Below are 144,179 nucleotides of genomic sequence, written 5' to 3' on the forward strand. Positions count from 1 at the left end.
TACCACTGAAATGAATTCATATTAATAATATTATTTAAATCCAGATTGGGCTATTTTTCTTTTCTTAGAACCAAAGGAACTAAGAGATGTCACTGATGAAGTTGACTCACACTGTCTTTACTGTGTTACATTTGGTAACCGGTCTTGGACTGTGCATTAAAAGCATCGGACAACCCCTGAGAATAATTTCAGAACTATTTTTATACTGATGGTTCCAGAATCAGTTTCAAGTTGAAATACTGGTAAGTGTTGATCTATCTAATACAAGTGCACAGCGTGATCTAAAGCAGAGGTCCTCAACGTGGTGCCCTTCGGCGCCTCAGTGTCCACTAACACCTTTCTTGGTGGCCAGCAAGTGTTTTCAGAAAGTGGGTGGGGCCAAGTGGGGCTTCTGTCCTGCACAAGATTGTGCCCGGCCTCTAGAGATCTGATTGGCTGTACAGATCAAAATAAAATTGCTTCAGCAGCAGCTGCCTCCTTAGTGTTGGTTTTTCCCCTCTCATTTTTCTTTCCTAGTGTTTTTTGCAAATAAGCCCTGTTCTCCCCTGTACTTGTACTTCCTCTGGGTGCATGTGGTGCTTCCTTCTTCAGCGGCCATTTTGTGGTTGCGCCCACCACCTCATGTCAGAATGCCAAAGGTGCCCAGAGGCTCAAAAAGGTCGAGGACCTCTGATCTAAAGTTCTGCTTTGCTTTTGTTTGTTTTTTTTCTGAAAGAAACATGTGGTGACACATATTTTGATGTTTTCTCCATTTTGGCTAGCTCATGTTTCCATTTAGCAAGGAAGAAGTGAATGGGAACAATCATGGACTTGGATGCTCGAAGTTATTTACGTCAGAACTTCAAATCTTTGGAAAGAGACATCAAAACATCTTACATAATGGATCATATGATTGCGGATGAAGCATTGACGTTACAAGATGAGGAGAAAGTAAAAGCTCAGGTAAGTGATTAGCAATTTTGTTTTGTCTTTTTTCTGTTTCCCCGTACTTTGGGGGTTTATGGCCGCAGCCTTAGGAATAGGAATTCAAATAGGAATTCAAGATGGTGGAGCTGGGGAAAGTACAAAGGAAGACAACCGATATGATTAAAGGGTTGGAGCATCTTTCCCATGAAGAAAGGCTGAAGAGGCAGGGAATTTCCAGTCTCAAAAAAGACAGCTGAGGAGAGACATGATAGAGATTTATAAAATTATATATGGGTCGTAGAAAGTCAGTAGAGTTTTTTGTCCCTGTCCCATAATAGAACTCAGGGGCACCCAGTGAAATAGGTTTAGGACAGAGAAAAGGAAATGCTTCTTTATTCAGTGAATAATTAAACTGTGCAGTTCACTGCTAGTGGAGTTAGTGTTGGCTATTAGCATGAGTGGCTTTTGGAAGAAGGAAATTAGACAGATCCAGAGGAGAGATCCATCCATGTCTACTAGCCGTGGTGACTGAAAGGAGCCTCCATTTACAGAGGCAGTAAACCTCTGAACACTAGTGGTGGGAGGCAGCATCAGGGGAGAGACTCGATCTCTATGCCCTGCGTATTTAGCCCCCCCCCCCAGGTCGGTAAAATGAGTGCCCAGCTTGTTGGGGGTAAAGGGAAGATGACTGGGGAAGGCACTGGCAAACCACCCCGTAAACAAAGTCTGCCTAGTAACCGTCGGGATGTGACGTCACCCATGGGTCAGGAATGACCCGGTGCTTGCACAGGGGACCTTTACCTTTTACCCCTCAGGGCAACTGGTTGGTCACTGTGTGAAACAGTATGGTGGACTAGATGGACCACCGGTCTGATCCAGCAGGCTTCACTTAATGTTCTTAAGATCCAGCATAAGTATTCTGGCACCAGTGATATGAACCATCTCCGGAAGTGGGGCTGGCGCATCAGACACACTCTTACGCTAGCAGTTGTCACTTTTTTGGGGGGGGGGGCGCAGATTCAGTTCAGTAACCATGGTGCATATCAGTACTCAGCTGAGTATGCGTGTGTAAAGTGTTATCAAGTCGCAGCTTACTTATAGCGACCTGTGGTGGGGTTTTCAAGGCAATTAAGCAGAGGTGGTTTGCCAGTGCTTTCCTCTAAGGCAGGGGTGTCAAACATAAGGCCCGCAGGCTGAATTTGCCCCCTTGAGAACTCTTATTCAGCCCACAAGGCAGCCAAGGCACACACGCACCCCACTCTCTCGATCTGGGCTGGCGAGGCAGGGCCCAGCCAGACCAAGTGACATGTATGTCATATCTGGCCCTTGTAACAATTGAGTTTGACACCCCTGCTCTAAAGAGTCTTCCTTGGAGGTCTCCCTTCCAAGTACTGATCCAGCTTCGCTTCCAAGATCTCATTAGTTCGGGCTATACTCTACCATTCCACATCCCACTCAGCTGAGTATAGCAGAGGTAAAACGGGGAAGGACTGACTGCAAGTTAATTTCTGGCTATTTAAGCACTTCAGAATCTCACTGATATATGTGGGAAAAGGTTTAACTGCATGTTTATCTCCTTCGCTGCAATCAATAGAAGCTAAAGTGAACATAAGAACATAGAGAAAGGCCCTGCTGGATCAGACCAAGGCTCATCAAGTCCAGCAGTCTGTTCATACAGTGGCCAACCAGGGGCCTCTAGGAAGCCCACAAACAAGACGACTGGAGCAGCACCGTCCTGCCTGTGTCCCACAGCACCTAGTATAATAGTGCTGAACTTTAGGTGGATTGTACCAAGTGTGTGATGGCGTACTTTTTCTTCCATTAGACTACCCAGAGAGAACGAGCAGCTATGCTTCTAGAAATAATTATCTCCAAAGATAATCATGCGTACATATCCTTTTATAATGCTCTGCTTCACGAGGGGTATAAGGATCTTGCTGCCCTTCTCCAAGATGGCATCCCTATTATTTCACCTCATAATGGAAAGAATTCAATGGAGGGAGAAACCTCATACGGTGAGTCATTTATTCATGCATAAGAATTTAATGGGCATAAAGTTTTGTTTTGCGAGATTAGTTAAAATGTTTTCATTGAAGAAGCCATTCAGTGGACAATTACTGTGGAATCTTAATTTCAGTGTGATTCGGGCTTATAACAGTTACGCCAACAGAACAGTGTTTTCATTGACAGGAGGAGGCTGTGATTTTTGCTGATCTCACTTCCCATTGCCTACCCCCAATTGCACCCCACAACATTGGGGGGGGGGAGTTTACTGACCTGCAGGAGCACAGTTCTGTGGGCAAAGAAGATTGCAGTGAACACACATGAACACATGAAGCTGCCTTCTACTGAATCAGGCCCTTGGTCCATCAAAGTCAGTATTGTCTACTCTGACCGGCAGCGGCTTTCCAGGATCTCAGGCAGAGGGCTTCGCATCACCTACTTGCCTAGTCCCTTTAAATGGAGATTCCGGAGATTGAACCTGGGACCTTCTGCATGCCAAGCAGATGGGAATAGTATACCCATGTGCAGTGACATGTTCACATGGAAGCAGTGGGAGTGGAGAGTTGAGGAATTTGGGGATTTCCCTTCTAACTCTATTTGCACTGTTTAGGATCCAAGCCTTTATGTATATTAAGAGATAATATACACTTTCAACGTAATTGTAATAGTTTTTTGTTGGCTGTGTATGAGAGCTGTAATTTTCAATTTTATTTTAAGCTTAAACTTTTCTGATACATGTGATGAATAGGATATTATTTGAGAATTTTTATCTTCTCATGTGTAGAAGTTCTGTCCAGTCAGTACTGTCTCTTGATAAAGGCCGTTACGAATGGAATAAGAGAGATTTTTATTCATAATTATTGCAAGCTAGAAAGATAGTGCTAGGACATGCAAATGTACACTGAAGTGTGAGAGAAATTTAAAATGCCGTTGGTAGTGTTCTTCCTTGTACCATAACTTCTTCCCTTCATAAATGTGGTTATCTTTAAGTAAATAAATCCAATTTGGAGCCTTCAACATACTGACTTGTCATTCTGAGTGATGTTAAGAGAAGAACATTCTCAGTTTCTTACAGTTAATCCTATTAGCGATCTGTTTTTCCTTTCTCTGTAGTCATGGAATCATATTCTGTATCTGGTAGTGTAAGCTGTTGTTATGAGAGCCAGCGTGGTGTAGTGGTTAAGAGCAGTGGTTTGGAGCAGTGGACTCTGATCTGGAGAACTGGGTTTGACTCCCCACTCCTCCACATGAGTGGCAGACACTAATCTGGTGAACCAGGTTGATTTCCCCACTCCTTCACATGAAGCCAGCTGGGTGACCTTGGGCTAGTCACAGCTCTCTTAGAGCTCTCTCAGCCCCACTTACCTCACAGGGTGTCTGTTATGGGGAGGGGAAGGGAAGATGATTGTAAGCTGGTTTGATTCTCCCTTAAGTGGTAGAGAAAGTCAGCTTATAAAAACCAACTTTTCTTCTTTTTGCTTGTGAGCTACTTGGTAAATAACAGTGGACTTTGGAACTGCATTCACATGCAGTGACATGTTCACATGTGTATCCTTAAAACGGTAAAGGTCCCCTGTGCAAGCACTGAGTCATTCCTGACCCATGGGGTGACATCTCATCCCAACGTTTCCTAGGCAGACTTTGTTTACGGGGTGGTTTGCCAGTGCCTTCCCCAGTCATCTTCCCTTTACCCCCAGCAAAGCTGGGTACTCATTTTACCGACCTGGGTATATTAGGTGCTGTGGAACATAGGCAGGACAATGTTGCTGCAGTCATCTTGTTTGTGGGCTTCCTAGAGGCCCTTGGTTGGCCACTGTGTGAACAGACTGCTGGACTTGATGGGCCTTGGTCTGATCCAGCCTGGCTTTTCTTATGTTCTTATGTTTGTTTGTTTATTTGTTAATTTATTTTATTTTCATCCCACCCTTTCCTAAACTGAGTTCTTCCATCCATATTAAACAACTGACAGGCATGATTCTTGCTTTCCTTGAAAAGATTGACCGCTATAGTCATGCACGAATAGATCAGCGCCACTCTCCTTTGCATTTTTGGTGGTAGCCTACATGAAAGACCTGATGTGGAGATGACTGCATTAGTTTGTGTATTGGGGCTGCTGAACAGGTATTTCTAATCAGTACTGTACAGAATTTAAGATGTTTGAATTAACTGTCTCGCCTTTTGTATCTCTCCTTTCTGGATTTTAGTTAAGACTGTCCTTTGTGAAGGTGGAGTTCCACAGCGACCAGTAGTGTTTGTCACTCGTCCAGAACTAAAAAAAACAATTCAACAGAAACTGTACAGGTTAAAAAGTGATTCGGGATGGGTGATTGTTTATGGAATGGCAGGGTGTGGAAAGTCTGTCTTGACAGCAGAAGCACTGCGTGACCACAGTCTTTTGAAAGGTACTTCTAGTTCCTTGTATCAATGATATTAATATATCTCATTCTCAACATTGCCAAACTGTGGATAATACAGAATTAGATATACATAGAGGGGAAAAGATAGTTAAATTCTGGAACTCCCTGCCCCAGGATGTGGTGATGACTGCCAGCTTGGAAGGCTTTAAGAGGGGAGTGGACATGTTCATGGAGGAGAGGGGTATTCATGGCTACTAGTTAAAATGGATACTAGTCATGATGCATACCTATTCTCTCCATGATCAGAGGAGCATGCCTATTATATTAGGTGCTGTGGAAGACAGGCAGGACGGTGCTTCTGCAGCTGTCTTGTTTGCGGGCTTCCTAGAGGCCCCTGGTTGGCCACTGTGTGAACAGATTGTTGGACTTGATGGGCCTTGGTCTGATCTAGCATGGCTTTTCTTATGTTCTTAAAAGATACAACATACAAACTATCTTTTCCTCTTACCCCTCATTGCTGCAAGAAGACCCTTTTACAGTGCTCTTGAAACTATTTGCCTCAAGAACCAATTGTGCTGTATCTGGGACTCTAGCTGCAATGTTACATCCCCTCGTTTAAGAGGGAAACACACACAAGGAATAATTTTCCTTGTGGATGGAAGTCTAAAACAGAGGAAGAAGTTTTTCAGTTATATATTTTAATTGTTATCTTGCAAGAACAACACACACATAGTCATAAAGGTTTTTTTATATATCTATGTATATCTTTGAGTCTGGAATATTGATTGCTTAGACCACGGAAGAAGGTTATATGGCCGAAACCCATATGGTCAGAGTCTAATTGTGTGATTTTATGTCTTATTGTGCTATATGAGCATGTCAGTTTGGTAGGCTTTTTATTTTTTCTTGACCTTTTGGGCACTTAATTCTGTTGTTTAGGGTTAAGCTTCCCCCCCTTCGTTGTTGGTATACCGTATATACCCATGTATAAGCCGACCCACGTATAAGCCGAGGTGCCTAATTTCTCCCCAAAAATGGGGAAAAATTAGGCACCCGTGTATAAGCCGAGGGTCGGCTTATAACCCCTCCCCCCCCCCGCAGGCTTACCTGACAGGGCTCCCGGCGAAGGCGGTGGTGGCGGCGGCGGGCCCCCCGCAGGAGGCTTCCAGGGCGGGGGGAGCCAGGCGCACCCGGCGGCAGCGGCTGCGCGGCCTTGCAGCGGCTTCCAGGGCGGGGGGAGCCAGGCGCGCCCGGCGGCAGCTGCTGCGCGGCCTTGCAGCGGCCGCAGCAGGCTTCCCCCGGCCCTTCCAGGGCGGGGGGAGCCAGGCGCGCCCGGCAGCAGGCTTCCCCCAGCCCTTCCAGGGCGGGGTGAGCCAGGCGCGCCCGGCAGCAGGCTTCCCCCGGCCCTTCCAGGGCGGGGTGAGCCAGGCGCGGCCTTGCAGCGGCTGCAGGAGGCCCTCACAGGGCTGCCTGAAACCAACTTCTGTTGGGATTGGAGATGGGAAGGCCTGGAAAAAAATGGAAAAATTAGGGGAAAAACAGGGTTTTTTCCATTTTCCCCCAAGTTGTTCCCCCCCCCCCCAAATGGCTTTGGGGGGAAAAAGGAAAAAAAACTGTTTTTCTCCCCAATTTTTTTGGATTTTTTCCAGGCCTTCCCAACTCTAGTTGGGATTGAACTCAGGTCATGAGCAAAGCTTGGACTGCAGCTTACCACTCTGTGCCACGGGGCTCCTAGGTCTTTCTACAAACCTGGAAAAAACCTGAGATTTGAAGAAAAATATGAAAACTAAAAACCTACTTCCCCCAAAAAAAGAAATAACAGTTTTGATTTTGTTTAAACATTCTTGTTCACTGTGATACCTTAATGGCCTCTCGGCATCTTTTTGCTAGATTGCTTCCCTGGAGGAGTACACTGGGTCTCTGTTGGCAAACAAGACAAAGCAGGGCTGCTAATGAAACTTCAAAATCTCTGCATGAGACTTGACCAAGACTTCACCTTTTCACAGAGGCCGCCACTAAATATAGAGGAAGCGAAAGACCGCCTTCGCTGGCTGATGTTACGCAAGTACCCAAGGTGCTGTCTGTAGCCTTTCACTTTAAATCCACTCCGCTAGAGTTGTGCTATCTTCCCAACCCCCTTCTCCAAGCCTGTGCATGTAGCACACCTGATAAGTGTGCAAATCAAAAAATTTTAAATTTTTTTAAAATAAATGATGCAGAAGGAGTTTGTTCTTAAGAAGTTGTGTTATAATGTTTTATTGATGTGGTTAATGTTTTTATGGATGATTGAAGTTTTAATGTATTTTAAGGTTGTTACCTGCCCTGAGCCTGGTTTGCCGGGAATGAGGGCGGGCCATAAACAGCTAGTCGTAGCTATTTCTAAAGTCTTCTTTGCATGTTTATGTAGTTGGTGGAGACTAAGTTATAGATCATAGATCCTAATTTCACTTTACCAATGGCTTTCTGATTACATACCTACTATATAATGAATAATCTCTGTGGTGAGTTGGTCCATAGCGGTGGTAAACAGGTAACCAACAATAATCCAGAGCTTCAAGATCTTCCAAGGAGTAGAGATGAGGGGGAAGAAGTCATCTTGTTTGGGGGCTTCCTAGAGGCCCCTGGTTGGCCACTGTGTGAACAGACTGTTGGACTTGGTGGGCCTTGGTCTGATCCAGCGTGGCCTTTCTTATGTTCTTAGAAGTTTATGTATTTTCTGTTCATATAATTTCCATTCATGATTTTTATGTAACAACTTCAATATTGCCCCCCCCCCCAGTTCTTTGGCCTTTACCATTTAATTCTTTTTTAATGTATGAATTTTATTATGCTTTCCTAGTATGTTAACACATAGTGCCTCAATAAATTAAATTAAAAAAAGGGGGGGGGAAATGTGAACAGACTTCAAAATGAAGTGTTTGATGAACATATTAACAGAGGCTCAAAATTCATTTACAGACTGACTCCAAGTTTGCCGTCTTTTTGCCATAGGTCCCTCTTAGTGCTCGATGACATTTGGGATTCCTGGGTATTAAAAGCATTTGATACTCATTCTCAGATTCTTATCACCAGCAGGGACAGGAGTGTGGCGGATTCTGTGAGTGGTAAGGACTTTTTTCTCTCTCCCTTTCATGTGCGTTTTCCTTGTATAAGCATTTTTCTTGATGTTGCTACGAGGCCAGTTTGGGTAATAGCATGGTTCATAAGCCATGGGGAGTGGAGGGGAGAGCAAGAGCCCATGTACCAGTGTGGTGTGGTGGTTAGGAGCGATGGACTCTGATCTGGAGAACCAGGTTTGATTCCCCAGTCCTCCACATAAGCGGCGGACGCTAATCTGGTGAACCAGGTTGGTTTCCCCACTCGTACACGTGAAGCCAGCTGGGTGACCTTGGGCTAGACACAGTTCTCTCCGAACTCTCTCAGCCTCACCTACCTCACAAGGTGTCTGTTGTAGGGAGAGGAAGGGAAGGAGATTGTAAGCTGATTTGATTCTCCTTAAAAGATAGAGAAAATCAGCATATAAAAACCAACTCTTCTTCTTCTCCTCCTTCTTCCTTCCTTCCTTCCTTCCTTCCTTCCTTCCTTCCTTCCTTCCTTCCTTCCTTCCTTCCTTCCTTCCTTCCTTCCTTCCTACCTACCTACCTACCTACCTACCTACCTACCTACCTATCTGGTGTACCGGCACGGTCTTTCCCATCAGCTGTCCAAGTGGTGGCATAACGAGGCTGAATCCAGTGCAGATTCAGGTTGTGTAGTCCCTGGATTTTGTCTTACTCATTGACATGTGTCATTTAAATCTTCACATGCTGGATTTGGACTTATCCAAATGTTATGCCACCACATGAACCGTCATTGTACGCGCATTTAAGAGTGTCTAATTGAACCCTCTGTGGTCTACCTACTGTGAAACTGCACATCATTCTTGCATGCGGGCTGAGGAAGCAATGGTTCGAAACGAGGAATAAAGCATCCGGAGTTCTCGTTCCTGCACTTCTGGGCAAGTTTACAACCCTGAATTCTTCCTGAGCAAGCTACAACAGCATCAACAGCCTTGGATTTGGGCAGGTTTCAGCTGCTCTTTCTTTGTTTCAGCGTGTTGTGATACACACTTACAAACTGCGAAGCTCAGTGTATTCAGAGAGCGGACTGTCTTCTATTTATGTTATTAAATTCTGTAATTTGAGTGTATGAGTTGTAATATGTTGATTGATTCTGAGATAGTAATTGATGCCAGTGTGCTGTTTTGTTTTCCACTATTGAGAGTTTCAGCCCAGGTGTTCTATTTTTGGTATAGCCACATGGAAGTCAGAAGCAGGACAGGTGCATGCCAGCTGGGTAGCAAAACCAGATGCTCCCTTTTCACTGTGTGTAAGACTGAGTATCACCTGGAAAATCCCAATGTACGTAATAGGAGATGGCCGGTACTAGAGATTTTGCTTATCCCAAGGGCTTAGAAAGGTCTTTTAAAAGTCTCCAGTGGCCCTCTCAGTACCCATCCTAAAACAGTTTTTAAAACATATTTTTGTTAATTTTCCATGTAGATCACATAGATAATTAAACATTAGCTGAACTGGAATATGAACTATTAGTCAATAAGCTTTACACCAGGGATCGGAGAGAGACACAAACTATAAATAAATGATTATATCACCTTAATGAGTCAAACCGATCATAAATAACAGGTATCTCAAAAATCAGTGAGTCAGGCAAATAATAAAATATAAGTAATGCTGTGTTAGGTTTATTGAAGATATAGTATCTAAATCTAGCCAAAAAAGAGAGAGAGGTTCAAGGAAAAATTATCTAGATTTTCCCCAAATACATCATTGCCACCTCTTAAAGGAAACATGTATATTCCTAAAAAGAATTTATCAAAAGCATTCAAACTTAAGCATCGATATTGGCTCAAAGTCAACATAAGATCAACCACCCTCTTCTTGTTTATTCTTCCAAAACATAATGAAAAGGTCCATTTTTCAAGAAACTAGACACTAAATTCTCATCATTTAGTGCTTATAATAAGCCATTTTGATTAAATGTGCAATATTCTGGATTTTATACAGCCATTCCAATACTGTGGGTGTATTTATACATTTCCAATTCAATACTATACATATTCACACAGAAATTAGCATATTTAAAATAATTTCACCATCAACATCTCAGACTATATTTTTACGTAAGATATAGTAAAACCACTTTTGGACTTTGAAACCATTTTAAAGCAATGGGGAAAGATATAGCAGTGGACTATGTTGTAAGTCACCCTGAGCCTAAAGGGGCGGGGTATAAATCAATTAAAATAATAATAACAAGCTGTCAAGACTTGTTGTAATTTGGTTATCTTGTTTACTAACTTGTTAAAGCTGTAAATATTATATAGATTATGTATATTGTACGGATCACATTCAATGTATTTCTTACCAATTTCAAATTTTAACCCTAACTCAGGCAAGAAATATGAAGTTCCTCTGGAAAGTGGGTTACCGCACGACAAAGCACTTGAAATTTTATCTCTGTTTGTTAATATGGAAATAATGAATCTGCCAGGAAAAGCTGATAGTATTGTAAGAGAATGCAAAGGTATGCATTTTTTTGTTTTTCTCCCTTATTTATAAAAATATTGACAGTTTCTCAATGCTTATCTGCACAAATGCCATTTTGAAAAATTTGATTACTTTTTAATTTTTTTCCGCTTTAATGATACTGAGTTCTCTCTGTTGTTCTTAAACGCAAAGAAGTTGCATCTCTTTCAAAGCATCACCTTGCCATTTTGTGATCTTTTTGACAAAAAAAATTAGTTCTAATCTTTCCCACTCTCTGCTAATAGAACGTACGCCATCTGGTTAGTGCCAGCGTGGTGTAGTGGTTAAGAGCGGTGGTTTGGAGCGGTGGAGTCTGATCAGGAGAACTGGGTTGGTTTCCCCACTCCTACGCATGAACCAAGTTGGGTGACCTTGGGCTAGTCACAGTTCTATTAAGAGCTCTCTCAGCCCCACTTACCTCACAGGGTGTCTGTTGTGGGGAGGGGAAGGGAAGGTGATTGTAAGCCGGTTTGATTCTCCCTTAAGTAGTAGAGAAAGTCGGCATATAAAAACCAACTCTTCTTCTTTTTCTTCTAATGGAAGACATGAAGGGCAGGCAGCTTTCTTCTCACCCCCCCAGTCCCAAATGGTGACATAACCCCAATAGTCCATTTTTTCCTGGGCCACCACGGATTAGTTGTCAAGGTTCTCAAAAACCCCAAAGCAGTCCGGAATCTGTTTGGATCCATGGAACTCCAAGGGTGGATCTTCCTAATAAGTTGATTGTGTCTACAGGGGGAGGCTATAAACTCAACCATGCCTTCAGCAAATGATAATCCAGTCATGGCCCAGAGTTGGCTCTCCAGCCATCGTGTATTTGAATAAGCTTTTTGTTTCATGAGTTTTCTACTCTTTTATGTTCTCTTCTCTTGATGCTTTTCAAAGAAGTGAAAATCCTTCCTTTCTTCAGTCAGTAAATTAAACAAATACTGAATACATTTATACCCCACCTTTTTCCCCAGGAGGGCCCAAAGCAACGTACATCGTTCTTCTCTCCTTGATTTAAAAAAATGACACACGCCCCTTTCCCCCCCTCTTTCTAGTTCAACCTATTTGTTTCTATGTTTCAGGTTCTCCTCTTGTGATGTCTTTGATAGGAGCGTTATTACGAGATTTTCCCAATCGCTGGGATTACTACCATAAACAACTTCAGAACAAGCAGTTTAAAAGAATAAGGAAATCATCCTCTTATGATTATGAAGCACTCGATGAGGCAATGTCCATAAGTGTTGAAATGCTGCGAAAAGATCTTAAAGACTACTACATGGATCTTTCTGTCCTTCAAAAGGACATTAAAGTGTCTTCAAAAGTAAGAGCAGTTCTAAAGCATTCCTGGTCTGTGTGTGATGATTGTGGGAATTATGGCACCATTTACTGAATATTTATTTAAAATGCTTATAACCTGAGTTTCTCCACATATTCGGGCCAAAGGTGGCTATCGTGAGGATAAGGTGTTTGTGGAAGCAGAGTTTCCACACACACACACCCAGTACTTAAAAAGCCAGTGCTGGGAATTGGGAGACACTTCTGACGAAATGTTGTGCGGTACAGGAAACTTCAGAGGAGGGGGAATCTGGTGAAGTGCCCTCCCTTTTCTGCCTGTGAAGGAAGTCTGCAGGAAAAGCTCTGAGAGTCCTCCTCACTGCGTCCCCCCTGTGCTACATAGCATTTTTAGCCATGAAGTTCCCCTACTTTTCAGGAGGTTTTTACAGCCACTTGGGGGAATACATGAAGCTGCCTTATACGGAATCAGACCTTCGGTCCATCAAAGTCAGTGTTGTCTACTCAGACTGGCAGTGGCTCTCCGGGGTCTCAGGCTGACGTCTTTCACATCACCTGCTACCTGGGACTTTGAACTAGAGATGCTGGGGATTGAACCTGGGAACTTTTGCATGCCAAGCAGATGCTCTGCCACTAAGCCACAGCCCCTCCCCATGGAGGTCCATCTACATGAGCCAAGTGTCAATTCCAGGTTGGTGGGTACTGTGGAACTGCTAAGGCTATCTATTGCTGGTTAGTGTCTTGAAATAGTTTCTGCATAAATTGATATGTACAAAAATACAGTCAACTTTACCTATGTTGTCTCAGTAACAAAGGAAAATGTGACTGACTTTTATGGTGAAGTTTTATTTAATGCACATGTAGCATATTTAACCAAAATTGAACTAGTTTTTGAAAAGGAAGATCCACTAGGATCCTATCTTCATGGTTAACATTTCTGATGTGTTAAATTGTATTTTATCTCTTCTATGTATCACATCAAAGCCATGTTATGTTGCCTTTCTTGTAGTCTGTATAGGCAGCTTATATACCCTTGCTGAACAGTTTTTGAAGAAATTCCTTACAACTCTTCTGCCTTGTCTGTATATGCTAACAAACATCTAAAACAATTAGTTGTTTTATATGTGAGGTAACCTTGGCTCATGGAAATGTAGCTGAGATAGTCTTGTTATGGAGGTTCTATCACCTGTAGCCTGTTTTTGATTTTTTAAAGAAGTGTTGCACTGTCATGTCAGTATATTTAAAGAATATAGAGCTTTTTAGAAGCAAGTAATGGTACTGTACTTGGCTCAGGATTGGTTGAGTTGTAGCAGCTGTGGACTGTCCCATTTGCAGTTTTGATTATGGAGCTACTAAGAGTATCAACATTTTTCTTAATGCCAGAGCTGGTATGCATTCCTGGAAGTTCAACCTGTGATCATTTTGGCTATGTATGAACAAACTCTACTGGTTTTGTTTGTTTGTTTGTTTGTTTTGTGGTTGCACATTAAATGTTTTCATTTGGCACACTTTTGTTTGCAAAGTAGATTATTACCACTACAGTGATTTGCTCCTAGACTGATTCTTTGTTTCGCAATGTATTTTAGGTGTTTTGTATTCTTTGGGACATGGAGACTGAAGAAGCGGAAGACATACTGCAAGAATTTGTTAACAAATCTCTCTTATTTTGTGATCGGAATGGGAAATCATTTAGTTATTATTTGCACGATCTTCAACTCGATTTTCTTACAGAGAAGAATCGCTCTCAGCTTCAGGTATCTAGCTGTTCTTTTCAGATCTCTAATTATTGCTTTTTGTTGAAAAGTAGACACAAATAGTCATGAGTTCAGTAAATATACAAAATCTATTACTGGTAATACAAGTCTGTTAGTATAGGTCGAGGGTCCCCAATCCTGTTTGAGCCACCACAAAATAGCTGCTTTGTGGGTGGGGACAAACCCTGAAATGGCTGCTGTGGAGGGAAATCAGATAATGTCTGGAGGGTCCAAGACAAACATCCTCCTGTGATGGGGACAATAAATGGATATTCCCTGAAGACTCAAAACAGATAACTTCTATAGATCTTCTGAAGTTCTTCCTGTTGCATTGATTTGAAGGAAAGCCATTGGCTCATTTATACTGAGTACAGCCCCCGTATAGCAGCAAGGCACGGAATTTCCTGTATGACTCAGGAATCTGCCTGTTTCCCAATACTATGCAAAACAGCAACAAAAAATGGGGAACAAGTTGAACTTTTGGGGAAATATCTTTGTACGTGCTAAAAACCAAGCAAAAGCACATCAGAGCGGTTTTCCTGTACTTCCCAGAGTGCTGACAGTTCAAAGAAAGTGTGTTGTACTCTTTACATGCATCAGAGCTCCCCAGGAACAACCCAGACCTTTGCCTTTTCCATCATAGCTCCCACTTTGTGGAAGGGGCTTCCTGAGGAAGTGGGGGGAGGGCTATCTTTAGAAACTTCCAGGAGGTGCTTACTTGTCAGGGCTTTAAGTTGGGTATAAGCTGCTGATATCTTTTATGGGCAGGGTGTTATTTGGGGTTTTGTTAGTTTTAAATTGTTATTTTTATGATTTGTAGCCTTGAGCCATAAACAAAAGTGGGATATTATAAATAAGTCCTGGACTCCTGTATATGTCAGGGTAGGGTGGAATTGACTAGCTTGTTCTACTCTGTAATCAATTATAGGAAAACATTCAAAATTCCTCCCAACCATCTCTGTGTTCTCCATTTCCCTCTCCCTTACTTTATTGTGGTCTGGGATTGCCCATTCATATTTATATATGACATTTAGTTAGCTGCATGAAGACAAAACTCACTGGGAAAGACAATAATGCAAGGCAGTAGGAAAAGCGGAAGGTAAAGGTCCCCTGTGCAAGCACCGGGTCATTTCTGACCCATGGGGTGATGTCACATCACGACATTTACTAGGAAGACTTTGTTTATGGGGTGGTTTGCCAGTGACTTCCACAGTCATCTTCCCTTTACCCCCAGCAAGCTGGGTACTCATTTTACCGACCTTGGAAGGATGGAAGGCTGAGTCAACCATGAGCCGGCTACCTGAAACCACCTTCCATTGGGATCGATCTCAGCTCGTGAGCAGAGCTTGGACTGCAGTACTACAGCTTACCACTCTGCGCCACGGGGCTGTTCAAAAGAGGATGACCCAGTATGAAATGGAATGACTCAATAAAGCTACGGCCTCCAGTTTGAAAGACCTGAGCAAGGCCGTAAATGAGAAGACGTTTTGGAAGTAGTTCATTCATAGGGTCGCCATAAGTTGGAAGCGACTTCATGGCACATAATACGCACACAGTTATTTTCATCTATGTTGCAGGTAGTTAATATTGCTGTCTGTATTGCATTATATGATTGGGCTGTAATCTGCTATTTTATTTCAATCAAAATGGCTTGGATCCCACCTAGAATTTCCATGAGCACAAGGGGAGATGGCTTTCACAGACATCCCCCCCCAGTATCACAAAATGACCCCCAAAATACTGCTGCTGGGAGATGGGGACCCCCAGGAATAGCCTGGGGGAGTAAATTGGGGGAGCTGGATTGGAGAAGATCACCCTCCCTTATGCCCATGGAAATTTAGAACGGACCCAAGCCAATGCCTAATCAAAAGGGAAACTAAATACTGTATTATTAATATGTTGTTAATTTCATAGGAACTACATAAAAAGGCAGTCCATCAATACAAGAAACATTATAAGCACTCTGTACCAACTCCATTGCACGAGGACTGCATGTATTGGTATAATTTTCTGGCTTACCATATGGCAAGTGCTAATATGCATGAGGTAAGTTAAAATTAATGTCAGTCTTCCCAGTCTGTTTACTATTGCATGTAGTGAGGTGTAATGGTTAAAGCATGGATGTCGAACTCAATTATTACGAGGGTTGGATATAACATAAATGTCACTTGGTCGGGCCAAGCCATGCCTCGCCAGCCCAGATCGAGAGTGGGGCGGTGGCTGCCTTGGCTTGCTTGAGGGCCCGATAAGAGCTCTCAAGGGGCCAGATTCGGCCTGCGGGCCTTATGTTTGACACCCCTGGGTTAAAGGGTTCAACTAGTAACCCAGGTTTGCATCCCCACTCCACCATGGCAGCTTGTGGGGTGATCTGGGGCCAGTCTCAGCTTAACTTACCTCCAGAGGTCGTCGTGAGGATAAAATGAAGAAGAGGGGAATGATGTCAGCTCCATTGGGGAGAAAGGTGGGGTATAAATGAAAGAAGTAAGCAAAATGGATTTTCAGAGAAAATAATAAAGCTACCTAACAGTTTAAAAGTAATTTTAAACCGTAATTTGCAAACATTGTCTACTTCTCTCCCTTTGTATAGGAACTGTGTGCCCTCTTATTTTCACTAGATTGGATTAAAACAAAAACAGAACTCTTGGGCCCTGCTCATCTGATTCATGAATATGTTGAGTATAGTCAAATATTGGATCAAAAGGTATGGTGTGATGATTATACAACTACTTTTCACAATTCACACTTCTCCCTGAGAGCCAGTGTGCTGTAGTTAAGAGCGATGGACTCTAATCTGGAGAACCAGGTTCAATTCCCCACTCCTCCACATGAAGCCTGCTGGGTGACCTTGGGCTAATCACAGTTCTCTCTGAACTTTCTCAGCTCCACCTACCTCACAGGGTGTCTGTTGTGGGGAGGATAAGGGAAGGTGATTGTAAGCCGCCTCGAGACTCCTTAAAGGTAGAGAAAAGCAGGGAGTAAAAACAAACTTCTTCTTCTTCTTCAATTTATGGTTGCCTGAAATAATTTTACCAAAAAAGAAAAGTTCAGATGGTTTTGGTGGGTCTTTCCAAGTTCTGGTACAATTCATGCTGTGGTAGTTGGTTTGTATTGTGCTGGGGGCTTATTTTGAACAGAGCCTCTTCTGTTCAGAAAGAAGAGCTCCTTGCTATATTAACTGACTCAACGGGACAAATGTGGAGGAAGTGATTCATTTCAGCTAGGAACCTTCCAGTGCATTAACTGTTGCACTGCTCACCTTACTGTGGCCTGGCTCTTCTAGGTTTCCATCAATAATAACTATATTATTTCGTGGAATAAGCATGATGCATTACGTGCATTATTAGCATACATGGTGATTAGCAGAGTTTTATAAGCAAAAATACATGTCTTGCATAAGGATTTTGATGTCTCAAAAAAGACAAATAAGTGGGTTCTAGATCAGATCAAGCCTGAACTGTCCCTGGAAGCTAAAATGACTAAACTGAGGCTATCATACTTTGGTCACATTATGTGACAAGAGTCACTGGAAAAGACAATAACGCTAGGAAAAGTTGAAGGTAGCAGGAAAAGAGGAAGACCCACCATGAGATGGATTGGCTCTATAAAGGAAGCCATGGCCCTCAGTCTGCAAGACCTGAACAAGACTGTTAATAACAGGACGTTTTGGAGGTCATTGATTCATAGCATCAGCCTGAGTCGGAAGCGACTTCAAGGCATTTAACATGCATACACTGTCTCAATTTCAGCAACAGAAGGAGGAAATGGAGAGAGAGAAAAGTAGCAAAATCTGCAGTCTGCATTAGGTATGGGGATATGTTGCCCTCAGAACAGAGGCTACATTGCAAAAGATGTCCCTATAACCTAATGCAGTTCCTACAGAGTAACCATAATAATACCTGCTTCCAGTTTTGCTTTTGTCTGTTATGTGATGTGTCATGTTCCTAGGATACCATTATACGTGAAAACTTCCAGGAATTTCTGTCATTAAACGGACACCTCCTTGGACGTCAACCATTTCCAGACATTGTACAATTAGGACTGTGTCAGCCTGAAAACTCAGAAGTGTATCGGCAAGCAAAACTGCAAGCTCAGCAAGAATATGCCAAGGGATCCTTTTATGTGGAATGGATGTTAGTAGATGCATGTTTTCCTCTTCATCTTCCTCTTCTTCTTCTTTGGTAACATCTGGCTCAAGGAAGAGTTCTACAAAGCTTGCACACTGTTATTTGTTATTGGGTTAGTGCTAATAAAGGTATTAAATAGATTGTGTTCTTGGCTTTTTGGATTCTAATAGTGGGTTCTTCATCTCACACTGGAAGTAGTTAATGAAACTATCCCCCATAGCTAATTTCAGAAGCAGCTTCCAACACAGGCCAAGGAAATTACTTTTGAGGATAAAAAATTGATATGTAGATAAAACATGGTTTCAGTAATGTTCTTGAGTTAGAGACTGTCTGGGCAGCATATAACTGCTGTATCATATATGCAAGAGTCCTGTTTTCATACATGAATTGTCTCCCCTTGTTTTCTTTTCATGTAACATACAGTTGTATAGCAAAATGAATAACCTCTCAGAACCTCTGAAGAAAGAATATAACACATCCTATTAATTAAGCAGTTACTTAAATAACAAAATTATTCTATTTGGTGACAACGCACACATATTAATTTGCAATTTGGTTGGCTAAAGCGTATGTTAAATTTGTCTGCAGAAATGCCTTAAATAAAAATTTGTCTAACAATTACAAATATATGAGTTGCTTGTTAAAGTTTAATCAAAAGGAAGGACTCTTTTATATTCAGTCTAAAGTTAGTAAAGGTGCTGTTCTCTATTTTTCTATAATGCAGAAATAAAAAATCCATGGAGAACATCTACCGTTTGGTTGTGCGTCCACATACAGATGCGGTCTACCATGCTTGTTTTTCCCAGGATAGACAGAGAATAGCGTCATGTGGATCTGATAAAACACTGCAGGTAAGATATATTGGTGCATGATATAAATACATATTGGCAACCGTACATGGACTGGTTTAGAGTGCTGTGTCTACCGGCAATCTCTTGCCTAGCCCTTTCAGACTCCCAACGGGCAAGGTGTAGTTCGTTTAATAATAAGGCCGAGAGCTTTTCTTTGCCAAAGCCTTATCTCTCCGGCCTTCGGTTCATCCCCAGGAAAGTTGAGCTCACAGCACGCACAGCTCCTCTCATTAGTTTTGTAAAACGGCGTTTATTTTAAAGAAAACGCTCTCGATTCATAGCAAGCAAATAAAACTATCCTAATCACTAGTGAAGGCCATCAGAAGAGATGAAAAAAAAACAGCTGTCCCCAGGACGAGCATAATGCCTTAAAAAAACCTCCCCCACCAATCAAGGTTGAACACTTAATCACTCTCAGCCCAGCAACTTTCAGTCTTAAAGCCAGACACATGTTACTTCCATACAAGTGCATTGGGTCATGTACAGTTTTAGTTATGAACATGCAACCACAGAAAAGGGAGAAATACACCGACCCACCAGCAATGGAAAAATGTATGAAAGTTCTGTTTGGAAAACATACACAGTTCTAAAAAAAAAATCTTCAGTGTATGAAAAGTCTGTTTTGAAAACATATACAGGTACATGGAAGAAATATATTCATCAAAAACAAGAAAATCCAGTCTGAAAACATGGATGAGAAAATTACACAAGAGTTGAATGACATCATTGAAAAGTGAGCCACAGATCAAAAAGCTGGAAGCTTAGTGAATAAAATACGGCTCCTAGCAAGACGTTTCGAATTATCTTTTCTTCAAATATGAAGTGTGCTTCTTTCTTGCGTGACGCCACTACTCAAATGAAGAGCTGGAGATGCCTGTTTTCCTCTCTAACAGGCTCACTCAATACAAGGGCACAGCTGTTGCACAGCTGTTTTCCTTTTTTATGCTGTGGCACTTTTTTGTAGGGTGTGTTGAGGGGTTGCCTTTTTCATTATCTTGTTTATGAAAGCTCATTCTGAAATAAATTGTTTCATGTTCTGCACAATATGCTTTCATCAGCTGTATGTAATCACTGTGTTAAACACTTAATATGTAATTCAAATAACTTGATTCCATAACTTGATTCCATAGATCAACTATTACTAGTTTTAATACACACATTGTTCGTATGAGCAGAATGCATTTTAAAAATGCTAAGGTCCTGTTTCCGACATCCTAATCATGGTTAGGGTTTCTCATGCATTTATTTTTCTCCCCACACCTTGTCCTGGCATTGCCCCATTCTGCCTTTCAGTTTTAGAACCATGATGAGTGTTTCATCTTTACCAGCATCATTGTTAGACCAAACTACAGTTGTTTGAAAACAGATTAAAGCTCATATATAACATTTGTTATCTTGTATTTATCTAGTAGTCAAAAAGGGCAAGAGTCCAGTAGCACCTTAAAGACTAACAAAAATATTTTCTGGTAGGGTATGAGCTTTCGTGAGCCACAGCTCACCCTACCAGAAAATATTTTTGTTAGTCTTTAAGGTGCTACTGGACTCTTGCCCTTTTTGACTACTGCAAACAGACTAACACGGCTACCCACTGTGAATTGTATTTATCTAGATTTTTAAAGCTGAAAGTGGGGAAAAGCTTCTGGAAGTAAAAGCTCATGAAGATGAAGTCCTCTGCTGTGCTTTTTCTGCAGATGACAAATTTGTCGCCACTTGTTCCACGGATAAAAAAGTGAAAGTAAGCATGCCGATGGCAAATCCGTTGTCCTTCTTAAGCTTAAATGATTACTTCTGTTTCCAACTCTTGCCATTGAGAACCCAATATTTTACAAAATTATTTTTAGGTCTGGAATTCAAGGATGGGACAGCTCGTGAATTTATTTGAAGAACATACCGAACAGGTCAACTGCTGTCAGTTTAACCACACAAATCCCCACCTGTATCTATTAGCTACCTGTTCAAATGATTCTTTGATCAAAGTAAGTAGAAAATTAATAAAATTTAAATTTGTTTTTTTATGTTACAGGCATTGTAATTGGGGACTGGAGTATTCAAAGGGCCAGTTGTCTGTGAATTTGGTATATTTTTGCCTCGCTGTTCTCACTTAGAGCCAAACTAGTGGCTAAGGACCAAACGTTACAGCAGTCACGGGTCCATCCCATGGCCGCCAATGCTTGACTGTTTTAAAATCGTTGTGAGGGCAGCACCCTGTGATAATGGTTCTCTCCCCCACACAAACCGTATCAAGTGCCAGAGCCATCAGGGGAGGGGGTTGTTTCTGCACTTGAAAAGGCACAGAGGGGCGAACAAGAGTGTTTGGTGGTGTTGCGCTGCAGGCTCAATCAGGGTCAGTCCCTCGCAGCAATTTTATAACTCCTCTAAAATGGGTTAGACCCATGGCTGCTGTAATATCTAGCTTGGCATTTAGCCACTAGAGGCTTTTCTGCAGTGGGAGGGTGCATGACTTCTGCGCTTCTTTACATACTTGTCTCTTCGGTTCTGAGTTTCCTGTCCTTCCGAACACCTGGCTGTCTCCTTGGTGCTGTCCTTGCGTTTCCTTCCACATGTTCAAGGATCATTCACTTGACCCTTGCTGACTGGTTTTTAAGCAGTTTTCCCACTGCTTCCATCTGCTGATCTGTCTCACACTTCAGGTCATTATTTTTTTTTTGAACTAACGCTGTTCTTCCTGATCTGTAAAATGTAGTTAGAGGTAGGGATGCCAGCTGCCAGGTGGGACCTGGGGATCCCCTGGAATTACAGCTCATCTCCAGACTGCAGAGATTAGATCCCTTGGAGAAAATGGATGCTTTGGAGGGTGGCATTGTGCCCCACTGAGGTCCCTGTCCTCCCAGGGCTCCATCCCCAAATCTCTAGGAGTTTCCCAACCTGAATCTGGCAACCCTACCCACCCCCATCCCCTGCCAGTGGCCGGGGGGACCTGGCAACCCCAGTTATAGGTGGGGTGCTGAAGCTAAAGGAAAAGCAGGACAACTGAAGAGAGCTGGCAACTGAGCTGTGAATGCAAAGATGCATCCTTTGATTACCACTCTTCCAAACAAGATACTTTGTGTTCTCAAACTATGTAGATCAGGGGTGTCAAACATAAGGCCCATGGGTTCAATCCGGCCCCTCGAGAGCTCTCATCTGGCCCGCGAGCCAGCCAAGGCAACCACCCCCACCCCCCACAGCTGATGCTGGCTGGTGAGGCATGGCCAGACCAAGGGACATTTATATCATATCCGGCCCTCGTAACAATTGAGTTCGACACCCCTGATGTAGAGCATGTAGGAGAAAGGGTTGTATGGGGGGAGAGGAATTGTTACCAGTTGTCACATTTTTAAACTTTTCTTTTCTTTTTTTGAACACAGCTCTGGGATTTGAACAAGAAATACTGCCGAAACACATTGTTTGGCCACATAAGTTCCGTCACGCACTGTCGATTCTCACCAGATGACAAGTATATAGGTAGTTGCTCAACAGACGGAACTTTGAAGGTATGCTCTGAGGCTTCGAGTATCAGTTCGTCAAGCGCATTTTGATTTCTGCAGTGTTTGTTCTGTTCAGGCGTCATTCTCTTTCAATCTAACCCTGCCTCTGAAATAGTTGTTCTGAGACTAAAATGAGATAATAGCTTTTCAAAAGCAAAAAAATTATACAATTCTGTTCTGTGCCTCTGGCTTCTTGATGTACGTGGGGCACTTCCTGCCGCAGCTCTTAGTACAGAGACCAAGAGGGAGAGAAACAAGGACATCTTACGGTTGTACAGTGGATGTTGATAGTCGAGTCTAAGGAGCAGTTCATACAGTGCTTTTTGCTCACAACACACACTTGTGCTGGGGTAGCTAAACTGTATTGAAGAAACCATCTCATTGCTTCGACATGAGACCAAGAAGAAGAAGAGTTCGTTTTAATATGCCAACTTTCTCTACCACCTAAAGGAGAATCAAATTGGCTTACAATCACCTTTCCTTCCCCTCCCCACAACAGACCCCCTGTGAGGTGGGTGGGGCTGAGAGAGTGTGACTGGCCCAAGGTCACCCAGCTGGCTTCATGTGGAGGAGTGGGGAATCAAACCTGCTTCAAACCACCACTCTTAACCACTACACCACTGCACAAGATCACTTATTTGTTCTGTTTGTATCTATATATGTATATTCATAAATGTTACCTTTGCAAGGTGAAATTTGCTAAAGATTAGTTAATAGCATTTAATTTTATTTTCTGTTGCGTTAATTCTTAGGCTTCATCTAGTATATTCCTTCTTCCAGCTTTGGGATGTGCATTCAGCAAATGAGCTGAAGACTATTGACGTGAGAGACAACTTCAGGAATATGGATGAATATCATGATGATGCAGAAGTGCTGGTGAAATGCTGCTGCTGGTCATCAGATGGTGCTAAAGTGATTGTGGCAGCCAAAAATAAACTTTTTGTGAGTACTTTATTGCCATGGTCCAGGGGTGCTTTTCTTTTATAGGTCACCATCCTTTTTCCAATTTGTGTTTGAAAATAATGGGCAGCTGAACTGATTCCCCCCCCCCTTGTTTATATAGAGGTGGAAAGCTATGATTTCCAATTCTACCCTTTTAATTTTTCAAATAGTTCAGAAATGGTCAGCCATGCTCCACCCATTGGTCAGGAATCCTTTCTAAAGCAGGGGTAAGAACTTAGGTGAACTTCAGCTCCACTTGAAAGTATGAGGCTGCTAAAGGCATGAACATATTGATTTATTGATTTAGTCTTATTACAGGCCATACTATCAAAGTTCTTGAGGCAGCTTGAGAAAAAAATTAAGAATGTATGGGCACCCTTATACATATACTGATATTAAAGGAGAGCCTTCCTTTTTTAAAGACAATAATGCTAGGAAAAGTAGAAGGCAGTAGGAAAAGACGAAGACCCAACATGAGATGGGTGGACTCAATAAAGGAACTCAATAAATGGACTCAGTAAAGGATTCCATAATTGGCTTGTGGGCTTATTTCCCCCTCTCCCTTTCCCCCGTAATAGATCTTCTGACCTCATCAGACTTGGGATTTTGCTCCTTCATCATCCTTGTAGATCCAGCCAGTATATTTTTAGATACAGTGATGTAAATTTTTTTTTAAGTAATTATTTTGATCTTAAGGTTTTGACAACAATCTTCATCATTACTGATATTAATAGCTCATACAATGATGTAACTTTTAATTGTTTAATATGAATAGAACCACGATCTTAGAATGGTTATTATGCTTACAGCTGTTTGATGTCAAGACCAGCGATCTGTTGGCCGAGATCCTTATAAGTTGCCACAGTACTATTCAGTACTGTGATTTTTGTCCCAACAGTCAAATGGTAGCGGTTGCTTTATCACATTATTCTGTTGAGGTAAGTTAACTACTTTTTAAAACTTTGCATATCTCCTCTGATCCCCCTTTCTTTCCCACTGTTTTGGTGGATGGATAGTTGTACAGGTGATTAAATTGGCTCAATGATTTAGAGATAATTCTAAATAACTTCTGAAGAGAATCCTGTGCTATAGATAGAACTGCTGGGTTACTTCCAACAAAACCGAAATAGTTATAGTAATTCTTAGATTCTGATCGAAGATGTATCATCTTTTCTTTTGGTTTATATTCTGCTTTTCTCCCCCAGTTGGGATCCAAAGCAGCTTACAATATCATTCCCCCCCTCTATTTAATCTTAACAACAACAACCTTTTGAGGTGGTTTAGGCTAGGGAGAGTGACTGGCTAGCCTAATTAACCTGTGCCTGAGGTGATTTTCCTACCCTGGTTGTACTGGTGGGGGGATGCATGGAGAAGCAGCGGTACAACTAAATCATGTCCCTGAAGTATAGCTAGTTACAGTTACAGTTTGCAGTCTGAAAACAAATGACTTGGAGGAAATTTTTCTCCTTCAGGGGAAGGCTTAGGGCCGAACTAGACATCCAGGTTCCTTAAAGAGTTTCATATTTGTTTTAGATATGGGATACTGAAACATTTTCCAAAACAGCTGACTGTCGAGGACATATGAGTTGGGTACATTCTGTGACATTTTCACTTGATGGGTCTCTATTTCTGACGTCTTCCGATGATCAGACAATAAGAGTAAGCTAACCTTGTTCTTATTTATTTTGATATTTATACCCCACTGTTCTCTCCTATGAAGAACCAAAGCGGCTGACAACATAGCTCTTTCTGTTTTATCCTCACAACAACCATCGTGTGAAGTAGATTAGGCTGAGAGGGTATGACTGGCCCAAGGTCACCCACCAAGCTGCCAGGGTGACCCCATAAGGTTTTCAAGGCAAGAGGTGAACAGAGGCGGTTTGCCATTGCTTGCCTCTGTGTTGCAACCCTGGATATCCTAGGTGGTCTCCCATCCCAGTACTAACCAGTATGTGTTAAGAACCTTGAGCTGATACATAATTTTTTTAAAAAAATTCTCTTTTCTTTCTTTTTTTCTAATTTTTTCCCCAGAGAGCCACATCAGTCGGAAACTGATTTATTAATGCAAATGTATTGTTCAAGAAATGCTATTGATTAATTCAAATGAGTTTATAAATATATAATAGTGAGCAGAAGAACTACATATTGTTCAAGAAATGTTATTAATTAATTCAAATGAGTTTGGAAATATATAATAGTCAGTGAACAGATAAAATTAACAATTCATGCATGGTGGATATCTCATAAAAACATAAATAATCGTGGTCACATAAACTATGAAGATGATCTAAGTATATAACAATATTAGAAATAGTAAGGGTGAATTGTTAATTTATCTTCTCTGTTCTTTAACTTTATATTTTTTATGATTAAACACTGATAAAGAAAGAAGGTAGAATAGAATATCTACACTTTGAGTGAGGTCTAATATATTTGAGATATGATAGATTAGGCAAGATTTTGTAAGATTAAGACCTGGATATATTAGTCTGCATTGAGTGGTGTTTATGATGTGTAATGTTTAGAAGTTTTTTAAAAAATTACAAAATAAAACCAGGGCCGACCTTGCTTAGCTGCCGAGATATGACAAGATCAGGCTAGCCTGGGCCATCCAGATCTGTTACTATGTACAGTATTAAAATTCTGCAAAATAGTACAATGAAATAGAATAAACATCCTAAAACCTGTACCCAGACAACACTGCCATTGCAAATATCCACAGACATTAAAATCAGTAAGTCATAGCAACTGCACAGCCAGGAAAAAACACACAACACAAAAGCAGTAGGCATTAAAAGCAGAAAACATGCAGCAGCAAATACAATTTGGAGCATTTGCTCACTAGCAAAGGCCTTTCAAAACAAGAACATATTCACCTGCTGGTAGAACACTGCTAGGGTGGGGACTGTGTAGGTTTCTTATGGGCAAATGTAGGTGCCACCATGACAAGTCCCTGCTCCTTATCCTTGCTAACTTCATTTGAACAAATTATGAGACTTGCAAGTAGAGACCTTCTCTCTGTTCTGAGATCAGAAGAAACCTATGAGAAAGTTGCATTCATTAACATGATTGATTGTATGCATGCTCATTTCGGCATTAAATAACAATAAAAGTCGAGTACATTTGTGATTTTTAGATTGTTTATATGTTCTTAAAAGTTTGAGTTTGCAAAATTTCTGCCTCATTTCTTTTAACAGATCTGGGAGACAAATAAGGTGTGCAAGTCCTCTGCTGTTGTGTTAAAGCGTGAAATAGATGTTTCGTTTCCAGGTAATGAAGTGATCATCTTAGCCATTGACAGTCTGAAACGTCTACAGGTAATTTTGCTTCTGATGAAGAATGTCATCAATTTGGCCTGGATTTTAATATCGTTTCAATTGTGGGCTTCGTGGATACAAATAAATAAGGATACTTAATGCGTATATAAACTGCATGGAGAAATTATAATTTTTCACAGGATTGTTCCCAGTATGAATGGCACAAGCAATTTAGATTGACAGTTTTGTGAATAAACCATGTTTGCAAAGCTACATTTTAAGAATTTTGCTCAAGAAGGTCGGACCATAACCAACAGGTTGAAATTAAATCAAAAGAGTTTCCGTCTAGACATTAGGAAGAATTTTCTAACAGTTAGAGCGGTTCCTCAGTGGAACAGGCTTCCTCGGGAGGTGGTAAGCTCTCCTTCCATGGAGGTTTTTAAGGTTAGATGGCCATCTGTCAGCAATGCTGATTCTGTGACCTTAGGCAGATGATGAGAGGGAGGGCATCTTGGCCATCTTCTGGTCACTAGGGGTGTGGAGGGGGGAGGTAGTTGTGAATTTCCTGCATTGTGCAGGGGGTTGGACTTGATGGCGCTGGTGGTCCCTTCCAACTCTATGATTCTATTATTCTGATAGGCCTTAGACGGTCTTTGGCCCATAAACTGACTTTCTGCATAATGCAGTTCTTGAGAACTTCTTCACTTGAAGAGATCCAAACATGAACTGTTCAAGATTCATATTTTGAAACTTGTCAGAAGTGTTAACTAATTTTGAGTTCTGCACAGTGTATATTTGATAATAACCAGCCTAGAATGGCAAGCATTGGACCCAGGAGTAATTTGAGGGGGGCATTTTTGCCTCATTAACTGTGAATAGCTTTGTTTTTCCAATTTTCTGGAAAGGGATAGGGTTGCCAATCTACAAGTCGTGTCTTCTCCCGGAATTACAGGTTGAGTATCCCTTATCTGGACATCTGATATCCAGACTGACCTGAACACTGGACCTTTTGAGCTGGCACACAGGCATTACTCACAGGCCCTCAGCAGCACCACTGATGGTTCAATGTATGCAGAATTATTTAAAATATTGTTTAAAATTACATTCAGGCAATGTGTAAAAAGAATATATAAAACCAATGAATTACATGTTTAGACTTGGCTCCCATCCCCAAGATATCTCATTATATATATGCAAAAATTCCAAAATACGGATCACTTCTGGTCCCAAGCAGTCCGGATAAGGGATACTCAACCTGTACAACATAATTCTAAACTATAGAGATCAATTCCCTGAGCTCACTCCCCTTCCTAAACTACGCCCTCCTTTGGCCCCACCCCCAAATCTCCAGGAATTTCCCAACCCAGAACTGACAACTTTAGCTATGAAACATTTGGCCTTAGTAAGGCCACTGGACATAGGTGCACACGACGTTATTTTAAATGTTCTTTACTTACTTTATGTTTTAATCCTTTTAATTCTATGATTTTTATCATATTGTTACTGGACTTGGGTCCTGACTTGGTCAGGAGAAAGGGAAGCTTATTAATATTTCTAATAAATAAATTTTAATGTTTTATTCCAAACTTCAGTAAATATTACAGTTTGCATACAAATGAGTGTTATGTAAATTTCCACTAAACTCAGTTATGTTTATACAAACAATCCAACTTCATAATCAAAGGCTTTCATATGTGGGCCTGTTTGTTGTGTATCTATTTGTCTGATATGCAGTCAGTCTAATAAGTTTATTCAAATCATATTTTCCAACCAGCTCTTAAAGATAACCACTATAAATAGAGAATGAGAGGATGGTTTCCACAGGCTTGCTTTCTCTTGATAATTGCTGGGCATTGTTCTATAATAACATCCAGGTATGTGTTGCATTGTAGCTAATTAACGGATGCACGGGCCAAACTCTGTGTCAGACTGAAGCCCAGGAGCCTTTCATTTGTTGCTGTTGCCTAAGTGAAGACCTGCAAACTGCTGCGTTTGGAGATGAGAATGGGACAGTAAAGGTAAAGTAGTGTCTAAATCACTGGTTCCCAACCAGGGGTCCGTGGACCACCAGGGGTCCGTGAGAACTAAACCAGGGGTCCGCGAAACAAAGTTATAAACTAAACTTACAGTTGCAAGGTTCTGGAAACAAATTTAGCAGGTGTGGGGAACATTTTTATGTTTGAAGACAAACTGTGTGCCTTTATTTGCAAACTTCAATTATGGGTAGGCAAAAACAATTATTCTGCGTTTGTGACATTAAAAGCACTGGTCGTTGATAGTAAAGATGACATGATCAATGTGAATATACAAGACAACATCAGAAGTCATCTGCAAATGCTGGTCGATGAATTCCACCGTTACTTCCCGGAATATAACCAGACAGAATCAAAAGATACCCAAAAGCTGATTCGCAATCCTTTTGGTATTGCTGTTGAAGAGGTTGCAGAAGAAATCCAGGAAGAGCTCATTGACTTCCAAAATGATAAGCACTGTAAGGATGCGTTTGAATCAGTTTCTCTTGAAGAGTTCTGGTGTAAAAAAGCAAATTCATATCCTACAGTTCGGGATTTGCCTTGCGATATCTTATGCACTTCTCCACAACTTATTTATGCGAACAAGGGTTTTCTGCTTTGCTTATAATCGATTGGAAGCAAGTGATGATATTCGTGTAGCTCTGAGCAACAGTATTAGCCCCAGAATTGCCCAGCTTGTAAAAAGGATGCAAGCTCAAAAATCACATTGATTTACAATTAAAAGTTCTCTATTATAAAAAATATATTCAAATATTATTCTAAGTTTAATGTTTAACTAACAGTTATGATAAAGTTTATTTTCAAATTCTCTGAATTTTTATTTTGAACCTTGGGGTCCCTGCACCGAACAAAAAAGTCCTAGTGGTCCCTGGTCAAAAAAAGGTTGGGAACCACTGGTCTAAATGAATAGTCTGGAGTTGTGCCCTGCCATCCTGACTTTTCCAGGCATGATACAAAAGATGAGAAGACAGCGTATGGTTCTCGGGGCCACCATCTATATTAAAGAGGCAATCAGCTGGAAAAGAAAACTGATGTCTGGCAGGAATGGAATGCCCTGTTTTTCTTCCTAAATTATCTCAATTTGACTCTGCATTGCAAAGGAAAAGTAGTTTCAGAGGGTAGCCATGCTGGTCTGCAGCAGAACAGCTAGATTTGAATCCAGTAATAGCTTAGAGCAGGTCATTGTCAAACATGAGGCCCGCAGTCCAGATGCGCCCCCTTGAGAGCTCTTATGCGGCCTATGAGCCAGCCAAGTCAGCCACCCCTCCCACTCTCAATCCGGGCTGGCAAGGCCTGGCCTGGCCCGACCAAGTCATATCTGGCCCTCGTAACAATTGAGTTTGACACCCCTGGCTTAGAGGCCAACAGGATTTTGGGGGGTGTAGGAGCTTTTGAGAGTCACAGCTCCCTTCGTGAGATACGAAGGGAGCTAAGTCTCAAAAGCTCATACCCCCCAATACTTGTTATGCAGTGTCTAGTAATTTTGCAGTGTGTCTATATTTTTAGGCACTTTATAAATAAATGTATTCTGTTTGAACATTATTACAAATGTGATGAAATACAGATATAAAAAATCAATAAGTATTTAATATGTAGGGTTGGATTCAGCATTTTTCTGAACAGAATGACTAACAGAGAGATTTTATATGAATGTGCTTTGTTCACTAAAGCTTTGTATCCAACCTACACATTTCATAATTATACTAATGACGAAAAATGTTTAGGTCATTCACATGTAGGCTAATTTCCATATGACCTATGTCTGTGGATTATTTGGGAAATTCATATTCCATGCTGCACAATTGTCTTCTTTCTAGCTGTTATGCTTTTTAATTTAAACCAACGAAGCAGAATGTGTTAAAACGTAGCTTTTTTACAACTTATTTATTACATTAAGACTTATGGATTTGCCTTTCAATCCCGTGTAACTAAACAAACTTCTCACCAAACTCCATTGTCTGGTTTCCTTTCAAAAAGGTATTAAGCCTGTCAAGTGGAGAAATATTAAAATCCAGGACCGGACATAGCAAAGCTGTACAACATTGCCAGTTTACTTCTGATGGGCAAACCCTTCTTTCAAGCTCTGATGATGCAACGATTCAGGTGCAGAAATGTGTTGAATGGCTATTTATTACAGCGTAATGTTTTTCTGAATAATGTGAGTGCAGTCTAGAGACATACATGCTTTGCCTGAATTCCATGAAGTCCGACAAAGGTTGTTAAAATTACTGAGAACTATTCTATTTTACTACCTTCAGCCAATTCCCCCATTCTAGAATCTGGCCCTTTCCTTTCCATTCCATTCTGCTCCTCAGACGGAAGGTCTTGAGTAAATACAGATACAAGATAAAATGTGTGTGTGTGTGAAATGCTGTCAAGGTGATCCCTTATGGGGTTTTCAAGGCAAGAGACTAACAGAGGTGGTTTGCCAGTGCCTTCCTCTGTATAGCAACCCTGGACTTCCTTGGAGGTCTCCCATCCAAATACTAACCAGGGCTAACCCTGCTTAGCTTCCAAGATTTGACGACATCGGGCTATACCATGCTGCCTTCCCTCCCATAAGATAAAATACAAAGCAGTAAACATTAAAATACAGCATAGTGAATTAAAACCCATCTCTGTAATGGCTTAAAGACACCACAAACATTTCCCTACTTAATCAATTTTCATGTCTTTTAAAATCAGGTATGGAAGTGGCAGTCAGATGAAACTGTCCTCCTGAAAGGTCATAAGGAATCTGTCAAGAATTTCAGGCTTCTGGAACATTCTAAGCTTCTTTCCTGGTCATTTGATGGGACAGTTAAGGTAAATAAAAGTCAACATATTAAGACCTGGCATCGTTGCCTGTCTGTGGCTTAATGGTTTAATAATTGTGTTGATTTTAATGGTTTTTAAGATAGGCTTTTATTATGTATGTTTTTAATATATTTGCCACCTAAGTGGCCCTGATGAGGGTAGAAAGGCAAAGTATACATTTTGTAAATTAAATGAAAAAATTACGAAAGCAAAAGCAAGCCATGTGAAATCTGTATTTATTTTTGTTTTCAACAACCAAGTTTCAGCAATTAGTTACTGGCCTTTATTTACTACGTTTATACCCTGCCTCTCTCCCCAGTGCGGACACTAAGCAGCATGCATTGTTCTCCTCACTGACGTTTTATCCTCACAACAACCCTGTGAGGTACGTTAGTCCGAGAGTATGTGAGCTTCCGTGGCAGAGTGAGGTTTCAAACTTGGATTGCCAAAGTCCCAGTCCAACACTCTAAACACAATCCCATGCTATATGACACAGCTTCACTGTAGCTTTTAGGATACTTTCTTTACTTTACTTTAATGATACTGTTCATATGGCCAATTCGGCCCTGAACAAGGTTACACTAAAATCAAAATTAAAACAGAATTGTATATCTAGATAAATAATAAGGATTAGGATACTTTCAGAATACTTATGCTGATTTTGGATGTTTCAATTACTGTATTTGTTCTATTTTCATGTGTTTTGTATATCTTGATCATTTTAGTATAATCTGCCTCAGTAGCCTGTCTGAAGAGTGTGGGATATAAACGTGTAAAGTAAATAAAAGAGCTACACCAAAAGTAAAACCTGCATATAAAAGCAGTAAAATAGTAAAAATAAGTAGCTGTACCACTAAAAGGTTTTTAAAAAATGATTCTAAACCTGGTTATTAAATTTTTAAAAATAACTGTATATAACTAAATATTTCTGAAGCAAAGCAAAGCTCTGTGTTGTGTTCTTTTGAGAACCTTGTACCAGCAGAAATTTTCATTAGTAGTTCTTGATATTTCAGCTCTGGAACACAGTTACCGGAGAACTGGAAACAAACCTTATTTGCCACGAAGATACTATTCTTTCCTGTGCTGTTTCACATGATGCCACCAGATTTTCTACTACCTCTGCTGACAAGACTGCCAAAGTTAGTAAATGCCTACAGATTAGCACTATGTATGTGTGTGAAATGTAAGGCGTGATCCAGCCAAAGATAAACATTGTTATATCCGCTTGATTTCAGTGGGAGAAGATAGATCACGAAGTTCTAAAGAAGTGAGCTGTAGCTCACGAAAGCTCATAACCCTGCCAGAAATTTTGTTAGTCTTTAAAGTGCTACTGGACTCTCGCTGTTTCCTACTGCTAGTGGGGGAGATAAAACAGATGCCAACATCTCTGCCATTTAAAGAAGTGCGTCTTAAGAAATACTTAAGTATTGTTAAATGCCTGATCAGTTCAAACTTGTCTCTTTTAAAGTGGCCTATGTTTTAAAATTCCAAATCTAGATATGGAGTTTTGAAAGTTCGTCTGTTCTTCACAAGTTGAGCGGTCATGAGGGTTGTGTGAGATGCTGTGCCTTCTCCCTTGATAATGAACTGCTGGCCACAGGAGATGACAATGGAGAAATACGGGTAATTATTCTTTTGTTGTTATTTTAAAAATTATTTATTTAATAACTTAATGTAAAAGCATTACTGGCCTGTATCCAACCAACCACACATTCTGAAGACTTAAGAGAACGTGTTTTCTTAAGAGAATGCATTTTCTTAAGAGGGGGGCACCGATTTTCTCCAGACTCCCTCTTTGCTAGTCCATTGAACTCCCCCCTTCCCCCGGAACAAATTTGCAGGGGGGACTTTGTGAATGCTTCTGATGGCTTGCTGCATGTACATTTTTTATTCTTCATGTCACAGATTTGGAATGTTTCAAGAGGTGAGCAGCTTCACCTTTGCTCCCGTACTCCAATAGATGATGGAGAATCAGCACACGGAGGCTGGGTAACAGACCTTTGCTTTTCTCCGGACAGTAAGATGCTTGTTTCTTCTGGGGGATACGTTAAGGTAAGCACCACACAAACATGTACAAAAACACATGGACTTGGATCCCATCTGAATTCTCTACACAGAAGCATAACTTCCTTGCCCCCCAGCAGCCCAAATACCATCTAAAATACTATTCCTGGGGAGTGGAGAACTCTCTCCCACAAGCAACATGAGGAGGGAGTTATAGGCCTGCCATAGGAAGTGGGGAATCCTCCCATTTCTTGCTAGTATGAGTCTTTTTGACAGGATGCTGCCCAGGGTGGTGGTGGGTTCTGTTTCCTTTTCGTTTTGTTTGCCAATTGGTTTGAAAACACCTTGTGAGAAATTTAAATGGTTCATCAATCACTATATGGATAATAAATTGCCTGTACATAAATCACTTTTGGTCACATCATGAGAGGAAAAAACTCACTGGAAGAGAAGAAGGAAAAGAAGGCAGTAGGAAAAGAGGAAGACTCAACACAATATGGAGTGGCTTAATAAAGGAAGCCACGGCCTTCAATTTGCCAGACTTGAGCAAAGCTGTTAACAATAGGACATTTTAGAGGTCATAGGTCATAGGGTCGCCATAAGCAGGAAGCAACTTGGCAGCACATAACACACATAAATTATTTTTTGGTGATAAGTAGAAACTACCTTCTAAAGATTTAAGATGAGTTTTAGGATTTCAGATTGTATCAGAATAGTTCTGAGCTGTCTTTTTCAGAAACCAGAGTGTGGCAAAGGCTCATACTTGTATTTGCATTTATCATATTGGGAGTAGGGCATAATTCTCATAGGTATTAGCTATAACATACTAGTATACAGTATTCCAATTTAACTTCTTTCTAACTGGAAAATTTTTTCTCTTCCTTGCAGTGGTGGAATGTGGAGACTGGTCAACCCCTACAAACATTCTACACAAATGGAACCAATCTGAAATTCCTCCACGTGTCTCCAGATTTCAAAGTCTGTGTGACTGTTGATAACCTGGGTATTCTTTATGTGCTGCAGATTATGGAATATGGAATCTGACACTGGACTTGACAGCCTTTGAAATGGCAGTATTTTCAGCTGGAAGCAAATTCCACAAACTTTAACACACTCGTTCAACTGTGAAGAGATTTTTTTTTTTTACTCATGAGTTATACAGATCTATTTGTGTGGTACATCTGTGAAATCAGCATATATCTAATATTCCATTTGGTCTAATTTACGAAGTATTTCCCACTGTTATACTGAGAATCATTTCTACAAGTATTGCACCAATGACCATCAAAGGACGCTTAATCGTGCGTAGATCCAGTGGAGAATGCTTCCAAGCCATAAATATAACACTGTAAAGTACCATAAACTGCTGTTTCACTCTGTGCAATTTTGGGGTGTTTAAAAAACATCTTGTTGATTTATTTTTTTAAAAAATGATTTTGTAATGGCGTTGGTATATTATGTGAATAACTGAAAAGCCCAGTACGATAAACAAATATACTGTAGGTTCCTTCCTGCAGACCACCAGCAGAAGGCATTGACAGTCGCATTTTTCTCACCTCCCCCACCCAGCCATTTTCAAACCCCAAAAGCTTATTCCCAGTGTCAAAGGACACATGTGGACTAATAGTAATGCAGACTCAACAGCTGTAGTGGGGTGAGGGGTGAGAATGAGATTGCTCTTTCTGCCTCTTGCATGAGCAGCGCTCTGCTTCTGGAAGAAGGAAGGAGGGATTTGACCCCTCCCCTTCCTCCTGCAGCCCCCCAGCCCTCACGCAGGACCCTCAACCCTGGTAATAAAATTTGCTCTGGTTGGGGGAAAGGTTTGTTGGGGAAGGATGGCAGAGAGAGACAATCCCGTGATCCTTGTGCATTCAGACTGCAGGATCCAACCCTGTGTATTTTCAGTGAAGATAACTTGTAAACTAACACTGATTTTGCATTTGGAAAAACTTGAAATAATTCTGTACTTCAAAATTTACCGTTATAAAATAATTAAGCCCTGTACTTTTCAGCAAGGCTTATTTTACTTCAGTTGGGGTTTTAATTGGGTTGTCACTGTAATAACTTCCATAACTTTGGGGAAATTCATACTGCTGTGTCTGAAACACGCTTGTCTGCTCATTTTGTAATTGCTGGCTCAGTGGAAAACCTCTTTTATTTTTCTAGATGACAGACTTCTGTTTGTGAATATTTAGAGAAAAAAATAACAAAATTTATCTCTGCTTAATAATTATGTCTAAAGAATATATTGCAGCCAAGTGACAATTTATTTAAATTGAGAGTGTGGTATGTAAATGCATTGAACAAATATAAATCAAATGTGCCCCAAAGGACAGACTTGAGGACTGTGCCAACATTATCTTTAATGTCATGGAGCTAAAATAGTGTATTTGGGGTTTGTGAGAAAACACTCTGGCCTGTTATGCAGGGAGGTTTCCCCGCGGTCACCCCCGCCAACTGCTTTGGGACTTCCTTTTGATTATGCATGCCTTTTCCGCCCGTCAGAGTTTGCCTGCTCTCTCTGCATGTTTTGCCTGCATTTTCCAGATTCTGGCTAAAACAGACGGTCAGAAAAGGCATGCATAATCAAAAGGAAGCCCTGAAGCAGTCGGCGGGGGTGACTGCAGGGAAACCTCCCTGCATAAAAAGGCCACTGTCAGGATTTTCCCCATTGACTTCATTGAACTTCAGAAATAAAGGAAGTATTTGCAAATAACTACTACACAAGCAATTTGTAGTAATGATAGCAACAACGGATTGCATCACTTGTTTCAAAGTGTTATCCCTCCGAAGACCCCTTTCAGTAACTTCAATATTACATTTCAGATTAACTTTAACTGCGGCCTTTCTGTGTTTGCCAAACTTTACCCGCATCTGTAAAAATGGTAACTCTATAGGGCAATGTTAAATTCATCAAATGAAACAGTATGTAGTACATGTCTTGCTCATTTTCTTCAGATGCTCTATACCACAACAGGTTGTCATGTTAACTAACTATCCTTATGCTGTGTCTGACTGATTTTATGGGACTGTCTTCACCTTCAGTGCAAGCTCTCCTGTTCTTGCCTCTGCTCTACTTGCCAGAAAACCCCTATACCAAAAAGACCCACAGATTGCCGTGCAGTGGGGGTAAAGAAAACCTACCCCTCTGCACAACGACCCTGAAGTTTGTCCAGAAACTAGTAGGATGGGAAATCATTTGTGTTTTTCTCTTGTTCATTATTAATATTTAGGAAGGACAATTGGAAAAGCAAAAAGGATGTTTTTGTTTTAGAATTCTTGAAACTTGTGCCAGCTCTTGGAAAATGTGTGTGCCTGGAAAAGTACTTGAAATTTTCTACAATTTTCTGCTGGTGCTACCCGTCGCAACTTGAAAATCAGACTGGAGTGAGACTAAAAATCCTCCATTTAAATAATTACACTTGGGAGACGTGGCTTCCTGTTTGGTGTTAGAATACACTTGATTTGGAGGAAGTCTCCCTGGGCTCGAAGGCTTCAAACATTGTTGAGCAGAAGAGGTAAAATGTAGACCACTGGAGGTCCTAATGGCATCTCAAAGCTTTCATGTTGGGCTAAACTGTCCTTCTTTTGTACAAGTTGAAATATACCTTCTTCAATTTGTTGAGCCTGCTGGGGTGTTTTTTATGGTACTAAGATTTTGCTTTAACAAATGTACTGGGTTTTAATGATGGTGCATCTTGAAGCAATAAATATTTTATATGTAATGAATGATATAGTGTGTTTATGTGCATCTCCTGTCTTGCTCAGTTCATCTGTTTGGTGCCTTTACTTAATTTGTTACCTAGCCTTATTTTTTCCCCTTCTCCTATGGAGCGCAAGGCTGCTATTTTAAAAGTTGCTTCAGCAACGGCTACCAATACAGCCAAGGATGAATTCTTAGCATTTAAAATTCCCTAAGATTCTTACTAAGAGCTCCGTGGCACAGAGTGGTAAGCTGCAGGACTGCCATCAAAAGCTCTGCTCACGACCTGAGTTTGATCCCGGCAGAAGTTGGTTTCAGGTAGCCGGCTCAAGGTTGACTCAGCTTTCCAGCCTTCCGAGGTTGGTAAAATGAGTACCCAGCTTGCTGGGGGTAAAGTGTAGACAACTGGGGAAGGCAATGGCAAACCACCCCTGTAAACAAAAGTCTGCCTAGTAAACATCGGGATTTGATATCACCCCATGGGTTGGTAATGACTAAAATATTATTATGTATAGTTGATGAGGGATCCTAAAGTATCTCCCAAGTGTTTTTTAAAAATCTGGTATTTGAATTTAGTGGAGAATCTGAATTTAGCTGAGTATCTAGTTACCGTCTAATCTAGTCTTCAGGCTGCCCCAAACCGTTTCTTGGTTACAACTGACTTAATATGCCTTCCCCTCTAGTTTCATTCTTATGTGTAACTTCTCTAAGTCTGGAGTAGACTAGACACTATGCCGTGTGTGTAAAAACACAACCAGTGTAATTCAGCCAAGCTTAAAATAACCACCTGGACCTTCTTTCTTCTACGGGCGGCTGTCCCCCTCGAATATCTGCTACCATCTTTCAGCGTTAGTGGGGTATCTGATTGCAGGACTCATTTCAACAAAATTTAAGGGACTAATATTGACAAAAGTTGAAAACAGATATTAGGAACAACAGGGAGTTTCCTCATGGGAGAAGAAAGATATTTGGGTTATCAGGAGCCCCAAGTTTAAAAAATTATAATTAAAAACTCTGTTGTGCATTCAGAAATAAGGTTTCCACTTTGTTGTCAGAAATTCTTACTGGAGAATTTCCAGGGTTGCCAATCTCCAGGTACTATCTGGAGATCTCCCGCTATTACAACTGATCTCCAGCCGATAGAGATCAGTTCCCATGGATAAAATGGCCACGTGGGCAATCAGGCTCTATGGCATTGAAGTCCCTCCCCAAACCCCGCCCTCCTCAGGCTCCACCCCAAAAACCTCCTGCCGGTGGCAAAGAGAAACCAGGCAACCCTAACCTGGGGGGGGGAGTTGGCTGGTTTTAGGAGAGAGCTCGTTAGGGTTGCCAGCTCTGGGTTGGGAAATACCTGGAGATTTTTGGGGTGGAGCCTGAGGAGGGCGGGGTTTGGGGAGGGGAGGGACTTCAATGCCATAGAGTCCAATTGCCAAAGAGGCCATTTTCTCTTGGTGAACTGATCTCTATCGGCTGGCGACCAGCTGTAATAGCAGGAGATCTCCAGCTGGTACCTGGAGGTTGGGTGGTAAAGCATAATTACACCTGGTCTTTGGACTGCCTTAGTTAGGGTTGCCAACCTCCAGATACTGGGTAAGAAAGACTCACTAGAACTGTACAGTTGGCTAGCAATAAAGAACAGCAATGGGCTCGATGTGAATGTGCTATTCAATGAACAATACGTGGAGAAGATGACAATTCAAAATCAATGTATTCACACTTGGTTAGAAGAGAACAGACATGCTAAGCAAAAAATATACGCAAACATGAACAAGAGCAAGTGTCATGCAAAGACTCAGAGAGAAGCAGCCTGCTTTGGGAACACATTAGAGAATCAGAATTCTGCTTTGAAAATTCTACCGTTTGGCTGAAGAAGCCACTTTTTAGTGGCGAAAGCACTGAAAATATCCGGAAAGGCGTTACCTTTACCACCTGTGCCTGATGCAATCCAGCATTCTGCAACAAGCCAAGCTGTTTAGTTTTGGAGTGAGATTTTCCACTCCAAAATACCATTGTTTAGCATTAGTTGGCTGTCAGCTTTAATTACGCTTGCTTTTTGTATGATTATTGTATGCTACACCTTTGTTGCATGACACTTGTTCATGTTTGCACATATTTTTTGCTTAGCATGTCTGTTCTCTTCTAACCAAGTGTGAATACATTGCTTTTGAATGTCATCTTCTCCACGTATTGTTCATTGAATAGCACATTCACATTGAGCCCATTGCTGTTCTTTATTGCTAACCTCCAGATACTAGCTATTACTAGTATCTGGAGGTTAGCTCCAGATCTGCTATTACAACTGATCTCCAGCTGACAGAGATCAGTTCACCTGAAGAAAATGGCTGCATTGGCAATTGGACTCTATGGCATTGAAGTCCCTTCCCTCTCTAAACCCGCCCTCCTCAGGCTCCACCCCAAAAACCTCTCGCCAGTGGTGAAGAGGGACCTGGCAACCCAAGGCTTAGTGATAATTAGGAACAGTTTGGGATGCTAGAATATAGGTAAGGGTAACTGGTAGCCATCCTGACCTGGATGGCCCAGGCTAACCTGACCTCATCAGATATGGAAGCTAGGCAGAGTCAGCTCTGGTTAGTCATTGGATGGGAAACCACCATGGAAGTCCAGGGTTGCTACACAGAGGCAGGCAATGATAAACCACCTCTATTGCCTTGAAAACTCTACAGGGTCACCATAGATTGACTGTGACTTGACGACACTTTCCATCACCAACTGATAACCACCCTAACCATGTAAGGATGAAGGGCTGTTTCTAGGCTGTCCCATCGTTGTGCTGAGTGGTTGGAGAGGAGACACCCTTGGTGCTGACCACCCTCTTCACACAACACATTTTTCTTCACACAAAGCATAGTTCAATTGTGGAACTCCCCGCCCCAGGATGTGGTGATGGCTACTAACTTAGAAGGCTTTAAGAAGGGGGTGGACATGTTCATGAAGGAGAGGGCTATCCATGGCTACTAGTCAAAACAAATAATAGTCATGATTGGGGTTGCTAACCTTCAGTTACTAGCTGGAGATCTGCTATTACAAGTGATCTCCAGCCTATAGAGATCAGTTCCCCTGGAGAAAATGGCCACTTTGGCAATTGGACTCTATGGCATTGAAGTCCCTCACCAAACCCCACTCTCCTCAGGCTTTGCCTCAAAAAGCTCCCGCCGGTGGCGAAGAGGGACCTGGCAACCCTGACTCATGATGCATACGTATTCTCTCCAGGATCAGAGGAGCAGGCCTATTCTATTAGGTGCTGTGGAACACAGGCAGGACAATGTTGCTGCAGTCGTCTTGTTTGTGGGCTTCCTAGAGGCCCCTGGTTGGCCACTGTGTGAACAGACTACTGGACTTGATGGGCCTTGGTCTGATCCAGCATGGCTATTCTTATGTTCTCAATGAAACCTTTGTTGTTAGCATGGCATATGTGGGGAGGGCGATAGGATCTTAACACCTCTCTGCACTGTTTTATGTACAGTATAAAGAATGCCAGTGGTCATGCTGGCCAATTTTGGGCCAGTATAGGTTTGCCCCAAACAATAAAAGCATTGTGTTAATTTGATGTAGATAAGCCACGACTAAATCCTACTTTAACCCATGCGTTGGATGTCTGGCGTCTTTGTGCTGTTACAAAAAGTAAATCTGGCATTCTGGGTGAAGTAGGAGTCAGCGGCTCTGACTTGGATGGCCAAGTCTAGCCCAATCTCATCAGATCTCGGAAGCTAAGCAGGGCCGGACCTGGCTAGTATGAGGATGGGAGACCAGTAAGGAAGTCCAGGGTCACGACGAAGATGGCAGAAGCAGGCATCCTGTTTGTATTTTGCATCAAAACTTTAATTCATTTGTTGTGAATGATATTAGATTAGCCAAGATTGAGACACAAAGAGAGTTCTCTTGCCTCTAAAACCCAATGGGGTTGCTATTTGTGGCTTGACGGCACTTACCACCATCATATTCAGAATATTTCCCCTCCATGGTGCCATGTCATGAGAGAGATCGGTTCTTCCTCCAGAAGCAGTGTCTTCCGATCTGCAGCCCATCAAGGTAAGTTCTGAACATGGAAATTGGATGCCGACCTGCTGTGGAATGCATAGGGTTGCCAGCCTCCAGGTACTAGCTGGAGATCTCCTGCTATTACAACTGATCTCGAGCCAATAGAGATCAGTTCCCCTGGAGAAAATGGCTGCTTTGGCAATTGGGCCCTATGGCATTGAAGTCCCTCCCCTCCCCAAACCCTGCCCTCATCAGGCTTCGCCCCCCAAAACCTCCCACTGGTGGCGAAGAGGGACCTGGCAACCCTAGGAATGCACCCTGAGAACATTTTACCAGGTGACTGCCACCACTGCCTTTGACTTCCTGTGCCTTGTCCCTTTTGGGGGGCCGATTTTTGTTTGCTTGTTTGTTTTTGACAGTTGTGCATCCCTTCCCGTTGAAGTTACATTAAAAAACAACAACAGCAGTCTTTGAACATTCCCGAAAACCCGTATCACAACAGAGAGGAAGCAGATGGCGTGTAGCCCACTGAAGCTAAACAATTACCAAAAATGTGGTGCTTTATACAAACAACGAGGACAGAAGAACAGGAAATGAAAACAAATTGCTTGGTCAGTTTACTGATAGTGTATCTAAAGATACTAATAACAGTTTTGGGGGCTTTTCTAAATGCAGGCTTCACACAAAGTAATGGAAACAGAAGTTCCTCTATTGAAAAGGGCTGAGAGATCACAAACACAATCCCCCTTTCTAAACTGTTGTCTATCTCCAGCCTGAAGTTCTGAAGGGTATTGAAAATAGGTTTTAAAACACATCGAGATATTCACCTGTAATTCTTTGATCTCACCTTTGCCACTGGTCAAACAGGTTTGCCATGTTTTTGAGTCTTTCCTCAAGGCAGATTTACTCTTTCAGAAATATTGCATTTTCCCAGCGATCAGGGCATCTGTTGTGGGGAGGGGAAGGGAAGGTGATTGTAAGCCGGTTTGATAAGTGATAAAGTTGGCATATATAAACCAACTCTTCTTCTTCTTCTTCTCCTTCTCCATCTCCTTCTTCTCCTCCTTCTCCTCCTCCCTCCTCCTCCTCCTCTTCCTCCTCCTCTTCCTCTTCCTCGTCCTCCTCCTCCTCCACAGGAGGAGAGGCAGATATGAGGGTCCAGGGCCATGAAGAGCTTTCTATGTGACAGTCAGTGTCTTAAACGGAACCAGCTAACTGATGAATGTGATCGTGCATATGAGGCACAACAAGACACAAACAGAGCACAAGAGGAAACAGCATAGAGAAAGAGAGTGCGTTATGCCTGATCCAATTCAAGTTATGAATGACACTTCAAAAAGGATGGGGACAGAATGGAGCACGTGCAGAGAACAGTGACGAGGATGATCAGGGGCCTGGAGACCGAGCCCTACGAGGAAAGGCTGAGGGAGTTGGGAAGGTTCAGTCTGGAGAAGAGGAGATTTCCTTTATTATGTTCTGCCCTGACTGTAGCCTCCAATTAGTGTCCACATACCTTTCCCTGTAAGTTGCTGCTACTCACCTCCTGCTTCCTGAATAAACCAGCTTCTTAGAATACTCTCTGGACGTTTGGTGACTGGGATTCAACAGGTGAACTCAGACCTTACAGTGGGGGGGCGAGCCATGATTGAGAGTGGGGGGGTGGCTCGTGGGCCAGATAAGAGCCCTCAAGGGGGCGCATCCAGCCCCCGGGCCTTATGTTTGACACCCCTGCTCTAGGCTGATCCTGCATTGAGCAGGGGGTTGGACTAGATGGCCTTCATGGCCCCTTCCAACTGTATGATTCTATGCAGACACCATGGGGACTGCTTGGCAAGTGAGTGCAACAAATCATCACTGAATGAAATTCCCCACCCACGCTGCTGTGTAATGACCTCCTATCATTCCTGCTCGGCCAGCAAAGAGGGATCCAAGACCGGCCAGCCTCAGCTGCATCTCATTTGCACTCCTAGATTTTGGAGCGGGGACAGTACCTTGAACTCGTCCTTTGAGTCATATACATAACAGAAAATCCCTGTGCCAATGTCTGTTTCTGTCTTCCTGATGGTTTGGGGCAAATGTGTTTATCTACACACCCAAGGAGCCATTGGGGTTTGTGCTCTCATGAACACGTGAAGTTGCCTTATACTGAATCAGACCCTCAGACCATCAAAGTCAGTACTGTCTACTCTGACTGGCTGAGGCTCTCCAGGGTCTCAGACATTCACATCACCTACTTGCCTAGTCCCTTTAACTGGAGATGCAAGGGATTGAACCTGGAACCTTCTGCATGCCAAGCAGATGCTTTACCGCTGAGCCACAGCCCCTCTCCGTGGCTGTCCAGGGTTTCAGGCAGAGGTCTTTCACATCACCTACTCGCCTAGTCCCTTTAACTGGAGATGCCGGGGACTGAACCTGGGACCTTCTGTATGCCAAGCAGAAGCTCTACCACTGAGCCACGGCCCCTCCCCTCTCCATGGTGGTGGTGGTGGTGGAAAGTGTCGTCAAGTCGCAGGCGACTTATGGCAACCCTGTAGGGTTTTCAAAGCAACAGATGAGCAGAAGTGGTTTAGCATTGTCTGCCTCTGTGTAGCAACCCTGGACTTCCTCGGTGATCTCCCATCCAAATACTAACCAGGTTCGACCCTGCTTAGCTTCCGAGATCTGACGAGATCAGGCTAGCCTGGGCCAGGACAGGGCTTTTTCTCCATACAGATGCATACATATTGTCGACCCTTAAACAACAAATCAACAGTCTCATATTGGGGTCTAGGGCCGCTTTGCTATAGAAATTTTCCTTCATCCTGACCAAACTGCAGTGGTTATTTTGGGGACTTCTGGACCACACCGTTGTATCGTTTGTTTCCCTTGCAGGTTTTCCCCAGTTCCGCTGCGGGTTTCTACAAACCTACTTCGGTGCAATCATTCATGAAAGATCATACCCAAAGCAGGGAAAGTGTGAGCAGGAAGGTGCAGATTTCAGTACTCATCTGATGTAATTTCCCCTCAAGCCAGCCATTTCCTCTGCTCACCACCAGTGGACTTTTGCTGAGGTGGCCAGGTCCATCTTTGCCATCGGCGGGAGGTTTTTGGGATGGAGCCTGAGGAGGCCTGGGTTTGGGGAGGGACTTCAATGCCATAGAGTCCAATTGCCAAAGCAGCCATTTTCTCCAGGGGAACTGATCTCTATTGGCTGGAGATCAGTTGTAATAGCAGGAGATCCCCAGCGAGTACCTGGCTGTTGGCAACCCTAGCTGGCTTTCTTGTTGCTGATTATCGATAGTAGATATATTGCTAGAGCGTCTCAACCCTATAGAAATATTTCCACTACTGGTTGTTGTTTTTTTGGTAAGGCAAAAGCTTATGGACTCTGTAGGGTTGCCAACTCTAAACTGGGAAATTCCTAAAGATTTGGGAGTGGAGCCAGGGGACGGTGGGGTTTAGGGAGGAGTGGGTTCCAAAGAATTTCACCCTCCAAACAGCCATTTTCTCCAGGGAAATGAATCTATGTAGTCTGGAGATCAGCTGTAATTCTGGGAAATGTCCAGATCCCACTTAGAGGCTGTCAACCCTAGGACCACTCCAGGAGTAGGGTTGCCAACCTCCAGGTACTAGCTGGAGATCTCCTGCTATTATAACGGATCTCCAGCCAATAGAGTTCACTTGGAGAAAATGGCCGCTTTGGCCACTGGACTCTATGGCATTAAAATCCCTCCCCAAACCCCGCCCTCCTCAGGCTCTGCCCCAAAAACCTCCAGGTATTTCCCAACCCGGAGCTGGCAACCCTATCCAGGAGGTATATAATAAAAGAAGAAAAAGAAGAGTTGGTTTTTATATGCTGACTTTCTCTACCACTTAAGGAAGAATCAAACTGGCTTACAATCACCTTTCCTTCCCCTCCCCACAACAGACACTGAAAGAGCTCTAAGAGAGCTGTGACTAGCCCAAGGTCACCCAGCTGGCTTCATGTGGAGGAGTGGGGAAACCAACCCGGTCCACCAGATCAGTGTCTGCCGCTCCTGTGGAGGAGTGGGAGATCAAACTCAGTTCTCCAGATTAGAGTCCACTGCTCAGAACCACTGCTCTTAACCACTACACCATGCTAATATCGAGAGTTGCTGGGGAAAAAGAGAGAGAGGAAGGGAGTTCAAGCCCCTGCAAGCTTACAGAATCCTGGGGGGAGGAAAGAGATTTTTGGGTGTGGGAGGACTTCCAAATTATTACAAATTATCTAGAAGGCATCTACAGCAGGCCCAAGAATGCAAAGTCTGCAAGATAACTGGGAGGAGAAGCGCTGGTCATGATGGTTCTGCATGGTTATCGGGGGCTAGATATTACACCAGGATGTTGCCAAATAAATTATGTCCTTCTAAAAAAATAGCAGAGCAGAAGAGGCTCACTCAGCCTTGGATGTGCTCTTAGGACATGAATGGCAAAGGTTGTAAGTTTATCTGTGCAAAAGCGGAATTAAAATGTAATGTGCATTCCAGTGCGATCCCTAATCTAGCTGAATTCTGTACAACAAAAAGTGGATCTTTGTAAGACATGTCTAACCAATGCACATTTGCACAGTATTTCTTTTTTGGGGGAGGGGCTGTGGCTCAGTGGAAGAGCCTCCGCTTGTCAAGCAGAAGGTCCCAGGTTCAATCCCCGGCATCTCCTGTTAAAAAGGACCGGGCATCCATCCATCCATCCATCCATCCATCCATCCATCCATTCATTCATTCATTGTATTTCTATATCTTGCCTTTCTCCTAATGCAGTCAGGAGCCACACATTTTTGTTGTAGCAGGCCTGATAATGTCAGAAACCATGTTCTTGCTATGTTAACACGGCTGACTGTTCCATCCTTGAAAAGGATCGTTTATCTTCTGGAGCCCATACTAAACTTCACAAATAGTGGAACAAACAGAACATATTAATGTGAATGATAGACACAGAGGGGTCTTACCTCACACCTTCAGAGGAGATGAATTAGATGGTTTTTAATACAGTCATACGATATATTTTTAATACAGATGGTTTTTAATACAGTCATACGATGTTCACGTGATTGGACATTTATAAGGTAGCCACAACCTAAAAACTGCTGACTCTCTCAGATCTGGGTTATCTTTCTAAAAGCACTTTGGTGAGAATATTAGAAATTGTATATTACCATTTAAATTTAATATTGGCAGCATGTATGCTTTTCTGTTTTTAATTTTATTGACATATGCTAGTGGGTTTTGTATCATTGTGGTTCTTCTATATTTAATTGTTTCACGAGTGATTAGACTGGTTTTAAAGAAAAAAATCTTTAGAAGATAACATTGAGTTATTTTTTTTTTACTTGGATGCAAGATTTTCATTTGACACCTAGAATAAATAAACTTCTGACCTCTTTCCAGCCAGAGGGCTGATTAACTGTGAGAGACTGGTTGTAAGAAAGAATACTCATCTCAATTCTCCCCTGTGGCTTAGTGGTTAATACATTGCTTTGAAATAGGGGGGGGGGGACCTCTTATTTTCCATGTGTCTGTTTTAAAAGTAATGCTTCTCTCATGCCTCAGGCTAAGGCATGGGAGATGCAGAAACTTGGACAGAAATTAGTATTCCTTAAGGGATGGGTTGGAGACCCCAGAGAATTTGTTCCTATTGGTCCAACTTTATTACATGAAATCCACAACAGGTTCACTTAAAGGTTTGTGGAAAGCCAGATTAGTCATTAAGGGTTTTTTGCAAGTGTTTATTTTCTTTTTCGGGTTGACAATTGCTTGAGTCATAATTTTCTTCCATGGAGATGGCTGTTCCTATAAATTTCAGCTTAACTGCTAGCACTTGTATATCGCATGGAGTTTCTTAAAGGGGACTATCCATAGTTACCCGGATAACTGTGTCCTCATGGGCAGTTAATGACCACTAAGATGGCCACTGAGAGGGTGTAAGTTTTTCCAGAGAGGGTGGTGAGTTTCAGAATTAATTCATGTTTCACAACTCCTTTGTTCATATGCAGTGAGTCAGTGGCAGGTTACTCCAGTTACATTAAAGGGTCAGCTTCAGGATCCCTTAGCTTTGCCCAGATGGAGTCTGAGCTGGGTTATTGCTCTACCCATGTCTTCTGGGACACGAGAGTTAGGGGAAGGGGAGGGAGCTCAGTGGTGACGTGATGCCATAGAGCCTACCCTCTGAGGTTGCTATTTCTTACAGAGGAAGAGCAGTTGTAATTCTGGAGAGCAGTGCTGGAGGGCAGTTGTAATTCTGAGAGAACCCTACCTGAGAGAGCCAGCGTGGTGTAGGGGTTAAGAGCGGTGGTTTGGAGCTGTGGAGTCTGATCTGGAGAACCGGGTTTGACCCCCCACTCCTCCACATGAGCGGCGGAGGCTAACCTGGTGAACTGGGTTTGTTCCCCCACTCCTCCACATGAAGCCAGCGGGGTGACCTTGGGCTAGTCACTCTCTCACAGCCCCACCTACCCCACAGGGTGTCTGTTGTGGGGAGGGGAAGGGATCGTAAGCCGGTTTGAGTCTCCCTTAAGTGGTAGAGAAAGTCAGCATATAAAAACCTACTCTTCTTCTTTTACCTTGAGGTTGGTAACTCTTTGGGAGAAGGAAGAGGGAAAGCCATGCTCTTCTACTGAGGCCCACTCATGTTACGTTGGATCCAAGCCTTTGCCTGTAGAAAACGTCCTTCCCCATGGCCGTTATCTTGCAATGATTTTGACAATACAGCAGGTGATGGTGCCATGACAGTGTGGTGTAGTGGGTAAATGGACGTAAATGGAAGAGTGTGGGCTGAGCAGGAGGATCTAGAAGACTTGATAGCAAATCTGAGGCTGCCTCTCCATGAAGTGTGAAATGACCATGAAGTACAGTGTGGTGTGGTGGTTAAAAGCAGTGGACTCTAATATGGAGAACTGGGTTTGATTCCCCAATCCTCCACATGAGCAGCAGACTCTAATCCGGTGAACCCGGTTGGTTTCCCCACTCCTCCACATGAAGCCAGATGGGTGACCTCAGGCTAGTCACTGTTCTCTCCGAACTCTCTCCGCCCCATCTACCTCACAGGGTGTCTGTTGTGGAGAGAGGAAGGGAAGGAGGTTGTAAAACGGTTTGATTCTCCCTTAAGTGGTAGAGAAACTTGGCACATAAAACCAACTCTTCTTCTTCTACAGCCTGTGTGTCATTAACACCATCACATATCTAAGAGTGATGGGAGCCATCTCATGAGTATCGAAATATACACAAGAAGAGGCACTTAGGGTTAGGGTATATATTTCAGTGAGCCTGGGATAATCCCCAGCTTTGCACAAAAATGTGAAAATTGCACCCCAAAATATAGGCAGTGGAAAAAAATCCTAAAGCAACCTGTGATGTCTGTACATGTGCAGACATTGCGTAACAAAGCTTCACTACAGCAGCCCCAGCCCCACAAAAAAAAGATGCAGAACAGCCATAGGGAGGGGAGGAACTGGCCAATTGGATGGGCTGGTGAAGGTGGAGGAATCCAGGTGATCATGAGGGTTGGAGGAGGAGGAAGAGATGTGCTATCAAGTCACAATCGACTCATGGTGACTCCAACCATGGGGTTTACAAGGGAAGAGATGAGCAGAGGGGGTTTGCCATTGCCTTCCTCTGCATAGCAACCCCAGTCTTCCTTGGTGGTCTCACATCCAAGTTCTGACCATGGCCAATCCTGCTTAGCTCCCAAGATCCAACAAGCTCAGGCTAAACTGAGCTATTCAGGTTGGAGAGGGTGGAGGGAACCAGGCGACTGGTCGAATTGGGAAGTGGGGAATGGAAGGAAACCAGATGAGGAAGCACAAGAGGGGGAAACCTGAATCCAGTAAGGGAGGCAGTATTTCCTTTCCTTTACAAGTCCTCATGAGTTCCCCTCTTGTACATTTACAAATTATATACATACACATACATATACACATATAAGAAGAAGAGTTGGTATTTATATGCCGACTTTCTCGTAACCATCTACTCTGTATGGTCAGTTTCTATTTTACCTGTTTTATCTGGCATACTAGCTGCAAATAAAATTATTTTTTTTATTTTTTTATTTGCCAACTTTCTCTACCACTAAAGGGAGGATCAAACAGGCTTACAATCACCTTCCCTTCCCCTCCCCACAACAGACACCCTGTGAGGTGGGTGGGGCTGAAAGAGCTCTAAGAGAGCTGTGACTAGCCCAAGGTCACCCAGCTGGCTTCGTGTGGAGGAGTGGGGAAACCAACCCAGTTCACCAGATTAGCCTCCACCGCTCATGTGGAGGAGTGGGGAATCAAACCCGGTTCTCCAGATCAGAGTCCACCGCTCCAAACCACTGCTCTTAACCACTACACCACACTGGCTCTTGTGTGTAGTAGTGAGATTTTTGTGTTTTATGTTGGGGAAGCGGAAATTACCAGCATGAAGTTACTTTGCAAATGGATCCTGAAAAATAGAGTTACTTCAAAAGTGGGTCACACTTCAAAAAGTTTAAGAACCACTAACATAATGCCTAATAATTACCCTGGCTTTCTTGGTGTTAAATTTTGGGTCACTAAAAGCACTGAAGTTCTCCGCTGCCTCCTTGGCAAACTCTTGAAAAAGGTCAAGATAGTCCCCTGTGAATGCACTGGGTCATTACTGGCCCATAGGATGACATAACATCATGATGTTTACCAGGCAGTCTTTGTTTACAGGGTGGTTTGCCATTGCCTTCCCCAGTCATCTACACTTTACCCCCAGCGAGCTCATTTGACCCACCTCGGAAGGCTGGAAGGCTGAGTAAACCTTGAGCCGGCTCCCTGAAACTGACTTCCATCGGGATCGAACTCAGGTTGTGAGCAGAGCTTTGACTGGAGAACTGCAGCCTACCACTCTGTGCCACGGGGATGTTATTGGAAGAACATAGGCATGCCACAAAGTTATGCCCTGACCTGGACGGCCCAGCCTAGCCCAATCCTTCAGATCTCGGAAGCTAAGCAGGGTCAGTCCTGGTTAGTATTTGGATGGAAGACTCCAAGGAAGTCCTGGGTTGCTATGGAGAGGCAGGCGATGAAAAACCACCTCTGAATGTCTCTTGCCTTGAAAACTCTACCGGGTCATCATAAGTTGACTGTGACTTACCAGCACTTTCCACCACCACACGCAGTTATCCACCTTGTTACTTTTGCAAAAGTGGAAGTTAATCTTAGTTATTGTCGAAGGCTTTCACGGTCAGAGTTCATTGGTTCTTGTAGGTTATCCGGGCTATGTAACCGTGGTCTTGGAATTTTCTTTCCTGACGTTTCGCCAGCAACTGTGGCAGGCATCTTCAGAGTAGTAACACTGAAGGACAGTGTCTCTCAGTCTCAAGGGTGTAGGAAAAGTAATATATAGTCAGAAAGGGGTTGGGTTTGAGCTGAGTATTGTCCTGCAAAAGTATTGTCCTGTAAGCATCAAGATAATGTGCTAATGAGGGTATGGTATGTTAATATGGAACCATTGTATCCTGAAGTGATCTGTTAATGTGTGTAATCCAAAGCTAATCTGTATGGCTATTGTTGAATGTTGTCTTTGTCTGGAGGTTTTTCAGGGCAGGAAGCCAAGCCTTATTCATTCTTAAACTCTCCTCTTTTCTGTTAAAGTTGTGCTGATGTTTATGAATTTCAATGGCTTCTCTGTGCAATCTGACAAAATAGTTGGTAGAATTGTCCAGTCTTTCAGTGTCTTGGAATAAGACCCTGTGTCCTGTTTGTGTCAGTCCATGTTCAGCCACTGCTGATTTCTCAGGTTGGCCAAGTCTGCAGTATCTTTCATGTTCTTTTATCCTTGTTTGTATGCTACGATCAGCAAAAGACAAAAGAGACCCCCTCACCTCTGCAGGAGTATATCGTATACCTTGCAGCTGTGGAGAAGTTTACATCGGGACCACAAAACGCAGCAAAACGTTTTGTGGTCCCGATGTAAACTTCTCCACAGCTGCAAGGTATACGATATACTCCTGCAGAGGTGAGGGGGTCTCTTTTGTCTTTTGCTGATCGTAGCATACAAACAAGGATAAAAGAACATGAAAGATACTGCAGACTTGGCCAACCTGAGAAATCAGCAGTGGCTGAACATGGACTGACACAAACAGGACACAGGGTCTTATTCCAAGACACTGAAAGACTGGACAATTCTACCAACTATTTTGTCAGATTGCACAGAGAAGCCATTGAAATTCATAAACATCAGCACAACTTTAACAGAAAAGAGGAGAGTTTAAGAATGAATAAGGCTTGGCTTCCTGCCCTGAAAAACCTCCAGACAAAGACAACATTCAACAATAGCCATACAGATTAGCTTTGGATTACACACATTAACAGATCACTTCAGGATACAATGGTTCCATATTAACATACCATACCCTCATTAGCACATTATCTTGATGCTTACAGGACAATACTTTTGCAGGACAATACTCAGCTCAAACCCAACCCCTTTCTGACTATATATTACTTTTCCTACACCCTTGACACTGAGAGACACTGTCCTTCAGTGTTACTACTCTGAAGATGCCTGCCACAGTTGCTGGCGAAACGTCAGGAAAGAAAATTCCAAGACCACGGTTACACAGCCCGGTTAATCTTAGTTAATTGAAATATTGTCTTTCCACTTATACTTCCTTTGTTAAGGCTGGCTTACAGAGGGCTAGATATCTCTCTTTAAGTATTTGAAGGGCTGTCACTTAGAGGAGGGCAGGGAGTTGTTCCTGTTGGCAGCAGAGAATAGGTCTTGCAATAATAGGTTTAAATTGCAGGAGGAAAGGTACCGACTGGATATTAGGAAAACAATTTTTACAGTAAGAATGGTTTGACAGTGGAATCAGCTACCTAGGGAGGTGGTGAGCTCCCCCTCACTGGCAGTCTTTAAGCAGAGGCTGGACAAGCGCTTGTCAGGGATGCTCTAGGCTGATCCTGCATTAAGTAGGGGGTTGGACTAGATGGCCTCTATGGCCCCTTCCAACTCTATGATTCTGCGTACTGGACAGCTGCAGACAACTAGCACAAAAGCCTTGGGGCACTTCTAACAGACATGTTAAAATGCAGAGAGATAGCGTGGTATGGTGTTAAGAGTGTTGGACTAGGATCTGGGAGACCTGGGTTCAAGTCCCCACTCTGTTATGAAAGCCAATTGGGCCAATCACTCTTTCTCAGCCTAATCTATCTCACTAGAATGGAATGGAATGGAATAGAATGGAATAGAATAGAATAGAATAGAATAGAATAGAATAGAATAGAATAGAATAGAATAGAATGGAATGGAATGGAATGGAATGGAATGGAATGGAATGGAATAGATTTATTTACAGCAAAAGCCAGAATAAATCTATCTCACAAAGGTTATGGTTATGGGAGGGAATGCAGCATGGTTAGGGTTGCCAGCTCTGGGTTGGGAAATACCTGGAGATTTTGGGGGTGGAGCCTGAGGAGGGCAGGGTTTGGGGAGGGAAAGGACTTCAATGCCATAGAGGCCAATTGCCAAAGCAGCCATTTTCTCAAGGTTAACTGATCTCTATTGGCTAGATATCAGTTGTAATAGCAGGAGATCTCCAGCTAGTACCTGGAGGTTGGCAACCCTAGGCATGGTATTGCCCGATCTCATCACCTCTTGGAAGCTAAGCAGGGAGACCACTAAGGATGGCTCTGCAGAGGAAAGCAATGGCAAACCACCTCTGTTCATCTCGTGCCCAGCAAACCCTACAAGTTGGCTGTGACTTGATGGCATTTACCACCACGAACAGTGGGTCAAGTTGAGATGTAGAATGGTATGGCATAGGAAACTGAAGAGGCTGAGCTGTATACTACATAAAATATAAACAAATAGATCTATTTTTATTATATCATGCACAAATATATGTTAAAAACACTGGGCCTACCATGTAGGCTACCTAAAAAGCATGAATAAATATTAACAATACATATTCAGTTGATGTCAATACATAAAATGAACAAACTTAGACCAAACACGTTTCAACTTTATATAGGCCTTCCTCAGTAGTCATACATAAAACAATTTTATAATGCACACCCTGACATCTATGTTATACAAGGCAAAAGATATATAAAAGCCTTTTGGAAAAGGAAAGGGAAGGAGACTGTATGCCGGTTTGATTCTCCTTAAAAGGTAGAGAAAGTAGCCATATCAAAACCAACTCTTCTTCTTCTTCTAATGTCTGGACCGCTTCACATGTCAGTGTTAATATTTGTTTGTTTATTAAATTTATTTCATATGTAGTCCCCCTTTCTCCTCAATGGGGATTCAAAGCGGCTCACATCGTTCTCTCCTCCGTCGTGCCCTCACAACAACCCTGCGAGGTAGGTTAGGCTGAGGGTGAGTGACTGGCCCAAGGTCACCCAGCAAGATTCCATGGCAGAGCCGGGATTCGAACCAGGGTCTCCCAGCCTTTGGTCCAGCATTCTGTCCATTACACCACACTGGCTCCCTAATTCGACCGGAGGAAATTCTCTGCACTGGTTCCATCAGCCAATCTGCACCCTCAGCGCTATAAGGGGAAACATGTGGGAAATGGACAGTGGAGATGATGCAACTTTGCATATCGAACTAAAAATAGTTCTGTGCTAGTGATGAAACTTGTGGTCCTGACAAATAAATAGAAGCCGCTCGGGCTCCAAAAAGCACAGGCGAGGCAAGCGTTCGAGGCTGGATTCCCGTGGCTACTGGCAAAGCGTGACCACTGAAGTCAGAATGAGACCAAGCTGTGCCCTCCTGCTTCTTTCTCTGCTGGTTCTCTACAACACCAGCACTGCAGGTAAGAACCGTCTTTGGATGCTTCCCCCCCCCCCCGCTGTCCTTTCCTTTCCTACTTGCCAGCATGGTGTAGTGGTTGAGAGAAGTGGTTTGGAGCGGTGGAGTCTGATCTGGAGAACTGGGTTCGATCCCCCACTCCTCCACATGAGCAGCGGAGGCTAATCTGGTGAACCGGGCTGCTTTCCCCACTCCTCCACATGAAGCCAGGTAAGTGACTTTGGGCTAATCACAGCTCTCTCAGCCCCACCTACCTCACAGGGTGTCTGTTGTGGGGAGGGGAAGGGAAGGAGATTGTAAGTTGCTTTGATTCTTCCTTGAGTGGTGGAGAAAGTCAGCATATAAAAACCAACTCTTCTTCTTCTTCTTCTTCTTCTTCTTCTTCTTCTTCTTCTTCTTCTTCTTCTTCTCTGGCTGCCCGTCTGTTCCCTAACACAATCAGAAGTGCTGGTTCTTACCTTTAAGGCCCTCAAAGGCTTAGGGCCGGGGACCTGAAGGACCACCACCTCCTGTACTATCCAGCTCACCTGTTTACATCTGCCCCCAAGCCCTGCTCTCTGTGCCCCCCGGCCTTCAGAGGTGAGGCAGGTGTCCATCTAGGGTTGCCAACATCCAAGTACTAGCTGGAGATCTGCTATCACAACTGATCTCCTGCTGATAGAGATCAGTTCACCTGGAGAAAATGGCCACTTTGGCCAATGGACTCTATGGCATTGAAGTCCCTCCTGTCCCCAAACCCTGCCCTCTTCAGGCTCCGCCCCAAAAACCTCCTGCCAGTGGTGAAGAGGGACTTGGCGACCCTTTGTCCATCAGAGATAGGGCCATTTCAGTGGCTCACAGGTGCTGCTGGATCCTTGCCTTTTCCCTGAGGCTTTGCCAATGTCTACCCGCCTATCTTTTGATGTATTACTTATTAGTTTATGTTAAAAATTTATTAGCCACCTGTTCTTCCTTGTGGAGCTCAAGGCAGCTTACAAGATAAATAAAATACATAAAATATGGCACAAAAATACATAAAACTGAAATGTTAAGTGATGGGCGAAGACATTTCTTTTACACCCAGGCTTTTAGTTAAGGGGCTGAACTTTTAAACTCTTTTTTTTTTTTTTTTTTTTTTGCAGTTTTGCAGTTTTTGCAGTTTTGTAGTAGAGGTGTTTTTATGAGACTCGTTTTAAGGTGCTAGATATTGCAGGCTCTTTTCATGCTCTTGTGGGTTGTTGAACAATCTAGCCTCCCTTCTTGGAAATGCCTTTAGTTATACATCTGAGACCTCTTGCCCTTTTGTGGTTCCCACAGCTATCTTCGATCCAGAAGATCTCAGTTGCAGATGTAGAAGAGTAACATCCAGCTTCATCCATCCCACGAGATATTCAAAAGTTAAGATCATTCTGCCTGGAATCAGTTGCCGAAGGACTGAAATAATGTAAGTCACCTTAGCTGCCCTCCATACAGAGGGTTGCCAGGTCCCTCTTTGCCACCGGCAGGAGGTTTTTGGGGTGGAGCCTGAGGAGGGCGGGGTTTGGGGAGGGGAGGGACTTCAGTGCCATACAATCCAATGGCCAAAGTGGCCACTTTCTCCAGGTGAACTGATCTATATCGGCTGGAGATCACTTGTAATAGAGGGATATCTCCAGCTAGTACCTGGAGGTTGGCAACTCTATCCATACACCAGGGCTCCAAAACAGGGCTTGAAGTTAGGGTTGCCAGCTCCGGGTTGGGAAATACCTGGAGATTTTTGGGGCAGAACCTGAGGAGGGCGGGGTTTGGTTAGAGGAGGGACTTCAGTGCCATAGAGTCCAATTGCCAAAGCGGCCATTTTCTCCAGGGGAACTGATCTCAAGTCAGCAGGAAATCAGTTGTAATAGCAGGAGACCTGCAGGTTGGCACCCCTACTTGAGGTTCCTGTAGCGGAGTGCATTTTTTTAATAAATATTTTTTATTAATTTTCAGATGTATAGTAAATTAAACAACCAGTTAACAACATTGCAGAATAAATCTTAAAATGAAAAAGTAGCTGAGTGCATTTTTCATCTTGTTTTTGCTGCCATGTAAATAATACATAGTTACATAGTTCCTGCTATGTAATTTCTGCCTCGTTCAGGGGTGGACTGGCCATTTGACTTACAGGGCAATTTCTCAATGGGGCATTCCCCTAGGGGCCGCTGGTGGCCAGGAGCAAACAGAGCCAAGCCCTGGCAACTCTGCCAGAGCCTCAGGGGCCGTTTGGTCCAGACCCCTCATCAGTAAAGGCAGTAGGCATCAGCTAGGGTTGCCAGCTCCAGGTTGGGAAATACCTGAAGATTTTGAGGGCGGAGCCTGAGGAGGGGAGGGTTTGGAGAGGGGAGGGACTTCAATGCCAGAGAGTCCAATTGCCATTTTCTCCAGGGGAGCTGATCTCTATCAGCTAGAAATCAGTTGGAATAGCAGGAGATCTCCAGCCACCACCTGGAGGTTGGAATTCAAAATATGGCACAAAACAAGTATTTCCAAAACTAGGAAAACAACAAATGCAATTCTTGCTTTTAGGGAAATATATTAAGAACAATTTCAAATGATTGCACTTGCAAGCTGTTGTTTGATTGCTACCACCTGGAGGTTGGCATCCCTAGTGTCAACTCACCGTCTCCTCCTCCACAGCTTCCAGTTTGGGGGATGATGTAGCAGGTGAGCTGATGACCATTATCAGCTCCCCTGAGTTGAGTGGCCATGCAGTTAGGGTTGCCAACCTCCAGGAGCAGCCTGGATTTCTCTCCAAATTACAACGGATCTCCAGGTGGCAGAGATCAGTTCCCCTGGACAAAATGGCTGCTTTGGGTGGACTATATGGCGTTATACTTTGCTCTGATATACTACAATGGACTTTCCTACTCTATCTATTGTGAACTGCACTAGGACTCTTAGCATTTTCACGCTGTTTCTTGGACACTTCAATACTTATGTATATATAGGATCAGATGGTTATTTGTATGTTTGTTCTCTCGCTTTTTTTTTTTACTCTACTGTCACTGGTATTGTTTATATGCTGTTTTGTGCTTGTGAATACATTTTTGTTTAGTGTTGAGCCTTCGTGCTGCCTTATATTGTTTTAGCTTTGCTGTTGCAGCATAGATTTTTGTGATTGGCTGTAACCACCTGGAAGTTGGCAACCCTAACTGCATGACAAACCTTACATCTCTTTCTTCCAGCATCCTGCAGAGGATTGATTGTAAATGCTGACATCTTCATATTTACCTGTTTTGCAGAATCACATTGAAGTCAAGAAAGACTCTGTGTGTCAACCCTGAAGCCAAGTGGGTGCAGGCTTTGCTGGCGGTCATGTAAGTGCAAATTTAAATCCTCCTGCTGACTTAGACAATTGGCCCATCTAGTCTCTGCTCTGACTGGTAACAGCACTCTCTGGGATCTCCGAACGAGACCCCTTCCAGCCCAGAATTTGAGACTCTTTTATGGGCTCCAGCACATCAAATCCAACGCTGGAATAAAATCTTGTTTGGCTTTAAAGTGCCACAAGGTGGCGGTGGAAAGTCACAGCTGATTTATGGCGACCCTGTAGGGTTTTCGAGACAAGAGACGGACAGAGGTGGTTTGCCATTGCCTGCCTCTCTTTAGCAACCCTGGACTTCCTTAGAGGTATCCCATCCAAGTACTCCCATCCAAGTACTCCCATCCCACCCCATCTATGAAGAGGCAGGCAATGGCAATGGTAACCCACTTCTGAACATCTCTTGCCTTGAACCCCCAGGTTGTTGCCCCAGGGGTTGCCGTAGGTTGGATGCAAACCTGCTTTATTTTGTCTGCAAGAGATGCATGCAGGTCTTGCCTTTGACTGCAACTATACATTTAGGAAAACAGCTAGTCTGGCCCTAAGAAAGGAGATTCCCTGCTGAGAAAAAAAAAACTGGCCTGCACAAACTGACTCATTATCCTGAACTCAGAACACAGCACCTGAGCCATCTCATTTGGCCTGCCTGCAGCAGACTGAAGGAATCAGCAAAAATAGGTGGATTATTGAACTGCTAGTGGGGCTCTGCCCTGACTTGGATAGCCCAGGCGAGCCCAGTCTCATCAGTAGGGTTGCCAACCTCCAGGTACTACCTGGGGATCTCCTTTTATTACAACTGATCTCCAGCCGATAGAGATCGGTTCCCCTGGAGAAAATGGCCGCTTTGGCAATTGGACTCTATGGCATTGAAGTCCCTCCCTACCCCAAACCCTGCCCTCTTCAGGCTCCGCCCACAAAACCTCCCACCGGTGGCAAAGAGGGACCTGGCAACCCTACTCATATCATCTTGGAAGCTAAGCAGTGTCAGCCCTGGTTAGTGCTTGGATGGGAGACCACCAAGGAAATCCAGGGCAGGCAATGGCAAACCATCTCTTGCCTTGAACACCCTACAAGTTCGCCATGGGTTAGATGCAAGTTGATGGGGCTGGGTGGGGCTGGGTTCACCACTGGTGGGGCTGGGTTCACCACTGGTTGGATCTACAGGGTGAGATTAATAACCAGGTGCTCCTTGTATGTTCCAAGATGGTTGCCTCTGGGTGCAAAATAGTGGGGACTTTATATTATCCAAATTTATTCTCTGTTGATCTTTCCTACAGAAAACGCAGGGACTCTTCTAAGAATAACGAAATCATAGAAGCATAGAGTTGGAAGGGACCACCAGGGCCATCAAGTCCAACCCCCTGCACAATGCAGGAAATTCACACCCCTCCACACCCCTAGTGACCAGAAGATGGCCAAGATGCCCTCCCTCTCATCATCTGCCTAAAGTCACAGAATCAGCATTGCTGACAGATGGCCATCTAACCTCTTCTTAAAAACCTCCAGGGAAGGAGAGCTTACCACCTCCCGAGGAAGCCTGTTCCACTGAGGAACCGTTTTGATTTAATTTCAACCCGTTGGTTCTGGTCCGACCTTCTTGAGCAACAGAAAACAACTCGGCACCCTCCTCTATATGATAGCCCTTCAAGTACTTGAACATGGTTATCATATCCCCTCTTAGTCTTCTCCTCTTCAGGCTAAACATACCCAGCTCCTTCAACCTTTCCTCATAGGACTTGGTCTCCAGACCCCTCACCATCTTTGTTGCCCTTCTCTGGACACGTTCCAGCTTGTCTACATCTTTCTTAAATTGTAGTGCCCAAAACTGAACACAATACTCTAGTTGAGGTCTAACCAGAGCAGAGTAAAGTGATACCATCACTTTGTGTGATCTGGACACTATACTTCTGTTGATGCAGCCCAAGACTGCATTTGCCTTTTTAGTTACAGCATCACACTGCTGACTCATGTTCAGTGTTTGGTCTACTAAGACCCCAAGATCCTTTCACACACACTACTGCTCAAACAAGTCTCCCCCATCTATAATTATGCATTTGATTGTTCCTACCTAAATGCAGAACTTTACATTTATCTTTGTTGAAGTGCATTTTATTAGTTCTTGCCCACTTCTCCAGCCTGTCAAGATCATCCTGCATCTTGGCTCTGTCTTCTACCGTATTTGCTACCCCTTCCAATTTAGTATCATCTGCAAATTTAATAAACATCCCCTCTATTCCTTCATCCAAATCATTTATAAAGATGTTGAACAACACAGGGCCCAGCACAAATCCCTGAGGAACTCCACTAGTCACTTCTCTCCAAGAGGACGAGAAACCATTAACTAGCACTCTTTGGGTACAATCTGTCAACCAGTTGCAGATCCATCTAACAATGGATCTAAGAAAGCAAAATGAAGTTTCAAACGTTCTTAGAAGGAAACAGATGAACAACAGAAAAGCCCTAAATGTGACATGCAACTTATTTATTTCTGCTTTTGATTCTGTCTACCTAGTTGGTGGGGGGGGGGGGGGTCCGCACCCCTAATCTTCTTTGAATCACAGCTATTAAAACCAAACCAGGCTATGTCTGGGTTTGCCAAATTGGACATCTCCTGGAATTTCAACTGCTTTCCAGACTTTAGAGATTACTTTTTCTGTGAAAAATGGCTGCTTTGGAGGATGGACTCAGTAGCATTATACCCCACTGAGGTCCTTCCGCTCTCCAAACCCCACCCTTCCCAGCGATCTGCTAAAACCTGGGTTGTACTATCACATCTAGCTAGATCAAGAGTTCCTTTGAGAACTAACATCCTTGAGCTGTGGACAATTGATTTCACTTTCATAGACAGTTCAGTTGGTTTCTATGATAATCATTTGAACTGTGCTCAAAATGATGCAGGAGCATAGTCCACAAGGATTTTAAAAAATAATTGAAGAATATCGTGGCTCACTGAAGTATTAGTCTGCCCGCTGCATTTTCCTATAACCTGTTTGAAGCAAGTTTTTATTATGCTGCATTGTGAAGAGATCAAAACTGATTGGGGTTGTTGTTATGGCATGTTATGAATAAAAGTCAATAATCTTTGTTAAGAAGTCTTTTTCTCTCTTTTTTTGTGCAAAATCTTAGTTTTTGACATTGCTTGGAACAGCACGTAGAACTGTTAGGTAGTAGGGGTGAACTTCGTATTCTTCATAGAAGGGTCGCTATGCAGAGGAAGGCAATGGCAAACTACCTCTGTTAGTCTCTTGCCTACTGGGTTTAGGGTTGCCAAGTTTAGGGTTGCCATAGATCTCCTGCTATTACAACTGATCTCCAGCCGACAGAGATCAGTTAATCTGGATAAAATGACTGCTTTTTAAGTTGGACTCTATGGCATTGAAGTCCCTCCCCTCCCCAAACCTTCCGCCCCAAAAGCTTCCCGCCAGTAGCGAAAAGGGACCTGGCAATCTTAGGGGCTACTTAGGGTTGCCAACCTCCAGGTACTGTAACAAACATTCACCAGTACTGTATAAGTATAGTTGACAAAAACAACCAGTACTACGTTCTGCTAATAGGTTTATCACAATACTACTCATACAATGATTACAACAACTCACATACAGTGAAACAATGTGAAACTAAGTGCAAATAACCCTATTCAGTGCAGAATCCTAACAACATGAAACATACAACATAAAACATGCACAATTTTCCAAGTCCATATAGGTAGCTTTCCTTCTCAAGGAGTCTTTGACAATGTGTGTGTGTGTTAAGTGCTGTCAAGTCGCTTCCGACTCATGGCGACCCTATGAATGAAAGTCCTCCAAAATGTCCTGTCTTTGACAGCCTGTCTTTGACAGACAATAGGAACGGGGAAAAATCCTTTAAAACCTTTAAAATATTTTTCTTCAGGATTGCTTAACAATAAAAGCCAAATCCACTGAGAATAAACGCCAAAAATTGATGATAGTAGACATACGAAGATGCACAGGCTTTGCACAGGCTCTGCTCCTGCTATTACAAGTGATCTCCAGCCGATAAGAGATCAGTTCACCTGGAGAAAACGGACGCTTTGGCAATTGGATTCTATGTCATTGAAGTCCCTCCCCTCCCCAACCCCCGCCCTCCTCAGGCTCCACCCCAAAAACCTCCCGCCAGTGGCGAAGAGGGACCTGGCAACCCTAACTGGGTTTCCATAGTAGAAAAGAGCAAGAGTCCAGTAGCACCTTAAAGACTAACAAAAATATTTTCTGGCAGCTTTCGTGAGCCACAGCTCACTTCTTCAGATGGAAACTTACGGGTTTCCATAAGTCAGTTGTGACTTGACAGGACTTTACACACACAGAAGAGAAGACATGCGATGGTGGGGGGAGATTTGGGGAAGTCTGATGGGGAACATCTTAGCAACCTGTATTCCCACTACATTCTATATTTGTCAATGGGGAAGGAAACCTTTCTGCTCACAGACAAGCAGGCACTGCCCTCTAGTGGGCATTGACACCACAACCAAAATGCAGGGCCCAACCTGTATTCCACTAGCACAGGGGTGGGGGAACATTTTTTCTGCCAGGGGCCATTTGAATATTTACAATATCATTCGCGGGCCATACAAAATTATCAGCTTAAAAATTAGCCTGGTATATTCTTGGGCAGTCCTAGCAGCTCCATAGCTAATGACTCTTCTGCAAGGGGGAAAAAGGTTCCTTTTCTCGGCAAAACAAACTCACATCCGCCTTGAATAGAGGCTATTCCTGTCCGCGGGAGGGGGTGGATCACCAGTCTTAGATCCTTCTGAGCTAGAGATCTGCCAGGACCCACGAAGGGCCAGACCAAATGAGTTTGCGGGCCTTAAACGGCCCCCGGGCCTGATGTTCCCCACCCCTGCACTAGCAAGTGATGTTATGTCTGTTGCTCCGGTTGCCAACCTTGGGTTTGGAAATGCGTGGAGATTTGGGGGTGGAACCTGAGCAGGGCAGAGCTTGAGAGGCGAGGGGGCTCAGCCGAGTACAATACCACAGAGCCCACTTGCCAAAGTAGCCATTTTCTCATGGGGAACAGATTTCAGTAGCCTAGAAAATAATTTCAGAGGGTAGCCATGTTTATCTGCAGTAGAACAGTAATATTCAAGTCCAGTAGCACCATAGAGACCAACAAGATTTTCAAGGCATCTGCTTTTGAGAGTCAAGACTCCTTTTGTAAGACACATATCTAATGAAGGGAGTTCTGGCTCTCGAAATTTATACCCTGAAAATCTTGTTGGTCTGGTGTTACTGGACTCAAATCGAGAAAAGTTGTAATTAGTTGTACTAGTAGGAGATCGCCAGCCCCACCTGGTAGTGGCTGGAGATCTCCCGCTATTACAACTGAACTCCAGCCAACAGAGATCAGTTCACCTGCTTTGGCAATTGGACTCTACGGCATTGAAGTCCCTCCCCAAATCCCACCCTCCTCAGGCTCCGCCCCAAAAACCTCCTGCAGGTGGCGAAGAGGAAAAACAGAGTATCACTTACCTGTAACTGTTGTTCATCTGGTGGATCTTCTATGCAGTCCCACATTGGCGCAGGCCAGCCACGGATAAGATTTGTCAGCTGCTAGCAAAATCTAAGAGAGTGCTCCCCCTCCCCTTGGGGCATGCAATCCTCCCACCCCTCGGTCACTTGACCCAAGGGGGAGGGAGCACTCTTCCCTCCAGTTCTCCAACCTGCCGCCACGGAACCAACCACTGGTCTAGCGGAGAGGTCCCACAGCGGGGAAGGAGGGAGGGATGTGTGCCTGCATAGACGATCCACCAGATGAACAACAGTTACAGGTAAGTGAAACTCTGTTTTCATCTGCGTGGCTTCTATGCAGCCCCACATTGGGAGAGTAGCGAGCTCGCTTACCAGGACGGTGGGTGTGGGACAGTCACCGAAATAAAGACTGCAACACGGCACGTCCCACGGCTGCATCTCTCGCAGAGTCCACATCCACAGCATAGTGTTTCATAAACGTGGAGGGAGTGGACCAGGTGGCAGCCTTGCAGATGTCCCGGAGATCTATCTTTGAAGAAAAGGCGATGGAAGCCGCATACGCTCTGGTAGAGTGTGCCTTAATCATAGGAGGGCATTCTTGGTGAGCACGATCATAGGCCAATCTGATGGTAGACGTGATCCACCTCGAGAGAGTCTGAGGAGAAGCACGACGACCTCTGCGGTGTCCCCCGAAGCAAACAAAAAGGTTATCGTCCTTATGAAAGTTCTGAGACCTCTTAATGTAAAACAGGAGGGATCTTCTGACATTGAGGGAGTGATGGCCCAGGCTAGCCTGATCTCATCAGATCTCAGAAGCTAACCAGGGTCAGCCCTGGTTAGTATTTGGATGGGAGACCACCAAGGAAGTCCAGGGCTGCTATACAGAGGAAGACACTGGCAAACCACCTCTGTTAGTCTCTTGCCTTGAAAAACCCCCCAAAAAGGGGTCGCCATAAGTCGGCTGCGACTTGACGGCACTTTACACACACACAACGCCCTATCAGCATCTGAGGATGGGTGAGGGGAAAAAACCGGGAGGACAATGTCCTGAATAAGGTGGAAGGCTGATACAACCTTGGGTAAAAAAGAGATCTTTGGCTTCAGTACCACCCTATCCAAGTGGAACTTAGTATAAGGAGGGGAGTGTGAGAGTGCTGATAAGTCACTCACCCTCCTTGCTGAAGTAATTGCGACCAAAAAGGCCGCCTTGAACGATAGCAGAGCCATTTGACAGGTGGCCAATGGCTCAAACGGAGGTCTCATGAGTTGAGAAAGCACTAAGGAGAGACTCCACTGAGGAACGGGCGGGGTGACGGGAGGATACAAATTAGTGAGACCTCTCAAAAACTTTTTGGAAAGGGGATGAGAAAAGACTGAAAAGAAGTCGATATCTGGGTGAAAAGCCGAAATTGCGGCTAAATAAACTTTAATGGATGAATTAGATAAACCATCATCTTTGAGGGTTAGCAGATAATCAAACACAACAGACAGTGGGCAAGTAATTGGCGAAACATCTTTGACTTTAGCCCAATCAGAAAAATGTCTCCATTTTGCGTCATAAGATCGTCTCGTGGAGGACTTTAAGGAGTTCGATAAGACCTTAGCTACCCTGTCAGACCACTGCCCTGGGGCCGTACCCTCCAGGCAGCGAGTTGTAGGTCTGGGGGGGAGTGGGAGGGATCCTTCGGGAGAAGGATGTAGTTCCCTTGCGCAAGTGACATGAGCACTGCGAACCACGACCTCCTGGGCCAAAACGGAGTGACAATGATGGCATCTGTCTTGTCGTGGTTCAACGTGGCTAGGACCTTGTGAAGTAGAGGGTATGGGGGAAAGAGATAAAAGAGAGCCCCGTTCCAAATTGTCTGAAAGGCATCCCCCAATGAGCCCGGGCTGGCTCCCGCCCTCGAATAAAACCTGAGACACACGGAGTTGAGGTGTGTTGCAAAAGGATGGAAATTTGAGGGGATACACGATCCCAAAGGGAGTACTGATATCTGGCCATGACCACAAGGAAGTTGGAAATGCGGAGGCCTACCACACTAGAGGTATAAATTTTTCTATCAAGGATATCTAGTTTGCGACCCTCTCTATCCTGTGGAAAGGAATGTGCTCCTGACCTATATTTACCAGGAAAAGCCTCCACTATAACGTAATTAGGAGGGGGATGCTGGTAGAGGAATTTCCACCTTCTCTGCGAATCTTATATAGATTCTCTACTCTTTTGGTGGACGAGAGGACTGAGGCAGGCTTAGCCCAGAGTGCTGTTGTGGATCTTTTCTATTACCATTGCAGCACTGAGCCTTGTTTGTCTCCAACCTCCAGGTACTAGCTGGAGATCTCCTGCTATTACAACTGATCTCCAGCCGGTGGAGATCAGTCCACCTGGAGAAAACGGCTGCTTTGGCAACTGGACTCTATGGCATTGAAGTCCCTCCCCTCCCCAAGCCCCACCCTCCCCAGGCTCCACTCCAAAAACCTCCCGCTGGTGGTGAAGAGGGACCTGGCAACCCTACTGCGACTTGATGGCACTTTCGCAACCATCAGTTGCAGAAATCAGAGCATGACTAGAAGTGAGTCCCGATTATTGTATATGCTGCAGAAAGGGATGCTTTCCCTACCACTTTCATTTCACGCCAGGCAGAGTTTTAAAAAAGGTTTTGTTCTATTGTTGTTGTTCTACGATTCTTCAAGTCTCGGAACTTTGTCCATCTATAAAAGGTGAAGACAGAACAATGACTTGGTTCACGTCCCCTGTCCAGCCCCTGGCAGGAAACCAAGTTCTGTCCTTCCTTCTTTCTACTTTATTGCAGAACTCAAAAGGGAGAAGTTTTATGGCCCTGCGAAGGCATGAGTAACAAGTGGAGTTGCATTTCTTTCTTGCCTTCGCACAGATCAGAGAATAGAAAATCAAAGCACAATCCATCTTTCTCTCCCCTCCCCCAGGTATCCATGCAGTCTTTCTGGAAACAATGGCAGAGTGCCCACACTCCAAAGTTGTTGTTCCCTGCAGAGGAACACATGAACCCATGAAGCTGCCTTCTACTGAATCAGACCCTGGGTCCATCCAAGTCAGTATTGTCTACTCAGACCGGCAGCGGCTCTCCAGGGTCTCAGGTAAAGATCTTTCACATCACCTACTTGCCTGGTCCCTTTAACTGGAGTTGCCGGGGATTGAACCTGGGACCTTCTGCATGCCGAGCAGATGTTCTACCAATGAGCCACGGGCCCTCCTTGCAGTCTGGAGATCCCTCCAGAGATGGTGGTGGGCAGACATGTGATTTCCAGAAATATTAAATACTGCCTTGTTAGTTAAATCTAAACATGATTGCCTGTGTTTTTAGTCTGGACTGCATTGTGTATAATTCAGTGCACACAATAGTTTGATATACTTAGGAAGCTCTTTTTTAAAAAATATTTTTTTTTGTTCAAATAAGAATGTATAGAATGTCTTGAGAGGAAGCCACTGATAATGTAAGCAAATTTTCTTGCCATTTAGTAGAGGAAAAATAGCATAAGGGGAGGGGCTGTGGCTCAGTGGTGGAGCATCTGCTTGGCATGCAGAAGGTCCCAGGTTTAATCCCTGGCATCTCCATAGTCCCTTAAAGGGACTAGGTAAGTAGCTGAAGTGAAAGACTTCTACCTGAGACCTTGGAAAGCCGCTGCTGGTCCGAGTAGACAAGACTGACTTTGATGGACTCAGGGTCTGAGTCAGTACAGTGGCAGACCTACATTTTTGGGGCCCTGAAGCTTGAACTGTTATGGGGCCCCCTTCGCAACCAGCAACAATTGGGCATCGTCCAACAAGGTCCAAAGGGCCTTGCTGCCCTTGCAAGGACCTCGAGGCTCAAATGGTGGAGAACAGGGTGGTGGGGTGGAGTCCTTGAAAATGGGCCATACAGTGATGAAATAAAACTACAGAACTATTAAGCCATGCACCAACAAAGGATCTGACAATCCAGCTGCCAAAATGTAGGCTGTGAATGGATTCTGGCGAGCTCAGTGAGCCCTTACAGCTGGGGGTTCAGGCCCTGCAAGCCCTCGAGAAAAATTTGAAATTTAACCAATTACAGGGACACTTTGAGGCCATATGAAATGGGTATTAGAGCATATTCTAAAGTCAATATTAAATACTTAAACCCATTGGCTTATGATTCTATCACTTAAAAAACTCCATCGATTTTGTTGAGAAATTCACTCATTAAAAAAAGTTGCTTCAGGGGCCCCCTCCGGGATTAGGGGCCCTAAAGCTTAAGCTTAATTAGTTTCATAGTAGATCCGCCTCTGATTCTGTATAAGGCAGCTTCATGTGTGTGCATGACTATCAACAGTATTTTCATGGAGATCATTTGTAATTCTAGAAGATCTCCAGGCCCCACCTGGAGGTTGGCAACCCTAATAGGGAGCGGGACCTACGTTTTCTCTTTAGCATGGTTTCCCTGATCCAAAACAGCACGAGATACATAGGAAATAGTCATAGCCATAGGAAAACAGCCATATTTGCCCCATTGGGAAGACTTACATGTACCTATGGACTACGGGTGTACCAATAAGCTGGAAAATTCCAATATAAACTGTGTTTTTTAAAAAATAAATTAAAACATTTTATGCTGCCTTTCCATTTGATTTAGGGTCCTCAAGGTAGTGACCAGTTGAAAACATTAAAACCAACCAACTTCATATATATTTAGGTTTGCCAACGTCCAGGTGGTGGCTGGAGATCTCCTGCTATTACAACTGATCTCCAGCCGATAGAGATCAGTTCACCTGGAGAAAAGGGCCGCTTTGGCAATTGGACTCTATGGCATTGAAGTCCCTCCCCGCCCCAAACCCCACCCTCATCAGGCTCCGCCCCAAAAATCTCCAGGTATTTTCCAGCCCTTAATATCATATACATGTATATATGAAACAACTGAAAATAGCAATTAAACGAAACACATAACCAGGAAGGCGAGGGAATGCCAAATAGTTCTGCTGGTGGAAGCCCCTATGACAGAGGGGGGATTTCAGAAGGCAGCCATGTTGGCCTGCAGTAGAAGAGCAGCACCTTAAAGGTAGGGTTGTCAGGTCCCTCTTTGCCACCAGCAGGAGGTTTTTGGAGTCTGAGGAGAGTGGGGTTTAGGGAGGGGATGAACATAGAACATAAGAACATAAGGAAGGCCATGCTGGATCAGACCAAGGTCCATCAAGTCCAGCAGTCTGTTCACACAGGGGCCAACCAGGTGCCTCTAGGAAGCCCACAAACAAGACGAGTGCAGCAGCACCATCCTGGACTTCAATGCCATAGAGTCCAATGGCCAAAGCGGCATTTTCTCCAGGTGAACTAATCTCTTATTGGCTGGAGATCAGTTGTAACAGCAGGCGATCGCCAGCTAGTACCTGGAGGTTGGCAACCCTATTGATTCTAGACATGTGACCATATCAGGAAACTGGAGAGACTTTTAGGAATTGTTCCGCAGACCGTTTTGGCGGGGTGGGGTTTCTTAGCGCACTGTCTAATATCTCTACCATTTACTGCTCAGAATGAAAGATTATAGGCGCCAGTCAGTTCTTTCATGGTGGCAGGGGCTTCTCCCTTTCTTTTCTCAGAGTCAGGAAACAAATGCTGCATGCACATTTCTGAGCAAATTGAGTATTTCCTATAACAGGCTCAGAGGGAACTCTGATTGCTGCAAAGCCTTTAAAACATTTGGAATGGGCCCAATGAGTCGAAGATGGATCGTGTTGTAAAAAGCCAAGATCTAATAAGAACGAGGCAGATGCAGAAGCCAGCCTACGCGTTAGGGATGCCAGCTTTCTTAGTTTGAATATTGTTGCTCCAATAAACAAACACGAAAACGAAGGTAAGCAGATAAAAAAAAAACGTTCCTTTTTTTTGTACAAGTAGATTATTTTACCAGAACACAACAAATTCCCGTAAGCTGTAAATCAAATAGTTGTGTGCTCAAAAGCAGGAATTACCCTCCTGGCAAAGCAAACAGGTTAGCTGAGGTGGGGGGAAAATATTACCTGTAATCTCTGAATAGCCTAGCGTGACCTAGCAGAACATGGAAAATGTATGCTGATGCACAAATAATAGGGTTGCCAACCTCCAGGTATTAGCTATGGACCTCCTGCTATTACAACTGATCTCCAGCCAATAGAGATCAGTTCACCTGGAGAAAATGGCTGCTTTGACAATTGGACTCTATGGCATGGAAGTCCCTCCCCTCCCCAAACCCCACCCTCCTCAGGCTCCGCCCCAAAAACCTCCCGCCGGTGGCAAAGAGGAACCCGGCAACCCTAACAAAGAAACTTGCAAGATTTCTCTAGCATTGAAAAAGCACACATTAAGGCTCATCTGGGTTACCCAGGTACTTCACCTACAAAATGCGGCTACTTCAGTTCAGCAGGGAGATTTCTGAAAGATAGAGTGGCGTAGTGGTCAGAACTTCAGACTGCGAGAGCCGGGTTCGAATTCCCACTCTACCATGGAAGCTCGATGGCTGGCTCTGAGCCAGTCTTACCCTCTCCGCCTAACCTACCTCATAGGGCTGTCGTGAGAAGAAATGAAGGAGGAAAGGTTGCAAGCCACTTTAGGTCTCCATCGGAAAGGAAACTGGGGTATAAATCAATATTATTTGTTGAATACGTTTTTACTCACTCACAGTTGCTGATGTCACTTTCATTAAGGTGCCTATTGAAAGCCACAGTACAAACTTTACCTAATCATCTCTGGGGTATGCAATTTACCTCCAGGTAGGGAAAGAGGGATAAACATAATCCTGACGGACAGCTTGCAAAAGCCTGGGTAATGACGTTCGCCCCTTTAGGGCCTAGAAGGAATTTTCCTCCAGACCAGATTGGCCAGGAAACCCTGGAGGTTTTTTGCCTTCCTCTGGGTGTAGAGCAGGGGTCACTGGGGAAATGGGTGTGGGAGAAGATAGCTGTGAATTCCCTGCACTGTGCAGGGAGCTGGACTAGATGGCCCTTGAGGTCCCTTCCAGCTCTATGTTTCTATGTTTGACAGAAGGAACTGTGTAAACATCCTGTGTCTCATAGACAATATCTATAAAGGACAGAAGCAGGGCCTTGCTGGTTGCGACTCCACATAATGAAGAAAACTCAACAAAGGGTGGCCATTGCCAACCACTGTCCTGGGCTGCTCAAAGTGCTAGTTTAGTCCTGAGGAATAAAGTGATATGGGTCCTGTCCTATCCCCTATCCCACATAAATTGATATAAATTCCTGCAGATTATAACAGTCAGAATCCAAGTTTTCCTTTGCAAGCTCTACAAAGACGAATGGGTCTCTTGTGTGGTACTCATCCATTTATCCTTAAATTGTGGAACTCCCTGCCCCAGGATGTGGTGATGGCTGCCAACTTGGAAGGCTTTAAGAGGGGAGTGGACATGTTCATGGAGGAGAGGGCTACCCATGGCTACTAGTAAAAATGGACACTAGTCATGATGCATACCTATTCTCTCTAGTATCAGAGGAGCATGCCTATTATTTCGGGTGCGGTGGAACACAGGCAGGACGGTGCTGCTGCAGTCATCTTGTTTGTGGCCTCCTAGAGGCCCCCGGTTGGCCACTTTGTGAACAGACTGTTGGACTTGATGGACCTTGGTCTGATCCAGCAGGGCCTTCCTTATGCTCTTATGTTCTTATCCTTTGAGAGGGGCCATGGCTCAGTGGTAGAGCATCTGCTTGGCGTGCAGGTTCCAGGTTCAATCCCCAGCATCTCCGGTAAGGATCAGCTTGCAGGTGACCTGAAGGACCTCAGCCTGAGACCCACCAGTACCAGTCTGAGTAGACAGTACTGACTTTGGTGGCCCCATGGTCTGATTCAGAATAAGGCAGCTTCATGCATGTTCATTTCACCAGGGCCTGCGCAAGAGAATTCCCCGTTCACCCGTGTCCAGCGGATGGTGTAGCCATCTGACTTCTGCTTCACATTTGCATTAAGTTCTGGTTTGCCCATTTAACCCATTTGCCCATTCTTTTTTTAGCCTGAGGAAGAAGAAATAGGCTGGGAAGTTTTTATCTTTGACAAACGCAAGCAGAGAGGTTTCTCCCGTCTGCCTTGGGGTTTTCTACCATTCACTGTAACATCGGCGAGTTCCCTTTTTGTGAGTGGGTATAAAGAGAGGAATTTCTTTTGAGCCAGACTCATCCGGAGCCATCATGAAAGGTCTAATTGTGGCATTGGCCCTAGGGCTGCTTACAAGCCACATCCTTCAACTCCAGGGTAAGTAATTTTGGCCTTGTGTGTGTGTTAAGTACTGTAAAGTCACTTCCGACTCATGGCGACCCTTCAGTTTTATTCACTCAGGCCTCAATCTGAAGCGTGGTTTAGCGTCAAAATCTATTCCTGATGCTAGAGGTCAACCCCAAAACCTGCGATGTAATGATAAAATTATTATTTCTGAACATATGCAGACAGCTTTTCCACCACCTGTGTGTTTTGGGTTATATGTGTGTGAAGTGCCGTCAAGTCCCAGCTGACTTATGGCAACCCAGGAGGATATGCAAGGCAGCCTTTCTACAATTACCATTAAGGTGACAAATAAATAATTTAATAAGGTAGAAGCTAGTTTATAAGAGAATTTTTAGCGATATACAAGATATGCATACGTTTAAGATACCAATAGACGTTATGGTATTAGATTCTTTTTTCTAAAGTCTAGCTGATGTGGTAGCTTAGAGGATGAAATATATATATATATTCTCTTCCCTTTTTAGTGATTCTTAAGATGTTGTACCCTGACCTGGATGGCCCAGGCTAGCCTGATCTCATCAGAAGCGAAGCAGGGTCAGCCCTGGTTAGTATTTGGATGGGACACCACCAAGGGTTGCTGTGCAGAGGAAGGAGCTGGCAAACCACCTCTGTTAGTCTCTTGCCATGAAAACCCCAAAAAGGGGTCGCCATAAGTCGGCTGTGACTTGACAGCACTTTACACACACAAGATGTTGTAATGTTTAGGATGAATGTCAGAACATCTGCCAATATCTTTTCTTTTCCTTTTAAATTTAAACAATGTGGAAGCTTGAAGGATGATATATCTTTTATTTTATTCTCCCCCTCCTTTTTTTCCTTCTGTATCCCTTTTATATAAAATAAGCATTTTTTAAAAAGAGATTTGCAGAGGTGGTTTGCCATTGCCTTCCTCTGCATAGCGACCCTGGTATTCCTTAGTGGACTCCCATCCAAATACTTACCAAGGTCAACCCTACTTAGCTGATGAGAGCTGATGAGATCAGGCTAGCCTGAACCATAGAAGTTCTTTAATGGTTTGCCATAGCTACTCTGACTAGGAGAGGTCCAGGTTCAAATCCCCACTCAGCCATGAGTTTCACTGGGTAACCTTGGGCTAGTTACTCCTTCTCAGCTTCATGCCTCAGAGAACAGCTAGAATCAAGTCCACTAGCACCATATGGACCAATGAGATTTTTGGGATATACGCTTTCGAGAGTTCTCTTCTTCTTTTCACAAACCTAATGTCATTTACACAAACTTGGGTAGCTTTTGTGGTGGGAATCTTCCTTCGGAGCAAGTCTCCTTCCTCTGGAATAAATGTTAGATGGTAGAAGGTTGTTACAGGATCCACCCTACTTGTAATCATTTTGGAATTTTAAGCCTTCAATTATGGTGAAATTATTTTTGCTCTTAATCCGATGCACCTTTTTAACCATCTATTTTTAGACCTATATAAGAACATAAGAAAAGCCCATTTTGTAATGTTTAGGATGAATGTAAGTGGGTAAAAATACAAAACCAAAGCCAGCTGGGTGAGCTTGGGCAAGTTACAGCTCTCTTAGAGCTCTCTCAGCCCCACCTAACTCACAGGGTGTCTGTTGTGGGGAGGGGAAAGGAAGGGGACTGTAAGCCGATTTGAGTCTCCCTTAAGTGGTAGAGAAAGTCAGCATATAAAAACCAACTCTTCTTCTTCTTCTTTGTGTCTTTCCCTGACTGCTCACCAGATCCAGACTATTGCTATGATGTTTTGCTTTTTTCTTGTGAAATGTGTGAGCGGTCCATCTTGGTGTAGAGGCAGTATATTGCAGTCATTAGAGACTTGAGCTATGAAGGGCTAGATTTAAATCTCACCTCTGCAATGAACTCAACCGACTAGACAACCTTCTCTCCCCCAGTAGCCAAGGGATAATAATGCCATACCTTCCAGATGACGTTCTCCAACTAGAGTTTGCTAAATCTTTGGGTTCAAGTTTCCGAAGTTTCACTGCTGCCATCCCTTGGGAAACTGCTCCTATGCAAGTCGCATGAACACATGAAGCTGCCTTCTATTGAAGCAGACCCTTGGTCCGTCAAAGTCAGTATTGTCTACTCAGACTGGCAGCGGCTCTCCAGGGTCTCAGGCAGAGGTCTTTCACATCACCTACTTGCCTAGTCCCTTTAACTGGAGATGCCATGGATTGAACCTGGGACCTTCTGCATGCCAGGCAGATGCTCTACCACTGAGCTAAGGCCCTTCCCCATGCAGCTAGCCTAAAGCACAAACCTTTCACCTAGCTCACCAGCAGGGATTTAGTTCTCTTTTGTCTTTCACTGTAGTCCAGCTCATCGGTTAAGATATTTCTCCCAAAGGTGATGCTTCTTGGGGTTTTCTGAAGCACCTCCTGCAGCCGTGAGATCGAGGAAAGTCAGTACTGGTGGCTGTGCTTTCTCAAATAACCAAACGGCTGCTGGGAGACCCATCCGCAGGCGCCATGGTGCTCACAGTCAACACTCTGGAGATCACAATGATCTAGTTAGACCTCACCTAGAGTATTATGTTCAGTTTTGGGCACCACAATTTAGAAAGATGTAGACAAGCTGGAACGTGTCCAGAGGAGGGCAGCAAAGATGGTGAGGGGTCTGGAGACCAAGTCCTATGAGGAAAGGTTGAACCATCTTCAGGTGCTGAGTTGTTTTTTGTTGCTCCAGAAGGTCAGACCAGAACCAACAGGTTGAAATTAAATCAAAAGAGTTTTCTTCTAGACATTAGGAAGAATTTTCTGACAGAGTGGTTCCTCAGTGGAACAGGCTTCCTTGGGAGGTGGTAAGCTCTCCTTCCCTGGAGGTTTTTAAACAGAGGCTAGATGGCCATCTGTCAACATTGCTGATTCTATGACCTTAGGCAGATCATGAGAGGGAGGGCACCTTGGCCATCTTCTGGGCATGGAGTAGGGGTCACTACAGGTGTGGGGGGGAGGTAGTTGTGAATTTCCTGCATTGTGCAGGGGGTTGGACTAGATGACCCTGGTGGTCCCTTCCAACTCTATGATTCTATGTTTCTATGGCAGAAAATAAGCCTTTTCATCTACATTTGTCTGCAGGCCTTCCTATAGAAAGCCTTGTCGTTCACATGAGAAGATGTAAATGTGCCAAGCAAACCTCAGCAGTCTTTGCTCTCGCGCACTTGAAGTCTGTTCAAGTGTTTCCTCAGAGTGTATATTGCCGAAGGAAGGAAATCATGTAAGTCAAGGCCATGGGCCTTCTCTTCTTACTGCTTGGTTTTGTTAAGAAATCACTGAAAGGATAGAGGCTGGAGTCAAGTGATACTCTTCTTTGTGTTTCAGATTAATCACAAAAAAGGACCGGAAGATCTGTGTCAATCCTAATGCTGCTTGGGTTCAGAAGTTAATGAAGACCTTGACCCAGAGGTAATCTATTTCATTATTCACTTCCTAGCATGGTTACTTAAGAAGGTGTGCATTGCATAATCCTTAGCAGAAAAAATTCTAATCCAATTCCAGGCACACCTAGCCACTTGTAGGCCCTAAATTAGAATACAAATCCTACCTTCATTTTTTTTAAAAATGTCGCCACTTTGTTGAGGATGTAGTGGTTAAGAGCGGTGGTCTGGTATGTTGGACTATGATCTGGAGAACCGGGTTGGATTTCCCCACTCCTCCACATGAGTGGCAGAGGCTAATCTAGTGAACCAGGTTGGTTTCCCCACTCCTACACATGAAGCCAGCCGGGTGACCTTGGGCTAGTCACATCTCAGAGCTCTCTCAGCCCCACCTACCTCACAGGATGTCTGTTGTGTGGGGGAAGGTGATTGTAAGCCGGTTTGATTCTCTCATAAGTGGCAGAGAAAGTCGGCATATAAAAACCAACTCTTCTTTTTAATCATAATGTGGTGGAGGGCCCCAAATGACAGCCCTTTTAGAATCTCTGAGCTCTCTTTCTTGGAAACCCCCCAGCCAGAATGATCATGGGATCTACATGGACAAAAGTTATATGGGACCAGAACAGGAGTAATGGATGGAAATTGTGCAGGATTGAGTGGGAAAACACTGGCTAGAGCCACCCACGTTTCATAAAGGCTGGCGGTCTCCCTCCAGCCTTCACCGCAAGGTTCTCCATAATCTATAAATGTGAAATTTAGTAATGAGTACTTCAAGTCTCCCCAATAACTTAAACAAACATCATCCAGCCAACCCAAACATTTTCAGCACCATTCAAGACTTAATCTTGGTACACACACAACGAAAACTCAGTGACATTTTTCCAGAAGCAAAATATTGCAAGTGGCAAATTGGTGGGAATGCAATTTCCTCACAGCCATAATTCTACTATGGGCCAAACAAGAAGTTCCTGGCAGTTGTAATAAAACCCCTTGATAGACCCCACCTAACTTTTTGCTTAAAAGCGGAACACGGAAGGGCAGTTCTCAGTACAGAAGCCGAAAGGGGACTCACAGCCATTTTCCCATCACTCACGTTTCCTCAGCTGAGCTTCACAGCTGTTTCTACTACATCTGTAACATTCAGACATGTGTTTGACTGGCTTCTGAAACTCCACAGGTGGAAAATATCTGGAGGGAAGTTGCAGCAGGACATGATCGATGATATTTTGGGTCCCCCTCCTTCCCACTACTCCCCTGTTGAAAATCCCTTCTTTTCATTTCTAAATGTATTAACCACCTATGCTGTTATTGTACTCCTTTTATACCTGTAATCAAAAGGAAAAGGAAAAAGTTTGTGTGCATATGTGTGTGTGTGTGTGTATATATATATATATATATATATGTATATGTATATATGTATATGTATCTCTCTCTCTCCCTCCCCGGCATCTCCAGTGAAAGAGCTCTGCCTGCGACCCTGTAGAGCTGCTGCCGGTCTGAGTAGACAATACTGCTTCAGTATAAGGCAGCTGCAAAGTCACCAGTTCAAATGTCGGCTCTGCTGTGAACTTATGAGGGGGGCTATAGGCCCAGCCCTATAACAGTAAGCCAATAATGCTGACACCACCTTTATTAGTCTGTTGCAAAGACTAATGTAGAACAGGCATATTTGTCTCAGATACCTGCTCAAAGATTACCAAGAGAATACATGCATCATTTTGTAAACTCTAAATTATAGGGGTTTTTTAACTTCAGGAACAAAACAATACAACAGTATGCAATTGTTTCACTGTAAGTTGGTTTTTAGGGTGTATCCTTAATTTCCAGTCACTTCTATTGTAGGCCATTGATGGATATGCTATCTTTCCCTTCTGAAGTCCTTCACAGGGATTCGTTCTTGGCTTACATCATATTGCTTAACAAGGTTCCCTTTTTCTAAATTACAGACAATCGTAGTGAGTGACCAGGACAGGAAGCCACAAATGAAGCCAGAAGGAACTGATTCAAATCACCGCATCATCCCCTTTGCCTTTATTTGTGTTTCTTTTAATTATATTTACTCAGTACTGCAGCCTGAAATGTCTTTGCTTTTCTTGAAAGCGATGAGTGTCAACAACTGATCTGGATTTTTGGGATGAAGAGCAAGAAATATAAATTTGCCTTAAGATAGAACACCAGCTGATACATACATACACATTAACCCCTTGCTGTGCATTTTTCTAAAGTATCTCCACTGATGTCATTCCCAGTATCTTGATCATTTGGTGTTTAGGCATGAAAAAGAGCAGATGTGTATTTTCAGTCTTAAAACAGCAAGCTTCCAGTGACCCTAATTGTAGATTAGCAAACTATCCTCACAGCTACCCTGTACAGTAGGTTAGGTTGATGGGGCCCAGTTCCAGACATCCAATGAATGCTATGGCTGAGTGGGGATTACAATCCAGGTCTGAGCTCAACATTCTAGCGTGGTGTAGTGGTTAAGAGCGGTTGTTTGGAGCAGTGGACTCTGGAGAACTAGGTCTGATTCCCCACTCCTCCCCATGAGTGGCGGATGCTAATCTGCTGGACTGGATTTGTTTCCCCACTCCTCCACATGAAGCCAGCTGGGTGACCTTGGGCTAGTCACAGCTCTCTCAGCTCCACCTACCTCACAGGGTGTCTGCTGTGGGAAGGGGAAGGGAATGTGATTATGGTAGTTGGCATATAAAAACCAACTCTTCAGGTACTTTCATACATGCCAAATAATGCACTTTCAATGCACTTTAATGAAAGCCTTCGACAACACTTTAATGATAGTTCAGAAGTGGATTTTGCCATTTCACACAATAAAATCCGGCTTCAAGAGTGCAGTGAAAGTGGATTGAAAGTGCATTATTCAGCATGTGTGAAAGTGCCCTTCATCTTCTTCTACTGTGCCCACTGGCACCTCTTATGTCCTAAACACTGAGTCCATTCTTTCATTTGCTTGAGCCTGATCTTCAAATCATAAACGGCTGCCTCCGGTTTATTGTCAAGTCTTAAGAATATGGTTCAGGTAGGTAGCCAGGTTGGTTTGCAGTCAAAGATCAGGATTCGAATCCAGTAGCACCTTAAAGACCAACAGAGATCTATGAAGTAGAAAAGAGCAAGAGTCCAGCAGCACCTTAAAGACTAACAAAAATATTTTCTGGCAGGGTATGAGCTTTCGTGAGCCACAGCAAACTTCTTCAGATACAGCTAGAATGTGAATCCGTCTTTAAGTAGAGAGTGAATTCAGACAAGCATTAGTATATAAATGTTAACAGTATGTAAATGTGAATAGCAGGCGTGATGGGATTAGGTGTGTCACACTGGTTAAGGTACAAAGTCATCTTGGAAGCAGAGGAAAAAACCATCTCAGCAGCATCCCCACACCGGAACGCCCAAGTTAACTACAGCTAGAAAGAACCAAAACAAACCGTTCACAATGTTTCCCAATCTTTTTATTTCATTTTCCCCCTCCCAACGTTACAAAAGATTGTAGGATTTTTTTAAAATTTATTTAATAAACCGGCTCCTCTGCAGTTCATATACAATCACAGGCGTGTTTGTTTGTTTTTAAACTCCATTTTATACAAACATCTCAAAAAATATTTGGGAGTGAAGTATGGTAGGAAATATTGCTCACATTGCTAATTTAACATGCACGTATGGAGAGGAGGAAGTTGTTAGTGCAAACCTCCAGAGCAGGAAAGAAAAATAAATGCCTCCGAATGAAGATACAGTAGATGACTGAGCTTTAATCCACGAGATTTTCTTCTGGGCAAACCCCGATGAAAAGAACAAGGGCTGCTAATGCTTGCTCATTTTAATGGAGCTTGCACAGGAGACTGTTCCTGTGGGTTGGGCCCAAGCAAACAAACAAAAAAGGTTAATGTCCGCAAAATTAAGTTTTTCATGCTATTCTACTTTCCAGTACTATATTGTAATTGCTTTGTCAATTTATATTTATATACATACACACATGGCCACGTATGCAATACTTCTGAGGTATATAAAAAAGAGATACCTGCACCAAGATGGGAAGAAAAAATCATCTTTAAAAGGTGAAAATTTGACCGTGCTTTACAAGCTATTTACACCGATGGTGGAACTACACATTTATTAGAAGGACGGGGGATGGCTGCCAAAAATGGCAGCCCTGCAGTTAAGTTCTCCTTCCACTCTTTCATCTAGAATAAAATTTGTCTCAGGTCTTGATATCGTTATGTCAAGACTTTCCCTATCCCCGCAAGAGGCATCCCATAGTGAGGGGATGGGGTGGGTGGGGGAGAAAGCACCCCACAAAGGCATCATGACATCAGACAAGTTCTATTTAATAATGGAGAAATGGAAAGGGAAACCTGACACGGGGCTGCTGACATTAAGCGGCAGTCCTGTTGCCTTTATATACCATCGTTTCATTATGAATTTCCACACCAATGCAACAAGTTCCAGCGGAGGAAGACAGACCCCTCCTCCAGCCGCAGGCACTTTTGAACGGGAACTGTGACCTCCACTGAAGAAACTGTTGCAGGGTATCCCCACCCCCCCACCCCTAATAAAGAGGGAGTATTTCTTACTACCACCTGATTAAATTTCCTTTGTCGTTTTACACATAGCTAGCAAATGGGGGAAGAAAAAGAATGGCTTTATGAAATACGTTTTACACCACAGACAATTGGTGCTGAAATTATTTTAAAACTAATTTAAACCGTTTCGCTTTTTCCTTTTTTTAAGTGTTATGAATGAGACAAATATAGGCTTTAAAAAAATTTCATTCACATAATGGAAAAAAATTCTCTCGTTTATTAAAAATATCACATTTTTTGAGACTAGAAACAGTAAAGTGCATGAAAAAGTTTAAAATATAAGCTCAAGGTCTCTTAATATAGCAGCAAAGAAGCAGAATACAGGAAAAACTTTACAGACACAACCTTGGGTGTACTGTGCCTTTTCTTTTGCTGTTTGAAGTGCAAAGCAGAGGGCTTTCTCTACTAAAGGGCTCCGAGCTCAGCAGCCTCCATCCATCTGAGTGCGAGGTCTGCGAAACCCCACCCCAGCCCCACTGGAACAAATGAGAGGTGGTGCTGATGGCAGCCTTCGGCAGTTTGCAGTCACAGCCTCCCCAAAAAACAAAAAAAAGGCGGCATTATGGTTTTCTGCTCTCTCTCTCTCTCTCTCTCTCTCTCTCTCGAGGCACAACGCTTTTGAAATGGCCACCTGGAGCATGAAAAATAGAAAATAAAAGATTTCCAATGCATCCTAAAGAGAAATTAGTAGTTGGGAATGAACCAGCAGCTTTAAAAAATAATAATTCAAAAATCAACCTCGATAGAAAACAGAAACAAAATTTTAAAAGATCGTTAAAACCATGAGATGGTTTATTTGGCGACTAGGGTCAGGAAAAGGAAATCTGAGGAATGATTATGGCTACAGCTTACTCATTTGCATGTTGGGGGGGGAATGCACCTAGGAAAACCACTTCTCTGAATGGAGTCTGAAGCCAAATGGTTTCCAGCAACTGTCTCTTTCCTTAAAGTGGGGGAAGAAAAGGGAGGCACTGAGATTTAAAAGTAAAAAGGAACCTGTGGATTGTGAACTCCAACCACGCAAATAACTCTGGCCACTGATTGTAAGTACAGCATTCTGGCACCCACCCCCCACTGTTGACAATTAAAACTTCTCTCCTTTTCTCTCCTACTATGCGGCTTCTTTCCCTTTGATGATCTATCAGAGTCCATTTTTTCTTCTGCTAGGCTCTCAGAAAGCAGTCCAATTCCTTAAAATAAAAATAATGCAAACTCCCCCCCCCCTCAGAGTTTTTACAGGCGAGATTGCTACCACGGTGTTCTCTGGGTGAGATACGGTTGCAATCCAGTAGCTAAGCCCCACCAAGCTAGACAAAGCTTTCCCCTCCTCGATTGTCAGCTGCTGCAACCTCTACAATGAACAAAGTGAGTGAGCAACATACGCAGTTCACGACATCAGAGATTCACAGGTACGGAAACTCTGCTGCTCTGCGCAAGCGCCATTTATTTCAACGGGGAAAACGAAATGGGTGCAAACAGAATGGAGTTTCCACGGAGCAGCAGACACCGGGAAATCGGCCCTGTACAAAACCTGCAGGCAAATGCTCTGTAGGAGCAGCACATTTCCCCCTTCCCCATGGCAGAGCACGGCTTTGGTCTAATGTCACTTTTGGCTTCCTAAATTAATCTGACATTTTGGTGGTGAGGGGTTAGTGGGCTGTATTGATTTTAGTCGGTTATTAAGTGCTCCAATGACAGCATTTCTTATTATAAACCTTTCCCAGAAAGACCCATACATCAACTGTATTAAACTATCTCTGGATGTTTTGTTTTTTTTAAAGCAAAATAAAAAGGGTAGTTTGGGAGAGAGAGGGATGACTTGTTTTTGCTAGGGTTGGGTGGGGGTTGAAGGAGCATTAGCTGTGGATGTATATGCATCTGCAAATCTTCCCGGCTGATTTGTCCACTTTATAAAGGCAGCTTCTCAATGAAACAAATAAAGCCTGCCAGTTTAAAATATATAAGATATAGATATATAGACAGAGAGATCTCTTAAAAACAAAAACCCGGAAAAGGGAATGAACAACAACTTTGGTTCCAGCCCTAGTGCCAAATGGTACCAATATGCACCCCCAAAAATGTGCAAAAAAAGTCGTATCATCAAAACACATAATGAAAGGAGCTCGAAGCAGCAGCTTTTTAAAAAAATATTTGCCATACTTCACTCCTACATACTTTGATTTACAACTGTACAGGTCCATAAAACAGAACGAACGGGTCCCGGCCCTCCAAAGGTGGGGGGGGGGGCTCCACTACCTCCTGGTAGGCAAGTGGATGCCGTTGATTGGAGGCAGGAAGGGAGGGTGGAGCTCAAGCTGCGTCAACAGTGAGAAGTGGTCGGAAGGGATGTGGGGGTGCGGGCACCCGCTGATGTTGTTCTCCACCAGCCACTGAGGGTCCAGCGGCCCCAGGACGCCGAGCACGTTCATGTGAGTATTGGAATAAAAAATGTAGTCGATCACACCCTAGAGAAAGGAAAGACAGGGACCGGTTTAAGATAAAAAGCAAGGCAGCAAATTGGTCCACCAAAAACCATAGGGTTAGACAGTCCTGGAATCTGAAGAGGTCTTTAAGGCCATCTAGTCTAACTCCAGCATGGTGTAGTGGTTAAGAGCGGTGGTTTTGAGTAGTGGAATCTGACCTGGAGAACCAGGTTTGATTCCCCACTCCTCCACATGAGCGGCAGAGACTAATCTGGTGAACTGGATTTGTTTCCCCACTCCTACACATGAAGCCAGCTGGGTGACCTTGGGCTAGTCAGTTCTCTTAGCCCCACCTATCTTAAAGGGTGCCTGCTGTGGGGAGGGGAAGGCGATTGTAAGCCAGTTTGATTCTTCCTTAAGTGGTAGAGAAAGTCAGCATATAAAAACCAACTCTTCTTCTCCCTACAGAATATTTATCTTATTTTTTATTTATATCCCACCTGCATTTGTACCTCTTGTAGAAACACAGCAAGAAGCAGATGGCCCTGAGGTCCCATCTACCCTCGCAGTTACTTATAAAAGGGGAAGTGTATGTGGTTTGTTTATGCCTGAGACGGTTTTTTTTTTGGGGTACCATTTTCCACTTCTATAACCCTACTAAATTGTTTATTAGAGGTCTATATAGTCCAAAACTTTATTTCAGCTAAACAGGCAGATTGGGACCGCCTCCTCCAAACCGGTAACTTACTTTGAAATCAAAGGTGTAATTTGTATAAGGCATCAAGTTGTTTTCATAGGCGCTCTTGAGCTGGAAGGCATGCGTGATCCTCCCTTCCGAAGCCCCGTTCTTCCCGTTACCACTGAAGTTCATGAGACACTCGTTGTACCGCAGCTCCTTGAAGTCTTTGTGGTTGTCAGCTACTATTCCGTTGCTTAAATATTCCACCACACCTGTTGTTTTTTTAAAGAAGAAAAGGCCAATCAATGGGCGAGGTCCCAAGTTCAATCTACAGCATTCCCTAGGTAAAGCATCTCAGCGAACAGGGGCTTGGGAAACACCTTGGCTTGGGATCATGCAGAACTACTCGAAGGCAGAAAATACAGAGAAAGACAGACCAATGGTCCAGCTCTTTATAATGCAGTTCCGTTTGTTTATTGTGAGCCAGTCCAGACTGTGTGCACACGTTTAGGTGAAGAGAAACTCAAGTTTTCTCAGACATTTTAAACAGCATGCTGCAGCAATTTAACAAAGCAAGGAAAAACTGGGGGGGTAAAGGGGGGAAGCAGTTTTCATTTTAAAAAATGGCTGAGCCCCGGGACACCAACAGTTTGAAAGGGGTCTAAGTTCAGAGAATCAGACTAGGCAACAAGTAGAATGATATGCAACTGTTGAGATGGACAATGTTAAATTTCTCCCTATGTGTTACGCACCCTGTTCCCAAGAAATCATCTAAATTTGACATCTATGGAACCATACATAATCACCAAATATGCAAGAGTATTTCAGTTTTACTCATATCTCCATCTCCACAGGAAACAGATATCAGAAAAAAACCATTGTTGAATAGGGGTTAACATTTCAGACTTGGATCGACGGGACTCAGGTTGAATGGTTTTATTTGCATTTAGGCATAGGCCATTACAAACATGATCAAGGATACCACAGATACATAATAAAGAAAATATGGGGTTAATAAAATTCTGGAATAAATATAATAAAACTATGCTAAAATATATATAATAAAACGATGCTAAAATCAATGCATTCAGAGAAATAACTAAAATTTGTGGTGGTGTCCCAATCGGCCAATGGGACCTAGGAACCATTAAAATCAACCCGAAGGTTCAGCTCTCTTAGCAACCATATCGGACCTTATTTTCATTGCCGCCAGAGCATACAGGGAAGTCCTATAAGAAACAAACCCATCAGTGTCTTTTAACAAAAATACTAATTTCTCAGCACTAGGAGAAGAGGGACGCAGGTTCAAAACCCTGTTCTGCCATGGAAACACACTGGGTCACTCACACATTTCTCAGCCTAACCTACACTTCACTGCACTCTTTCAGAAGAGAAAAGCTGCTGAGATAATTTATCCTAATTTCTCCAAGGGCTTAGTTAGTTCCCTAACAGATCTCAAGAAATACAATCTTAATCTCAAGACCAGCACTGCAAACCTGTGATTCTCTCTGCACTTCTAGAATCCTTTTCTGGACAGCGTAGCATCCAACTCTGTCCAAAACTTGTGCCAAAGAAGCCCATTTTACTGACAACAAGGAATTCTAGTCATCCTGCAAGAAATTCCCCTTTCAGATAGAAGAACATAGTTGCCACAAATTCATTAACTATGAAAAAGTAGGTGTTCTGATCTATACTTGTGCAACCCTAAGGAGAAAAACTCAGTACACAGCCACTAATATCACTTTAAGTGTAGTTTTTTTCAAAATATTTTCTTTATCTTGCACTTAGCTTATCATAAACACGTGTACAACAACAAAGTTATAAGTTCTGAATATACTCCAGATTTACCTTGATTAGTTATATTATGCAGTGAAGCTTCACGGTAAATCTGGAGTATATTCAGAACTTATAACTGTGTTGTTGTACACGTGTTTATGATAAGCTAAGTGCAAGATAAAGAAAATATTTTGAAAAAACTACACTTAAAGTGATATTAGTGGCTGTGTACTGAGTTTTTCTCCTTAGGGTTGCACAAATTCATTAACAGCTGCTCCATCATCTACAGAAACAGCTGAAGCGGGGTGTGTGTGTGTGTGTGTGTGCTTCATAAGAACATAAGAAAGGCCATGCTGGCTCAGACCAAGGCCCATCAAGTCCAGCAGTCTGTTCACACAGTGGCCAACCAGGGGCCTCTAGGAAGCCCACAAACTAGACGACTGCAGCAGCACCATCCTGCCTGTGTCCTACAGCACCTAATAGAATAGGCATGCTCCTCTGATCCTGGAGAGAATAGGTATGCATCATGACTAGCATCCATTTTGACTAGTTGCCATGAATACCCCTCTCCTCCATGAACACATCCACTTCCTTAAGGTGCTCTTACCCCTTCTAACCTCCCTGCTGACAAATTTATTATAATTAATTGCCGTCAAGGTATAACCAATTCAAGGCAACCCCACATGGGGTTACCAGGGCAAGAAACATTCAGAAGTGATCTGCTGATGCCTTCCTCTGCGTAGCAGCCCTGGTGACCCTTGGTGGTCTCCCATCCAAGTACTAACCAGGGCTGACCCTACTTAGCTTCCAAACCCTGACCAGATCAAGCTAGTCAAGGCTATTCAAGCTGCTCCAATGTACACAGTCAAAATTATTAAAAGGTCACACGCTATCTTGAACTTTCCTTTGTAACGTAAACCACATAAAGAGAACATTTCCCACTATCTAAAACCTTGGTGGGAAGAACATCCAAAAAGATTTTATTTCTAACAAAGAAAATCAGCGCACCAAATTTAAAGTCAAAGCACCCATTACCTGAATCAGGCAGCGAGTTCAGATCTGCACACAGCACCAGAGGGATGGAGCTCAAGTCTGCTGACGGGCTCCCAGGCCTGCCGGAGGCCTTCTCAAGGATACTTTTCAATTCAGAGACAAACATCATGGTCTGGACAAGTTTTACATCTGAGTATTCAGGGTCCCAATGCATATGGGCGTTTGCTATAATAAGCAGCTGGTTGTCCACTGTATGGAGCGGCTTCATACCTGAAGGGCAAAAGGTGCAACTGTTGAAATCCCGAAGTTAACTCGTCTCCCCGCCAGACACAGAAACATCAGAAAGACAAATTAACCCTTCCTGGATAGGCATCGCCAGCCCTCACAGCCTGTTTGGGGCCGCATGGCAGCACAGTTTGTATGAACCAGCACCTTCATGAGCCTGGAGTCACATCCCTGGGACAGATCCAATGTCCACAGCAGTGGTGGTTTGAAGCTGAAATTACAGGAAGTGGACAACCTACAGACATGCCGTTTCATAAAAATGCCATCGCTATATGACCTTAGAGACAGCTTGCCATTTTAGTGATGGCATGCATGCTTCCAGAGGAGATAATATGATTACTATGGTGCACGCCCTGATAACATCCAGATTAGATTACTGCAAAGTGCTCTGTGTAGGGGTGCCCTTGAAGATTGTCTGGAAGCTACAGCCAGAATGTTGACTGGAGTGGGTCGCAGGGATCACATCTCTCCAGGTTTGCTCCAGCTACATTTGCTCCCGATTTGCTTTCAGGCTCAATTCAAGGTGCTGGTATTGACTATTAAGGCCCTATAGGGCTTGCGCAAACACACCTTGCTTTCTCCCATATGAACCTACCCCATCCACTGCAGTCATCTTTGGAAGCCTTGCTCCGGGGGGCCCTGCCATCTGAAACTAGATGGGTGGCAACCTGAGAAAGGGCCTTCTTGTTTGTGGGTGCTGAAACTTTGGAACCCCCCTTCCCCAGGAAGATTTGTCTGTCTCCCTCTGTCACTGTCTTCCACCACTGGGTGAAGCCTTTTGTTTTATTTGGCATTCCCCCCAGTAAAATTCTTATATTGCTCTCCTTCCCGATCGCATTGTGTTTGAACATCTATGTTTTTACTGCACTGTAAAATATTTTAGGAGCCTGGTGGCGCAGAGTGGTAGCTGCAGTACTGCAGTCCAAGCTCTGCTCACGACCCGAGTTCGATCCCAACGGAAGTTGGTTTCAGGTAGCCGGCTCAAGGTTGACTCAGCCTTCCATCTTTCCGAGGTCGGTAAAATGAATACCCAGCTTGCTGGGGGTAAAGGGAAGATGACTGGGGAAGGCAGTGGCAAACCACCCCATAAACAAAGTCTGCCTAGGAAACGTCGGGATGAGACGTCACCCCATGGGTCAGGAATGACCAGGCGCTTGCACAGGGGTGTATGGAAGTAACAGGTATATGACTTTAAGAACGTTACTTGCTAGAGGGTGATTAAGTGTTTAACCTTGATTGGTGGGGGAGGTTTTTTAAGGCACTTGTCTCGGCTTGGAAAAAACCTTTTTTCTTTCTCTTTCGACAGTCTTTACTAGTCTCTGGAATTATTTTATTTTGCTTGTTTTGAATGGAGAACGTTGCTTTTATCTTCTTGAAAATAAACCTTGTTTTATAAAATTAATGAGAGAAGCCGTGCATGTTGTGGTGCGACTTTCCCGGGGGAGAACCAAAGGCCGATGAAATAAGGTTTGGACAAAGAAGAGCCTTCAACCTTGTAGTCAGACGAACTGTACCTTGCCCAGGGGGAGTTTGGAAGGGCTGTTATCAGCATTCCAAACCCGGACAAGAAGTTGCTGGCTCATACATGGTGGCAGCGAAGGAGACCCTGGATGTGTACGTACCGCAGCAGCTGTGAGTAGCTCTGAGGATTAACAAGCAAAGCAAGTTTGTTTTTTGTTTTTACTTGTCTTCCTAGTAAAGTTAACATGAGTTTGGGTCAAGGGGGTTCGCTATCTGGCAGCCCGTCTGACCAAGTGATTTATAAAACAGAGACTATTGGGCTGTCTAGCTGTATTAAAGAATTTTTTCCTGAATCACCCTTGAAGCCACAATTCAGCATTGAAGATGATATGCAGGGCCTAGGAATGAGTATGTTGGACTATAGAAAATTGCCAAGTGTTTCCCAGAGACGGGAGCTGTATTTGGAAACAGACCCATGTTTATGGCAGAGTGCAACACGAAATAAAATAAAGGAAGATTACGTGGGCACCTCACTTAAACAACTACAGTCTTCAGATAGTGCACAGCCAGCAGGTAATGGAGTTAACCCAATGTCATCTGCAGTCCCTCAGGGCCCACATTCTCCAGCAGTGCCACCAGCAGCACCAATGGATCAGCTATGTACTTTGCTAGCTCAGTTGCTTGGGCAAAATGGACAACAGATGAATATGCTCCAGACCCATCTCATCCAGAACCAGGATGATAGATGGTCCCATCTAAAGTTCCCAGAGCTGAGGTCAGGTGAAGATATTTCAGCTTTTTTTGCCCTGTTTGAAGTAACAGCAAAAGACTATGGTCTCCCTGAGAGAGAGTATATGGGAGTACTTAGGCGCTGTGTGCATGGAGAAGTTGCTGAGTTGTTAGCTCAACTAGCCCCAGATCAAGCAAGAGATTACCAGTATTTTAGGAATTTGGCCCTCCAGCAATTTGGGCTCTCTACAGAACAACTGAGAAGACGCTTTTGTGCTGCCAACCTGAGACCAGAAGAGTCTTACAGTGCATTTGTGAGCAGAGTTCACAGAATGTGTGTAAGGTGGGCAGAAAGTGCACAGGCACACACATTTCAAGATCTGCTGGAGTTGATAGTACGAGAACAAATTTTTCAAGCCATTCCTCAAGAGCATGCAGTTTTAGCTCGGGTCCAGAGACCTATGAATACACAAATACTTGCAGAGGTGTTAGATGAAGTTGCTGCTGCAAGTCAACCTTTACAGTCCAAGCGCTTTGGGTTTATTAGGTCTGAGAGGGATTGGCCACCCCTGCCCCCACGACAGACAAGAACTAAAGAGTACCAGCAAAGACCATCAGCTCCAATTCCCAGACAACGCTTTTTAGCACAAGCAGAGGCTTTGGGTCAGGAACAGAAGGAACACATCAGCCTTATGCCAACAGTGGGAGTTTGTTATCACTGTAAGCAAGGGGGACATATTCGAGCTCGATGCCCTTTATTGGTGAAAAAGGGTGCTTCGCAGCAACCAAGGATCCATCGAATTGCAAGTCAGCCACTGACACAACTGGCAAATCAAGACCAACATCAAGAAAAGCAAAGGGAGACAGAACATCAAGAGAGTCTTGCAACAGCCCCCTTAGGAGAAGCACTTCAAACCCAGATGATATGTAAGCAAAGACCTGGGGGAAGTAGTGACTGGCCTGCTAGAGAAGTGCAATTAGGAAGAGAACAGCAAAACCAGTCCCAGGGTACAGTCCAACTATCAGAAGATAGAATTGAGGTGAACCGCATTGATTTGTCTACTGTCCCTAAAAAACCCATTTCATGCTATATCAGCCAAGAACAAGCTGAATGGTGCTCTAAAAAGAGAACAGTCTATGTAGAGGTACAAGAGAAGGCTCTCCTTAGAGCAACTTGGGACAGTGGAGCTGATATGTCATCTATTTGTGAAACCACATTTCATGATTTAGGGCTAAAACCAGATGGGAAGGTAGAAATTCGAACTTATGATGCCCAGCCTAAAGAGCAGCTTGTTACTTATGCTAAGGTCACGGTAGGGGACTGGACTGATGATATTCCATTGCTGGTTCATCAAGGAGATGATCCTGCCTTTTTGCTAGGGATGGATGTCCATTTTAAAATGTTAAAAGCAGGGGAATGCATTAGGCAGTTCCCAGTGGTTACTAGAAGCAAGGCTAGGGTTGTTGAGATGCAAGGTCCAAGTCAGAATGAGGAGAGCCCGCTACTATATACTCAGCAGGAGAAGGCAGGAGAACAGGGAGTGAGGGAGCAAGCTTTACAGCAGTTAGATCAAAGTGACCAGTCTCCGTTTGAGACTGAAAGCATGGCTCAATCTGCGGAATTTGATTCACAAGTCTTTAGGAATTTGCTAAAGACATCTTTAGATCTACAACAATGTCGTGAAACTGCTGAGAAAGTTAATTTGCCACTGGATAAACCTGGAGACAGTAAGATATTTTGGCACAATGATCTTCTTTATAGAGAGTTTATACCTAAAAGGAATAGATCATTGTTACAGTCACAAAAGCAATTAATAGTTCCTGAGCCCTTTAGAAGAGAAGTCTTAAGACTTGCCCATGACCTACCATTGTCTGGGCATTTTGGATTTAAGAGGACTCTTGCTAAGGTCACTTCAGCATTCTATTGGCCTGGAATAAGCAAGGATACTAAAGAGTATGTAAATTCATGTGAAACATGCCAAAAGGTAGGATACTCCTCCGACCATATAAAGACGCCGTTGGGAAAGATCCCGATCGTACAAGTGCCATTTTCAGAAATACAGATTGATGTCCAAGGACCTTTTCCCCCTACTAGATCAGGGAAGAAGTTCATTCTTGTTATTATAGATCGGGCAACCTGCTTCCCTGCAGCTATTCCTTTAAGGGTTGTTACTGCAACGAGTGTTGCCAGGACGTTGTTAGAATTCTTTGCCAACTTTGGTTTTCCAAGGGTCATCATTAGTGATAGATCATCTGTGTTTGTAAGTAATCTAATGCAGAAGCTTTATGAGTTGGCAGGAGTGACTCAACAGCTTAGTGCAGTTTATCACCCACAATCTCATGGACAGATAGAAAAGTGGGGAGGGACCTTGACACTTATGCTAAAAGCCTTTTGCCTAGAACATCATGGCAACTGGGATGAGGCGGTTCCATTTCTGGTTAGTGCATATCGGGATGCAGTGCACCCATCTCTTGGGGGCTATACACCCAATGAATTGGTGTTTGGAAGGAAGTTACCTGGTGTTTTGGAACTACTGAAAGCGAGTTGGGAAGGAGTTTGGGTCCCTGAAGCATCACAGTCTGTGGCAGAGTACTTTAATAAATTACAACAGACCCTACAAAAAACACGCCAGATTGCCCATCAAACTCTCACAGAGGCTAGAGAGAAACAAAAGGTATATTTTGATAAAACAGCTAAGCCTAGGGCTCTGCAAGTAGGAGACTGGGCTCTGCTTTTAAGCCCTGAAAGTGTGGGGAAGTTAGAACTACATTGGACTGGACCTTTTAAGGTTGTGCGGGACTGTGGAAATGGAAATTATGAGATTACAGATCCCGAGAGGGGTCTCCTCTTTGTACATATTAATCGTTTGAAAAAGTTTGTCACCCGTCAGATTCAGCAAATGTCAATTGACGTTTGGCCAGAGGAGGACTTCGATGTTCCAGACTTGCTTTCAGAGGCTGAAATGCCGACTGGAGTGTATGAGATTCCTGTTAGTGATGCTTTATCACATCAGCAGCATAAACAAGTAGTGGATCTGTTGAAATTTTAAAGAACTGTTTACTAACCGCCCGGGGAGAACTGATTTAGTTGTTCATGATATAGATACAGGAGACCATCTGCCTGTTAGATCTAATCCTTATCTTGTGCGTGGGCCTATGAGGGAAGTAATTAAGTCAGAAATTGAAAAAATGTTGCAAATGGGGGTGATAGAGCCATGTACCTCTGAATGGTCTAGTAACCTAGTTGTTGTCACCAAAAAGAAGTTAAATGAAGATGATCCAACTCAATATCGTCTTTGTGTGGACTTTAGAAAGTTGAATAAGTTAACTAAAGTGGATCAATATCCTTCACCCTATATTGAAGAGGTGATAGAGAGATTGGCAGGTGCAAAATACATCACTACCTTTGATCTTACCTCTGGATACTGGCAGGTACCACTCACAGAGAGAGCTAAGGAGAGAACATCGTTCTCCAGTTTCATGGGACAGTATTGTTTTAAGGTACTTCCATTTGGTATAAACTCAGCTAGTAAGGTTTTTCAGAGGCTAATGGATAAAATACTTCTTGGACTGAGCTATGCAGTGGCATATCAAGATGATATTGCAGTGATCAGTTCAAGCTGGCAAGAACATCTGCAACACTTGAGAACTGTGCTTCACAGAATTCAACATGCTGGCCTGACCATTAAGCCATCTAAATGCCAAGTTGCTAATTCTTCTGTTGTGTATTTGGGTCATCAGATTGGGGGTGGGAGAATTTCACCTCAAGCCATAAAGGTGGATGCAATTGTTAACTGGCCTATTCCTGGGACGAAAAAACAAATTTTGAGTTTTTTAGGAGCCTGTGGATTTTATAGGAGGTTTATTCCTAATTTTAGTGGTCTGGCATCAGTTTTAACTGATTTGTGTAAGAAAAATGTTCCTGTCAAAGTGCCATGGTCATCGGAGTGTCAGAGGGCCTTTGAGCTTCTTAAAGAAAAACTTGCTCAGGCCCCAATTCTTAAGCCACCTGATTATACTAAACCTTTCCTTGTCAGGACTGACGCAAGTCGAACTGGCATAGGAGCCGTTCTGATGCAAAAGGACGCAGATGGTTGTCTACACCCTGTGGTATATTTGAGCCGCAAACTGCTTCCTAGGGAGAAGAAGTACAGTGTTATAGAGCAAGAGGCTTTGGGGGTGGTCTGGGGATTGAATAAGTTAAAAACCTATCTAAGAGGGACACATTTCTACCTTGAGACAGACCATAGCCCGATAACATTTATTCATAGGATGAAAGAGACAAACTCTAGAATTCTGAGATGGGCTTTGTCCCTGCAAGATCTATCTTTTGAAGTTACTCATATTAGAGGGCAAGATAATATTTTGGCAGATTCTCTGTCGAGGTGTTATATTGATTCATAAGAAGTTTATTCATACTGTTATTTTGTGATGAATTTTTGTGAATTGTATCTTTGTATTCAATCCCGCAGGATCAACATTGATGCAACCCTGTTACTTCACATTTCAGAAGTTATGATTACAGAAAGCTCCTTAAATGTTTTACAGCTGTTGTTTTATCGCAGGAAAGTAGATACCTGGTAGATATCTGCTTTCTGCGTGGGGGGGTGTATGGAAGTAACAGGTATATGACTTTAAGAACGTTACTTGCTAGAGGGTGATTAAGTGTTTAACCTTGATTGGTGGGGGAGGTTTTTTAAGGCACTTGTCTCGGCTTGGAAAAAATCTTTTTTCTTTCTCTTTCGACAGTCTTTACTAGTCTCTGGAATTATTTTCTTTTGCTTGTTTTGAATGGAGAACGTTGCTTTTATCTTCTTGAAAATAAACCTTGTTTTATAAAATTAACGAGAGAAGCCGTGCATGTTGTGGTGCGACTTTCCCGGGGGAGAACCAAAGGCCGATGAAATAAGGTTTGGACAAAGAAGAGCCTTCAACCTTGTAGTCAGACGAACTGTACCTTGCCCAGGGGGAGTTTGGAAGGGCTGTTATCAGCATTCCAAACCCGGACAAGAAGTTGCTGGCTCATACAAGGGGACTTTACCTTTTAACATATTTTACGTATACGTTTTAAATGCTGTTTTTGGGTGGGTCATACATTTTACTCGTGTAAACCATTAAAGGAAGAGCCCCATGGCGCAGAGTGACTTGACACCTACCAACTCCAAACAGTTCTTTGTGCACCTCTAACACCACGGCGACACCAATATTGTCCTTCGTCATCACTCTGTTCAACATAGCTTCTGATCCTTCCGAGTTGGCCATCGCCACTTGGTTGAACTCGACCGTGTGCTTCTGCACCAATGTGAACCTGAAACACAGACACCACTGTTTTTCCTTCAGCCGTTTATGCAGGGGGTATTTACTTTGCAGTCCCTGCTGGACTGCTTCAAGGCTTTTTTTGCATTGTTCATGATTTTACCAACCTTCAGACATGACTTTGCTCTAGCCTCTCCCTCTTGCCTGCTTCGAGGCAAGAGCGATGCAAATTCCCCCTAATTTCATGCATTTTGGCTTCTCCCTCCCACGTGTCTGTCCCTCCCATCCAACCCCTTCACTCAAAGCAAAGCAGGAAAGAGGGAGTTAAACCTTCATGAAATGTGCAGGAAGACACTGAAGAGAGGCTGCAGAGGTTGGAAGGCAGCTCCTGGGCTGGCAGGGAGCTCTTGAAGAAAGGTGGGGAGGAATACCCAGCAAAAGCACAAGCAGTCCCTTTAAGAGCTGACCCGCCCCCTCCAAGTAAAGTGCAACAAGGCTGCATTTTCAGGGGGAGGGACTCAGAAGCTCTGTGATTCACTGGGGATGCCTAATTAATCACAAGGTACTCCTGGAATTGGGGGGGGGGGATCCCTCATGCATATGATGTTTGAAAATTCGGAGCAGGAAACTGTGCAGCAAACCAAACAAATTTCCTTTGAACAAATGACCTTTGTCTCTTTGCTCCAATCGGTGCAGCCCTTCTATTTTGCAATTGTCAGTGCAGAAAAATTTAAAATCGTTGCAGTTTACAGAAGGGGGAAGTAAAAGTGACAAGCGATATAATGCCAATAATATAAAAATTACAGCTTTTCTGTTAATTCTGGGTGTTTCTCTCGTATTTTATACATACTTACATATACCCACGCCCTGACTGGATAGCCCAGGCTTGCCTGATCTTGTCAGATCTTAGAAGCTAAGCAGGGTCGCCCCTGGCAAGTATTAGGATGAGAGACCTCCAAGGAATACCAGGGGAGTGGCGTGGAGGCAGGCAATGGCAAACCACCTCTGAACATCTCTTGTCTTAAAAACTCCACCAGGGGTCGCCATCAGTCAGACGTGACTTGGTGCAAAACAGATGTGGATTTATGAGGTATCTAAAATTCCCCCTTTTCTTTCATGCTTCAATTCTAGGCAATCAGTGGCATCCTCTTACTTTTCTGTTTTGAAGAATATTGCACAACCGTCCACATGCTTCCGCTCCTGTTCGGACATGATTTTGGCACGTGACTTTGGAGAAAAAAATCCATCATACCCACGCTCTTTTAATGCTGGCAGAAAGAGGGTGAAGTATTGCTCGGTTTCTACTTCCTAGAAATAAACACAACACGGCATTGGAGGAAACTGTGCCGGGAAAGCAAGACGGTCTTTCATCTCTGCCCGTTTCTGGGAGGAGGCACGGCACACGCTTCTCCCTGCGTGGCCTGGGCCTTCTCAAGTTTCTCATGGGAAGGAGCAACGTTGTCACTGAACAGTTTAATGAAGGGTCCATTATAAGCCCTAACTAAAAAGTTTTCAAACTGCTTCCAGGATGAGGGAACAACTCTCTCTTGCAAGTGAAGCATTCATACCACAGGAGCTCAAGTACATCTTCCACTAATTTCACATCTTGCCACGCTTAAAAACAGAAGGGTGCCTAGGTGTAGTGCCATATTTTAAATGTGATGCTCTGGTTGGCATATCAGCCTAGGATCTGAGAGACGATATATAACTAGGAACCCTACGTTCTCCTACAAATGGACCATGAGCTTGTTTGGAGGTTCTAGCAGGGGAGCACAGCTATCGTATATCCTTGACCCAAGGACGGTACACTCCTCCTATCTGGGATGGTCGTCCTCTTCCACCGAGTGTGCAGCTTCGGGAGGGACACACATGGAGCGGGGAGGGAGGGGACACCCGCCTAGCCAGCCAGATCAGCCGAATCAACCCTGGCGATCAATGGGGAGACAGATGTTGCAGCCAGATAATCCTCACATCTTGGCCTGGTGGCCAAGAAAATTAGGGCGAAGCAAATCACGATAGGTGATAAAGCTGGACAGAGCTGAATGGGCATATTTTAATTTCTTAATTTCCGTATTCTTTTAATAATTCTGGTTTTGTAAATTTTAATTTGTTATAGTTTTAGATTGTAACGGCCTATGGCCTTATACAATTAACTTGATCTGATTTATCTAGGAACCTCACTAGGTGATTTCAGGAAAGTCTCTCTCTTTCAGCCTAACCGACCTCACAGGGTTGTTGTGAGGGCAAAATGGTACAGGAAAAGACCATATATGCCATTCCAAGTTCCTTAGAGGAAGGGGTAGAGATAAAGCTGCAACAGGCAGACAGAAAGGATTACTCCTGCTATTTCTCAACGGGAAATTGAGAGTGTGACATTTTGACACCGTTACCTGAAGGCTAATGATATCTGCATCCCAGTTAACAATTTCTTCCATGATTCCCTTTTTCCTGTACTCCCAGTTTAACGCCCAGGACGGGCAGTAGCCATAGAGCTGTCGGGTGGCATATTTATCACACAACACGTTGTAACACATGACGGTAAACGAAGCTGGAAGGAAAAAGAGAGCAAACATCCAGTGGCTGAAAAAGGCAAGATACTGTACACTTTTCAATTGTAGCATCCCTGCCCACCTCTGCCAAAATGCTTGTGCCAAGGAGCTCTCTCAGTGTGAACAAGAAACAACAAATTAAGATCAGATCCAAGGCACAAGCTAGAAGAATTATATAAAATACCTAATCCCACCATGGCTTATGAAGCGTCCAGCAGGAGAAAAATACATGCAAAACGTAAGAGCGTTTCTTCCTATTTCTGTCCCAGGCAGCTGCTCAGCTACACCAGCACAAATAAAGTTGGCAGTGGGTATTTTTTTGCCAGCTGGTAGAAGTATTTGGACATTACAAAGGGCTGACCAAGACTTGAAGAACACGGATTTCTGACTTCTAAAAAGTCTCCCATTTCCAGCCTCATTTATTTTTTTGCACATTTTAATCCCACCCCCTTCTTCACAGAACATACTTTTTTTTTCTCCCTCCCTGATTTTATCCTCACAACAACTCTGGCAGGCTAAGAAATCAACTGGCCTGGGGCGCTCAGCAAGCTTAATTTTCAAGCTCCTCTCTGCAACTAAAGCAAAAGCCAAGAAGAGCCTTCTGGAAGCACGGAAATAGTGCTACGTATCAAGCTCAACGTACAGCGTTAATGGAAAGAAGGACTGCGCGTTTTACCTGAGGGCAGAATTTGGTCTCGTTCTTTTAATGTAATCCATGGCCTTGGAGGCAGCTGCTCGGGATGAACTGAAACACGAGAAGAAAACAAACATGACCAACGGCGAGAAATTACATCAGCATCTCTGAAATGAACGACCCAGTGGTCGGATTCCATATCGAGCTACGGAAACCAGGAAACGAATAACCGAGCGGCAAGCGTGGGGTGGAAGGGATACCAGATAATGCTGAACCGGAGTACTTTTTAGACTTTCAGGAGGACCCTATACAGTAAGAAGGGCTCAACTCTTAATGGCAGAGATTCCCCAAGGGAATATTTAGCCCCTCCTCCCAACGGTACCCCAAGTGCACTCCTTTACTTTCTTCCACATCAGCAAACAGTGAGTGCACAGACAAACTGCATCCCTTCCGAGCATCCTTGTAATATGAAGATCACCTGCAGTGTTTCACTATGTGAATACTTGTTATGAATTTTTAAAAAAAAATTATTAGCTGCCTTTCTCTCTTAACCAGAGCTCAAGGCGGCTTGCAAACACACATAAAACATAAAAAAAACACATTAAAGCATAAAACCAAAATTTTAAATCACTACTCAGCTACTAAACTTAACCAAATGCAGTCCTGAATAAAAAAACTGTCTTCATCTGGCTCCTAAAGATCAAAATATTTTGTGGTTTTTTTGTTTCTGTGTTTTAACGTAGGGCTTTATGTGTACATTACTGTAGCTTAAATGGAGACCTCTAGAGTCAGAAAGGGAGGGCCTGTGGCTCAGTGGTAGAGCATCTGCTTTGCATGCAGAAGGCCCCAGGCTCAATCCCTGGCAGCTGCAGTTAAAGGGACTCAGCAAGTAGGTGATGTGAAAGACCTCTGCCCAAGACTGTGGAGGGCCGCTGCTGGTCGGAGTAGACAATGAGTAGACTTTGATGGACCTAGGGTCTGATTCAGGATAAGGCAGCTTCATGTGTTCAAAGAGAGGGGGCTGGATGGGTGATTGAAGTGTGTTATGAGTGGATAGTAGCTGTATCTGTGGGGTGGAGTTGACTGGTTTTAGGAGAGAGCTTGTTCAGTGTGTAAGTGAAGAGGAGTGAGATGAGTGGGTGAAAAGACTGAGTGAGGTGCTGTGAAAGAAGAAAGAGTTGGTTTTTATACCCCGCTTTTCTCTACCTTTAAGGAGTCTCAAAGCGGCTTATAATCACTTTCCCTTCCCCTCCCCACAACAGACACTTGTGAGGTAGGTGGAAGTGAGAGAGGTCCGAGAAAACTGTAATTAGCCCAAGGTCACCCAGTTGGTTTCACGTGGAGGAGAAAGGAATTGAACCCAGTTCTCCATATTAGAATCTGCCACTGATAATCACTACACCACCCTGGCTCAAATCTGTGTCCTTTGTGGAAGTTATTAGCCTAAGTGGAAAATGAGGAAATAAGCCTTTGTGTGTCACCTCAGAACACCAGAGGGGTTCCTTTACAGGTGTTACATGTAAGGGGTCTCAGAAAGACACTAAACATTACATCACCCTTCCATTTCCATCCCACCTGTCAGAATAAATGTCATTACCTGCTAGATTGTCAAGCATATAGTTCAATAGTTTCCGAGTCCCATCTGGGTCCTGGTACAGGCTGAGAATATCTTGTGATAAAGGATTGCCTGAAATCCAACAAAGCAACATTTTTTATGGGCAGCATCAGCTTTAGGCCTCATGGTTCCAAGTAAAGCTGCAGAAACCACAGCAGGATACTCTCACTTTTAAACTGGAGGGAGGATTGCATTTCTCTCCTCTTTTTAAATAAAAACATTCAGAGGTCTAGAACAAGATAACATAGCCAATGATTTTTTCCATCCCTAGGGAAGAAGGCAAACGTCACTGGTCTTATACACTTCACAATTACTAACCAGTGAACCCATTTATGCATGTCCCAAGTTTTTATACAAAGCTCAACAATTCGACATGAGCTATCGTCAGATCACCTCAGGAAGGAGTTCATCCTCAGTACGACTTTGATTAAGTAAAATAATTAAGACTTGGTGCCCTCATCTGAATGCCTTCCTGCTCTTGCTTTCAGCCACCATTCCCTTACCGAGACACCATTCCATCCTCAACATGAGCATCTGCTTGGCATGCAGAGGGTCCCCGGTTCAATCCCCGGCATCTCCAGTTAAAGGGACTAGGCAAGTAGGTGATGTGAAAGACCTCTGCCTGAGACCCTGGAGAGCCACTGCCGGTCTGAGTAGAAAATACTGACTTTGATGGACCAAGGGTCTGATTCAGTATAAGGCAGCTTCATGTGTTCATGTGTCCTTAATACAGCCCACTGGAGACACTGGGCCAAGTAAGAACTACAGTGTGGCGTGGGATAGATCACAATGGGTAGTCTGTCTGTAGCAGGAGAAAAGAGCAGGAGTCCAGTAGCACCTTAAAGGCTTACAAAATTTCTGGCAGGGTAGGAGCTTTTGTGAGTCACAGCTTCCTTCTTCAGACAGAGTGTGGTTTGAGATACAACCACGTGCCTTGCATTCTTTAGCTTGACTTGGCCCAAAGCTGGTGGTTCCCCTTGGCCTACTGGGCATGGGGTAGTCAGTGCACACTCATTGAATGCTGATGGTCTGAGGTTCAGCCCCTGCCGCTTTAAGTGAAGTCTGGCTGGAAGAGTTCTTTACCTAGGACCTTGGACAGCAGCTGCCAGTCAGCGCAAATAATACTGGACTTGATAGACCAGGGGTCCCCCAACCTTTTCGAGCCCGCCAGCACCTTTGGAATTCCAATACAGGGTGGTGGGTGCAATCACAAAATGGCTGCCGCAGGAGGCGGAGCCAACCACAAAATGTCAGGGAGTGAAGATATTCATAACTCTTAATAGAAACGCTTCCAACATTTTAGGAAGAAGATGTTTGACAGAATGCCTTATAAAATTAACACACTGTTTAAAAATATTTTCTTGCATACACACTGCTTACTTCAAGTCGTGAAAACTCTTATGCTGTGCTGCCAGCTGCTGCCAAAGCAACTAAAAAAAAAAACCTGCACAGCCAGTCAGATCTCCACTCATCCATTGCATGAACACTTGAAGCTGCCTTATACTGAATCAGACCCTCGGTCCATCGAAGTCAGTATTGGCTACTCAGACCGGCAGCGGCTCTCCAGGGTCTCAGGCAGGGGTCTTTCACATCACCTACTTGCCAAGTCCCTTTAACTGGAGATGCCGGGGATTGAACCTGGGACCTTCTGCATGCCAAGCAAATGCTCTACCACTGAGCCACATTCTATCTCAGTTCATTACTGAAAACATTTTTCTTTCTCCTACTATGGGGAAGAGAAAGCCAGTGGTCATTGGTCTGCCATGGCTTCTGTCTCAAGTGCAAACATTTTTATTGAACCATTTCCCAGGAGATGACATGCTCAGCTTCACCAGGACCTCTAAGACATCCCGGCTGGCAAGTATCGCTCTCCTGTGCTCAGGTAGTTAACTTGAAGAAGAAGAAGAGTTGGTTTTTATATGCCGACTTTCTCTACCACTTAAGGAAGAATCAAACCAGCTTACAATCACTTTCTCTTCCCCTCCCCACAAGAGACACCCTGTGATGTAAGTGGGGGCTGAGAGAGCTCTAAGAGAGCTGTGACTAGCCCAAGGTCACCCAGCTGGCTTCATGTGTAGGAGTGGGGAAACAAATCCGGTTCACCAGATTAGCTTCCGCCGCTCATGTGGAGGAGTGGGGAATCAAACCCGGTTCTTTAGATCAGAGTCCACTGCTCTTAATCACTACGGAGAGGTGGACTCTGACCTGGAGAACCGGGTTTGATTCCCCACTCCTCCACATGAGCAGCGGAGGCTAATCTGGTGAACTGGATTTTTCCCCCACTCTTACACATGAAGCCAGTTGGGTGACCTTGGGCTAGGCACAGCTCTCTCGGCCCCACCTACCTCACAAGGTGTCTGTTGTGGGAAGGGGAAGGGAAGGGGATTGTAAGCTTCTTCTTCTACAGCACGCTGGCCTTCCTTTTCCTCTGCTTCAGGCACTTGCTCCTCTCCAAGCACCACATTCCCTGGCAAGGCAGACAATTTCCTTGAGAATTTAGGTCAGAACTCCCCCCCCCCCACACCCCTTAATAAACCACCAAAAACTCACAGCAGCCCAGTTAATATAAACCTCACTGGCGAGGATGTGTGTCACCACAAGACAATGGAGGAAGAATAATTATTATTACCATTAAAAGAACGGTATCAGTACAGGGTGGTGAGGGAAAGAGGACGTGCTTCAGCACGAACTGTGCTGTGCTCTCTCCACGTTCCTTAACAATACAAAGAACAGAACTCGGGCACACCTTCTGGCAACTGAGAGGGAACTTGCGGTGCTCTTCATTTCTTAAAGGAGTTCCTTGCAGGAACTGTAGTGTCGCAGTAGTGATGATCTCATCCTCAGCACAAGGAGACACCTGTTAGCTATGTCTTCCTTTGCTTACAGTTTTTAGGCCTGGGAAAGTATTTAGCTAATAAAGTATTTTAAGGAGCCTCGTGGTGCAGAGTGGTAAGCTGCAGTACTGCAGTCCAAACTCTGCTCACGACCTGAGTTCGATCCCGACGGGAGTCGGTTTCAGGTAGCCGGCTCAAGGTGGACTCAGGCTTCCATCCTTCTGAGGTCAGTCAAATAAGTACCCAGCTTGCTGGGGGTAAAGGGAAGATGACTGGGGAGGGCACTGGCAAACCACCCCATAAACAAAGTCTGCCTAGTAAAAGTCGGGATGTGATGTCAGCCCATGGGTTAGGAATAACCCGGTGCTTGGACAGGGGACCTTTACCTTTTTAATAAAGTATTTTAGCTGGTAAAGTTTTTGGGGAAATTATTTTGATGAGACAGCTTAGGGCCTTCCGCCTATCTATTTTAGAAATGTGCTCATCGTGTGTTAAAGTGAACACATGTGTTTGTGCTCATTTTGCTTATAACGACAGCCAGCCAGGTACTTCGAAATAGTCAAGTGATTATAAGTGACTTCAGAGATTAATCAGATAGATAAGTTTTCTCTATAACTATGCATGCTTGTGAAGACCAAATCAGATTTTCTTGAACTGACCGTTACAGTAGCAGCTAAAAGACCAACAAAATTTCCAAGTTATAAGCTTTTGAGAGTCAAAGCTCTCTTTGGGATGGGAGTTTTAACTCTTAAAAGCTTACATCCTGGAAATCTTGTTGGTCTTTAAGGTGCTTTAAATCTTGCTCTTCTGGTGCTGACCGACACCTGAGACTGTCTTGTAGGATCTGTATGCCTTCTCAAATGGTGGGAGGAAGAGAATGAGAGAAGCTAATAGCAATAACAAACCCTAAAGATTTGTTAGCAATAACAAACCCCAAAATACAGCAGAGTGTCTTTATTCAAGGGCAAAATGAAAACAAAAGGGAACAAAAAGAGAAAGATATAGACAATTCAGGACTTCTATACAGCTTATTAAAGGCAAAGGTAGTCCCCTGTGCAAGAACCGGGTCATTCCTGACCCATGGGGTGACGTCACATCCCAATGTTTACTAGGCAGCCTATGTTTACAGGGGTGGTTTGCCATTGCCTTCCCCAGTTGTCTACACTTTACCCCCAGCAAGCTGGGTACTCATTTTAATGACCCTGGAAGGATGGAAGGCTGAATCAACTTTGAGCCGGCAACCTGAAACCAACGTCCGTCGGGATTGAACTCAAGGTCGTGAGCAGAGCTTGGACTGCAGTGCTGCAGCTTACCACTCTGCGCCATGGGGCTCTTATACAGTTTATTACTGAATATCAAATAAAAGCAAAGTCTAAAAAATCCACTGATGGTACTTCCCTTTAGCACATGACTCCATTTATTTGATTAAAAAGTACAGGAAGAAAAGGTTGGTGGGGGGGAAGGCATGGAAACTGTGATGTTGTTTGTAAAATTATAAATATCGATATCTTACCTTTCAAACCTAGTGTTTGCAGCTGGAAGAGCCGACCAAGTTCATAAGGCAACACTCGTAACAAATTGTTGTTTAAAAGCAATTCCCTAAAAGCAGAACATATAATTGATATCAGCTTAAGTAGAATACATATTTATGTGAATCCAGTTACGTTGAATATTACCAACTTTATTTTAAATATTTCCCTGAGGAGGAAGAGGTGCAGCAGCCTTGCTTTTTAAAACATGCCACCTTTCCACCCAATTAGGGTCCCCAAAGCCTTTCCACTGCTGGTGAAGGGACGGTATACTTTAAAAACAACTTGCCTTTGATCGCTCACGCCCTGACCTTACACAAACTCCACACCAATTTCAAACGAGCTAGAGCGGGATCAACAATTATTTGAGGAGGATAATTCAAAGTTCTCTCACTGATTGATTTGCATGTTAAAGGTAAGAAGAAGAAGAGTTGGTTTTTATATGCTGACTTCCTCCACCACTTAAGGAAGAATCAAACCGGCTTACAATCACCTTCCCTTCCCCTCTCCACATCTAACATCCAGTGAGGTACGTGGGGCCGAGAGAGTTCGGAGAGAACTGTGACTAGCCCAAGGTCACCCAGCTGGCTTCATGTGTAGGAGTGGGGAAATAATCCAGTTCACCAATTAGCCACCACCGCTCACGTGGAGGAGTGGGGAATCAACCTGGGTTCTCCAGATCAGAGTTCACCACTCCAAACCACCACTCTTAACTATTACACCATGCTGGCTCTCAGAAGAAACCTGAACACCTTCCAACACCCTTGCAATGACAGTTCCAGAGGCCTCACTATGTTAAGTCTGTTGCAGCAAAAACAAGAGAAGAAATCTGGTGGCACGTGAAGGACTGACAATATTATACTCCAATGTAGTCCATCAATGTTTTATGCTCAATTAATAGCGTTATTAAATCCTTATGGCGCCACAAGACTCTTTGTTTATTACGGCATCGCGATGGGACTCCTGACTAACCTCTCTTTCACCTGCAGTACGATAAGCAGAACTGTTCTTCCCAGCGAGTTAACAATTCAGTGATCCAAGGTAAGTCAAGTAGAGGCAATGTAAGACATGACGGCAAGAAATTTGTGAATGGATTTTTAAAAACCCAAAAGCAGCTTGGTGTGGGCATGCGTATGTGTGTGAAGGGACTGGATGGGAGCTGTAACGCTGGGGGGGACGGACACAAAAGTAACTGTTCCTTTGCAGTCTCCATTATCCCATCTAAATCCACACTTACACACAGTCCAGCCGCTACATATGCTCAGCACAAAAAAGCTCTCAAGTTGCATACCACTTTTTTAAAAAACCACCACAACCACCGGGAATTTGATCAGGGATCTCTCACCGTCTTGTTTTGTTGCATCCCAAGAGTAGATTAAACATGTTGGAAATTCCTTATTCAGCTAGATAGCAGTTGTTACCTGGATACAACTGTCTCTAAATTTCAGCTACACTCAAAAGGGAGCTTAGGAAGAGCAGGAAGAGAAGAGATGCAAGGAACGTTCATAAGAACAAAAGAAGAGCCCTGCTGGATCAGACCAGGGGTGCATCTGGTCCAGCATCCCTGTCTCACACAGTGGCCAACCAGTTCCTCTGGAGGTCCAACAACAGGACCTAGAGGCCAAGGCCTTCATAAGAACATCAGAAAAGCCCTGCTGGATCAGATCAGGGGTCCATCTAGTCTAGCATCCTGCCTCACACAGTGGCCCAACCACTTCCTCAGGAGGTCCAACAAAAGGGCACAGAGGCCAAGGGCTTCCCAATGTTGCCTCGTGGCACTGGCATTCAGAGACTTATTGCCTCTAAACATGGAGGTTTTGCTTCACAAATTTTTTAAAAGAAGACGCCTGTCCTTAAAAAAAAAAGTACAGATTCTTCTCCAAGGCTATTTAGTCATCTTTTGGGTTGAGTACTACAAGCAGCAGACCTTCTATATGAAGTTTGTGAACAGGCTCTGTCACGGGAATTAGTTCATCCACAAAAGCCCACGCAGAGAGGAGCTACACATTAGGATGCGACGGGGCCCCTACCAAAAACGGCCGCTTCCAGTCAAGCAAAAAATGGCAGCTTCCTCCCCCTCTGTAACGTGTAGACAAACTTACCCATGTCCTGACATCATCACGCTGTCCATTTCCCTGCCTCCGCTCCACGTCATTGGCTGCTGCTGACGAGGGCAAGGCAACATACAACATGACAACGTCAGAACACGGGTATGGTAACGTGGAACCCCGCCCATAAGTTGCACAAAAAAAGTCCAACAAAACTTGTCAGAAAAGGGTTCTGGCGCTTCAAGTAAAGGCACTGTCCTACATCTAAAGCCAAATTACGATAAAAGTAATATTGAGTTTAACTCAGGCTCAACGGTAAATCACAGCACCCCCCCCCCAAGGTCTTACGGTTTTGGAAAAAGGATAACAATATTCCTCACCTGAGAGATACCATGTTTCCTAGTTCTGCTGGTAAACTTCTGAGTTTGTTGGATGAAAGATCCAGGTAAACCAGATTATGAAGCTTGGCAATATCAGGCGGAATGCGAGTCAGATAGTTGTCGTTGAGGTGTAGAGCGGTCAAGTGCGTTAGCGACCAAAGTGACGTACTTAAGCTCCGCACTCTACCTAAAATGAAGAGGGTGAATACGGCATTTAAGAGTTGTCCTTACTGCTTTAAAAGATTATTTCACTCTGCATTCTTCTGAAGAAGATTTTTTCAATTTCCCCCCTAAAGTTTCTCATCTTTCCATTACAGGCCTGGGGAAAATTAAGCAGCCAGTCAAAAGCTGTGCTCATGATGTGAGTTTGAGCCCGACGGAAGCTGGTTTCAGGTAGCTGGCTCAAGGTTGACTCAGCCTTCCATCCTTCCGAGGTTGGTAAAATGAGTACCCAGCTTGCTGGGGGTAAAGGGAAGATGACTGGGGAGGGCACTGGCAAACCACCCCATAAACAAAAGTCTGCCTAGTAAACATCGGGATGTGACATCAGCCCCATGGGTCAGGAATGACCCGGTGCTTGCAGAGAGCACTACCTTTACCCCCTTCTCACATTGCTAGTTCTTTACAAGCCATCTTCCCCTAACATCATAAGGTGAACCTTTCAGGCTTTTCATGAGGATGACCATGTGTCTCCTAATGCAAATGACTCTTAAATCTTGTGACAGCAAACAATTCTGTGTTTGACTTCTTGACTTTAAGACTTGCCATGGAGCGACGGGCTTGCTATCAAGTACGTGTTAAACCATTCTCAACCTCCCAAATTAGGCGAATAATTATTTATTTATTTATTTTAATCTGACAACTCACCCGAGATTTCCAATTCTGCCCAATGGGACTTCTTCCCATTGGCTACCTCCTCTGCTGACATGATGGTGTAAATTCTGCGAGGATCTGGAGGATCATATTTTTCCTTTGGCATCCCTGTTAGTCTGAAAGATAACCCCACATGATTAGTACAACACAAATTTCTCATCACAAAGCAGCCCACTGAAAGTTATGCCTCTTAGACGGTCCCACTAGATTCAGCAAACTTAATACCTGCCATTTAACCTCGTCAGCTACAATACTCATCTCAAGATGGGCCAAAAGAGAGGGGATACAGAAAGACGAGGAGCAGGGAGGCTTGATTTTGGAATGGCAAAATGAGTTGAGGCAAAGAGCACCAAACATAGTATCAAAGAGTTGGAAGGGACCCCCAGAGTCATCTAGTCCAACCCCCTATACAATGCAGGATTTATCTGTTCCCCACACCCCCAGTGGCCCCTACTCCATGCCCAGAAGATGGCCAAGATGCCCTCCCTCTCATGATCTGCCTAAGGTCATAGAATCAACATTGCTGACAGATGTCCATCTAGCCTCTGCTTGTTGGCCAACTCTTCTTCCTTTTCATTGAGCTTGTCCAAACAGAGGTGCTAGTGCAAGAGAGAGCATGCTCCGCAGCAAAGTCTCTCTAGCGCACACCGAACTAGTTCATAGAATCAAAGCCCAAGTCTCCAAAAAGGGTCACATGAAATTTGCTGTATGCCCAAAAGTCGTTTATTCAAGCAGTCCACTACAATATCTAAGTGTAGGTACATCTCTGTAGTAATTTACTTGATATTGCCCCCCCCCCGCCCTGCCCCGCCACTGAGAAATATGTTCTCCCAGGAAAATTTCTATCTGAAAAGTTTGTCTAGAGATCTTTCTGATAATCAGAAGTGTTCTGAACAAACCACAAAGAAAGACAGGGCCAATTTTTTTAAGCACACACATAGAGTCATAAATTAAACAGAGGCACTAAAACCTTTAAATACAATCAGGGCATTGTTTGCCAACCTTATAATTATAAAGGCAGATAGGTTGATGTTTTTCTTTAGAACTCTGACAAAATCTTACAAACAGGAAAGTTCCAGTTTTAAATCTCTCTCGCACAACCCTGTACCCTTCCCAGAGGCATTGTGAAGCCCTAGACACAAAAGCATAAATAGTTCTTACTAGGGGATTTTGAAATCAAAGTGTGGCGTATGTATCCACACACGCCTTTCAGTGTGTGTAACTTTCTAAAGCAAGAGCTTTCAAAACACATTTAACTGGAATTCCTTCAAAGACCCTATTATGCAGCAGTCAAATATTATCTTGATATTTTGCACCTTTTTGATCTGTAACCCAATCGAAGGGAAGGATGTGGCCTACATGCATACAAAGGCAGCATTACTAATGGGCAAATATAATAAAATTCCAACACTGTTGGAAAGTACAACAACCATGCAGACTGGCTCTTTTTGATTGGATTCAAGGTTTTAACAGCTCCTAGCACATCCTCCGTCCTGTTTCACACATGCATATTCACTCAGAAGTAATCTGATCTCAGTGCAATTTATATTACCCCCATTATAGAATCATAGAGTTGGAAGGGACCACCACAGTCACCAAGCCCAACCCCCTGCACAATTCAGGAAATTCACAACTACCTCCCCCACACACACCCCTACTCCATGCCCAGAAGATGACCAAGATGCCCTCCTTCTCATGATCTGCCTAAGGTCATAGAATCAGCATTGCTGACAGATGGCCATCTAGCCTCTGCTTAAAAACCTCCAGGGAAGGAGAGTTTACCACCTCCCAAGGAAGCCTGTTCCACCGAGGAACCACTCTGTTTCAGATCTCAAAAGCTAAGCAGGGTCGGCCCTAATTAGAGTTTGGATGGGTGACCGCCAAGGGAGTCTAGGGTCACTACGCAGAGGCGGGCAATGGCAAACTGCCTCTTGCCTTGAAAACACTTGGGGTCATCATAAATCAGCTGCGACTTGATGGCATTTTCCACCACCATATATACATACAGACACAATATTTTAATAGATAATGTCCAGTTCATTTCAGTGTAACAAACTGCTATGCCTTGTGAGAAAAGAAGTCAACAGAGATATCTATGCAAGCTTTGGAGTAAGAGAGCTGTACAGGCCATTTACTGTATTACCGTTAGCAATGGAGACTATTTCAGTGGACTAGTGATTCTTTTAGACTAAGATATGAACTTCAAAAAGGAAATGTAAGTTTCTCCCTTCAACTGACCAAAGCTATTAGTCCTATTTCAAAATATATGCATGTTTACAATATTCCCATGCAAAGGCTTTGGGGAAACTATATATATATATATAACAAGATTTGGTTAAAACGTGTTCATGACGCACACCCGCATATTTTACGAAGACAAAACTATCGTCAAGGCCAGAGACTTCTAAGAACAACCTTGAAATGAAAGTTACCCAAACAATTACATTCCAATATTTATTTATCTGAAGCATTATTGTGTCCAGGATCAGAGGCACCAGTTCTCCCAAAATAGCTACTATCTTTCCAAACACATTTACGGGGAAGCTGGGTTCTTGTGACTGTAGCTGGAGAACGGAATGGAAAATTTCCACAAGGACAGCTTAGGGTAGGTTTCAACCCAAAGCAGGAAAAAAAACCCATCCCTTCTGCAAAAATACTTTAAGATATGGTTGAACTAAGCCTCACAACTTAAGTTTCACACATACATAACTCATCTGAGTTTCTAGGTATGTGCGCATTGTGTGGCAGGGAGATATTATCAGAGTTGTTGCTGCAACTGGGGAATCAACCACTTACAAAAATCTTTCACCATAAATGAGTCAAAGCAAACATTTCCACTTCCTTCTTCACTTAAATCAAAAACAAATAAATAAACCAAAAAAAAAAAAAAAAAAAAACAGGGCAGACAGCTATGCATTAAAGTGAGGAAACACACCAAAATAATGGTATATGTCAATGTCCTAATGCAGTCTTGCGGGACTGCAAGAAGTACTCTGTGCAATATCTGAAGGATCCCTCTGAACTTCAGCCTGCCCAGATATTGTTTTTGTGTGTATATACAAACTTAAAAGAGGCAGAACATGAAAGCGACAAATTGGTTTGGAACATGCGCATCAGCCTGTTGAGAGAATAAACCAGGTGGCAAATCTGGTTGGTTGCCCAGTGATATATATGCCAAAGAACCCAAAACACTGTGCCTTGAAAAGAACATTTAGATTTAAACCGGCTCAAGAGCCATAATTGCCACTTAAGATGCATCCTTATGGCTGCCTCCCCTAGGAAGACATACCATTTACATAAAGGTTTGGGTACTATGGTGCGTTTGCCTAACAGGCCCAGCTGAGACAAGAGTAAAAATTTACACAGGCAGAAATTTGATTCCAGAAGTCAACGGCAAAGTTATTTTGAGGCAACTAACCAGTGTAAACACCTGCTGAATATAAACACTGGAGTACAAACAAGGCACGTTAAATCAAAGAAATTAAAGGTGTGGTTTGTGGGGGTATGGAAAGAAAAATAGGGAGTTATGCTATTCCGTTCTAAACACAGGCTTAATATTTTAGCCCGTTCAGTCAGACTGGGGTGGTGGCAGCCTGCCTCGCCTGCTAATCAGTGATATGACTCAACTCTGCCCATACAAGTTGAACCCTGTGCAAGGAAGCCCTTTCTGCACCACAAAAGGGAGGCAAACAGAAATGGGCTCTAGACATGTAGGCCCCACGCAGAACACTGTCAAGGGTATGAACAGCAAGTAGGGACAACTGGCCTCCCACTGAGCTCACAATTTGAACAGCCTCCATATGGAGATGTAGAAGCAAACCACAGAACACAACAGCACGCTGGCTAATCTCTAGTTATTATAACGGTAGCAGATTCAAATAGGTCACAGAATCGATAACAATAACAATATAACATTAACTTAAACAACAGCAAACCAGCTCAATTGCCCTCAAGTGGGCAAAATATATCACAAGTCAAAATCCAAATAAGCGACAGGGAATAGAGTCAATCACTGAGAAGATGCTTTCTTCTTCAAATGAAATATCTTTTCTTTTCATCCACAGGTGTATGATCCTAGAAGATCAGCAATGGTGTCCAGTAGTCTTACGTATCTGAGTAAATATGGATTTAACACATCGCCTTAGCACAGGGGTGGGGAAAACAAGGTTTCACTTACCTGTAACCTTTGTTCGTCGAGTTGTCTTCTGTGCAGGCACACATTGGGACTGCGCACGCGCAGGCCAGCCATCGGAAGATTTCTATAGCTTCTAGATACACGATAGGGGGCGCCGACTGCTCCGCGCATGCGCGCGCTTTTTTTCTTTTTTTCAGAACCTTTTTTCTGCCAAGGGCCATTTGAATATTTATAACATCATTCGGGGGCCATACCAGGCGTAGATCTCCCGGGGGGGGGGGAGAGGCTAGGGTTGCTGGGTTCTCTTCGCTACAGGCAGGAGTTTATTGGCTGGAGATCAGTTGTAATAGCAGGAGATCTCCAGCCACTACCTGGAGGTTGGCAGCCCTAGGAGAGGATATGCAGAGAAGGCTTGGAGGGTGCCTCTGCTCCCAGTGGTCCTCCCAGTCTGCCCCGTCGGAAGGGCAGCCAGCGGCGGGCCCGGGCAACCGAGGCGCCGGGGAGAGTCCAGCTTGCAGCCCACGGTCAATCTGCTGCGGCAGAAGCGTGGGCGGGGTCTGCAGGGACCACCACCACTCCGGGCGCCTTGGCTGGTGAGCTCACAGCGGGCTCACCAGCCCAGATCTGGACTGGTGTGTGTGTGGCATGGCTGCCTTGTCGGGCAAGCCGGCAGCAAACTTGGCAGCCCAGATCTGGACTAGGGGAGGGCTGGCTGCCTTGACTTGGCAAGCCTGCAGCCCTCTCCCAGTCCAGAAAGACAGGGAGAAAGAGAGAGAGAGAAGAGAAAGAAAAATAAAAAGGGAGAAACAGAGAGACAGAGTGAAACAGATAAGAGAGAAGGAGGGGGAAGGAGAGGGAGAGAAAGAAAGAAAAGGACGGAGGCAGACAGAGAAAGAGACAGAAAAAGAGGGAGAGAAAGAAAAGGAGTGACAGAAAAAGAGGAAGAAAAAAGAGGAAAGCCTTCCCCCCCACAAACACACAAACGGCCCCGCACGACCGGCCTTCAGCCTCCCCCCCACATACACACCCGGCCATGCATGCAACCCCGTGCGCAACCAGGCTTCAGCCTTCCCACCTCCCCCACACACACACCCGGACGCACACGCGGCCTCGCATGGCCAGGCTTCAGCCTTCCCTACACACACACCCGGAAGCGCATGCAGGCCGGCGCAACCGGGTTGAACTGGGCAATGGCGGCGGCTTCCGCAGCAGAGTCTGCGGGCCCCAACAAATGATGTTGTGGGCCTTAAACGGCCCGCAGGCCGGAGGTACCCCACCCCTGCCTTAGCGTAAGGAAGCAAAGACATTTCCCCTTCCATGCTAATACACTCTTCCCCCTTGGATGTAATTCACAGTGGGTAGCCGTGTTAGTCTGTTTGCAGTAGTCAAAAAGGGCAAGAGTCCAGTAGCACCTTAAAGACTAACAAAAATATTTTCTGGTAGGGTATGAGCTTTCGTGAGCCACAGCTCACTTGTTTTGTGAAGTTATAAAACCTCAACTTTCCGTCAGCAATTTGCCGCCAGTTAAGAACAAAAAAGCCAAAAGGCCATTTCTCAGGAAAGCATGTAAACCTTTTAGACAATTTGCTGAGGATAATATACTGTTTTCCCAGTGAGAGTTGGAAGTTACCGTGAACATGAGGTATTTTAGTTCATTAGCCTCCTAACCACCAGACCTGACTCAACACCCAGCTCGACAGGAAGAAGCTTTCACAGCAGGGGTTTTTTTGGCCACGGACTTTAGATTGTGTTATCGGCCATTTGGTAGTTACGCAACATCACATAATAAAAAGTAAAGGGCTGTGTGCGCCAGCAAGCAGGATCCTTTAGCATCCAGACCACAAGTGGACAATATTCAGTAAAAGGTAAAGATCCCCAGTGCAAGCACCGGGTCATTCCTGACCCATGGGGTGACGTCACATCCCGACGTTTACTAGGCAGACTTTGTTTATGGGGTGGTTTGCCATCACCTTCCCCCAGTCATCTTCCCTTTACCCCCATGCTGGCACTAGATTGGAGATGTGGCATTTCCCACATGTTCACTTAAGGACACGCATAGATGTCATGCTGATATAGTTAGACCCTAATTAGTTAGGCACCAAGAAGGTGACAGGCTGCCTCTGCTGTTGCCTTTATTTAGAATATTTCTATGCCGCCTCTTCAGAGTACTGCTTGAAACAGCTTACAATTAAAACAATTACAATAAAAAATAAAAACCTCATAAATCCAGGCAAGCTACTGGCCTGCAAACATTTTTTTAATAACCCATATACTCTCATGTACTTACATTAATCATTTGCAGTCTAAAAGAAAATAATAAATTTATAAAAACTGTTCTGCCCAGTGGCAATTTTTGTTGAACGCAGATGAACCAAGAACAATGAAAAGTTAACATATACTTCTCAACGCCAGGTATGCTGCCATCCTCAAACTCGAGCTGAAAAAACATGGGAAATACATGAGATATCTGATCCAAACTTTGTATGGTCAAAACTTGAGAACTGTGCTAGCCAAACATTAGAAACACAACTTTAAACCAACTGAGACTTGGTCATCATTCTAGCACCTTATTTTTTTACCCTTGCTGTGTCTTCCATAAGCTTGTTAAAGGTTTCCAAAACTGAAGACGGATTCAAGGAAAGGCATACACAAGCGGAAAATTCTAACTCTGTGGAGACTGCATGCATGCAGCACTAATACTTGAGTCCCTAGAAGTAGCTGCAATTAAATTTTTAAAAAGCCAACCACATCAAAAATATGAAAATAATCCAACAAAGAACAGCAAAACCTCATTTCTCCAAGTGTGTGCCTCACCCAGAACTTGTCCAGTTCATGATGGAAACTGGATTTTTTTTACTATCAACATCTAAGAGAACTGGCAAAAACACTTCCCTTGTCATCTGCCTATATTTTGGTCTGCTCCAAGCAGTCATCAATACTTCCCTACGTACACAGTGTCCTGGATCTCAGCCATACGGCTGAAATATGTTCTCTGGGAAGAGGACAAACACGGTTTCTCTCTTTGGAAATACCTCCCCACCCCTGACCTTCCCCACCTCTACACTCTGACAGGGCTACTGCTACCGTATTCAAGGAAAGGTCCCGAGCGAGCTGATTTTCACGGACTGGACCTCAAAGCTAATAAGAGTAATCGCAAAGCCACTGGTAAATCTGCAAGTTTAATTAAGCGCTATAAGGCAAGCGGTCATATGCATGACAGCCAGCTGGTGTATAAATCAAGGCAGCCGCTGCCGTCAACAACCGGTTGCATCACCTGGTTGTATTAACTTTCAAAAATACCAACTCCTGGTGTAAATTCAAAATTCAGCTCCTGCACGGAAAGTTGTGCAAGGCTCTCGCCTCTGAATTGCCAACAAAGGGCTTTGTGCTTCCGTTGAGCTGAAACACAGTAAAGATTATTGCTGTTGAAGAAACACAGCTTGCACAGACCATTTTAACATTCTATGAATAAAAAGCTTCAAAACAGCCTGGCTGGCAGTTTGCTCAAAACAAGCCGACGAAGTATAAGGTTACAACAATTGGATATCCGCCTTCTCCAGCAACTGGTCTTCAGACTGTGGTTGAAGCCTCACGTTAAACAGGGCACATGTTTATTTGTTTATCCTAAACTGAAATAGCAAAGTAGAAGATTTCTATTCACTCACACTTCAAGCAAGTATGAGATATTGGACTCAGAGTAAACACATGAAGCTGCCTTGGTCCATCAAAGTCAGCACTGTCTACTCAGACTGGCAGCGACTCTAGGGTCTCAGGCAGGGGTCTTTCACATCACCTACTTGTCTGGTCCCTTTAACTGGAGATGCCAGGGATTGAACCTGGGACCCTCTGCATGTTAAGCAGAGGCTCTACCACTGATCCACAGCCCCTCCCCAAGAATCAGCATGGTGCAATGGTTAGAGTACTGGCCATTGTTTAGCTAATGTGGGTGTTGGACCTAGATCAGCAAGACCTGGGTTCAAATCCCTACTTGGCCTAAGATTACCCAGTGAGCTACATGGGCAACAGGTAGCTACCAGTCTAATCTCACAGGGATGTTGTGGGGATAAAATACAGGAGGGGGGGCAGGACCATATAGGCTATCTTGATCTCCTTGGAGGAAGGGGTGGGGTGTGTGTGTGTGTGTGTATATATAAATAAAAAATAAATAAAAACATACAGCAGAAGGAACCAAGTACCTCTTCCATTTGTTTACTCAGATTTTTAAGGAATGAAGGGAGCCATGAAAGCCAACTGGCTGGCTCAATGAAAGTGGCATTTTAGGGAAGCAAGTTATCATACCCCAAGGCAAAACCACCAGCGTGGTGTAGTGGTTAAGAGCGGTGGTTTGGAGCAGTGGACTCTGATCTGGAGAACAGGGTTTGATTCCCCACTCCTCCACATGAGCGGCAGAGGATAATCTGGTGAACTGGATTTGTTTCCCCACTCCTACACATGAAGCCAGCTGGGTGACCTTGGGCTAGTACACTCTCAGCCCCACCTATCTCACAGGGTGTCTGTTGTGGGGAGGGGAAGGTGATCGTAAGCCGGTTTGATTCTGCCTTAAGTGGTAGAGAAAGTCGGCATATAAAAAAAAAACCAACAACAACAACAACACGACCGCCTCATATTTGCATCACTGAAAACCTGAAACACAACAGGGATTTTTTTTAGTTTTACAAAATCCATAGGCACAAAAAACAAGATCAATGTTATTAGACTGTACAGCAGATTGCAAAGGCAAGACCCTAACAAGTATCTGTATGATAGCAGCTATAAAGATCTAGCATAAGCATGTAATAATTCACACTACACAGTCATAAATCCACTGGAGAACTTGGATCTCATCCAGAAAGCCTGCATATAAACAGGTTCTAACTTTTTTCACAGACTCTTTCATGGCACCTCAAGGCTGCTGACCATCTCAACTCTGTTGAGCAAAACATTGCAGAAATGCCATAGTTTGCGTGTTCCAAGTGTACTCAAGCACGCCTTTGGTGAACAACAGAGACCCACCTCAAGCATTATGTATATGCATTCATAAAACAAAACAAAAACCTGTAATACCCAGCCACTTCAATATGTTCATCTAACTAGAAACCCAAATTGGTGATTGTCTTAAAATTTGCTGCCATTTTTCCACGTTCAAGCTCTGTAAACTGAATCTTTGTTCAAGTGGAACTCAAAAAAGATGTTGCGCAAGTTTAAAGTCCAGCGGCAAAATTTAGATTACAGCCATTTCTCATATGCGAATCCGAAACTTTCACTGAGCACTCCATTCTGCATTTTTTATCCAGTTCAAAGAAGTCCCTACTGAATCACACATGAAGAGAGGCTTAGAGGATTATTTTCCATTTCAGAAACAATAAAACACAATGCCTGAATTTTAAAAATGATTTCAGTGACAGCTTCAACACACCTGCATTTGTTTTATGAATGCATATGTTGGGTGCTGTGGAACATAGGCAGGATGGTGCTGCTGCAGAGGTCTTGTTTGGGGGCTTCCTAGAGTCCCCTGGTTGGCCACTGTGTGAACAGGCTGCTGGACCTTGGTCTGATCCAGCATGGCTTTTCTTATGTTCTTATGCTTATTAGCACAAGAAAATTATAAGCATAGAATATTCACGTGTTTAGAATTAGTTCTTAAAATTAATTTCACATATTACAGGCAGCCAGCGTACAGCAGTGGTCAGAGTGTTGAACTAAGATCTGGGAGACCCAGGTTCAAATGCCAACTCTGACATGAGAGCTTGCTGGGTGACCCTTGCCAGTCACACAGCCTAACCCAGCTCACAGTGTTGTTGTGAAGATAAATGGGGGAGAGGAGAACGGTGTGATTCACTTGGGCCCCCTTTGAGGAGAAAGGTGGGGTATAATGAAGCAAATAAATAAAAAGGATCCCAAATGGCATCAAACCAGTTTTTCTGCTGGTGGAAAAATGAAAGGGGTCCCCATTGACCAGACATTCTAGTCCACTGTGGACTCACGAAATTTAGAATTTAAAGTTTCACTAATTGTTCATACTGATCCTACCCAAGCCATGATCCAAGAACATTCATATTGCCGTAGTCTTATATTTCAACTTCTCTTTCAGGGTTTTGGCTCAGCAAAGGCATTCCACTTCTAGACCATGTAAACACAATCAGAAGTCAGACCTTTCAGACTACTCTAACAAGACACCAGTTTATCAACCCCATATTTATGCTGCAGTTTATTTTAATTGAAATTCCCACTTCAAAGAAATAAAGCTGGAAGAGAGATGTATGAAGACTAGTATTATCCTGTTTAAAGCAGATGGCCAACATTATTTAGACCAAGCAGCTGAGAAACATCGGTTTTTTCTTTTAAAATTTTTAGTACTCCTGTTAGGTATAGCGATCCTGACAATTTTCCAGATTCTTTGCATTTCTTGTGAACTAGACACCTGGAGGGAATTTCAAGAGACAAGAAAAACCACCAAAAAAATAAGGGTTTCCAGAGTATTCACTGAGATTTTTTAAAAAATTAAAAACTTGGGACATGAACCAGCTAATTAGGTTCGTTGGGTCCCATTGTTTTCAGAGTTACCTCTTTCCCATTCAAAGTTATGAGATTATGGGATTTCAAAGCACCTTGCAGTAGCAGTACAAACCTAAACAGTGGCTGTTACCGCACTAGGTATTCCCAGCGATGTATCAAGAGCTTGGAAATGTTATAAAAAACATCGCTTTAAAAGGGTTTTTGTATGCCACGGCTAAAAAATGGTTGGAAGACGTCTTCCCAGCTAAAGGGGCCAAACAAAGTGCGAACAGTATTTTTTATAACATTTTCAAACTCTTAATTCATCACTGGGAATACCTAGTGCGGTAACAACCAGTGTTACGATAGGCTTAGACGGGCTTAACTCTGTTCAGGATTGCACTGGTGCAATGGTTAGAGTACTGGCCATTGTTTAGCTAATGTGGGTGTTGGACCTAGATCAGCAAGACCTGGGTTCAAATCCCTACTTGCCCATGTAGCTCACTGATCTTAGTGATCTTAGGCCAACAGCTAGCTACCAGTCTAATCTCACAGGGTTGTTGTGGGGATAAAATATGGGGGGAGCAGGATCATATAGGATATCTTGCACAGTTAACTGCCACAAGGGGAAATTTTTTTTGTGAGTTCTAGTTTACAACATATCTTGTTCAATTATAAGTACTTTAACCAGTTCATTTTGTGTAAGAGCGCAATGCATTACACAACTTTTAAACATTAATTTCCAAACTGAAATTACCTTAAAATATTCTCACTGAGAACCACCAAGTCGAACGGCTAATTCTACAGGTAATGCTAATCAACTATATCTTAATCCCCACATGTTTACTCACATCTTTGCTGAATAGTAATTGCTGTTCATGAATGTTCACAGTATATGCCAGTATTTAATAGTAATGCTAAAATTGAACATTAGATTTCCCCGGCTACCAGAAAACTGTAGCCTTGAAAATTTTAGCAGGGAGAGAGACAGATTACTGGCCCTGAACATAAGTGACCGCATAGTAGTCTATACTTGTCAGAGTAGTGAGATGGACTAACACAGAGGACTATGTCTATAGATTTAGGTTTTTTATTTTAACGTTTCCATTTTTCTGGCAAGAACTGGTATTTACCACTGCTCTCTCAAAAGAACAGTGTTTTTCCAGGAAAATTGTGAAACGACTAGAAACAGCAGCTATGTGCAATGAGGCTATTTTTCCCAGACGTTAATCCCAAACTGCACATATGTTTATTTCCTTTCTTCTTCTTTTCAAAGCCTTTCCTCGGCTCTCTTTTGGAAGCATCTGCGAACTGCAGTTGTAATAAATATTCTAGTTAAGGATTATATAAGGGGTAAAAATAACTGCATGAAAGAAAAGAACTGTAAACCCAACACATCCCCTTACGGAGAGGTACGTGCCACTGCTCACCTGCTCCCACTTCCAACAAAATAATGTTTTCCATTTCTGTGCGAAGTAGTGCACAGAAAACACTACCCATGACAGCTTTCAAACATTTCTCACACCTTGTAAGCAGCATTCGTAATTAGCCTTCAAACTTGGGCTTTCAGCACAGCAGGCAGCTTTCTTGCTCATTAGCTTAATATTGCACTGCAATCTTGCTATTTCTAGTGGGAGAGATGAGATCTCCAGTTGTGTAGTAAGAGTAGCTCCATAAAAAGTGTGATGTAGTGTTAAGAATGGTGGACTCTAATCTGGAGAACTTGGTTTGATTCCCCAATCCTCCTCGAGAGCGGTGGACTCTAATCTGGCAAACAGGGTTGGTTTCCCCACTCTTCCACATGAAGCCAGCTGGGTGACCTTGGGCCAGTCACAGTTCTCTCTGACCTCTCTCAACCTCAGCTACCTCACAAGGTGTCTGTTGTGGGGCGGGGAAGGGAAGGTGATTGTAAGCCAGTTTGATTCTCCTTAAAAGATAGAGAAAATCGGCATATAAAAACCAACTCTTCTTCTTCTTCTTCCCTCTCATGGTGAACAAGTCAGGGAGAGGGAAACGAACAGGTAGCAAATTATCTAAGGGAAGTGTAGCTTGAAGAAAAAGGGTAGCATGTGGAAGTACCTCTTTCTTTTCCATAAAGCTATCAGGCAAAGAAGGGCTCAGTTGCATACGTGTTACTGATAACTGACAAGACCTAGGGCTTTCAAATGTTGCTCTGTGAATTATAGCTTGATCAACCACTTCCTGCAGCTGAAGAAGCAAACAAGGTATTTGTATATAATTAAACAGGTTTTTAAAAAAGAAACATAAAAGCTTCTCTTACAAAAGCTGTTAAGCACAATCACCAAACATAACTTGGCTGTGCTCTCAGGGTTAGAATTTCCCCCTGTTCCATCTCGTTCATGTTGGCTGGTGAATTTTCAAAAGCTTGTCAATATTTAAAGACAGCTAACCAAGATGCTGCCCTGTCCTGGATGGCCAACCTCCTCAGATCTCACAAGCTAAGCAGCTTTGACCTTGGTTAGTTATTTGTATGGGAGCTCACTAAGGAAGTCCAGGGTTGCTATGCAGAGGAAGGCACTGGCAAAGCACCTCTGTTAGTCTTTGCCTTGAAAACCCTATAGGGTCACCGTAAGTCAGCTGCAACTTGATGGCACTTTACACAAACACACTTTTCAGTAATGCAAATTATCCTGAGCTATCTACTCCCCCTACCCAGAGTATTACAAAGTTTGGTTCTGCCCTATAAACAGAACATGGACTTGGGAGAGCACCAGAAACCTGAGCTAAGCAGCACATAGAAAAAATCCTATGACAGAAAAGCTTTTTAAAGAAGCAGATATGTTTGTGAGGTTTTCTTGAGACTTCAACCGTTAGCTAAGGAACTACCTGCTGGAGACCCCTGTTGTAACCATCACCTAGCTTCTTCCCTGTTTCTCATAATTTCATTTAATTTACTATTGGAGCCTGTATAGAAAGCAGCTAAGAAATGAATTCATCCACCACTACTGAATCGTGTTATCATAACATCGTAGAGTTGAAAGGGGCCATGGCTCAGTGGTAGAGCCTCTGCTTGGCATGCAGAAAGTCCCAGGTTCAATCCCCAGCATCTCCAGTTAAAGGGACTAGGCAAGTAGGCCTCTGCTGGAGACACTGGAGAGCTGCTGTCGGTCTGAGTAGACAATACTGACTTTGATGGACCAAGGGTATGATTCAGTAGAAGGCAGCTTCATGTGTTCATGTGAAAGCCTATACCCTGGAAATCTTGTGATCATACCCTGGAAATCATGTGTTCATACAGGACATCTAGTCCAACCCTGGATGTGAAGTTTAAATGATCAATTACAAGAATTTCATGGAGATGCATTTTTATGTCATACAACAGAACGTATCAAGATGCGAAATAACATACTTCTCAGGGTCACTGAGACATTATAATAAAACTGCTGAAAATACTAGGCGCCGCAGTGAAATTTCTAGGTGCCTTGGTGACCTGACACCTGGAATTTGACAAGCCCTGATTTACTTAATTTATACCCTGCCTTTCTCCCCAATGGCAACTCAAACTGACTTACATTGTGTTCTCCTCTCCCCCACTTTCCCCCTGACCCTGTGAGGCAGCTCAGGCGGAGTGTGTGTCACTGGTCCAAGGTCACCCATTCAGCATCTATGGCAGAAGGAATGATCCAAATCCTGTATCTCAAATACTAGTCTGACTCTATGGTCATTTATGCATGGGTGTTTTACCTGGACCTACACTTTCCTGTGGGGAATCTACGCACCAGCAGTCTCCAAGCTCAAACTAAGTCCCCGCCCCTTGAAATGCTGCTTTGTAATTGGCTTACGTTGTAGAGCTTACTGTGAGAGAAACCCCCCCCAAAAAAACCAATTGCTGCATAAAAAGCATTTTAAGAACAAAAACAAAAAACGGCGCAATCTGAAAGGGGAATGGGTGGGGGGAGAAATCCAAGTCTCTGTTTTAAAAAGCCCTTCTTCTGCTCAGAAAGAGCTCCCAGGAAGCATTTGAATCCCCACCGCTTTACATGCTGCTTTGTAATTGGCTGTGAGAGAAACCAAACTTCTGTGTCTTGCGCTTTTGCCTTATGCATGGGGATTTCATCCAGGTTGAGCTCAGGGGTGAGGGAAGAATCAGGTTAACAGAGGAACGGGAAGTCCAGGGATTTGTGAGGGCTGCCAGTGAGATCATCTCTAATGGAGGGGAAATTCATGCATAACTCCAAGAAACAACTGAGACAGACCGGGGGCAAACATGAGTGAAAGTACCCTATATCCACTTCACCACACTGGCTCTCCTACACCTCTATGACAAATGAATACTCGCATTTAAGAGTTTCGGCCATCTGCATCACAAACAGGACAGAGTGACCATGTAAAAATAAGTATTGGAAAAGGGTGTCAGCACTCCAATCAAAAGATTAAACTCTCTCAAAACATTCCTACAGATTAAGACAACCATTATAAACCTTGCCTATTGTTAACGTTATCCTTCCCTTCAATTATCACCATCCAACTAGCTACAGATCAGTGTACAGTCAAGCAGTTTCATTACCCCCTCCAGCCACTTTTCCTTGAAACATGCAAGCACGTTGTCAAAACCATTAAAAACTCATATTTACGGAAGATAACAAGCAAACTGGATGGTGAACATAGCCTAAAAAGTTTCTATTATCAGCTTGTGCATATCTAAAAGCTCATTTGTGAATACATGTACGTGCACATAATCCTTAAATCTACCAATGCTAGACCTAGAACACTCCTGCTGTACCAATAAACTGTATGCTAGGAGAATGCTCAGCAGGCGTGGCTTTTCCTATCACAGCAGTCCCGTGAAGGAAAAAGCTGTACTGCCTGGCAGTAACGGATCTACCTGCTACACAGCTGGAAACATCACAGATTCTCCCACTGGCTCTAGGCTACAATAAGATTTGGAACAATACATTCAGAGACCTATGTCACCATAAACAAAATCCTTTGAAACCGTATGTTTCCTGGAGTTATTTTTAGTGTATACATTCATACACTATTTTTTCAGGAGGAAAAGATATGAGACACGTGTTGCCCCAGAAGGTCGGACCAGAACCAACAGGAGTTTCCGTCTAGACATTAGGAAGAATTTCCTAACACTTAGAGCGGTTCCTCAGTGGAATAGGCTTTCTCAGGAGGTGGTAAGCACTCCTACGCTAGAGGTTTTTAAGAAGAGGTTAGATGGCCATCTGTCAGCAATGCTGATTCTATGACCTTAAGTAGATTATGAGAGGCCATCTTCTGGGCATTGAGTAGGGGTCACTGGAGATGTGGGGAGGGAGGAAGTTGTGAATTTCCTGCATTGTGCAGGGGGTTGGACTAGATGACCCTGGCAGTCCCTTCCAACTCTATGATTCTAGAGTAGAGGTAACCAGCGATCACCCTGTTCACACAACCAAATGGAGCAATCTGGGATACTTGCTCTAGAAGAGGAGCCAACAAGTCCCAGATGCCATTCAGGAAACCTAGCATCTGCAAAAACAGCCAGAAACTAGCCTGCGTATATTTATCTACCCTCTATGCATTTCAAATAAAGTTAACTGAATATGGAGGGTGCCGGTTTGCAGCTGGTGCAGTCTGAATGCCTGTAATTCCTGTTCTGTGGAAAGGGATAGAGTACCCAGAACACCTGTTGCACATGAATATTCTCACTATGTCACAGGCCGACTCGCCTGAGATCAGACAACACTGAAGACACAAAGGACACCATTAACATTGTCCAAGATCAGTTCTGTTTGCCCGCAGCAAATGTTTCTCGTCAATCTAAAAGGGTCGCTTTCAACGTTTAAATGACACAAGAGAAAGTCTTGCATATGGTTGAAGTGGCTTAAACTAACTAAATTATCACAATAAAAATGTTCAACAGCCTTTTTGAATTTAAGTGAACTTTTAAAATGTCACCAGTTGGTTATTTAAGAATGCAATAACCATTTAAGCTTCCTGTTCTTGAAGCCAAGCACAAGTGCAAGAACAGAAGGAGGGAAATTCCTATCATCTAACCTAAAGCCACTTTAAAAAATACATACCCCTCTTTATACTCGTCCAATAACAACTGCTAAGAATATACACGATATGTACCAACAACAGGGTTTGCTTTGTTCATTTGCATGTAGCGACTGGCTGGAAAACTAGTAGTGAAATCAGAAAAGCCAACATCATCCATTCGTTAATCTGTCACACTTCCGATTTCTCAACAGCCAAGCAAAAGGCCTACTGAAACGACTTGTCTTTGGAACATGCTTAAACAAGACAGATTTACAGATCTTTTCCCTCCTGCTCCATTCCATACATTTAGCAGTGCTCTGGACTATAAACCCTTTTTGTGTGTGTGCAGGATACCAGTATTTCATCTTGATCATGGAAAAAAGCAAGCCCACAAAACTTGATGAAGAAGAAGAGTTGGTTTTTCTACCCTGCTTTTTCTCGGCCTTTTAAGGAGTCTCAAAGTGGCTTACAATCACCTTCCCCTCCCCACAACAGACACCTTGTGAGATAGGTGGGGCTGAGAGTTTTGAGAGAACTGTGACTAGCCCAAGGTCACCCAGCAGGCTGCATGTGTTGGAATGGGGAAACAAACCCGGTTCAGTAGAGTCCACCACTCCTAACCACTATGCTGGTATAGTTGAACAAGCATCAAGCTAAGAATGTTACATTCTAAGCTCAAGGCTAGGTTAGCATTTTTCTGTTTGCATCTTATCTCACTTTAAAGGCAAGGCCAATCCAATTCTTCTAATAAATAGCTCTAGGGGGAAACCAGATAGACAAAAGAATTCAGCCCACCAGCATGAAAGGCACCTGAAGTTTGCCCACCCTATACTTAAATGGGCCTTAATCACCCAAACTCATAAAAGATGTTTAGTAATCACAATGCTTGTGGAAAGCAAAGGATCAATTTAAATGCCAAAAGATCCAGAGGCTCAAACTCCCCATGTTGTAAGAAATATTTCAACTGAACTTTACAACATTATTACTTATAACATCAGATAAACATGGAGCTTTGCAGACTACCATAAACAACAATAAGATCTCTTCCCCAAGGGGTTCATATACATTCCCTTTCCAATTGCTTCTGACCTCTCCCTGTTTTCTTCTACATAGTTTCAGTATATTATGGACAACCAGATTACACCAATTTTTACCTTGAAAAAATGACAAAATAACGAAAAAGACCCAAGGATCTGATTATTTGGTAGCTGCTATGCATTTTGGTTAATTTTACACAATAGTGTACTGACAGAAACCTGGAACAAAACTTAGGTTAGGTTTACAAGGCCTGTATTTATGTCCAGATAGAGTGTTGGGGACACTGATCCAACTTGGCTGATGCATTCTGGCCGATGGTGGCGGTGAAAAGTGCCATCAAGTATCAGCTAACTTATGGTGACCCTGTAGGCATAGGGTTTTCAAGGCAAGAGATGTTCAGAGGTGGTTTGCCATTGCCTGCCTCCATGTCATGGCCCTGGTATTCCTTGGAAGTATCCCATACAAATACTAGCGAGGGCCGACCCTGCTTAGCTTCCGAAATCTTACGAGATTGGGCTAGCCTGGACCATAAAGGAACTTAAGAGTCAGAAAAGGGACAGGGTTTTTTTTAGTCCAAACTGTAGTCTGGTGAATAGCAGGATCAGAGCAGGCTTTCCTTCAGTGTTTTCCATGCACCCCACTGCTGGTTTACAGCTATAATGATAAACTTGACATGGGGGAAACTTGATATGGGGGTAATTAATATTTGAGGTGCTATCTAGACAAGCCCTCGGGAACACAAAAGCTCCTTACAGATTTGCTATCCCTGGCCTCGAAACACAAAATCAACACATCCTCCAACCTTTCATAGAGCAAGGAGGGAAACCAGACCTCTAAGGTCCTTACTTTGGAAATTCTGATGTGGGGAGAAGAACAACTAGCCAGTGTCTGAAGGAAAGTTACAAGCAGAACATGGAAAATGTTAATGGAAGTAACCTCTTACTGGGATGCAAACAGTTGATGAATTTTAAAAGAGAAGACTCAGACAGATCCCAGCCTCCTTGGCAAGTGCTGTGCACAGCCATGCTTATCAACTGAACTGGTGTTTGATTTGTTATCTGACTTGCTGCATCATCCTGCATGTTTTAGGTGGACTGCCTGCCTTTTAGAAAAAAAATATATGCACCATCTCTAATTATTTTGTGTTGAAGGGGACAAATGGAAGATGGCTTGGGGGGTGGTATCAGAAATTACACCCAACCAATTTCTCCAGAGCTCCATTCTGGGGGTAGGAGCACCATGGCGCAGAGTGGTAAGCTGCAGTACTGCCGTCAAAGCTCTGCTCACGAGCTGAGTTCGATCCCAACGGAAGTCGGTTTCAGGTAGCCAGCTCAAGGTTGACTCAGCCTTCCATCCTTCCGAGGTCGGTGAAATGAGTGCCCAGCTTGTTGGGGGTAAAGGGAAAATGACTGGTGAAGGCAATGGCAAACCACCCCTTAAACATAGTCTGCCTAGTAAACAAGGTGATGTGACGTCACCCCATGGGTCAGTAATGACCCAGTGCTTGCACCTTTACCTTTTACCATTCTAGGGAGACACTCATAAACATGAACAAAACATGGCAAGTACAGTTCTATAGCGGCCCAACTGTTTGATGTAGTTTATGTTTGGACACACCCGGATGAAGCCTTTTCTCTCTCTCATACATACTCACTGCTGCCGCTCAAGGAATCCTTTCTACACTATACTCTCTGGATACCATTCCAACTGCCCTTTGCACATATACACAATCCCACATACTACAGTTGTAGGATGCCCATTACATTAAAAGGGTTGCAACTTACTCCAGAACATCTCATCATTCAGTGGAGTGTCCAACTTTTCCATGTATCTAATGGATTATATAATGGAAGCTTCTATTTATTTCTCACTTACATAGCCCAGCCTCCCTCCAAGGAGCTAAAAGTGATATGCGGTGTGTGTAGGATGTTCTGATGTATCCGTCCAATAAATCTTCAACGTAGTTCAAGGTGAAAGAGTGAAACAGGCTTAAAGTTGTTCAGTGAACCTCACTGCTGAGCAGAGATTCAGGATCAGATCTCCATGATCCAAGTTCAACCCCAATACTATACACTAGTTCAAGAAACAAAAGCTCCACAGCACCCCTGAACTGATAATACCCTTCAACACAGAGAATCCTTGTGTATGCTCCAGACCACAAATGCACACCACTATTCCAGTGTCCCTCTCTACAGCCACACTATCCCCTTCTAGAATTATCCCACACCATACTTTTCACATACAGCCGCCACCATGTTCACTGAGACCCCCACTCATATCACAGCACAGTCCTCTCTCAAATTTTCTTGTCCCGCAACCCTTACCTCCTCTGGAGTCATGCCTTTCACAAAAGCCCTCTTTGCACACTCATAACCCCCCCCCTTTCACCAACAAGCACTACAGATCAGGGCCTCCTCATGATTATGGTTTTTTAAGAACACACCTAGATTTAAAAATATAAAATGAGTACAGCCGAAAGCGTGAAATCTGATTGTGGAATAACACAGCAATCAGCTGTGGTTCCCTGTGGAGAATATAGAGCATATGGCAAACCCAGGTTTCTTGCTGCACAACATGCAAAACAATTAATTTAATTAATTAATTTAATTAAACAGCTTCCCTCCTCATGCACATTTTGCTGCCTTTCATTAGCATACTTCCAACCTGACAATTGCCTTCTCAGCACAAGCTCTTTCACCCCTTTATGCCAAACACTCTATCTGGCCTTCTCTATCAGTTCAAAACAACATAAAAACCTATAAAAACCCAGTGGAGTATACACTTTTGTGGCAAAGCTATTCCATTTGTGGGTGTGTGGGTGTTAAGTGCCGTCAAGTCGCTTCCGACTCATGGTGACCCTATGAATCAATGTCCTCCAAAATTCCATTTTTAGCCTGCCCCTTTCTCTAAGGAGGCATATGTGATTTGTCCTCACCAACAACTTTGTAAGTTAGGCTGAAAGAGATCACCCCTCAGGTAACCCATTTAGCTTCATGGCAATGAGGATATGAACCCAAACTTGTCAGATTCCTGGGTTTCCAAATCTCACTCTAACCACTACACCACACTTAGATTTGGGTATATACCAACACAGCTACCCTCTGAAACAAAACACTACACCACACCGGTTTCCAGATTTGCTGCTGCTTAACAATGCCTAAAGCTGCCCTGAAACCGAACCCTTTGAAAGGTGCACATTCTCACATGAAGCTTCCTCATTCTGAACTGGTCCATCAAGGTCAGTATTCACTACTCAGGCTGGCAGCAGCTCTCCAGGGTCTGTGGCAGAGGTCTTTTGCTTAACCAACCAACTCCCTTTCCTTATTATTATTATGCTGGAGCAAGACTGATTCTCCTTAAAGGTGCATCTGAACTGCTGTTATATTATGTTTTAAAAGACTCACAGGGCTATTTGGTGGGAGAAACGTGGGCCACGAACAAAGTAACCAACATATTTTTTATTCCGATCCACCTCTGCCTGCCCATCAGCTTCACGACCCCCTTAAAAACAATAAAATGAGGGGGGGGAAAACAACAACCAACACCCAGGAAGCAAGCAACTTTTATGCATGGGAGGTTTTGCCTTGGATTTGGTGCTCTCTACATGCACATTTCCCATTTGAATTCTCAAAACTCTGCATGGGGGCTTATTGTTGAGTTTTGAGAATTTGGATGGGGAAAACGTGTATATAGAGAGTGGCAAATCCAAGGCAAAACCTCCCATGCACAAACGGCCACAGAGACATATGTGAAGAAGTGAGCTGTGGCTCACCAAAGCTCATATACCCTGGCAGAAATTTTGTTTAGTCTTGAAGGTGCTACTGGACTCTTGCTCTCTTTCCTACTCAGGGCCGGTGCTACCATTAGGCGAACTAGGCGGTCGCCTAGGGCGCAGACCTCAGAGGGGCGCAGAACTGGCCTGAGGGGCACAGTTTTAAACAGATTAGTTTCTTGAAAAAATGCAACTGACAATTTATATATTTATTTATTTATTTTAAGTACGACAACAGAATATAATTAATTATAATGTCTTATAAAAAGGTTTGTAGGAATGCATCAGGCATTCGTATTTTCTACAAGACATCTGTTTTTGAAAACTGGTAGCAAATTGGGGGCCACAAGTAGTTAGCCTTGCCTAGGGCGCCAAAAAGACTGGCGCCACAGACAGAACTAATGTTTATGGTTGTTACAGCCAATGGCCAACATAACTAATCTTTATATTGGTATCTTCAATGATTAACAGACAGATTACTACATACTTCAATGCAATTTTTTAAGATAAAGAGATCTGATCAGGTGTACGGTTAAGATAATTTGCTTTTAATATGTAAAAATTGTAATGATTAGACTTGAACACAGAAACCTAATTTTGCCCTTGTTTTCCCCCTCCCCATTCCCTTCTTAAAATTTTTGTACCCTTAAAATCTAATTTAAAATTATATATATAAAATTATATATATAGTGTGTGTATGTGTATGTATATATATATAGTGTGTCTGTGTGTGTGTCTGTGTGTGTGTGTGTGTGTGTGTGTGTGTATATATATATATATATATATAGTGTGTGTGTGTGTGTGTGTGTATATATATATATAGTGTGTGTGTGTGTGTATAAAATTTTAAATTAGATTTTAAGGGTACAAAAATTTTAAGAAGGGAATGGGGAGGGGAAAAACAAGGGGGAAATTAGGTTTCTGTGTTCAAGTCTAATCATTATAAAAAAAATTTTTATATATATATTAAAGACTGGCACCGGCACTGTTCCTATTACACACAGACACTTAAAACACAACTCACCCCCCGCGCACGTTCGCACGACGCCCTGGGCGCCTTCCCGACACGGGTCGCAACACCCTCCAAACACGACCCCACTCACGCCCGGCCGAGCCTCGCCGACTTCCCACGCAAACTTTATTTTTTAATTATTTTTCAAACTAGTTCACATTCTATTACCTCATTCCATTCATATAGTATATACGATGAAGAATTTCTATGTTATCATTGAAGAAACATGTATCGCTGACTTCCCCTCCCCCTCCCTCTGCTCATTTGATATCCTTATTTCTCTCTTTGTGTGCAGCGTCTAATCCATTATAACGAACCACCGTTATCATTATCTTAAAACTCTTCCTTATTGACGCCAGTATCTTTAATTACTTCCAAAAAAAAAACTTGAATCCGATCAAAACATAATCCCTTCAGTGTTCCTTCCCACGCCAACTTTAACCCAGGCCGGGCGGCCGCGCGCGCGCGGCGCCAACCCCTCCACACACCCACCGCCATCCTCGGCTTCCTCGTCCCGCGCGGGCCCGCCGCTTCTCCCCGACGCAAACCCAGGCAGGCAGGCAGGGGCCCAGAAGGCCAGGCCCAAGCCGGGCCCTCTCCTCGCTCCCTCACGCGCGGGAAAGAGGGCCGCCGCGCGCGCACGTCTCTCCCTCTCTCCCCCCCCCCCGAAACTAGGCCTCATCCCCGGCGCTCACCTGCATCCAGCCCCCGGGGCGTCCGTCGGCGGGGCTCAGGCGGCTGCTCAGGCGGCGGGGCTGAGGGCAGTAAAGACATGCAGGAGGCGGCGGAGGCGGCGGCCGCGCCGGGCCCGAGCTGGGAGGAGTCGCAGCAGGCCTCGGCCGCCGACGCCGAGGCGAAGGGAGGCGGGCGGAGGACGGTTCGTGAGGGGGGAGCCCGGCGGCCGCAGCCTCCCTCTGGGTGGCGGTGGGGGGAAGGGGTATTTCCTCCCCCCCTCACGACCCCGCTCCCGCCTGGCAGCAAACAGAGGGCTTAATGATGGAGGAGGGGCCTGGCCCGCTCGCCGAAACGACACGCCGCGAAGGGAGGGACGGAGGGACGGACGGAGGGAAGGACGCCTCTTTTTCTGTTTTTGGCCTCCTCCTTCCCGCCTTGCAGCCTCGGCTTCCCTCCGAAGCTCTTGCTGTCCCTTTTTTCCCCCGGGGGGGTGGGGGGGAGAGAAATAAACCCCTCGCTGGCACGTCTCCCTTTCACACGTGACGCAGAGAAGCCCAGGTTCGCTCCTGCACGCGTGTACTCGAGAGGCCCCCTTCTCCCCCCCTTCTCCTCCCGCACACACACACACACAGCCAAGCTTTGTGGCCACAGCTCACTTCTTCAGATACCTGAACGTTTCCAGGGTATTGGTTCTTGTAGGTTATTTCCAGGGTATTGGTCAAAAAGGGCCAGAGTCCAGTAGCACCTTAAAGAATAACAAAAATATTTTCAGGTAGGGTAGGAGCTTTCGTGAGCCAAGAAAATACCCTACCAGAAAGTATTTTTGTGGGTCTTTAAGGTGCTACTGGACTCTTGCCCTTTTTGACTACTGCAAACAGACTAACACGGCTACCCACTGTGAATTATCTTCCAGGGTATTGGTTCTTCTAGGTTATTTCCAGGGTATTGGTTCTTGTAGGTATTGGTTCTTGTAGCTCACTTCTTCAGATACCTGAAGAAGATACCTGAACATTTCCAGGGTATTGGTTCTTGTAGGTATTGGTTCTTGTAGCTCACTTCTTCAGATACCTGAAGAAGATACCTGAACATTTCCAGGGTATTGGTTCTTGTAGGTATTAGTTCTTGTAGCTCACTTCTTCAGATACCTGAAGAAGATACCTGAACATTTCCAGGGTATTGGTTCTTGTAGGTATTGGTTCTTGTAGCTCACTTCTTCAGATACCTGAAGAAGATACCTGAAGAAGATACCTGAACATTTCCAGGGTATTGGTTCTTGTAGGTATTAGTTCTTGTAGCTCACTTCTTCAGATACCTGAAGAAGATACCTGAACATTTCCAGGGTATTGGTTCTTGTAGGTATTAGTTCTTGTAGCTCACTTCTTCAGATACCTGAAGAAGATACCTGAACATTTCCAGGGTATTGGTTCTTGTAGCTCACTTCTTCAGATACCTGAAGAAGATACCTGAAGATACCTGAACATTTCCAGGGTATTGGTTCTTGTAGGTATTAGTTCTTGTAGCTCACTTCTTCAGATACCTGAAGAAGATACCTGAACATTTCCAGGGTATTGGTTCTTGTAGGTATTGGTTCTTGTAGCTCACTTCTTCAGATACCTGAAGAAGATACCTGAACATTTCCAGGGTATTGGTTCTTGTAGGTATTGGTTCTTGTAGCTCACTTCTTCAGATACCTGAAGAAGATACCTGAACATTTCCAGGGTATTGGTTCTTGTAGGTATTGGTTCTTGTAGCTCACTTCTTCAGATACCTGAAGAAGATACCTGAACATTTCCAGGGTATTGGTTCTTGTAGGTTATTTCCAGGGTATTGGTTCTTGTAGGTATTGGTTCTTGTAGTTCACTTCTTCAGATACCTGAAGAAGTGACCTGAACATTTCCAGGGTATTGGTTCTTGTAGGTTATTTCCAGGGTATTGGTTCTTGTTGCTCACTTCTTCAGATACCTGAAGAAGATACCTGAACATTTCCAGGGTATTGGTTCTTGTAGGTATTGGTTCTTGTAGCTCACTTCTTCAGATACCTGAAGAAGATACCTGAACATTTTCAGGGTATTGGTTCTTGTAGGTTATTTCCAGGGTATTGGTTCTTGTAGGTTATTTCCAGGGTATTGGTTCTTGTAGGTTATTTCCAGGGTATTGGTTCTTGTAGGTTATTTCCAGGGTATTGGTTCTTGTAGGTATTGGTTCTTGTAGCTCACTTCTTCAGATACCTGAAGAAGATACCTGAACATTTCCAGGGTATTGGTTCTTGTAGGTTATCCGGGCTGTGTGACCATGGTCTTGGTATTTTCTTTCCTGACGTTTCGTCAGCTGGTGAAACGTCAGGAAAGAAAATACCAAGACCACGGTCACACAGCCCGGATAACCTACAAGAACCAATGAACTCTGACCGTGAAAGCCTTCGACAATATTTCCAGGGTACAGTTTGCCAACGAAGGAGCTAGAAAAGATTTTGAAGTGTAAGGATTTGTCACTGGCCACCAAGACTAGATTAATTCATGCCGTCGTATTCCCTATGACTATGTATGGGTGTGAAAGCTGGACAGTGAAGAAAGCTGATAGGAAGAAAATAGATTCCTTTGAAATGTGGTGTTGGAGGAGAGGGTTACGGATTCCGTGGGCTGCCAAAAAAACAAATCAGTGGGTTATAGATCAAATCAAGCCTGGCTAAAATGATTAAACTGAGGCTATCGTATTTTGGTCACGTCATGAGATGACAAGAGTCACTGGAAAAGTCATGCTAGGAAAAGTTGAGGGCAGCAGGAAAAGAGGAAGACCCAACAAGAGATGGATTGACTGGATAAAGGAAGCCACAGCCTTCAATTTGCAAGATCTGAGCAAGGCTGTCAAAGACAGGACATTTTGGAGGACTTTCATTCATAGGGTCGCCATGAGTCGGAAGTAACCTGACGGCACTTAACACACACACACACTTTGCCAAAGAGCTAGATTCAAGTTCAGTAGCGCATTAGAGACCAACAATATTGTAGCCTCAGCTTCCCTACAAAGGTCTTGCTGTCCCTTTTTTTTCTCTTGAGGGGGGGAAATAAACCCCTTGCAGGCACGTATCCCTTTCACACATGACGCAGAGGCGAAGCCCAGGTTCGCTTCTACACTCGTATACTTGAGATGCCTCTGCCCCCCCCCCGCTAAGCTTTGTGGCTCCCCAAATAGTGGTGGCAGGGTGGTAGTAGGCGCAGCATGTTCATCTATCACGCCGTCAGGATTAACTAGATTTTCAAGTCACGATGAGTAGTTGTTTGTCACTAGCAGTGTAAAAGAGCAATAGCAGTAGCACCTTAAAAACTAACAAAAATTTCTGACAGGGTTATGAGCTTTTGTGAGCCACAGCTCACTTCTTCAGATACCTGAATATTTCCAGGGTACAATTTGCAAAAGAGCTAAATTCAAGTTCAGTAGCGCATTAGAGACCAACAATATTGTAGCCTCAGCTTCCCTACAAAGGTCTTGCTGTCCTTTTTATTTCCTTGAGGGGGAGAAATCCCTCTTTGGCAGGTATCCCTTTTACACGTAGCACATAGGTGAAGCCCAGGTTTGCTTCTACAAGCCTGTTCACGAGATGTTGACCCCCCACACACACACACAGCTAAGCTTTGCAGCTCTCCAAAAAGTGGCGGCAGGGTGGTAGTACGTGCATGTTCGTCTATCACGCCATCAGGACTAACAAGATTTTCAGGGTACAATTTGCCAAATTGTTCAAGTTCAGTAACACATTAGAGACCAACAAGAGTTTTGGGGTACAAGGTTTTGAGAGTCAAAGCTCCCTTCATCAGATACCTGACGAAGGGAGCTATGACTCTCAAAAGTTTATTCTCTGGAAATCTTGTTGGTATTTAAGGTATTAGTGGATTCGACTCTTGGTCTTCCATTGCAAACCAACACAGCTACCCACCTGAAACTATCAGGACTATTACACAAAGGGATTCCCCCCCCCCATCTTGTCCGATGTCAAGTTTTAATTCGGGCTGATGGATCTGATATTAAAACTTGATGCTTGTAAGGGAAGGCACTTGCTTCCCTAACTTTGCTAGAGCACAATGTCATGTTTAAACGTCCCTAACTTTGCTGGAGCACAATGTCATGTTTGAACTTCCCTAACTTTGCTGGAGCACAATGTCATGTTTGAACTGGGCTGGTGCTTTGCGTGCTAACAGGGCCTTCTTAACCTAGTTAGCACACTGACTAGAAGGTTGGCTGGCCTGAAACAGCTGCCCTGCTTTAAAATAACCAAAAACTTGCATGTTGCTGTTTTGCCTGGTTGCTTGATTTCAAGTCACTTGTGGGACTGCAGCTTGAACCTGAGAACTGACTTCCTCAGAGGTAATGGGAGGAGATATTCCTCTGCGGCCCACTCCAAGTACAAAACTGGGTATGCACAAGAAATTTAGTTGTCTGGTGTTCTCTATGCCCTTACTGCTATGTGTGCAATGTTAACATGACATGTGGACTTTGTTCTTGGATTTCGCTGCCAACCAGTGTAGCTACCTGCAAGCCCAGCCAAGGCCAAAACATTTGTCAGCGTATGCACCTGGCATCTTGTTTAAACTGGGCGGATACTTTGCATAGCAACCAGTGCATGCTTACTTAGCACGCCAGAGCTCTGTAGCTCAAGCAGATGTTCTGTTAGTGTGCTAAGAACATGTACCAGCCCAATTTAAGCAAGGATCTGTGCACAGGTCAAGTTGCACAAGCAAGTCCTTTGTTTCACCTGAATCCTAGGGTTGCCAACCTCCAGGAAGGGCCTGGAGATCTGCCAGAATTGCAACTGCTCTTCAGACTATAGAGAAAATAACTTCCCCTGGAGAAAATGGCAGCTTTGGAGGGTGGATTCTACGGCATTATACCCTGCTGAGGTCTCTCCTCTCCCCAACCCTGCCCTCCCCAGACTCCACCCCCAGATCTGCAGGGATTTCCTAACTCTACTGAATCCTGTTTAAGTCCAACTAAAACATGACACCAGACAAGATATATTTTTCCATAGTGTACTATTTGCATCTCACTAATTTTTTTTCCAAAGCCACACCATGCTCCACAAGCAATGTTAGAATACCAGTGCAGTATCCACCTAGGTCACAGATTCCCAGCAAGCTAGGCATGCCAATTGGTTGACCATTTGCCAGGTCATAGCAGGTAAACCCTCCAGCTTCAGCAGATGACCCCGCATTCTAGTATCACAAGAGAGAGAGAAAAGCTTCTCCCTGTCCATTCTCTCCACACCATGCATAAGTAAGTACCAGGTATGTTGTTCTTGCTTGCCTGGTGTCACAGTTTGATCAGGCCCAAAGCATAATTGCTCAACACTTCTGCAGTGTTCCACATGACCAGTGCCTGATTTAAACTAAACTGGTCTAAACAGTGTCTGGTCTAAATTATGTCAGGGCACGCCAGTGCTATATGCGTAACAGTAATGATATGCAGAATATTGGACAAGTAAGTTTCTTGTGCGCTCTGCTTCACATTCAAATTGTGCCAAAGGCATAACTTCATAACACTTTAATATAATGAGAAGAGATATTCAACATGCTTCAGTTTTGGGCACACCAATTTAAGAAGGATGTAGACAAGCTGGAACACGTCCAGAGGAGGGCAACAAAGATGGTGAGGAGTCTGGAGACCAAGTCTTATGAGGAAAGGTTGAAGGAGTTGGGTATGTTTAGCCTGAAGAGGAGAAGACTGAGACAGGATATGATAACCATCTTCAAGTACTTGAAGGGCTGTCATGTAGAGGAGGGTGCTGAGTTCTTTTCTGTTGCCCCAGAAGGTCGGACCAGAACCAACGGGTTGAAATTAAATCAAAAGAGTTTCCGTCTAGACATGATAGAACTAAAAGAGTTCTTCCGTCTAGGAAGAATTTTCTAACAGAGCGGTTCCTCAGCGAAACAGGCTTCCTCGGGAGGTTGGGAGCTCTCCTTCCCTGGAGGTTTTTAAGCAGAGGTTAGATGGCCATCCGTCAGCAATGCTGATTCTGTGACCTTAAGCAGATGATGAGAGGGAGGGCATCTTGGCCATCTTCTGGGCATGCAGCAGGGGTCACTGGGGGTGTTGGGGGGGAGGTAGTTGTGAATATCCTGCATTGTGAAGGGGGTTGGACTAGATGACCCTGGTGGTCCCTTCCAACTCTATGGTTCTATGATTCTGATGGAGCCAGTGCAAACATTTAGATGCAGCTCAACCACCCATGAGAAATCAAGCAACGTACAAGCCGGGCCTGCCCCTAAGTACAAACAAGGGACAGGGCTTTTGGAAACATTGCTTTGTGATTTGAACCCTCACCTTTATACTGAAGGGCATTCAGGGGCTGATGGGATTGATTAAGAAGGAAAATATATATTGTATGCACTTAGAAGTAACCCCCTCCCGCATTACAACTCTGGGTAGGGTTGCCAACTCCAGACTGGAAAATTCCTGGAGATTTGGGGAGGTGAGGGTCCTCAGTGTGGTATACACAGACCACTTGCCAAAGGTGAAGGGTCCTCAGTGTGGTCCACAGAGACCACTTGCCAAAGCGGCCATTCTCTGCCTTGCCCTTTGATTTTTAGGGTTGCCAGCTCCGGGTTGGAAAATACCTGGAGATTTTTGGGGTGGAGCCTGGTGGAGTTTGGAGAGGGAGGGACTTAAATGCCGTAGAGTCCAATTGCCAAAGTGGCAAGAAGAGATAGGCCTCTATGCCTTTGTTCTTATCTCTTTGCCTTCATAGCCTATACTCAACATATCCCTGTCCACAACATTAATTTGATTTAATTAGGTCAGTTGTACGCCCCCATTCCATAAAGTTAGGCCCAAGCTCGCTTACAAATCATAAAGTGCTAAGAGATAATAAAACATTAAACTAGAACTAAAACTGAGATGAAGGATTTATTCCTATGAAAAGGCCTTCAGTAATAAGAAGAGACTTTAGTTGACCCTGGAAGGTCCACAATAAGAATAAAACGCCATTCACAGGGAAGGGAATTCCTGAATTTAAGGGCAACTGCCAAGTCTGAGAAGGCCTTAATTCTTCCACCTCTAGAGCTCCTGCTTCTGCAAATGATTATCTCCATTCTCCTTTTCTGCCCTTATGTCTGAAACACATGGAAGGTGCCAGCTGCTCTGAATTGAATACTGGTGATTTGTTCTTATCCTAAACCCTCCACTGCCTTTTCCATCTATTATTTCTGCCCTGGGAGGGAAGGCAGCATGGTATAGCCTGATCTCATCAGATGTTAGAAGCTAAGCAGGGTCACTACTTGGAAGGGAGACAGACCACCAAGGATGACTCTGCAGAAGAAGGCAATGGCAAACGAACCACCTCTGCTTAATCACTTGCCTTGTAAGCCCCTTGCTGGGGTCACCATAAGTCAGCTGAGACTTGACATCACTTTATACACACAAAGGCCATTTAAGCAAGGACATCCCACCCCCATCCCCAAAGTCACCCCACACTGCTTTGGGGCTTCCTTTTGATTATGCAGCCTTCAGAGGTTGCATCACTCTCCCCCCTCATTTGGCTCTCATTTTCAAGATTCTGGCTAAAGCAGCATCTGGAAAATGCAGGCAAATTGCTGGGTGGGGGGTAGGGGAGAGCAAGGAGACTTCTGAAGGTTGCAAAACACATGCATAATCGAAAGGAAACCTCGAAGCAGTCGGTGGCCATCTGCATAAAAGGCCACACACTTCTGCCCTGATTTCCCATTGTACCCTCCCCCAAGGAATTCACTCCTTGAACTCTGCTTGCAGTCACAACACAATCCTATACCAGCTGACTCCAAAGTAAGCCTCACCACATTCAAAGGTGCTCACACCCAGTAAGCATGCATAGAATTTCACCCTCTCAGCTGTTTCACTCTGGGGCTTTAAAATTACCTCACTTGCTGTTACATAGATCTTTAAGGAGAAACTACCCCTAAATGGTACCACCTCCATCTTCTAGACCTCAGTTCCTCTGAGAAACCTTTCCCTTCGCCCCACGCTCTTCATCCCTGAATAAAACAAAGCCCCATATCTAGAACGGCATTTGCGTGTAACCCAGTCCCTCCTTTCCGCCTTTCTCCCACTCCTTCTGTCGAAATTTAGATTGTAAACTCCTTGGGGGCGGGGATGTGTCATTTTCCGCTTTTGTTGCTCCGTCAAGAACCACGTCTATTGACGACAGTGCTGTACAAATAATAATCATAAGCTCACATATAGTGTCCTGTCAAAACACAGACTGGAAAAGCTAGAAAAACTAACGCCTTCCAAGGCCTTGCGTGGAGCAACGGCAGGATAAGTTAATCAGACCGCAGCATGATGGTCACCCGTGGGTATCAGTGGGACATTTCAAATAATTATAACCCGCAAAGGATCACCTATTATTAAGAAGATGTTAGAAGAGTTATTCAAGGAGGATGTGACTCATGCTGGACTGTGGGTTTGATTCCCCCCCCCCCACCCTCAGTGTTATGTACACAGATTATTAACAGTGAGACTGGGATGAAGGGTAAGTGGAATGATACCATCATTTTCCCCAGCTAACACAAGAGATACAAGACTGGAAGTATTAACAGCAAGGCAGGGGATTCGATTAAAGCATTCTACCTGCAGGGAACCCCACCCAAACAGACTCTGCAGCTGCTGAGTTTCCACAATACTGCTGGTCTGATCAAGTTGATTACATTTTGCATTGTAACTTTGTTTCCTGACTCTCTTCTTTGCAACACCCCTTCCACCTTTGGACTGGAATATAAGTAGGGTTGCCAACCACCAGGTACTAGCTGTAGATCTCCTGCCAATAGCGATCAGTTCACCTGGAGAAAAATGGCCGCTTTGGCAATTGGACTCTATGGCATTGAAGTCCCTCCCCTCCCCAAACCCCGCCCTCCTCAGGCTCCGCCCCAAAAACCTTCTGCCGGTGGCGAAGAGGGACCTGGCAACCCTAAATATAATGGCTCAGGGATCTCCATTCCTACTTGTATCTGACGAAGGGAGCGCTGACTCTCAAAAGCTTATACCCCAAAAATCTTATTGGTCTCTAAGGTGCTACTGGACTCGAATCTAGCTCTTCTACTGTGGACCAACAAAGCTACCCTACTGAAACCATTTGAAATGCTATTGTATTGTAATTCTGTAATCATGTGCAATGCGCAGGATTCAGAGTGTGCAATGTTTACACTCAGCACTCTGCTTGGTTTGAATTGTTCTGTGTGAACTGAAAATGTAGTGCAGTGGTTATAGTGCTGGACTTGGACCAGCGAGAACTGAATTAAAGTCTTTGCTCAAGAACTGGCAACTTCAGTCCAGTCATTAATTCCCTGTCTAAATTTCTGCACAGAGTTGTTATTGTGAGGAAATGATGGGCTACGCACACAACACACTCCCTTGCAGGTTGCAAAAGAGGCAGGAAGCAAGCCATACTGTCTTCCAAGAAAGCTTCTCTCATGACATAAGAACATAAGAAAAGCCCTGCTGGATCAGACCAAGGCCCATCAAGTCCAGCAGTCTGTTCACACAGTGGCCAACCAGGTGCCTCTAGGAAGCCCACAAACAAGACGACTGCAGCAGCACTGTCCCACCTGTGTTCCACAGCAGCTAATAAAATAGGCATGCTCCTCTGATTCTGGAAAGAATAGGTATGCATCATGACTAATAGCCATTTTAACTAGTAGCCATGAATACCCCTCTCCTCCATGAACATGTCCACTCCCCTCTTAAAGCCTTCCAAGTTGGCAGCCATCACCACATCCTGGGGCAATCTTGTGAAGGGCCCCCTCATAAACTTTCAAGGAACTCTCCGTTTTCACAGAACACAGTCTAAAATCCAATGGATTGCATAACTTCAAATCAGTTTCCTTGCGATACTGAGCATATCTTGCTCATAATTATATTTTACTTCATTTCCCCCCTACTTTTCTCCCCATCGTATACCCAAGGTAGCTTACAACATTCTCCCCATCTTCATTTTAACCTCACAACAACCCTGTGAGGTAGGTTAAGCCAAGAGTACGTGGCTGGCCCCATGTCACCCAGCAAGCTTCTATGGCAGAGTGGGGATTTGAACCCAGGCCTCCCAGATCCTAGTCCGACACTCTAACCACCATGCTAGTTCTCAAAATGATACTTAAATTGCACATTTTCGTTTTTTAAAAAGGCATGTTATGAAAGTCTGTGAGATCAACTATTATAAATTCAGAAACAAGTCGGGAAACCAGCTGAAAAGACTGTGTATTATAGCCAGCATCTATTATTTATTTATTTAAATTTTGGGGTGATTAATCATCTGGCTTTAAGCAGCTTAATCCATTGAACTGAATCAGTTAATCAAACCAGAACATTACTGTGGAGTTCTGACTGTATTTAAATTTCAGAGAGATATAACTAGATCATCCTTCTCCAAATTAAAGGATTTTAGATTAGTTCCAGCACTGACTTTGTTGTTCTCTATAGCCTGGCCCTCTTTGACCATGCCTCTGATTGGTCTCCCATACCTTGCCATCCATGTTGTACCTGTTTGCACACTTATAACATCAAAAGAAGAAGAGTTGGCTTTTATATGCCAACTTTCTCTACCACTTAGGGGAAACTCAGACCGGCTTACAATCATTTTCCCTTCCTCTCTCCACAACAGACACCCGTGTGAGGTAGGTGGGGCTGAGAGAGCTCTAACAGAGCTGTGACTTGCCCAAGGTCACTCAGCTGGCTTCACGTGGAGGAGTGGGAAAACAAATCCAGTTCACCAGATTAGCCTCCGCCATTCCTGTGGAGGAGTGGGGAATCAAACCCGGCCCTCCGGATCAGAGACCACCGCTCCAAACCACCGCTCTTAACCACTACACCACGCTGGCTCTCTTTAAAGTGCACAAAGTGCAAACATCTTTAAAGTGCACAAAGAGGTCAAGAGGGGGAAAAATTGACTAGATATTCCTACAGAACCAGATGATGAATCATCTCCGCTCAGCCCCTGTTCATTTACCTAAGCCTTTAAAATATATATTCTAAGTCTGAAAAATACCTCATTTAAATTCACTTGACCAAACCTTAAGGCTTAAGGGGAGAAGTAAAAGCTTTGATTTAGCGCAGGTATAGCAGTAATAGTACCAAAGGGAGGGACCCCAAACCAAACACACAAACCACAATCTTGCAGGAAATTCTCCAACTTCACGTTAATAGGGAGTGAAACCAAAAGTCAAACTAAGGCTGCAATCCTAAACACACTTTCCTGGGAGTAAGCACCACAGAATAAAGTTGGACTTCCTTCTGGGTTGACCTGCTTAGATCACCCCCAGAAGTCCCTTACAAGGTTTTCCTTTCATTTTATGATGAGCAACCAATGAAAATGTAAAATAAGAATGCTGCATAGCACCTTAAAGAATAAATACGGTAAGTCACTAGGGTGTGAAAAGGCACAGACTCTGATACAGTTTACCACCCACACCTCCCATGGAATTTCTTACTTTGAGAATGGTAGATTGAACAGAACAAGAAGAACTAAAGTGGGGTAGAGCTCTACCAACTCCGCACACAGATTAGAAAACAAAAAGGAAACGCAACAACGGAAACATTCAGTACTCACTTTTGATCTGTTCCTTTTGCTTCAGTGACCGCTTTAAAAATACTAGAAGGAGAGAAAAAACCCTTAGCTTTAAATTACTTGTCTGTTATTCTCTCACTATTCATAAGAGCTACATAAAAAAAGAGTAAAATAATGAATTTATTATATACTCTTTAGAAACATGACTTGTTAGTACCAATAAAAAGAATAGTATGCAAAACAAAAGGTAGAGTCATGACAGGGGAAAATCAGGAGGTCATTTAGCTGGGAGAATATAATTACTGCCAGTTTGGGGAGGGGGGGTGGAGAAAGGAAAAAGTGATCCATTAGTCATCATAGCTAAATGTGTCCCACAAGCCAGCCACCCACCCACATACACAACTTCCTAGGTAAACAGAAAAATATGACTTTGCAAATTAACCAGTAGCAGATCTCTACACAAGGCTAAAGACCTACCTGAATGCGCAGTGGAGAATCAATTAAAGGCCAAAAGGATTGGAATGGGAAAGATCCTTTAATGAGGAGGGAATTTCCAAATTGTTCCCCTCCTCCCAGGATTCCTTGTTGGCTCCAACTCAAACCTCAGAATTCCAGATGCTGGGAGTGTATAACAAATGAGGGTTGTTAATCATGGCCTTCATAGGAATATTTGATTGGCCACTGTTGGAACCAGGATGTTGGTTTCAGTTAAGGTTGCCAGCTCCGGGTTGGGAAATACCTGGAGATTTTGGAGGTGGAGTCTGAGGAGGGCGGGGTTTGAAGAGGGGCGGGAGTCTTCAGTGCCGTAGAGTCCAATTGCCAAAGTGGCCATTTTCTCCAGGGGAACTGATTTCAGGAGATCAGTTGTAATAGCGGGAGATAAGTTTGCCAGGTCCCTCTTCGCCATCAGCGGGAGGTTTTTGGGGTTTGGGGAGGGACTTCATTGCCATAGAGTCCAATGGCCAATGCGGCCATTTTCTCCAGGGGAACTGATCTCTATCAGCTGGAGATCAGTTGTATTAGTAGGAGACCTCCAGCTACTACCTGGAGGTTGTCAACCCTACTTGGGAGTGAGGGTAATTCAACACCACAGGGTTATCATTCGAGTGAATCCAGACTAGAAGTACACAAATTAGCAGCAAAATGTACATGTTATCTTGTAAAAGTCCGATCCCCTGCATGCTTACTTGTGAAACAAACTAGTTCAGTGGGGCAAATTGCAAACTGAAACATGCCTACAAGCAAGCTTCAAGTGTGTTTGGGATAGTAGTTTAAAACCACTTAATAAGCAACTGGAGGAAAAAATGCTTCTAATAAACAGCTAGGGTTGCCAACTCTGGGTTGGAAAATTCCTGGAGATTTGAGGGTGGAGCCTGGGGAGGGACCTCAGTGGGGTATAATGCCATACAGTTCACTCTCCAAAGCAGACATTTTCTCTGGTGAACTGTACTCTGTTGTCTGGAGATAAGGTTGCCAACCTCCAGGTACTAGCGGGAGATCTCCCGCTATTACAACTCTAGCCGATAGAGATCAGTTCCCCTGGAGAAAATGGCAGCTTGGCAATTGGACTCTATGGTATTGAAGTCCCTTCCCTCCCCAAACCCCAACCTCCTCAGGCTCTGCCCAAAAAACCTCAGGTTGGTGGCGAAGAGGGACCTGGCAACCATATATGGAGATCAGTTATAATTCCAGGAAATCTCCAAGCCCCACCTGTAGGTTGGCAACATTAGGCCATCTCTGAAATTTAGAAACAATAGCACAGCAGAAACTCCAGCTCTCAGTAAACAACCTGCAGTTTCATATATTAGGAGCCAATATTTTTCCTTTGCTTGCTGCTGTGCCAATAATAGCAATTTTACATGCAAATATTAAGTCAGTAACAATGCCATCCTCAACCAAGTTACAGTCTTCTAAAGCCCGTTGACCTCAGTGAATTTAGGAGAGTATAACTCTGCATGGAGTGGCTATGTAAATTATGTTGTTTCCCCCATTTATTAGGATAGGCGGACTACATTTGTGCGTGTTCCTGGCTATTGTTAAGAGCATAGGATCTGGGCCACGAAAAAGTTGGCAACCTTATAACTAGGGAAACACGTGTGTGATCTTAACCCAAAATGTCAGTGTCCTTTTATTTAAATATAGGAATACACACAGTAATTTAATGAACAGCATGAACCACCCACCCAAGTTTTAAGGCATGCTTATTTATCTATTTTACCGCCAAGTCACAGCAGACTTATGGCAACCCTGTAGGGTTTTCAAGGCAAGAGACAAACAGAGGTGGTTTGCCGTTGCCTGTCTCTGTGTAGCAACCCTGGTATTCCATGGTGGTCTCCCATTCAAATAGTGACCAGGGCTGACCCTTCTTAGCTTCCAAGATCTGACAAGATTGGGCTAGCCTGGGCTAACCAGGTCAGGATCAAGGCACACTTAGAGATCTGTAATTTTGATTCAGCTATCAGTACAATTTAGCACACAGCAGCAACAGTGGAAGAGCAAATGCTCAGTTATTTGATTATCTCATCAAGGAAGACATTTTTTTCTTGTTAAAAGATCAGCTGTTGAAGACCGCAGAGAATATATTCTAACAGTGCATTCCTAAGGAGAGTTACTCCAGTCTAAGCCTATTGAAATGAATGGGCGTAGACTGGAGTAACTCTCCTTAGGAGTGCACCATAAGCATTAGAACAGTTTGGTATTTCCGTGCAGTTAATTTTGAGCTGAGAGCCAGCATGGTGTAATGGTTAAGGTGTCAGACTACGATCTGGGAAATCCAGGTTCAAATCTCCACTCTGCCATGGACACTTCTTGGGTGACCTCGGGCGAGTCACACACTCTCAGCCTTGACCCTGGCAAGTATTTGGATGGGAGACCTCCAAGGGCGTGATGCAGAGGCAGGCAATGGCAAACCACCTCTGAACGTCTCTTGCCTTGAAAACCCCATGGGGTCACCTTAAGTCAGCTATGACTTGAAGGCAAAAAAAAAAAAAATTGAGCTCACATGAACACATGAAGCTGCCTTATACTGAATCAGACCCTCAGTCCATCAAAGTCAGTATTGTCTACTCAGACTGGCAGCAGCTCTCTAGGGTCTCAGGGAGAAGGTCTTACACGTCACCTACTTGCCTGGTCCCTTTAACTGGAGATGCCAGGGATTGAACCTGGGACCTTCTGCATGCCAAGCAGATGCTCTACCACTGAGCCACGGCCCCCTAAATATACCCATTTTAATCTTCTAACTATAAATTATTTATTTGCGATATCATGTTGTTGTTTTTGCTGTCAAGTCACAGCTGACTTATGACAACTTATGTGGGGTTTTCAAGGCAAGAGACGTTCAGAGGTGGTTTGTGCCATTGCCTGCCTCTGAGTAGCAACCCTGGACCTCCTTGGTGGTCTCCTATCCAAGTACTAACCAAGGTTGACACTGCTTAGTTTCCGAGATTGAGCTAGCATGGACATGTATTGCCAGATAACTAATAGTCTTTTGGCATCTTAAAAGACTAACATATTGATTGCGGCACAATGTTTTATGGAGTAGAGTCAGATAAATGAAGTGTTATATTCAATTGTCAGATAAGAACATAAGAAAGGCCATGCTGGATCAGACCAAAGGCCCATCAAGTCCAGCAGTCTGTTCACGCAGTGGCCAACCAGGTGCCCCTAGGAAGCCCACAAACATGACGACCACAGCAGCATTATCCTGCCTGTGTTCCACAGCACCTCATATAATAGGCATGCTCCTCTGATCCTGTAGATATATACACACAAGGATATACAAACAGAAGGAAGCTGTGTGTTTGTGTGTGGGAGTTATATTAGGAGGCCCAGTATTCTAAGGCATAGGAGTGCTATATTATGTGGCAGAGCACAGATGAAAACAAGATCCAATGGAAAGAGCATCCGATTCCATCAGAATGGGTGTGGACAGTTCCTGATACCTGGCAAAGACTAATAGTGTAAGGATGGACAATTACTTTCATGAAATTATGAGGAGGGACAATTATTTTCTGAAAACAACAACAACCAGGAATCTTGTGTGACAGCCAGTGTGACGTAATAATGGACCGAGTGTCAGACAAGTATTTGGGAAACCTGTCTCCCATGCTGCCATTCAGCTTGCTGGTTGACTATGGCCTGGTCAGTGGTCACTCTTTCGCCATAATACTCCTTATCACAGGGGTATTGTGAGGTTGAAAGAAGAATCACATGCTCTTGGAGGAAGGGTGGGATAAACATACTTGAGATAAATCATGGCCCTTTAGCCCAGATTAGTCTGAACTCATCAGAGCTTCAAAGCTAAGCAAGGTTGGCCTTGGTATGTGGATGGGAGACCTCCAAGGAAGACCTAGGTGGCTATGCAGAGGAAGGCAATAGCAAACCACCTCTGCTCACCTCTTGCCTTGAAAACCCCAAGAGGGGTCACCATGAGTTGGGTGTGACTTGACGACACTTATTATTACAAAGATTAACTAGTTTTATTTCATCTGCGATGAAGTGAGGTGTGATCTACAAAAATTTACACTGGAATAAATATTGTTACTCTTGAGCTACCACTGGTTTCTTGTTTTATTTTTGTTGTTGCTGCAGACTAGTACAATTATTCCACTGGAATATTCTAG

At 43.8% G+C, this 144,179-nt stretch overlaps 4 protein-coding genes and 1 non-coding gene across 5 annotated transcripts; 3 read left to right on the forward strand and 2 right to left on the reverse strand.

Annotated features, from left to right (window-relative positions):
- Nucleotides 1–215: 215 nt before the first annotated feature.
- Nucleotides 216–34,444, forward strand: APAF1 (apoptotic peptidase activating factor 1). The gene is made up of 27 exons (XM_056855175.1): nt 216–246; nt 762–942; nt 2,732–2,921; nt 5,115–5,312; nt 7,158–7,341; nt 8,259–8,371; nt 10,719–10,850; nt 11,923–12,161; nt 13,720–13,887; nt 15,802–15,933; nt 16,475–16,588; nt 17,833–18,017; nt 18,736–18,862; nt 20,472–20,597; nt 20,704–20,838; nt 22,231–22,356; nt 23,131–23,292; nt 24,102–24,230; nt 24,826–24,951; nt 26,490–26,609; nt 28,442–28,567; nt 30,560–30,685; nt 31,268–31,387; nt 32,392–32,517; nt 32,876–33,001; nt 33,284–33,430; nt 34,271–34,444. Exons 2-27 carry the CDS (start codon nt 793–795, stop codon nt 34,424–34,426), a joined length of 3,783 nt encoding a protein of 1,260 aa, XP_056711153.1. The 5' UTR covers nt 216–246; nt 762–792; the 3' UTR covers nt 34,427–34,444.
- Nucleotides 34,445–53,782: 19,338 nt separating this feature from the next.
- LOC130483062 (growth-regulated alpha protein-like) lies at nt 53,783–57,163 on the forward strand. The gene is made up of 3 exons (XM_056855956.1): nt 53,783–53,846; nt 55,139–55,265; nt 57,085–57,163. The coding sequence occupies exons 1-3, from the start codon at nt 53,783–53,785 to the stop codon at nt 57,161–57,163; spliced, it is 270 nt and encodes an 89-aa protein (XP_056711934.1).
- A 13,653-nt stretch (nt 57,164–70,816) lies between these two features.
- LOC130483044 (C-X-C motif chemokine 13-like) lies at nt 70,817–74,300 on the forward strand. Its single transcript, XM_056855937.1, has 3 exons — nt 70,817–70,880; nt 73,970–74,108; nt 74,213–74,300. Exons 1-3 carry the CDS (start codon nt 70,817–70,819, stop codon nt 74,298–74,300), a joined length of 291 nt encoding a protein of 96 aa, XP_056711915.1.
- Nucleotides 74,301–81,082: 6,782 nt separating this feature from the next.
- CNOT6L (CCR4-NOT transcription complex subunit 6 like) lies at nt 81,083–128,149 on the reverse strand. Its single transcript, XM_056855255.1, has 12 exons — nt 128,057–128,149; nt 104,916–105,037; nt 104,049–104,235; nt 101,605–101,690; nt 97,240–97,329; nt 95,685–95,753; nt 94,850–95,007; nt 93,613–93,767; nt 92,360–92,511; nt 84,771–84,998; nt 82,029–82,231; nt 81,083–81,322 (listed from the first exon to the last, which is right to left on the reverse strand). The coding sequence occupies exons 2-12, from the start codon at nt 105,025–105,027 to the stop codon at nt 81,110–81,112; spliced, it is 1,653 nt and encodes a 550-aa protein (XP_056711233.1). The 5' UTR covers nt 105,028–105,037; nt 128,057–128,149; the 3' UTR covers nt 81,083–81,109.
- TRNAV-AAC (transfer RNA valine (anticodon AAC)) lies at nt 112,872–112,943 on the reverse strand. Its single transcript has one exon. It is a non-coding gene; the product is annotated as a tRNA-Val (tRNA).
- Nucleotides 128,150–144,179: the final 16,030 nt, after the last annotated feature.

The sequence above is a fragment of the Euleptes europaea genome, chromosome 9 (assembly GCF_029931775.1).
Source record: "Euleptes europaea isolate rEulEur1 chromosome 9, rEulEur1.hap1, whole genome shotgun sequence".
Taxonomy (NCBI): domain Eukaryota; kingdom Metazoa; phylum Chordata; class Lepidosauria; order Squamata; family Sphaerodactylidae; genus Euleptes; species Euleptes europaea.

Excerpts from the sequence above, each read along its gene's own strand:
- APAF1 (XM_056855175.1), top strand. The coding sequence starts at position 793 with ATGGGAACAATCATGGACTTGGATGCTCGAAGTTATTTACGTCAGAAC. Across the intron at positions 12,162-13,719 it reads ACATTAAAGTGTCTTCAAAA|GTGTTTTGTATTCTTTGGGA; the intron begins GTAAGAGCAGTT and ends AATGTATTTTAG. Across the intron at positions 22,357-23,130 it reads CAACAGACGGAACTTTGAAG|CTTTGGGATGTGCATTCAGC; the intron begins GTATGCTCTGAG and ends TCCTTCTTCCAG.
- LOC130483062 (XM_056855956.1), top strand. The coding sequence starts at position 53,783 with ATGAGACCAAGCTGTGCCCTCCTGCTTCTTTCTCTGCTGGTTCTCTAC. Across the intron at positions 53,847-55,138 it reads CTACAACACCAGCACTGCAG|CTATCTTCGATCCAGAAGAT; the intron begins GTAAGAACCGTC and ends TGGTTCCCACAG. Across the intron at positions 55,266-57,084 it reads TGCCGAAGGACTGAAATAAT|AATCACATTGAAGTCAAGAA; the intron begins GTAAGTCACCTT and ends CCTGTTTTGCAG.
- LOC130483044 (XM_056855937.1), top strand. The coding sequence starts at position 70,817 with ATGAAAGGTCTAATTGTGGCATTGGCCCTAGGGCTGCTTACAAGCCAC. Across the intron at positions 70,881-73,969 it reads CCACATCCTTCAACTCCAGG|GCCTTCCTATAGAAAGCCTT; the intron begins GTAAGTAATTTT and ends ATTTGTCTGCAG. Across the intron at positions 74,109-74,212 it reads TGCCGAAGGAAGGAAATCAT|ATTAATCACAAAAAAGGACC; the intron begins GTAAGTCAAGGC and ends TTTGTGTTTCAG.
- CNOT6L (XM_056855255.1), bottom strand. The coding sequence starts at position 105,027 with ATGCCAAAGGAAAAATATGATCCTCCAGATCCTCGCAGAATTTACACC. Across the intron at positions 93,768-94,849 it reads CAGATATCATTAGCCTTCAG|GAAGTAGAAACCGAGCAATA; the intron begins GTAACGGTGTCA and ends GTTTATTTCTAG. Across the intron at positions 84,999-92,359 it reads CAAAGAACTGTTTGGAGTTG|GTATGAAGCCGCTCCATACA; the intron begins GTAGGTGTCAAG and ends TTTGCCCTTCAG.